Below are 106,124 nucleotides of genomic sequence, written 5' to 3'. Positions count from 1 at the left end.
AAGAAGGAAATTGTGTGGAAATATGAGAGTGGCATTCGTGTGACCGATCTCGCTAATAGGTACAGCATGTCAAAATCCACCATCTCGACAATTTTACAAAGAAAAGATTTGTATAAGGAAACTCCTTCCAAACAATAACCACCTTCCATTTCATTCTCCTCCTCCTTCCTTCCTGCAAGCCAAAGATGTCAACTTAAATGGCGGGCACAGTATGAAATTGTTGTTTCTGGTAGGCATTAGAAAAAGTATTGGTGTTTTTGGTAAATTATGCACATTATACAACCCTTTTCTATTAAAAAAAGTTAAGTAAGTGTTGCTGTGGGCGGTTCGGAACACATTAAGGGCATTTCCATTATTTCTTATGGGAAAAATAGTCTTGACTTACAACCAGCTTGAGTTACAACCAGCCCTCGCAAACGAATTGAGTTCATAAGTCAAGGGTCCACTGTATTTTAGAATTTCCAAAATCATGCTTTTGCTTTGTCATGCAGAGGTATTAAGTGTTGTTTGATGTGGGAAAATAAATTAATTTGAGTGATTTTATTACAAGACTGGTACAAAGGCAAAATGTGAAACAAGGTGTCTGAATCTAGGATGACCATAATGCACATTTTTCCAGTCTGTCCTCTTCATTAAGACAGCAAGACATCTTTGTATGAAATTTTCAGTTTCTTGGACATCTGTAACATGGAATAACCTTCATTAAAAAAAGACCAATACATTTCTTAAGAAAGCTGTTTCACTTTGGCCATTTCTGTACCCAGAACTTTAGAAATGGCAGGACCTTGCAACCCAAGTGAACAGAACAACAGGTTTCAATGGTGCTAATGCAATTACAAAGGTTTCTCTAATAACCAGTTAGTATTTACAGTAATTAAGGATAGGCTAAGGATTGAGCATTAAGACATTGAAGGGAATGGCTGCTGAAAATCAGGCATTTCAGTCACATGTGAAAAATTAATTAAAAATCAGTCATTTCAATCAGTAAGAGCCATTAGCAATGCTAGTGATGCTTTGGCTGTATTTTTAAATCAATTTAATGGTATCTTGATAAAAAAAAGTTATAAATTCCTATCAAAAACATACACATTTCTGGGTGTGTCAAAAGTTTTGACTGGCAGTGTACATGTGAATTCAGAAAGTATTCAGACCAGTTCACTTTCTGCACACTTAATTGTGTTGTACAGTGCCCTCCACAATTATTGGCACCCCTGGTTAAGATGTGTTCTTCAGCGCCTAATAAATTCTTGTTTTTTTCCCCAAAAAATATAGGCTCACAACACTAAAAAGAGAAAAATCCAACCTTTAATTGAAGTACATTTATCCATTGGGAAAAAAATCCCACATTAAGAAATACATTTTTTACATGAAATCATGTGTGTCACAATTATTGGCACCCCTAAAAATTCCTATAAAATAAATGTAATTGAAGCATTTATGTAATTTCTAGTTTAGTTTTTAAAGTTGATCAGAGTAAATTGGAACTTTTAATTTGTAATTAATGACTTCCTGTGTCCCTGGGGTATAAATATGACGTGACACAGAGTCCTATTGCTCTTAGCCACTCTTCAACATGGGAAAGACAAGAGAACTTGCCGTTCAAGTAAGGCAGATGTGTGTTGACCGTCATAAGTCAGGTAATGGTTACAAGAAAATAGCTACTCGCCTAAACCTGCCTGTATCTACAGTCAGAGGAATAATAAAGAAGTGTAAAACAACAGGAACAGCGACAAACAAGGCTGGATGAGAAAGCAAGTTCATCATGCCACCACGGACAGTGAGGATGATAGGAAGAGAAGTAAAAAAATCTCCAAAGCTCCCTGTTAGAGAACTGCACCAAAGAGGAGTATCTTGGGGTCACAAAGTCTCCATGACAACCTTAAGTCACTATCTTAAACACAGATAAAACATAGATGTTAATTGTTGGAGGGAATGACGCTGATCATAACAATATTTTGTCATCATTTAACTCAGTTGGAATCCCCATTAATTATACTGAATCAGCCTGCAATCTAGGAGTTATCTTTGACTCTAGCATGTCATTTAAAATGCATATTACAAAAACTCCTTGGTGGCAGGGCCCCAGGGGTGGATGAGATACGCCCGGAGTTCCTCAAGGCTCTGGATGTTGTAGGGCTGTCTTGGTTGACACGTCTCTGCAACATCGCATGGACATCAGGGACAGTGCCTCTGGATTGGCAGACTGGGGTGGTGGTCCCCCTCTTTGGGGGACTGGAGGGTGTGTTCCAACTACAGAGGGATCACACTCCTCAGCCTCCCTGGAAAAGACTATTTGGGGTTCTGGAGAGGAGGGTCCGTCAGATAGTCGAACCTCGGATTCAGGAGAAACAGTGTGGTTTTTGTCCTGGTCGCGGAACAGTGGACCAGCTCTACACCCTTAGCAGAGTCCTGGAGGGTGCATGGGAGTTCGCCCAACCAGTCTACATGTGTTTTGTGGACTTGGAAAAGTAGTTCGACCGTGTCCCTTGGGGAATCCTGTGGGGGGGTGCTCCGGGAGTATGGGGTACTGGACCCCCTGATAAGGGCTGTTCGGTCCCTGTACAACCGGTGCCAGAGCCTGGTCCACATTGCTGGCAGTAAGTCGAACCCGTTTCCAGTGAGAGTTGGACTCCGCCAGGGCTGCCCTTTGTCACAGATTCTGTTCATAACTTTTATGGACAGAATTTCTAGGCGCAGCCAGGGTGTTGAGGGGGTCCAGTTTGGTGGACTCAGGATTGGGTCACTGCTTTTTGCAGATGATGTTGTCCTGTTTGCTTCCTCAGGCCGTGATCTTCAGCTCTCTCTGGATCGGTTCGCAGCTGAGTGTGAAGCGGCTGGGATGGGAATCAGCACCTCCAAATCCGAGACCATGGTCCTCAGCCGGAAAAGGGTGGAGTGCCCTCTCAGGGTTGGGAGTGAGATCCTGCCCCAAGTGGAGGAGTTCAAGTATCTCGGGGTCTTTGTTCACGAGTGAGGGAAGAATGGAGCGTGAGATCGACAGGCGGATCGGTGCGGCATCCGCAGTAATGCGGGCTCTGTATCGGTCTGTCGTGGTGAAAAAGGACCTGAGCCGCAAGGCAAAGCTCTCAATTTACCAGTCGATCTATGTTCCTACCCTCACCTATGGTCATGAGCTATGGGTAGTGACCGAAAGAACGAGATCGCGAATACAAGCGGCTGAAATGAGTTTCTTCCGCAGGGTGTCTGGGCTCTCCCTTAAAGATAGGGTGAGGAGTTCAGTCATCCGGGAGGGGCTCAGAGTAGAGCCGCTGCTCCTCCACATCGAGAGCACTCAGATGAGGTGGCTCGGGCATCTGATCAGGATGCCTCCTGGACACCTCCCTGGTGAGGTGTTCCGGGCACGTCCAACCAGGGGGAGGCCCCGGGGAAGACCCAGGACATGCTGGAGGGACTATGTCTCCCGGCTGGCCTGGGAACGCCTCGGGATTCTCCCGGAAGAGCTAGAAGAAGTGGCCGGGGAGAGGGAAGTCTGGGTATCTCTGCTCAAGCTGCTGCCCCCGTGACCCAACCTCGGGTAAACGGAAGAGGATGGATGGATGGATTACAAAGTTGTCCAAATCATGTTTCTTACATCTTAAAAATGTTAGGAAATTAAGGCGCTTTCTAAATAAACAGGATTCTGAGAAAATAATTCATGCATTTATTTCTAGTAGGATTGACTACTGCAATGCGGTGTTCACTGGATGTTCACAGTTCTTTATACAGCCTCCAGTTAATCCAAAATGCGGCTGCAAGAATTATTACAAGAACAAGAAAATACGAACACATAACTCCAGTTCTTAAATCCTTACACTGGCTTAAGTTTAGGGCAGATTTCAAAATCCTCCTTTTAACATATAAAGCATTAAATGGCCAAAGTCTGGCTTACTTGTCAGAACTTATCATGACTTACAAACCAGAGCGCACATTAAGATCTCAAGATGCCGGTCTGCTTATGATTCCAAGGATTAATAAAATAACAATGGGAGATCGAGCTTTTAGTTACAGGGCCCTTAAACTGTGGAGTGGTCTGCCTGCTACTATAAGAGATGCCCCTTCGGTCTCAGCTTTTAAATCCCAGCTGAAGACTCACTATTTCAGTTTAGCATATCCTGACTAGAGCTGCTGAATAACTGTTCAGACTGCATCTTTGTTGTTAGTCATTAGCACTAAAACATAAGTAACATGATAGTTATATTTGGCTACTAACCCTCACCTATTCTGTTTGTCTTCTCGGTACTCAAATGTGGCACTTGGTGCCACGGCCCACCTGTCAAGTTGTTTTGCCTGCCCAAGGTAAAGTCATCCCTGATGGAGGATTGCAGGAATCGTGGGAAGGAGGGGTCCTTTCATCAGATTGGCTGGCCCAGCGCTGTTTCAGCCATGGAATGGCCAAATGGGAGAGGCAGCTTGATGGATGAGGTCTCCAGGACTCTAAATATATCCAAATCTTCTTATGTGATATCGTCTACTGTTAAATTCTGCTCTGTACTTCTAAAATTTTTATTTTTATACTGTATTGAGGATTTGTTCTGTTCTGTGTATTGTATTGTATTGACCCCCTTCTTTTGACACCCACTGCATGCCCAACCTACCTGGAAAGAGGTCTCTCTTTGAACTGCCTTTCCCAAGGTTTCTTCCATTTTTCCCTACTAGGTTTTTTTTAGGAGTTTTTTCTGGTCTTCTTAGAGAGTCAAGGCGGGGGGGCTGTCAAGAGGCAGGGCCTGTTAAAGCCCATTGAGGCACTTCTTGTGTGATTTTGGGCGATACAAAAATAAATTCCATTGTATTGTATTGTATCTCCATGCCAACAAGTTGTTTGGGAGACATGCATGGAAAAATCTCACCTACAATCTCAAACATAAATGTCTGGAGTTTGGATTTAATATTACATGGATTAGTTTGCCATTTTTGCCCGTTAATCTACAATCAGCAACACCAAATGACAAAGTGAAAACAGGTCTTTAGAAAGGTTTGCAAATTTATTAAATATTAAAAACCTGAATTGTCTAATTCCTATATATATTCAAAAGGGCTCCAAAATGTGTTGAGATGTGTTTAGAAAGTTACCTGTGTATAGAAGGTCCCACAATTCAAAAAGCATGTCAGGACAAAAACCATGCCATTAAGTCCAAAGAACTCTCTGAAGACCTGCTTGTGGTGAGACATAGATCAGGGTAAGGGGCATAAAACCTTTTCTAAAGTTTAGCATGGTCCCAGGTACACAGTGGCTTCGCTAATAGTGAAATGGAGGAAGTTTGGAACTACCAGGAGGTTTCCTCAAGTTGGCTGTCTGGTCAAACTGAGTAACTGGGTGTGAAGAACTATGGGCAGAGTTTCAGAAGACCTCTGCTGAGGTGAGGGAACTTTTTGGAAGGACAACCAACCATCTCAACAGCATTTCATCCAGCGGACATTTGTGGTAGAGTGGCTAGACAGCAGCCACTCTTGAGTAAAAAGCATGCGAGAGTTTAGAGCAGTGTCTCTCAAGCACCGGGTTGCGAGTCGCTGTTGATAGGTCACCGGTTTCAAGTTCAGTAAACTTCTCATAATGCAGTCCACAACCCAGTCTGTTTCTGTGTGCTCCATAATCTACTTTTACCATTGCGTTTGTTCCACTGCTTTTCCCTGTTGTATTGCGTTAGCAAAGTGCTTGTTACACCAAGGGGGTTAGCTCTTCGATATTTTGAAGTTTACCATCCTGCTCAAATCTGTTGGTCAGTAAATCTCGATAATACTAGCATTTAAAAAAAATTAATTTTCCAGTTTGTCAATTCTTTAAATACCTTCTTCTTCTTTCGGCTGCTCCGGTTAGGGGTTGGCACAGGGGATCATCTTGTTCCATATCGTCCGGTCTTCTGCATCTTGCTCTGTTACACCCACTACCTGCATGTCCTCTCCCACCACATCCATAAACTTTCTCATAGGCCTTCCTCTTTTCCTCTTCCCTGGCAGCTCTATCCTTAGCACCCTTCTCCCAATATACCCAGCATCTCTCCTCTGCACATGTCCAAACCAACGCCATCTCGCCTCTCTGACTTTGTTTCCCATCTTGAGCTGACACTCTAATGTACTCATTTCTAATCCTATCCATCCTCGTCACACCCAATGCAAATCTTAACATCTTTAACTCTGCCACCTCCAGCTCGGTCTCTTGCTTTTTGGTCAGTGCCACCATCTCTAACCCATAGAACATAGCTGGTTTCACGACTACCTATTTTCAAGAATTAGCTAATGATACCTAAATGCTTTAGTTCCACCTTTCAATAAAGGCAAACAGAAAATCCTAAACCACCATGCCTATGAAATGGTATCAACATAACAGTGGATTCAGGAAGGATTGAAAGGATTCCTTGCAGGAAAAATCCTTTCCTTTTCACAAATACCCACACCGATATGTATTGCACTTCACCATCAGAAGACTAGGACGACTTTATTCAGTTTCAGGCATACCAACTGCAGTGATCAGACAGCGGAGGAGGAGGAGGTTGGAAGCTTGCACAGATAGTGTGTTGCTGCACCCACCATTCGACAAACCACCTCTGGATCCCAAATTAGGACCCATGTGCAGCCATGCAAAGGAAGACACTTCAGCACCCCACTAGTTTGAATGGAAGTGTGAGGTTTATTACAGTGGCACGTGGTGTATTAAATAATCCTTTGTAACACTGGTGCAGTGTTTACCCAGCAGGAGTTTGCTTCTTTAAAAAGATTCTAACTGAAGAATCCAAAAACAAGTGATGAGCATAGTTAATCTGATCAAATATGCTCTTCTCGTGGACAATGTTGCTCCAGTTGATTCAAAACTCTGCTGCAAGAGTCCTTGCAAGAACCAGCAATAGTGAGCCCATAACACCCATCCTTGTCTTGGGTCTTACAGGACTGAATATAAAATTGTATTAATAACCTACAAAGCTTTAAATGGACTTTCACCAGACTGCATCAGTGACCTTCTCCATTGCTATGCTCCTGTTTGCCCATTAAGGTCCTCTGAATTCTGGCCATCTTGTTATGCCCCACACTAACCTGCACTTTTGTCGGTTCCAGCGGGGCCTTCAGCTCTATAGCACCCAGACTTTGGAATGGCCTCCTGAAATTAATGCGATCAGTTGACTCAAATCATTCTTTTAAATAATATATATATAAAAAATACTTTTTAAAAACCACACTTAAGTTAAAAAGTGTACTAAAAAGTCTCTCATACACCACTCGTAAAAAAAAAAAAGTGTGGGCGCTTTTTTGAATGTTGATTGATGAAAGGCGCCCGCGCTTTTATTTTTTTTTTTTTACGAGTGGTGTATGTCAATGCAATTGGTCTGTATTCATTAAAGTTATTGATTACTGCCATTTTAGGGACAGGGATGATAGCCAATTTAAGACAGGGTGGAATGGTGGCCTGCATCAGTGACAGATTAAATAACTTAAAAGCTTGTGCTGACCAGTCGGCAGGAGTTTTAAGTACCATGCCAAGTATGCTGGCTGGTCCAGCAGCTTTCTTCAGGACCTCTCACTTGAAGTTCCAGAAAAGTGTTCGTCTCACAGATGTGAGTCGGTGGGGGCCGAGTATCAGAGTGAGACCACTTAGCCTCAAAGTGGGCAAAGAGAAGATTTAGTTCCTCTGCCAATGAGACATCAGCACAGGTCCGCATGCACATTGTCTGTCTAGTTGGTGACTTGTATTCCCTGCCATAGGTTGTCTGGTGGACCTCTACCTTGCACTTCTAGGCCATCTTTGCAGTTTTGATGCCTTGCCTCAGACTTACTCATACTGCACTGTACCAGGCCCTATCCACTGACCTGAAGGCAATGTCTCTGGTTCTCAACAAAGACTGAAACCTCACTGGTTTTTGGTCAGGGTATGTTTATCCACTGTTACCCCATCAGTGGATAACTTAATATAGCCTAGTACATGTTTAGAAAATATGGGATTGATGTGATTATATATTCTATTACTACTCTGTGACAGCAAGATGCCAATCACAGCAAAGTAACCAAAGCATTTTAGAACCTAAACCCCTGTCTACTTAAATTATGCTTATGTGACACTGTTGCAGGACTCAAACCCAGTTGTAGGTACTACTAAATGCAAATTCCTTGTTCCTTAAAATGTTAATGCTTTCAAGTTGTCAGCCAACTTGAAATGCATAGGATTTTTTTGCACAAACTGGCAGTATCCAGTGTACACTTAACTGGCCTTTGTTCGGTTCATCTGGTAGCAGGCGATGACCCATTTTTCCTCCTAAACCACCTGAAATGTCCATCCTCACTCAAGCATCCTAGTTCCTGTACATCTTTCAGCCACAAATGTGGGGAAGACTGTCTTCTCTTCCCAAAAAGTTTTTCCACACTTGAACTGAAGTCATGTTTACGTTCATAGAACCACCCTGAATACTTAGCCTCCAGTGCGATGGTATTCCATGCCTGTGGAAAAGGGCAGAGTGCTGCCCAAGTATATACTGGAAACAGGATTCAAAGCTTATGCATGCCATAATAAGTGACAGTAGAAAAGGGCCTAATTTGTATACCACAAGGCAGTATAGACCCACAGGTTCAAGTTTACACCATATTCTGACCCTTCCCTCTAAACAATTATAGCAGAAATTGAGATTGACGAGCAGACATTTTTTCCAACCTTCACTAACCTAGTTTTAGTAACTTTTGGTGCACTGTACCCTTGTCTTCATGATCCTACAGGAACCCAGTTCATCTGCTGCTGCAGTGTGCATACCAACATCTACTATACTACACATTCCATGCTGCTGTTCTGCAAAACCAGTTGTAGAAAGCTGTTGCGTTGTAGCCTCTGTGTCCCTGTGAACAGGTCTGGACCTTCTACTCCAACATCCATCATTAACAAAGGGGATTTTGACCAAACCATTGACTGGTTTTCAGTTTATCACACCATGCCTGAAAATATGTTTCGGGGACATTCTAGTACCAAAGCCAGTGTCAAAGTTGCTTAGATAGCCAAAAATCTTATTAGCCAGTATGCAATGAACATGTCTAAATACATGAGGATTGCAAACATTTTGCAGGCAGGTTGACACCATTTCCTACATTAAGTAATTGAAATTAAACACATGATCAAAACTAGGACTTTACCTCATACGCATATAATCGTGGTGGGGGAAAAAAACTACACAAACAGATTAGACTTGTTTACCTCATTTATAAAGACAAGTTTCCATTGTCTAGCTCTTGCAAGAGGTCAGCATGTTTTCATTGGAGGGAATCAATTTAAAAAAGCCTTCATTTGAGAAGAAATCAAATGGAATGGTGAAACCATGGTGTCCTCTGATATGCTTCTTCCATGTTCTGTGATCCTTTGTGATCCATCAAGGGTTATTGGGCCCACCCACTCAAGGTGCTGCACTACTGAAGGTCAAGGTTACATTACATTGCAAATAAAATGAGGAAAGCAACCATCAAACAGAAAAGACCCATGGCTTCAGACAGTGCAAAACCTAATATAGCATATGAGAAAAGCTGCTGCTTCAAAGATGGGTTCCTAGGACAGGGAAAGAAAAAAAAAATGCTTCTTTACATGTAGAACTTCTAAACAGTACCCACCATATTATACCAAAGTCAGAATTGTCACCAGATTAAGATACCAAAAGGTCTGAACAAACTTATCAGGAATACCTACAGTACGGCTATGGACTTGTTGGAAGAGGTGGCAAAATCTAAGGCTGTCAAGGCTACAGCTGCCAATCCACTCCAGAAAATGTCACCCTGCAGTACCTTCAGTATCTGGCTCACTATACTAGTGTCAAGAGGCACAGTTCAGGCCTACAGGTATAAACCCATAATGCCTCCTCCATCGTGTCCATCTTCACCCAAGCCAGTTAAGACACTTTGGAAAAGAACAGTAACTTATTGCATGGAGCAATGGGTCTTTCATAGACAAAATTGTACTTTAGCATAATGCAGTATGTTGTCAATTTTCTTTTGAGGGTCATTAAAAATGTACCTATTTAAGGAATGCATAAGAACCCACTTATACTGGGATGCTTGCATTAGGTTCGTTCGAAAACTCTGGCTCCATCAAAGCCATACAAATTGATACTCCAAATCCAGAGGTGCAGTGCTTGGAGGCCACAAGCCTGTGAAAGATTAACTTAATTCACGACTGCAGCAAACAACTCAAACACAAAAGTGCACCTGAGGCATGGAAAATCAAGGTAGGTACTGCACAGTGCATCTTTAGACTCGCCTGTCGGCCATTACAAAAGTCCAGTAAACAATGTAATGGGCAAGAAACTTGCAATTACTCAAGGTCTAAAGGCCCCACTAAGAGCACCTACACTTGAGAAAAAAAACTTCTTGGAAGGCACTTCAATGCAAAAAAACAAAACCATCGGTAATTTAAAGAAATTATACAATAAACTGGTAGCCAAGCATCCTATGCCAAACAGTATACCAAAGGAAGATTTTCCCCAAATAGACATTTGTTCCACAAACCTAGCATAGCCGATGATCAAGCTGCCAAAGACTGTTCCGATTCCAGCTCCAGATCCAGCTACTCCAACTGTGGCTGCTCCAGCACCAATGAACTTGGCTGCTGTGTCGATGTCCCTGGACATAGAGCTGGTGTGAAAGCTACGCTGGAGGAGAGGCATAGCAGCACCATTGCTGCACACCAACGTGGACTGCGAAGGAAAGACTCAAGTTAGTCAAATGCTCATACTACATAAAGTCAACATACATCTGCCAGAAAAACGCCACATGCACAGCACACTCATTTACTGAACAGACTCCTTATAAAATACTGGGTTACAAGATACCAGAGATAGACAAGCTACATTGATCACCAATTACTACCAACTGGAAGTTAGTGTTATTTTCACCAGCAATTAAAATTTTCATTTCTTGGCACAAAACTACTCAAATTCCAGTACTGACAAAAGTTTGTTGGGTCATAATGCAATAACCGGTGTACTGCCTTGAGTTCAAAGCTGCCAGGGTAAGCCCTGGCAACCTGTGTACACCTGTAATTGATAAAGTTGCTTAAACAAACAGGCATTGTCACATTAAACTACTCGGGGTTTAGTCATTTACAGTAAATATTACAAGCTTCAACCCATTTTATTCCCATTTCCCAGTGCATATACTGTATAGGTTGTGGAAGGAAAAATTATATTATATATCTATATCTATCTAGGAGTGTAAGGAAGATTGCTTCCAGAGTGAATTAAATGTAAATTTGATGGATTCATGTCAACCTTGTTTGACGTTGATCTGTAACATCCTGTGGCTACCTATTTTTAGATCCTCTCCAATCCAGAACCTACCAATGCAGCATTGGGCAGAAAACACCCAATCCTGGATGGAGCAACAGTACTTTGCAAGGCACACATACTTGCATGGACCCAATTTAGAGTTGCCAATTAATCTAACCTACACCACGATATTAGACTCAAACGATTAGACCAGGATTCAGTTGTGAGGCAGGAGCAACAGTAGCCGAGACATCTACTGTAGTACAAGGGTCAAAATCGGATTTGTAAAGCAGACTTTCACAGCTTGTTAAAATACAAGACCTTTGCTGCCACAAAACTGATTATTCAACATGCAACTGAAATGAAAAGGCAGTTTAAAAAAAAAAAAAAAAAAGTTACCTCTGCCAAATAAGTTTACCATATAGCAACTTCCAAATTACTGTAAATTCTGCAGCCATATCTAGAAGTCAAAACAAAGTCAAAGCTTCCTTAAGGAAAAAAATGCTTTGTGAAATTCTGCACCGACAGAATTCTTTAAACGAGACCATAACAGTGCTATAGAAAAATCCACAGTCCAATTTCTATTACTAAGCCATCTTGCCTGAAGGGGCCCCGAGTTGCCTCGAAAGCTTGCATATTGTAATTTTTAGTTAGCCAATAAAAGGTGTCATTTTGCTTGGCTTTTCTCTATATTCGTAATGGCTAACACGGTACAACACCCTAGTACTATTACTAAGCCATCAACTCTCCACTCTACAGTAGTAATTGGAATGGATGTGTTGTCAAAGATGGATCTGTTTTCATGCAGCATTCTAAACTAAAGTGTTTGCCTACATTATGACTCTTCAGCACTCCTCTTGGGTCAGAATCATTCTGAAAAGGAGACTTAATTTTGTATACACTGATTTATGTTTAAACAGCATGTTTTGCATTTTAAATTTTTGCAATTGTACAGTGCTACTGGATTTATAACTGCAAGCACATTTACAAATAAACTGCACTTAAGAGGTTTTTAAAATGTCCCATAGATAGAGCATAACTCTTTGAAATAGGATATTATACCTCAAATACTGGCATCATTACTTATTTTCCCCAGACATCTTTATTCAAGGAGACACTCGAGATAAAACCGATTATGCTTCAATTGGAAAAGCCAAAAGAAATGTAAGCAGATAATGTCACTCATGCTCACTGTCTGCAGCAGGATTTAACCCACAGTTTCAAGCTTTAAAGTCCAAGGCCTTAACCACTATGCCACACTGCATAATTTCTGCTCTACTTAAATTTGTGTAAATGCTTTTGCTGTTGGGAGTTATGTCTATGGTTTTCTCTGCTAGTCAGTATTGAAGGACCATTAGTGGTCATAAAGAAACCTCAAATTAAACACATACTTCACGTTTATGCAAAATGTTAATTTTTATACATATAGCTTTGTCAACGGGTGAACCCTCAATCTCTCCAATAAATTTTGAAACCTTTGCTTTTCACATTTTCTCTAAATTCCACACCCAGTGTCAAAGTTTAAAGGCATAGGATGAGAGAAAAAATTAAAAGTAGAAAAAATTACAAGAACAAAAAAAAAAGCACAATTTCTTAAAGATATGAGAAACGTAATACAAGTGCTCTTTTGGGACACCTGCTCTCTTCACCCCTTCTTGAGTCCCATTTTGGTGAACTTGCCACATATACTCACTTGCTCGCTCTGTGATTCTGGTCTGCTGAATACGGACACCGACATCGGCCGGGCCAAGGCTCTGGATCCACTACGGAGCTTGGGGGAGAAAATTAGCCAGATGTGAATTAAACAGACTCTCTGGTTTTGGGATATACAAAACCTAAGTTTAATAAAAATGGTCTCTTACCACAGCAGGCGAGGAGACAAATTTCACACACGCGTACATTTTGATTAACCTGAAAAAAAAGATATAGTTTATTAATTGCATCAATATTTTAAACTGCACAAATAAAAGCAAATGGCTGACCAAATGCACTGTTGGTTCAGTTCTAACTGTTTGGCTACTGAAAAATCAGTAAAGGCAGTGAAGATAAATAGATTTGTTGTAATTAAGTCACCACAGGTTCCTTTCTAACCAATGACTCCATGTATCCAATAAGTCACTAAATTTAGCAGCATTTAACATGTAAAAAAATCTGGCAGACATCCACTAGATCAGTGGTTCTCAATCTGTGGGGCACAAAGATGTGAAAAAAAAAAAAACAAACAAGAATCGAAAATATGAAAAATACATCTAATAAAACCAAAACAAATTAAACTTAAAACTACATTCTGATACTACAAAAATAGAGTTCGATAAATTGATAAAAGTAGGTATAATATAATATGCATCTATGATATATCAAATTAAAAATAACAGTGGGCTCCTTTCAAAAAAAAAAAAAAAAAAAAAAAAAAGGTAGTGGGGGCGCGATTAAAACTTATGAAAACTCGGGTCACAAATAGTTGAAGGTTGAGAAACGCTGCACTAGATGAAGTTTAATTTAACCAGCAGACTGCCATATTGGTTGGGGACTGAAAAAAGGTTACAAGTTAAATACCAATTTACATTTGCTTAATTTTGCCAAAACCTTTATTCAGGAATTACATTTAAGATTCAATTGGTTATTTTTCCAACTGGTACAGAGTGGTGAAGTGACATGCATATGGTGGCACAATATTAGTCAGATTTGAACTCACAGCCTTGGGACTTCAAGTCCAAAGCCTTAAACACTATGCCACAGTGGCTGCTAAACAAATTAGAATTCAAGTTCACTGTAGTGTATCATCAATTATCTGTGTGATGCCTTTATCCAAGGGTACTTGCAACATTTGATACAACTGGTCACATTTCTTTCATTTATCCAATTGAAACAGACAGGTGAAGTGACAAGTGCAGTCAGAGTCTATAGCAGGATTTGAACCCATAACCTCAGGGTTTGAAGTCCAAAGCCATAAGCATCATGCTACACTGCCTGCACATAACCAGTCAACTGTACTTTAAAAAACCCCAGTGGCCTTGTAAAATATATAAGTGTAACTAATATTCTATGTAACCTCAATTTTCAATATGCATGTTATTGTTAACCAGAACAATTAGGTCAATGCTCAACTTTTCTATGGCTTTTTAAAATCTGAGTAGATGTATTTGGAGAAAGTTATCAGACTAATTTAATACATAGCACTTTAAGAAACAGTACACATTCTTTTTAACCAGTTTAAGGTTTGAGAAATGGTACACTCAAACACAAAAATAACTAAATTCAGCTGAAGTCAGAAAATCTAGACCCCCATTGATACCTTACAAAAATCTAACTATACCTCTATCTGCTTTAGGCACCAGTTTTATCACACTTAACCTGCAAGCCCTGGACTAATCTTTCAAAGTCATGCATTTCAGTACTGCACTGTAGATTAATGTAAACTGGCATGTTGGGGAGTGAAGCCGAATGAAGTGCATAACAGTAATTGGGATGAAAGTCTTGAAAGGTCAGCTCCATTTCCACAATACCCAGAACTGCAACAGGTGACCTAGGGTCACCCTTCTCTTTGTTGGTCATTTCTGTCAGAGATGGGATACTGCACTCCAGCCTGGAATACTCCACTAACACAACACTTAAGGAAAATATTAGCAAATTCACTAATCCTCAATTAAAATCTGTTCAATAGTAAAAAGTCTACCTAACTAAACTTTGGTTACGGATGTGTCTTATTGCAGATGTCAGTTGGCGAGCTAACCTTCTGAATCCTATTGAATAAAGCTTGCATTTTGAGAAAGGTAAAACAAAAAAAAATCGCCTTAACTAAATAGGCGCATCACACAGAAAAAGTGATTTAGAACAATTAACTTTACGATTTGGTTATTGAAAAAACGAGTAATAATCTCCCAGTATCTATACGCAGATGAAGGTCAAATACATTTTCAAATAATATTAAAACCAACACTGGTGCGGGATGCATGTCTCCAAATCAGTGTGTACGACAAACGTTTAATTTACTGGTTTAATCAGATTTTGATGAATGAAGCCATCCACGTCAGCTCAGGCAGGCCGCAACAGCTGACCGCCAGTCAGCAAAGTGGGGGCTGCAGTCGAAACCCAAACGGCAGCAAAATGTGCGAAGTGTTTAAAGATTAATTAAAAAAGCACTTAATTTACTCAGATGTACGTGGGGCCTCCGCCTACGACCGTTAGCCCGCCCTTCCCGGGAAGGTCACCGAATCATCTCAAAGGCAAGACGCCCTGCACGACAGGCCCGGAAGGTGCCCGATTCTTACAATCCGTAAAGAAAACATACTAAATTAAAAATAAAAAAGCATTACCTAGAAAATGTATCAACAGCCACACAAACTCCTAAAAATTGAAGAAACATGCTAACCACAAACCTACCCACCTGATTCACGAGCAATAACCTAAGCCCGGCTTCTTTTACACCGCGAGTAGCCTTTAGCCGCCGTCACCTTCTTTTTTATAACCTCCCCGTACTGTCCTCAGTCGCCATTGGTTCGTGGTGATAGCAGACTCCCAGGAGTACAACCAATGAAAACGTTTCGCTCTCTACCTCCCTTGAATTCAACGCATAGCGAGTGGCAACCGCGCATATTGCACTTCCTTACTGGTGACAATGCCTGCCGATCACATTTAACTTGCAACTGTATTGGTGAAACGTCAACGCTCCCAATATCCCGGATATGATTCTTCATGCCCTCTAGTTCTATTGGGTACAGTTACAGCTTCTCTTCGGGATGTCTTGCCTTTCACACAAAATGGAATCGTGGTAGACAACTTCACACGTCTAATGTGAATACCTGTATTAGGCGGGGTGTGCAAGCTCGGTATCCAAGGGACGTAAGCGGCTTTGCGATTTAACTCCAACCAAACATTTTAATTGGAGGCCTATCCATGCTGACAGCATAATGTGTTCATGGGCTTGTCAATGATTTTATTCTGCCATGTCAGGTAGAAACATTTTATTAAAACAGATCCTTCATGACAAACACACATGCACGCGTGTAAATGAAACCAAGCTTGATAGTGAACTGCAGGTTTTTTTTGTCATTTACCTCATATTATTGGCGGCCAGTTAAGAAAGCAAGTAGCTTTAAAGCTAAATGCAGACGTTTAAAGCTAAAAGAAGCAATTTAGAGTTGGGAATCTTACCAAATCAACTCAAATTAAACAGAAATTGTGCTGGAGTAATATTTGATTATACAGAAAGCACTAGCTTCTAATTAAGAAATTAGGATTGAGCAAAATCATGCAGCCGCCGCTGCTCTTCAGGGATGAACTTGAACACCTCCAGTTTGAAGCGTACTTACTCCACCTCGTGGACAGACTGCTAACTGCAGCCTGACATGAGCGCTTACAGTGTCACATCAACATTGGTGACAATATTAAAGTAGAAATCAGAAACGGGCATACATCCTACATGTACAAGTCTTGAGAAAGCTTTAAGTTTCAAGTCAAGTCTTAAGTTATAAAGATTTCATGCAAGCAAATCAAGGCAAATCGTTGGATTTAATACAGCACGCTTTGTGGGAAAACTGGAGTAAAAAGTGTGTGACCCTTTCACCACTAAACTCTGCAAAGGGGCCTAAATTTCCTCGAAAGCATTCATATTGTAATCTTTTTAGTTAGCCGATGAAAGCTGTCATTTTGTTTGACTTCTTATTGGTTAACACTGTACAACACCCTAGTACTACCACTAAACTCTTAAACGTAAAGGTGTTTTTTTAGAGCGATAGGGGAACAATTTTTGGTTCTCAAAAAAAACACCCACATGAATTCCAAAAAGAACTTTTATTTACAGCATTTAGATCTGTAACGGGCTCCGTAAATAGCCAGTAACAGATGAGAATAGATTTATCAAATACCCATGGGTACCTAGTTTTAAAAGGATTCTCACTGAATACAATAACACAGGCTAAGCTCAGTTTTTCTTTATCTGCTAGTATCCTGCACACTGTACTTTGCAGATCTCTGCTTTGTCCATATTTTAGGAACCTTTAAAAAAAAAAGATCCAATTCCATAAAGAAGTCAGAATTAAATGGTTCTTTTCAAGCAATGGCTTTACGAGAAACCACACAACCCTATAAGTGCAATTAAAGAACGAGTATAAAATCTAGTAATGATGGTGTCTGCTGTATACTAGCATTTCATAATAAGTCACTTACGAACACACTGAAATTCAGTATGGAATAAAATAAAGACATCTGCATTGCACCTGGAGATAGTGAACTATACACTGAAAAAAGTATAACCTCCGTTCAACTTAAAACAATTAAAGTAATGATTCACACTTAATATTTTCAATCTGAACCAATATAATTCTTTTTATCTTATTGAACCCACAATTTTTAAGTTGAATCAAATCATTTAGAGTGATTGGGTGTAATTCACTTGTTTTATACTGGAGTAAATCTATTTTTAAGTTGTTACAATTTAAAATGGTTTATTGGTCATAACCTGTTTTTATGCTATTAGAAATATTATGAACATAACACATCCCAATGCTGTACTTTTTACATTTATTTAAAAATGTAGTGCAAATACACAAGCAGTTTGCAGTGTAAATCTTAAATATACACTGAAAAAAGTATAACATTGATGTTGTTCATTCAACGTAAATTTTCTCTTTCAAGCAACTTAAGATTAGTCATTTAGTGCTGTAGCTTAAAATATTTGGTTTCAGATCTCAATCAAAGTAAAAAAATGTGTTTGTACCAAAGTAAGTTATGGTGGAGGGAATAAACATAAAAATCCTATTTCAGTTAACTTAATATTGTAGGTTGTTCATGTGCTGTGTTTGAGGGGCCGTTTGTATATTCTTTCCGTCGAACTTTCCAGTGTGATGGCTTTCCAACTGCCAAAAAAGAAGAACAACTTAAAAAATAGATTTACTTCAGTATAAAACAAGTGAACTGCACCCAATCACTCTAAATGATTTGCCTCAACTTAAAAAGCTAAAAAGAATTATATTGGTTCAGATTGAAAATATTAAGTGTGAATCATCACCTTATTTTTTTCAGTGTACGGCTTTGAAATTAGCCCAGCACTCTTGTTACATCGCTCACATTCAGAAGTGGCGTCACAGTTTACTGTTTATGCAAAATCATCACCCTCGCCTTCTTCAGTATCACTAGAACTAGAATCTATGATGCTGTCAACTGGTTATTTCCTAAGAATTGACACTAAGATGACAAATCTTCTGCACGCGCTCAGTTCAGTTAACTATATGCTTGCATCTAGCGGTGATCAGGCCAGTCTTATGGCAGGAATATTTCTTTGAAATAATAAAGAACACATTTTTTTTATACATCTTCTATTTTGGGGGCTCCTGTAGCTCAGCCCAAGATAGCCCCTCCAGAAGTCCGGGCGTGTTACTACATTTTATATATAAGCTGTTAAGGTAATGTACATAATTGATAAATAAAAATATATATCCATGAATTTTTTAAAATTGCTTGTCCAGTTTGAAGTTGGATCGTAGCTCAGCAAGCATTGGATGCAAGGCAGGTACAATCTGAACAGGGCAGCAGCACATCGCATGCTAAACACACACAAGGGCCAGTTTAGCATTGCCAGTCCTCTTAAGGTCTGTCTTCGGACTGTGGGAGGAAACCAGAGGATTCAGAGGAAACCAATGCGTTCACGTAGAAAACATGGAAACCCCACGTTTTTGAAGCAGCCGGGACTTAAACCATGCCGCAGTTCATGATATTTTTCACTTTCTATAAAAGTTTTGAAGACTCATAAGGAACATAAGGAGTAACATAAAACATTTGATAAATGAGAAAAGACCATTTAGTCCACGGGTGTCGAACTCCAGGCCTGGAGGGCCGTAGTGGCTGCAGGTTTTCATTCTAACCATCTTCTTCATTAGTGACCAGTTTTTGCTGCTAATTAATGTCTTTTGCTTTAGTTTTAATTATTTGACTCAGGCCCCATAGTTGTCTCTTTTTTTAATTCGCAGCCAAACAATAATGAGACACAAAACAAGCCGCCACATGACCAGCTCACCTGTGGCCATCACACAATATCTGAAAATAAAGAAAAGTGAAGGGCTTGGTAAGGTTGATCTCTCAGGTCACCAAAACATTTTGATGAACAGAAAATCAACAGTTTTCGAAATGTCCTCTGTGGTAGAATGAGAGCAGCAACAGGCCACAGAATTAAATAACGGGCTTAATTAATAGCAAGAATCAGCTTCTCATTAATAGATTGGTTGGAGTAAAATTGGTTGGAGTTTGAAATCCCAGTTTAGCTGCTCATCTGTTGGCTCGTTTCATGTCTCATTTCTGTTTGGCTGCCATTTCATGAAGAAACGAATCAATTCAGAGGACTGAATCCTTAAAAACAGGGCTATTAAAATGAAGGGAAAAGGAGTTAATGAGCAGTGAAAACTGGTCACAGATCAGGAAAAAGGGTCAGAATGAAAACCTGCAGCTATTGTGGCCCTCCAGGCCTGGAGTTTGACACCCCTGTCAGTCAAGCTCGTAGTTTAGCTAAATGAGCTGTTCCAAATCTAATTCAAATCCTTCTTAAAGGTTGTCTAGGTTTCTCCTTCAACTCCATCTCTGGTTTGTTTCTGGGTCCCATCTCGTTGTGTGAAGAAGTGCTTCCATGGCTTCAGTTTTAAATGCACTTCTTTTTAAGTTCCACTGATATCCTCTACTGCGGTGGGTTGGCACCCTGCCCGGGATTGGTTCCTGCCTTGTGCCCTGTGTTGGCTGGGATTGGCTCCAGCAGACCCCTGTGACCCTGTGTTCGGATTCAGCGGGTTGGAAAATGGATGGATGATATCCTCTAGTATGGGATTCACCCTTAAGCTGAAAGAATGTTGCTGGATCTGCTTTTATTGATGCCTTTGAAGATTTTGAATACCTGCAATAGGTCCCCACGCACTCTCCTCTGCTCTGACTAAACAGATTTAATTCTTTAAGTCTGTCGTATAGGACATGCCCTTAAGTCCTATGGTGCATCTGGTTGCTCACCTCTGCACAGCTTCAGCTGCTGCTATGTCTTTCTTGATACCGTGGTGACATGAGGACTTGCATTGGTTCGCTGACGGAGGTTGCCGCTAGTTTTACTTTCACGGAGACGTTATTAGCGTTGCCATTTGTTACGAGAAGAAGCTGAAAGAAAGAAAATAGTAGTACTGGAATGAGGGGGCCCAAGTTTTATGATAAGTCTGGATAGAGATAGACGATATTTCTTTTGAAAAGTAAAATCACTGTGAATTACTAGCTTGACGTGTTTTTAAAATGTGTCCATGCGCTAAATCAAAAAAGGACAGTGAACTGAACGAGACGCCGGTATCCATAACCCATCTAACGATCTTCGAGTAAAATGAGGTTTACTTTATGTCATCTTTGCTTTCAGAGTATGATGCGTGCTGTACTTTCAGATACAAGGAAGACTGTGCAAACACTTTGCGGACAGTCATTTTTAATGCCAAAAGCAAGAAATCTGCAGCAGAGACACGGAACGCATGAGAAAACGCCTGAAACACTCGCAACACACATATAAGAACACCGCAATGCATGCTGGCGGAAGGAAGGACCCACGGTCTCTGATTTACGCACACACCAATTCAACTGGACACAAATTTAGAGACATAGTGCAAGGAAGATGCAGGGCTATAGTGCTAGAGAGCTGTCTGAATCGTGGCATTACGAAAACGCCAATAATCGACACTTGGACATGAACCCAGCGAATTTAGACTGAGAAAGAACATCAAAATAATAAAAAGACTTTATGACGAACACTCTCCGAACCCCGCCTTATTAATCCACCCCCTTACAATCACCACCTTTCCCTCATTTTCTATATATTGCATTTGATTCCTGTATGTCTAATCATTTTCATCTGATTATGACACCTAGGTTGTTGAAAGCTTAAAAAAATATACGTGACTCATTTTCTTCTTTTGTGGATTTCTAGCTACAAACACGCAAACTAGATTATTAATCACTGTCTTTCACTTCTAATATATATTCTAATTCTAATATATATTACAAAATATTTGGATGGTTTAAACCAATATATCTGCTCTCTGGAGTCATCTCTCTGCTGAAATATTAAAACCAGTGGTGAGTATCCGTTACTCCATTGAGGGCAGCTATAAGTTTAATTAGTTTCTGATACACCCGATACCCTTGTCCAGTGCAAAACGTTTACTTCTCACCACGCATGGCGTTTGACTGCAAATCAGGAAGGACAGGGAGAAATTGCCTAACGTAAACCCAATTTAAATGTGTTTAAAAGGCGGAGAAAATAATTTTAGTTTGACGACGTCACTTTAATCGTAAAGCGATGGAAAAGCGTTCCGTCCAATTTATAAGATCTTGCATCAAACCCCTTGATGACAGACTGTGGGATTATAGTAAGCCTTTTTACCAGACGATTAAGCGCCAGAGTAGGGAAGCTCTTCTTGGTAATTCATCACCGAATATTTGCACGAAAAAAAAAGTAGCGAGAGAATTTTTATATGTCGTGTCCATCCGCCATTGAAGTGCTGTGGGGTTCGATGTGCGGCGATGTATAACAAAAATAAAATAAAGTATACACACAATTATTATTATTATTATTATTATTATTATTATTATTATTATTATTATTATTATTATCCATCCATCCATTTCCTAACCCGCTGAATCCGAACACAGGGTCACGGGGGTCTGCTGGAGCCAATCCCAGCCAACACAGGGCACAAGGCAGGAACCAATCCTGGGCAGGGTGCCAACCCACCTCAGATTATTATTATTATTATTATTATTATTATTACATTTGCTCATTTGACGGCGGCCGTTTGTCCGTGTCCCATTTACGAAGAGGGCGGTTCCTATCAGTGCGATCTTGTGTACATCTTGTGCTGTTTTGGTGTCCTGGAAGCTCCTGCAGATTCAATCCTTTCTTGATGGTGCCTTCAGGCCCCAACACCACACACTCTTAAATACAATGGTTCTTTAATGGCACTTCATGATTCTTTACTGGGTTGTGTGTTTCCTAGTTGAACCTTTGCTTTAGCAGGCACCATGGGTACTTCACATTTGTTCTTTGTTTAACCTCCTAATATGTAGGAGAAAAAAGAAGTATTCAATGTATGGGAGGCTGCATAGCAGTACATAATAGATTATGAACGTAGCCTGTATTATGCAACTGGAGTCCCTTTAAAATCGTGAGCCAGTGGTTATCATCTATTGGTTATACTGTATGGAGCCTGTTAAAATATCTTAATAAATAAAAGTTCTTTCTGGAAATATTCACATGAATGGGTCTTTTGGGAGCGAAAAATGGTTCTTCCTATGGTATCGCTCTGAAGAACCACTCTGGCACCTTTATTTTTAAGAGTGTATAGTACCTGTGGTGCCACACATCCTGCTTATCTCGACTTATCTTATTGCTTCTTTGACTCCGATGTTTTTGTCTTCTGGGACTGTTATGTCGATCAGCAGGCATTGCTTGTCCTTCTTGTGACGGACCACCATATCAAAAGGTTAGATGAAATGGTACGATCGGTTTGTACTGCCAAGTTCAACCTCATAGTGTCTTCAATTTTAACAACTGCCTCCAACATATTCTGGTATACCATTTTCACACATTTTTCCGCCTAGTGCGTTGTTGTTGTTGCTGTAAGCATTATGTTCTACACTCGTATAAATAACGGTTCTAAAGCGCATTTATGGGTTATGTCATGTGGTTCTACATATAGATCCATTGCTTGACAAAGAACCATTTCATCCTGGGAAGGGTTCTTTGCATATGAAGTTGGTTCTTTGTTCTTTGAAAAAATTCTATGTGAACAATGCAGAAATCTTTAAGGTACAAAGATCAAGAAAACCTGAGCTTATAGCCTCTGTTATTGTATCCAACAAAAGACCCTTTAAAATCAGGAACCCATTGGTATTTCACAAATCTGTTAACAACTACTCATGGTTATTTATGGAACCAGTTACAGATCTAAATAAATAAAATATTCTGTCTAGATGTTTCATGTGTCGTTCTGAAGAATCACTCTGGCACCTTCATTTTTAAAAAGAGAGTGCGCTATTTATATTTTATGGCGCATTTTACCTATCCTTCTCTCTACTGCATTTTTGAACTAAGTGTACAATGGATTGGTGCCCTCTCCAGGGATCTCTGCTGCGTTGTGCTCAGTGTAGCTGAGAAAGGCTCCAGCCTGCCACGACGTGTATTTGGGGATGTATAAATTATTATCATTAATAATAATAATAATTGCATAATGAAATGCATACTAAATGAAGGTAAATTAAATACTGTAACACAAATACTGACACGATGAGCATGTCGCTACAAGAAGCAGGAAGAACCAACAAATAAAAAGCAAAACAAAAATGATGTTTTTGGGACGTTGTTGTTGTGTTGGTAGGTTAAAAGAAAATTAAGGAAACATTTCTTCATGGTTGTGTAAGAATTACAATTTAAATTTCCAGCCAATCATACGTTTTCCTATTTAGTCGGAGAAGACCGATCTACCTGAAGCACCGCCTCTTAATATACATCGCGAAAAAAATTCTCAGTGGACAGCAGGGGGCGTTATTGTAAAATTATTCAACAGACCTTGTTGTTTGTTACAAAATAAATAAAGGTTACACTGAAATAGAAGAATCGGTTACACATGATAAAATAATAGAGGTGAGAGCGAAAAATTTATGCAGAAGCAGGTAGTTGAATGTATAAAGCAAATGAAATACAATAACAATAAAATATTTTTCTTACACTCCAATGAAATGGCGATATACAATTAATGTTCCGTATATCATAACACACTCTTGAAAATAAAGGTGTCTGTCTGGTTCTTTCACATCCTATGCCATAGGGGACCTAGATTTTATTAACTAAAGGTTCCAGAAAGACCCTTTATTTCTTTAAATCAGTAACAGGTTCCATAAAACAGTCATGAATAGATGGTAACAGATTTGTGAAATTCCAGATATGTTACTGTTTTTAAAACGACTCTTCCTTTATACAGTCATGCAGGCTAACTTCAGGTTTTCTTGATTTGTTGTCTCCTGACAGATCGCTTATTATACGTTAAAAATTTCCGTTTTGTCCACATTTTAGGAACCTGTTCAAAGCCCAACGAGCCAGCTACAGTATGTACATGAGAACCCTTCCCAGAATGAAACAGGTCTTTGTTAAACAGTGGATCTACAGTACGTGGAACTAGACAACCCAGTAAAGAGACATTTTAGAACTATTAAAACCAGTATTTCTAAGAGTGTAGGACATGCATACCCAGAATGCTTAGCAGTGATTCTCATACTGTGGGGCGGGCCCCCCTAGAGGGGCGCGAAGTAACAAAAATGGGGGCGCAAAAGATGTGAAAAAAAGAAAACAAGAATCGAAAATATGAAAAATACATCTATTGAAACCAAAACAAATTAACTTAAACTACATTCTGATACTAGAAAAATAAATATAGAGTTAGATAAATGTCGATAAAAGTTAAGTAGGTATAATAAAATATGCATCTATGATATATCATTAATGTAAAAAGAACAAATTGGTATTAGTGGGCTCCTTTCAAAAAAACGTAAGGAGGCGGGGGCGCGATTAAAACTGTTATGAAACTCTGGTCGCAAATACTTAAAGGTTGAGAAACGCTGGCTTTTAGTTATAACAACAGCAACAACAACGACAATAATAATAATAATAATAATAATAATAATAATAATAATAAATCCATCCATTTACTAACCCGCTGAATCCGAACACAGGGTCACGGGGGTCTGCTGGAGCCAATCCCAGCCAACACAGGGCACAAGGCAGGAAACAATCCTGGGCAGGGTGCCAACCCACTGCAGGACACACACACAAACACCAAGCACACACTAAGGCCAATTTAGAATCGCCAATCCACCTAACCTGCATGTTTTTGGACTGTGGGAGGAAACTGGAGCGCCCGGAGGAAACCCACGCAGACACGGGGAGAACATGCAAACTCCACGCAGGGAGGACCCGGGAAGCGAACCCGGGTCTCCTAACTGAGAGGCAGCAGCGCTACCACTGCGCCACCGTAATAATAATAATAATAATAATAATGATAATAATAATAATAATAATAATGTTTGTATATTTCTTAGACCATTAAATGCCAAACATTTTTAAGAATACCGTCGTACTTAAAAGTGCAGGATCGCAGGGGGCACGTGATAAATAAATAGGGTGGAGGTGGAGTCTATTTCGGCAGCCCTGGGTTCAAGGAAATGGCCCAGGACTGACCGTCAGTCAAGTTTTGATAAATGGTGTTTTTCAGATCCTTGATCCTGCATTTCCAATTTAGCCAAATCATGAAAGCAGACCCCGTGCCCTTGGATAATGGATGGATGGATGAAATGGATGTGATTTTCTATATTCTCAGATACACATGAGATTATATAATTATTTGTTGATTTTTACAAAAAAACGTACATTTTTCTATTTAAAAATATAACAATATACCCTAACCTCTAATATTTATGTTACATTCATATTTAATAACTGATGCGTGCTGTGACAGACTGGCGTCACACCAAGATTGGTTCCTATCAGTGCTGCCAGGGGCTCCGGTAACATCAGCCCTGAACAGCAGTCTTAATAATGGAGGGATAGGTGGTTCATAAATAGAGCAGTTGATGAAATGTACACTGTCGCATTTCCTCAGGCTGTCACTTTGAAGTTTGCACCTTGTCCACATGATCGCCTTCCTTTAGATGCATCGTGAACACTAAATTGACGCAGCACACTTGTGTGGGTGCTGGTGACTTGAGGTGACTGTGAAGACTTGGCGCCTCAGTTTGGATTGATTGCTGCTTTGAGCCCATTGATGCCGGGGGAGGTCAGGCTTCCAACAACAATGGAATGAAAGGGCAAATTCAGAAATTGAGAAAACACAGGAAGGGGAAATTTTGCATTAGATCTTTTAAGGAATTACCTGATACCGAGATGATTTCTTTCTTTCTGATGGTTTATTACCTTTATTGTAAGAGACGCTGTATTGTATCATTGCCTTTCCAGAATTATAAGTTACAAATGATTTTTTTTTGTTTGAGAGAAACAAAAAATTAACAGAAGAGAAAAACAGCATGAGTAAGGCAAAGAAGAAAGACGGCGATACACTTTAGCGACTTTAACACCACCAGTTCTTCAGTTTTCTTCCGCTGGATATAAAGAATAAAATGCCAGCATTAAAGATGGCCGCCACCCGGAACCAGTATCGCTTCTGAAGTTGCAAGTGCCATTAATAAGCATGGCGCTAAGTAAAAAACAGAGTGGTGGCTCTGAGGCTAAGGATCTGCGCCGGCTTGAATCCCATAAATGCCAGCGGTGATTCCACTCCGTTGCGCCCTGGATCAAGACCCTTAACCTGCAATTGCTCCATCCTGGGTATGACGTTGACGTATGCAACATGCAGGGAGACTTGGGGTGTTGGTGGCAGAATTGGCACTCCAGCCACTGTAAAAAAAAACCTCACCCTGGTCCATTCCATTCGAACAAATGTGGTCCTAATCCTAATCTGGGATCCTGAGGTGGTTAATTGTGTGGTGAGTGCTGCAACGCACTATATCAGTGTATGCTCCCAACCTCTAAGTAGAAATGACAGTTATGACTGTTAAACGGCGAATTTGAATTTCCCATTGGGATTAATAAAGTATCTATCTATCTATCTATCTATCTATCTATCTATCTATCTATCTATCTATCTATCTATCTATCTATCTATCTAAACTGACAGGATGTTACAAGACTGCTTTATATGGCACTTTACATGAAGAAAATGAATGCAAAGATGTTGTCTGAAACAAGAAATCCATGTCGATCAGTTATTTCTGTATTGTGGTCTTGGTAAAAACTGTTATCTTCTTCAATGAGATTGTTCCACAACAGATGACCACAAAAAATGTAACCACTACATCTCAGATTTTGATTACATTTGCTGTACTGAATTACATCCATCCATCCATCCATCCATTTTCCAACCCGCTGAATCCGAACACAGGGTCACTGGGGTCTGCAGAAGCCAATCCCAGCCAACACAGGGCAGGTACCAATCCCGGGCAGGGTGCCAATCCACTGCAGGACACACACAAACACACCCACACACCAAGCACACACTAGGGCCAATTTTAGAATCACCAGTCCACCTAACCTGCATGTCTGTGGACTGTGGGAGGAAACCGGAGCGCCCGGAGGAAACCCACGCAGACATGGGGAGAACATGCAAACTCCACGCAGGGAGGACCCGGGAAGCGAACAAAGGTCCCCAGATCTCCCAACTGCAAGGCAGCAGCGCTACCCACTGTGCCACCGTACTGAATTACACTATATTATTATTATTATTTTTAAAAACCCTTCTGATACTGTAGACTCCCAAAAGTTTTAAGTAATGGGGACTAAGTTTGTTTCTGGGACCCCACCAGAATTAAGTGACTTGAAGCTTAAGCTTCATTCATTTCATAGTAGATCAGTCCCTGGGTCAGTCTTTGTCTCATTTCCAGTCCATACCTGTCTTTAGACTACTGGTGAAGTAAACTCTCTGTAATGAAATACAGGCCGATTTTTTATGCCTGTGATCTGGGTATGTTGACTAGCACACAGTTTTGGCCAAAACGAAATTCTTTAGTAGTGAAACTGCGTCATCATGAAGAAGAAATTTCTCCCGAACACCCATGATGGGCAATAAATCATAGTGGTCAAGTCCATCCATTCATCTTCCTAATCCAGAGCAGGGGTGCGAGGAAGCCAGAGGCTGTCCCAGCAGGCATCAGGCACAAGGTAGGGACAATTATTGGATGTGAATTTCCCTTTGGGATTAATAAAGTATCTATCTATCTATCTATCTATCTATCTATCTATCTATCTATCTATCTATCTATCTATCTATCTATCTATCTATCTATCTATCTCTAGTCCATTGCAGAGTGAACACACTCACTCACACAAACACACAAACACACATACACACACACACACACACACACACACACACACACACACACACACACACACACACACACACACAGTTGAGCCAATTAACATCTTTTTAATTGCAACCTTAGGACTGTGGTATATTCATTTGAGGAGTCAAAAATGATACTATAAGCTGGCCATTATTTGTAGCATGTAGTGAATCTTCTGCCCCTATGGTGACTAGAACAGGTATTTTTTCTGATCAAAATGTGTGGAACAAGTTCACTGGAGTATCTAGTCATTTGCCACAACCTATTGGACTGGGATGTGATGCAGTGATTATCCAGGAAGATGCAAACTCAACAAGTTGGCTGGCAGCACTCTTGAGCAGCAACTGCCATGAAAATGCCACCCCCAACACTCCAGAGGCGTAAAGAGAGTTAATGTTTCCCAACTTTGAAACCTGCTTGGCTGCTTCATCTTATCTCACCAAAGACGTCTGGAGAGGCACTTAAGGCTGACGATATCTTTGCCCTTCAAAGGATTTATTAACAAATACGATGGGGCTCGTTTGAAGTTCACCGCCAACCGTCTTTAAAATCTCAAGCCACCATCGTCTCTCTCTTTCTCTCCCCACAGATCCCAACTTCTCGCCCCCTAAAGATGCCTCCAACTGTCCAATAAAATTTATCAAATGACAACAAACAGCCTTTTAATGCCTCTCTGAGTTCGGGCAATAACTTTTTATTACTTTGAAAGGCAAGAAAAAAGGCCCAGGTTGGCACAGGGTGGTGATTTTTTAGACCTCAGAAAAAAAAAATGAAAGAAAGACCACAGGAACTTGCATCTGCTTTTAAATGAGAATGGGTCCTTGGAATTCTTTTTCAATGTCTCACCTTTTTTCTTGGTCTTAAATCTTGAAAAAACCAAAAGTATCACTGCACACAGATGCCACGTAACCAACAATCCAGAAAAGTATTATTTGGCGATTCCATCAAAGTATTTTTAAATTTTGCATTACATTAAAAATTACATTTTTATGCACAGTAACATATATGTGCTTCATCACCCATTACAGTATATCCCTGTTCACTAAGCATACAATCTGTTGTCACTCACCCATAATTGATTTCATAATCAGGATTCCAAATAAGAATTTATGGCACGCTCATAAAAATCCTGATTCTAAAATGCCACTGGGCTGTTTGGTTCCTTATTGAACCCTCAATTCATCTTCATCAGTTTCACACTACTTTGTGTCTTTATGTACTCATTATGTAATTAGCAAACTTTGGAACTGCATTTTACCTGAGAACATGTAACAGTGCTCTGCATATGCACCCAGGGAAGAGTCCATCCATCCATCCATCCATTTTCCAACCCGCTGAATCCGAACACAGGGTCACAGGGGTCTGCTGGAGCCAATCCCAGCCAACACAGGGCACAAGGCAGGAAACAATCCTGGGCAGGGTGCCAACCCACCGCAGCCAGGGAAGAGTGTTATACAAAAATAAACTGAATTGAACTGAATTAAATAAAACATCACTTCTTTGGGTTTTGAAAAGGTTCATAATAAGTGGAAAAACTGTAGTCTTTAATGTGCAGTAGGCACCCTAAGACAATACTAACAGATGAAAAAATGTTGAACTGAGTCTGTGTCTTTGTATGCAGTAAGAATACTTTAAAAATCATGAATCTAGTGGTATTTCACAAATTTGTTATCGTCCATTCATGGTTATTTATGAAGAGCTTAACAGGTCTAAATAAATTAAAGTCCTTTCTGGAATCTTCATGTGGATTTTTTTTTTGTAAACTAAAAATGGTTCCCCACAGCATTGCTCACAAGAACCACTCTGCCACCTGTTATTTTTAAGAGTGTACTTTATTTTTCAATATTATGTGGCATATTTTGTCTACTGCGGTGGGCTGGCACCCTGCCTGGGGTTTGTTTCCTGCCTTGTGCCCTGTGTTGGCTGGGATTGGCTCCAGCAGACCCCCATGACCCTGTAGTTAAGATATAGCGGGTTGGATAATGGATGGATATTTTGTCTAACTATCTCTCTATCTGTTGCATTTTTCATTCCAACAGATGGTGCATGACAAACAGTCGTACTACTAAAATGCATTGTATTTGCCATTCCAACAAATGGTGCATCACAAACATTTGCACTACTATTTTGAATCCCATACCAAATGGCATATAACAGGGACATAGCAATCAGATAGACACACATGTATATAGATTTGCACACAGACACTTGTCTTTTTATTAAGGTGGGATTATGTATGTATGCATGCATGTATGTATGTATTTATTTATTTACTGAGCTTAATTAAAAAGCCAACTTTCCTACTGAGAAGAAATAATCTATCTATCTATCTATCTTATAGTGCCTTTCATATATCTATCTATCTATCTATCTATCTATCTATCTATCTATCTATCTATCTATCTATCTTATAGTGCCTTTCATATCTATCTATCTATCTATCTATTATCTATCTATCTATCTTTCTATCTATCTATCTATCTATCTATCATATCTATCTATCTATCTATCTATCTATCTATCTATCTATCTATCTATCTATTATCTATCTATCTATCTTTCTTATAGTGCCTTTCATATCTATCTATCTATCTATCTATCTATCTATCTATCTATCTATCTATCTATCTATCTATCTATCTATCTATCGCAAAGCATATGACATAATTTACTAACACTATTCAAAAGCCTTGGACCCAGCCCCACACCAATGGTTAATTCTAAAAGTAGGAGCTGCAGGCATCTGAAAACCTTCAAAACTGGATCTCAAGTTGGTTAATCAGGAGAAAACAAAGAGTACAGATAAAAGGAGAATTCTCCATATATAATGAGGTCATCTTTGGAGTCCGTCAGGGTTCTCTCCTGGGTCTATTACTTTTTCTATATATTTTTTTATATTAATGACATTCATTCTGGTATAGTTAGTAAATCTGTGAATTTTGCAGATGATACTTTAGTGGAGGAATGGCAGACACTGAGGAGAGGAGGCATGGACAGTTTAATGTAGTGAAGTGCAAAGTGCTACAAGTGGGCAAAAGAGACATCAGTTATAAATACAAGATGGCAGACACTGTTATACAGGTAGCAAATCTGAAAAAGAATTAGGGGTTGACATTGTCACAATGTTCTCATCATCTAAGCAACACACAGAAATGATCAAGAAGGTTATTTTGTAAAAAACGTTTAAAGTAAATTGAGGGACGTTATGCTCAGACTATATAATGCACTAGTGAGACCATATCTGGAGTACTTTGTGAAGTTCTGATCACCCCACTACAAGAAAAACAGAGCAGCACTTGAAGAGGTGAAGAGGAGACCCACCAGGTGCATCCCAGGACTTAAGGTTATCTTCTACTGTGACAGGCTCAGAGAATTAAACCTGTTTAGTCTCGAGCAGAGGAGACAGTGTGTGGAGACTTCATCGAGTACATCAAAATCCTCAAAGGCATTGATAAAGTAGATCCAGGAGAACTTAATGGTAATTCACACACTTGAGAACACCAGTGGAAATCAGGACTGAAGCCAGGAAACACTTCTTTTATGCAAAGAGTTTCGGAAACATGGAACAAACTATCGAGCCATGGAGTTGAAGAAAGATCTGGATGAGATATTGGGACAGCTTAGCTGTTTGCTAAACAAACAGGCTTGATAGACTGAATGGTCTTGTTTAATTTGTCAGATTTCTTATGTTATCTATCTATCTATTTATCCATCCATTTTCCAACCCACTGAATCCAAACACAGGGTCACGGGGGTCTGCTGGAGCCAATCCCAGCCAACACAGGGCACAAAGCAGGAAACAATCCCGGGCAGGGTGCCAACCCACTGCAGGACACACACAAACACACCCACACCCAATTTAGAATCACCAATCCACCTAACCTGCATGTCTTTGGACTGTGGGAGGAAACCGGAGCGCCCGGAGGAAACCCACGCAGACACGGGGAGAACATGCAGACTCCACGCAGGGAGGACCCGGGAAGTGAACCCAGGTCCCCAGGTCTCCCAACTGCGAGGCAACAGCGCTACCCACTGCGCCACCGTGCCGCCCTCTATCTATCTATCTCCATTTTAATTAATATTCCACATATAGTGCATTCCTTATCCATTTAGAGATATTTATGTTTCCGTTGATATTATTATTGTTTCAAAGAACGGCGTTTCCAAAATTTACCAAGACTGAATTTCCGAATGGTTTCTTATTGTGAAGGTTTTATTATGACGTATTTGGCTGAATTTCACTTCATATAGTCACGAGGCACACAAGGAGAACTTGCAAATATGACATAGAAATCACTGAGCTGGATTTTAAAACCAAGTGCGCTATTTACAACTCTAGATTCCTTGCACCATCTGCTATTGTATATAATGACACAGGACGGACAAGAGTGGCCCAGATGTGGCAGTCAGACTTCTCAAAATATATAGAAAATGTTTTCTGTACTCGAGCGACAGTAAAGAGACAGCAACTGGCAGTCTTTACCATGTGTGGACGGTGAAATGTAGGTGGGGGGAGGGGGATGTGGTGTAATAAAATCCTAAAAATCCAACTAGTAAAAGTACACTCTGCAGTGTCTCGACGTGATAATTTGGAGGGATTAGTGGTTGCTGGTTTTAGCCCAGATCAAGTCTTCCTGGATTTGAGCCTGAATATTGAACATAAAAGAAAAATCGGGACTGCAAACCACTGCAGGAGAAAAACGGATTTTAACACAGCAAATTAATGTAATTAGTGTAAGCAAAAGCAACAAAACAAAATCAAAATACAGGAGCCCCTCTAACTCGTTATATATACTGAAGAAAATTGCTTCGCATGCAGAACGGCCAGTAGAGGGCACAATCGCACTTTGATTTGCTCGCACTAGCAGCAACAACGTACGCGCAAGTCTGTGATCTTTTTTTTTTTTTTGTTCAATAGAATATAACTATAGATGTGTATTCGTGATACATTTATAAACAAACGATATCACAATGTTAAGATATTACAAAATAATTAATCAGCCCAATACATGCCCTCGTTTTAAAGAGATATTTACCCAGCCACCTATTCTCTGAATGCACTTTCTCTACTGCGTCCCTGGCAGTGTCCACTCCCCGGCCGGGATGCCAGTCGATTACCTTCATGCACACCCGGAAAGTTTCAGCCAGTCAGACAAGTACACACTGGTTCTGTACTGGGGTTCCTGTTGGAGCCATTGCTTCATTCTGGGGTTAGTCCTATACATATCAAATTGGTTCGTATGGGCTTTGAAAACGACAAAACAGAAATCCTTTTTTTTAATTGAATTTATTAAAAGCATACAACAGTTCATACAATCAAGTCAAACTTACCAAATCTAAAATTAAAACAAAACAGAAATCTTTAATGGCTAGTAGGCTACTAGCAGGATACAACAGATCAAGAAAACCTGAACTTTGTCCGAGTTATTGGATTCAGCGAGAGTCCTTTTAAAATCAGGAAGCCATTGGCATTTCATTAATCTGTTATCATCCATTCATGTCTATTTATTGAGATTGTTACAGATCTAAATAAATAAAGTGTCTTTCTGGGGCCTTCACATTTCCCGTTTGTCATCGATATGAAGAAACAATTTTGGCACCTGAAAACAAACAGGACTGATTTACAAAAATTTAAGTTATAGATAGAATGCCCAGTGAGGGCTTGGCAGTCTTTTTGGCCTTTTGCAATCCCTGCAGATTTTATTTTTTCCACCTAACTGTAGTTTTGCTTTATTTTTCCTGTCCTCCCGGCCATCCAACTTTATACCTTTGTTTCTTTTTCTTTAATGTTATTTCTTAATCCTATTTGTTTTTCATTTCATATTACTTTCATTTTGCTGTCTTGTAAAGCATTTTGAGCTATGTATGAAAATGTGTGATATAAATAAATGTTGTTGTTGCTATTTTTAAGTGTACTTGAAGACTATTCAACCAGTCAATGGCTTATTTCAAGTTTGCTAAAGTTTTGTTACAGTTTATCCTGAAAAGAGTGACTAGATCATTAACTTTGATTGCTTTTTAATTGAGGTCCATACTTTAAGTAGAACAATAATTGGAGAAAAAAAGTTTTCATAAGATATTAAGATTTACTTCCACTGTTCCCTATTATATCAAGAATACACTTTCCCAGACACAAAGTTAATGGCTTCATTAATTCACTTTAATTTGGCAATGCATTAACAGGTTAAATATTTTAATTAAATTTCTAATATATGCAACAATTCTTCTTAGAAAGCTGTATGTCACCCCCACACTTTGTATACTTCAAACACTTGTTTTCCAATCCAGAGCTGTGGGGAACCAAATCCTGGATGGGATGTCATTGCATTGCAGCCACCCTCATTTACAGCTGGATGATTCAGAATCATCATTGGGCCATACCTGCTGATTTTTAATGTGGGTGTGGGAAGATAACCTAAAAAACTCACAAAAGATGGGGAAAACTTGCCACAAATCCACACCAGGCCATATTTGAACCCTACACCAAAGTGCTGTGATACAAAAATCTCTTACCAGCTTTGTATAGAGAGTTAATTACGTGATCATTACATGGCTGCCCTGGATGTCTGACTGAAGTATTTAGTATCTTTTTTTTTTTTGTTGTTTTATCCCCTACAATTCTGAACTGGATTAAACAAGTCCGAGACAGTTATGTTCTTTTATGCTATATGATGTCACCTTAATATTTTCAGAGAAACATGATGGGATGAGCTTAAGAACTTGTCTCCATGTCCTCTTGTGAGAAAATGCTGCCCTCATGTAAAGTTAAAGCAGTAGGACCAATACATAAATGATGCAATCACAGAAAGAAAGGGCACAAAGGCAAATTTGCCCACTTGTGTGCAGCAGCACGGTTACAATAATAATATACCTATACATGAACATCTTCAGCAGGATTAATAGGCAGAAACAGAAAGGGCCAACTTCCATTGCTGCTTCTGAGCCCTGGTGACTTTAATGGCTGTACACGTGGTCCTCAAATTCATCTTGAGACATGCTGCCACAGGACAAGCTGCAGAAGGGGCATCGGCGCTCGTGGCTCTCGATGTGTTCATGAAGCTGTCCACGGGTAAAGTGTGGGAAAGAATGTAAGCAAATTGGGCACTAGAAGAGGAGTTAGAAAGTCGAGGAAAATGGAAGAAAGAGGAGGTGGGGTGAGGGATGGGGAAATTGAGGAAAGCAGGAGATCGGGTTTAAAAGAAGAAAAAAAAAAAAAGTTTATTGTGTGAAAACAGAAAAGAAATACTGACACCAGACAGGTCAATCACATAAATGGTGAGAAATAATAATAATAATAATAATAATAATAATAATAGGCAGGCCACCTCTTCACAGCAGCTGCCTGATCTCATGTGTCATCCACTAAATCTCATCAGCTGTCTCGAGTCTCCAGTGAGGCTCCAAAGTGATCCAATCTGCCATGCCCCCAGTCTGAAGGAAGGGCACCATTTCATTTTATAGCCTGATGTCAATGGCTTGCTTTGTCACTGGCACATTAACCATCCCCTAGATGTCACCTGCAGGACCTCACAGTTCAGGTCAGGCTACAACAGTAAACTGAATAGGATGCTGCCAACTTGGAAACAAAATTATAAGAGGAAGTTTGGATACAGCCAGCCTTCCTTTGAGGATAGAAATGGACTGGCTAATGAGAACAATAGTTTTTAATGATAGAAACCAATTAAAACGTCAAATGACTCTCATGTTATAGTAATTACCTAGAAGTTGTCTTGAAATAACCCTCTCCTTACTAGATAAGATCTGCAATTCATTATGTGTTATACAAACACTATTAGATATGATCATCTCCTATCATTTAAGCTGGGATTCCTGTCTACTTAAAACAATGAAGGAAAACTGAATTTTTATAATATCTTAACGTACACTCGCTGAGCAAATTATTAGGAACATATGGCCATCTGCTTATTATACATGCAATTATCTAATCAGCCAATCCTGTGGCAGCAGCACAATGCATAAAATCCTGCACCGGCAGGTCAGAAGCTCCAGTTCATGTTCACATCAAACAGTAGAAAGGGGAAATAAAAATGTGATCTTATGTGGTCTCGACTGTGGCATGATTGTTAGTGCCAGACAGGCTGGTTTGAGTATCTGTGTCAGTTAATCTCCTGGGATTTTCAAGCACAAAAGTCAGAACAGTATGAAAAACAAACTTCTTTTTCTTTCAGCTGCTCTCGTTAGGGTTCGCCACAGCAGATCATCATCTTCCATATCTTTCTATCCTCTGCATCTTGTTCTGTCACACCCATCACCTGCATGTCCTCTCTCACCACATCCATAAACCTCCTTGTAGGCCTTCCTCTTCTTCTCTTCCCTGGCAGCTCTATCCTTAGCATCCTCCTCCCAATATATCCAGCATCTCTCCTCTGCACATGTCCAAACCAACGCAATCTCGCCTCTCTGACTTTGTCTCCCAACCGTCCAACTTGAGCTGACCCTCTAATGTCCTCATTTCTAATCCTGTCCATCCTCGTCACACCCAATGCAAATCTTAGCATCTTTAACTCTGACACCTCCTGTTCTGTCTCCTGCTTTCTGGTCAGTGCCTCCATCTCCAACCCATATAACATTGCTGGTCTCATTACCGTCCTGTAGACCTTCCCTTTCACTCTTGCTGATACCCGTCTGTCACAAATTACTCCTGACACTCTTCTCCACCCATTCCACCCTGCCTGCACTCTCTTTTTCACCTCTCTTTCACAATCCCTGTTACTCTGTACTGTTGATCCCAAGTATTAAAACTCATCCACCTTCGCCAACTCTACTCCTCTCATCCTCACCATTCCACTGACCTCCCTCTCATTCACACACATGTATTCTGTCTTGTTCCACTGACCTTCATTCCTCTCCTCTCTAGAGCATATCTCCACCTCTCCAGGGTCTCCTCAACCTGCCCACTACTATTGATACAGATCACAATGTCATGAGCAAACATCACAGTCCACAGGGACTCCTGTCTAATCTTGTCTGTCAACCAGTCCATCACCATTACAAATAAGAAAGGGCTCAGAACCGATCCCTGATGTAATCCAATCTCCGTCACTCCTACCGCAGACCTCACCACAGTCACACTTCCGTCATACATATCCTGTACAACTCTTACATACTTCTCTGCCACTCCCGACTTCCTCATACAATACCACAACTCCTAACGAGGCACCCTGTCATATGCTTTCTCCAGGTCCACAAAGACACAATTTTTTTAATAAAAATAATGTTATCATACTGTGGTGGGTTGGCACCCTGCCCAGGATTGGTTCCTGCCTTGTGCCCTGTGTTGGCTGGGATTGGCTCCAGCAGACACCCCGTGACCCTGTGTTCGGATTCAGCGGGTTGGAAAATGGATGGATGGATGTTATCATACACCAGATTTTCTCATTACAGTATTCAGTTACATTTTTGCAAGATAACACGTGGACTTTATCAAAATATAATGATATAATCTATTAAAAAAGTGCAATTCATAATTTATGACAATACCACGACAGTGCGAAATACGATGCAGTGTCATGTGGAAATTAGCAGGGCCTCTTCTAGAAAAATACCCAAATTGCAAGTATACTGTTGAGTCTCGATACGCAGGATTTCATAGTCATAACTCACGCTGATGTCATGTTAGCCGGTTATTACTAGCGATACATGTTTTTGTGCATTAATATTCAGACATGTTTATGACCTACAAATAAAATGTGAGTTTCAGTGTTTCGACAGGAAGAGTGAAATTAACGTTAGAGGTATTATCGTGGAATCTCTTACTGGTTTCCAGGTTTAGAGACAAAAATCCACTTTTCTTGCCTTCTGATTGGAAAAGTCGCTGATGACATCTTCGTAGTCTAATCTGGATGCAGTGCCCTTTTCTATAGATAGGACCGCCATACCGCAAAGCATGTCTTGAGACATGGTTGATCTATACTGGAGAATATAACTTGACAAATCCGCTCAAACGGGACACGCGGACCTCAAAAGCAGGGTCCCCTTAGACGCGGGGCCTGGGGCGGTCGCCCTACTTGCCACCCCCAAACACCACTCTTGCATCCAACCTGCCTTGTGTCAACAGTCCAGGCTGGGGGGAATGGTGTAATGATGTGGGAAATGTTTTCTTGGCACACTTTGAACCCATTAATACCAACCAATTACCACCTGAATTATCTACTTAAATGCAATGACCATGTGCATCTCTTCATGGTCACAATTTACCCATCTTCTAAAAGTGAATTCCAGAATGATAATGCACCATGTCACAAAGCATAATTCATCTCCAACTGGTGTTCCAAACATGACAATGAGTTCAGTGAACTTCCCAGTCACTGGATCTGAATCCAACAGATCAACATAGGGATGTGGTAGAGCAGGAAATATGTAGCAGCTGACAGTTCTGCAGAAATTGTGATATTATCAGTTCAGCATGGACCAGAATCTGAAAGGAATGTTTCCAATATCTTCTGGAATCCATGCCATGAAGAACTGAAGCGGTTTGGACAGTGAAATGAGGCGCAACCCAGTATTAGGACAGTGAGACTAAGAATGGGCTCAGTGAGTGTATGTAGATAGGAGATTATTTTTAAAAGTTAGGACAGTTTCATCGGGAGTTATTTAAAGAAATCTCAAAGGATGTTCCTTCCATCCATCTATCCATTCTTCTGAACCAGATTTTCCAGCACAAGGGAGCCCCTCTGGGCTGTACTGGACAAAACATAAGATTCAGCCCTGATGCAAAAACATTCCCTCACATCCTGCACATTGAGGCTCAAAAGGTTCAGATGTCATCTGAGCACTGCTTTTTCTATAATGGTGGTGTGATTAGTTCATGTGTTGAACTGAGGCTGAAAGGTTGGGACGCCATTTGGAGCAGTGCCTCTTTTGTAATGTTGGGGGTTTGATTACGTCATTGAGGATAAAAAAGTTTTTAGTGCCATTCTGAGAGTCACTTCTTCTTTAACAGTAGTGTGATTGTGTCACGCATCATACTGAGGCCCAAAGCTTCAGACACCTCTTCTGCAATGGCTTAACGGTTCAAACACCATTCTGAGCAGCTCCTCTTCTGTAATGGTAGTGTGATTGCATCTTGATTGTCTCTGCTGAGGCTCAATGGTTCAAACGCCATTCTGAGAGGCTCCTCTTCTGTAACGGTGGTGCAATTGCATCATGTGTTGCACTGAGGCTAAGTGGTTCAGATGCCATGCTGAGTGCCAACTCTTCTGTAATGTTGGCGGTGTGATCATGTCTCGAGTATCACATTGAGGCCCAATGGTTCAGATGCCAGTCTAAGTGTCGCCTCTTCTATAAGGGTTGTGTGATTGTGCCATGCATCACACTGAGGCCGGATGGTTCAGACAACTGCTCTGAGCTGCACCTCTTTTGTAATGTTGGAGGTGTGATTACGTCATTAGTGTCACATTGAGGTTTAGACGCCATTCTGAAAGCTACTGTATTTCTTCTTTAACAGTAGTGTGATTGTGTCATGCATCGTACTGAGGCCGAATGAGCCATTACAGAACAGGTGTCTGAACCATCCGGCCTCAGTATGATGCATGGCACAATCACACCACCCTTATAGAAGAGGCGACAATGTTTCAAACGCCATTCTGAGTGGCACCTCTTCTGTAACGGTGGTGCAATTGCATCATGTGTTGCACTGAGGCTAAGCAGTTCAGACGCCATTCTGAGCACCAACTCTTCTGTAATGTTGGCGGTGTGATTATGTCTTGAATGTCACATTGAGGCTCAATGGTTCAGATGCCACTTTGAGTGCCGCCTCTTCTGTAAGGGTGGTGCTATTATGTCAGGCCAAATGGTTCAGACAACAGTTCTGAGCGGTGTCTCTTTTGTAATGTTGGTGGTGTGATTACATCAATAGTGTCAAATGAGGTTCAAAGGTTCAGATGACACTCTGAGTGGAGCCTTTCCTGTAATGGTGATGTGATTACATCTTGAACGTCTGAGGCTCACAGATTCAGATGCCGCTCTGAGTGCCATCTCTTCTGTAATGGAGGTGTGATTATGCCATGCATCACACTGAGCCTGAAAGGTTCAGATGCCGTTCTGAGGTTCGCCTCTTTGGTAATGTTGGAGGTGTGATTATGTCATTAGTCTCACATTGAGGTTTAGACGCCATTCTGAGAGCCACTTCTTCTATAATGGTAGTGTGATTGTGTCATGAGTCATATTGACACTCAAAAGGTTCAGACACCACTCAGAGTGCTGATGGCGTCACGTGGTGCACTGTGGCTCAACGGTTTATGCACCATTCTTATTGCTGCTTCTTCTGCAATTGTAGTGTGATTACACCGTGTGTTGCACTGAGGCCCAAAGGTTCAGATGTCATTCTGATTGGCACCTCTTCTATCATGGTGATGTCAGATTTGGTGTCTGCTCATGCGCCATCAATAATGTGGTGGCAGCCAATGAAAAACATGTAACAAAGTGGCGGCGTGATGACGGTGTAAACAGAAACAGAAACATTACTGTCGGTAAAAATACTCCACAAAATTAATTTAAATTATGCAGAACAAAACATTAACAAGGATCCAGATGGACAGATGCTCTGTGTAAATAATCAGTCATATCTTTGGAATGGGATTTCCTGAAACTTCAAAACACTGTAAATTTCGGTTAGATATGAGGTCCAATTTAATCAAGATGGAACTTTGACAGCTAACGATTCTACTAATGCTTGCAGGATTCCTGTGTAACATTATAAGCCATCTAAATTCATTTTAAGAAATTTAAAATAAGATACCGCTCAAACTACCTTGGACGGGACCCCAGCCCTTTGCTTGGCACATTTGTACACACACTCACAATCCTACTCCTGTCAGGTCAGTTTAAAGTCCAAATGATTCTAACATGCACATTTTGGGAAGTGTGACAAAGCCAGAGATAATGACTCCACACACATAATGATTTGGATAAAATTTGAACCCATAACTTTGTAGCAGTGAGGCAACAGTGCTAACTAACCACTGTGCCATCCCAGAGTAATGCAGTTTAACTTAGGCACTAAAAAAATAAGTGATAAGCTATACATACCTGATCAGTGTTGATTGGCGCTACAAGAAAAGAGGAAAAAAAAATCTTTTTAATTTCTTTTTCGACTCAGCACAATGGTCAAGTTCACCCCTGTCCACCCCCCCTACTTCCCCCCCCCAGGTTGGAGTGAATACTCGTTAAGTTTAGGTCAGGTCAAGCAGTGATTTCAAGTACGGCAAACACTACAAACAAAACGTCGCACTTTGTGTCACATTAAAACAGATTGCTTAGCAACATGGCTCTTTATAGAAACTGCCTTTAAAAGTTTGTTTGCAGAATTGCTGCTGGCTGGGGTTGGCTCTGGCACCCTGCCACCTCGAACGAAGGTGGACGGGTAAAAAAGCACGCAGAGCAATAGGTGCAGTCTGCAATAGAAAACGACTGGAAAGGGTTGATGAATGTGGACTGCTATAAAAGATGAAACGAGCTTTAATGCAATTAGTCACAAGTGGGACTTTAAAATTTGAGACATGCAGTTATTGTGTGTACCATGGGCTCGTGGTGGGGTTAGTATTGCATGTTCTCTTGAACATGCTCAATGCTGCGCTCTTCAGTTTATTGATTAACAGAGCATTTCACCAATGTTTTACTCCCAGACTAAGTGTCCCCTGCTGCATCATAAACAATACTGTGAAAATGTATCTTAAACCTTTTGAGACTATATGAATATAGTAGTAGATCTTCATTCTAATCCGATAAAAAAGAAACTCTCTAAAAAAAAATCATATTTAGAAAATTATTTCCTAAATAAAGTCATCCCACAGACTTAAGTAACTGGTTACTCTATTGCTGGATCTTGACCCCAGTGGGCTCCTGAACCCAGTCATCTTAAAGAATAATCTGGTATTTTTCAAGTCAAAGTTATTTAATCACAAAAATGCAACATATGCATTTTCCAAGTCAATTGTGTTCTAAAGTTAATTGCTTTCTTTAAATAAAAAAAAAATATCTTACCCGTACTGGCACTTTACATTGTAGTCTATAATACAAGAAGAAAAAGCTTAAAAACCTTACCAAATATGTCCATTTTTCAAACTAAGACAGCTGTTGAATATTGATCTGCGTCTTGTGATTACACAAACAGTACATTGTAAAACAGTTAATACATGTCATTTTTGAACAAAACACATCAATATGATGAGATTCTGCCATTTTAAAAGTAGACCAGCTATGTGTGATAGCTCGAGATTGGTCCAGCTGCAGACTTCCGCAGTTCCGCGATTGAGTAGCTCAGCTGGACAGCCAATTGAAGTGCAGGTTTTTGCCACCTGGTTTACTTGACTTGAATCAAATGACTCCTCCCCCTACCTCAACCTTAACCATAGTGTAACCAGGTGTCATCACTGACATATAATATAAAGCGACAACCTCCGCAATGGAGTGGAGCTGTGGAGGTCCACAGCTGGAGTCTATTGGATAACTCTGCACTTAGCACTTTGCCTAGCCATCCTTAAGCTGTGAAAACAGAAAAAAAACATCAGAGAAATTGCTACAATATTACGAGTGGCAAAATCTACAGTTTGGTACATCCTGAGAAAGAAAGCAAGCACTGATGAACTCAGCAGCGCAAAAAGACCTGGACGTCCATGGAAGACAAGAGTGGTGGATGATCGCAGAATCATTTCCATGGTGAAGAGAAACCCCTTCACAACAGCCAGCCAAGTGAACAACACTCTCCTGGGGGTAGGTGTATCAATATCCAAGTCTACCATAAAGAGAAGACTGCATGAAAGTAAATACAGAGGGTGCACTACAAGGTGCAAGCCACTCATAAGCCTCAAGAATAGAAAGGCTAGATTGGACTTTGCTAAAGAACATCTAAAAAGCCAGCACAGTTCTGGAAAAACATTCTTTGGACAGATGAAACCAAGATCAACCTCTACCAGAATGATGGCAAGAAAAAAGTATGGAGAAGGCGTGGAACAGCTCATTATCCAAAGCATACCACATCATCTGTAAAACACGGTGGAGGTAGTGTGATGGCTTGGGCGTGCATGGCTGCCAGTGGCACTGGGACACTAGTGTTTATTGATGATGTGACACAGGACAGAAGCAGCCGAATGAATTCTGAGGTGTTCAGAGACATACTGTCTGCTCAAATCCAGCTAAATGCAGTCAAATTGATTGGGCGGAGTTTCATGATACAGATGGACAATGACACAAAACATACAGCCAAAGCAACCCAGGGGTTTATTAAAGCAAAGAAGTGGAAAATTCTTGAATGTCCAAGTCAGTCACCAGATCTTAACCCAACTGAGCATTCATTTCACTTGTTGAAGACTAAACTTCAGACAGAAAGGCCCACAAACAAACAGCAACTGAAAGCCGCTGCAGTAAAGGCCTGGCAGAGCATTAAAAAGGAGGAAACCCAGCATCTGGTGATGTCCATGAGTTCAAGACTTCAGGCTGTCATTGCCAGCAAAGGGATTTCAACCAAATATTAGAAATGAACATTTTATTTCCAGTTATTTAATTTGTCCAATTACTTTTGAGCCCCTGAAATGAAGGGACTGTGTTCAAAAAATGCTTTAGTTGCCTCACATTTTTATGCAATCGTTTTGTTCACCCCACTGAATTGAAGCTGAAAGTCTGCACTTCAACTGCATGTGAGTTGTTTCATTTAAAATTCATTGTGGTAATGTACAGAACTAAAATTAGAAAAAAGTTGTCTCTGTCCAAATATTTATGGACCTAACTGTATATGACAAAATTATTATTTTCCAATCCCTTTTGTTGTCACAAACATGCATTAGAAACACAGAATGCGCAGATCAATGCTTGATAAATGACTTGAAAAATGGATGTATTTGGTAAGTTTCTAAGCTTTTACTTCCCATACCTTTCATTGTAAAGCACCAGAACGGGTAAGATATTTTCTTAAGTTTATAGAAAGCACTTAACTTTGGAACAAAATTTCATATGGTAAATACATATATATCACATTTGTGAAGAAATAACTTTGACTTGAAAAATACCGAACTTATCCTTCAAGGCTCCTGTCAGTAAGGTCATACAGTTGCCAAAACCTTTAATTTTTTCTAATGGCTTTGAATTATTTCCATTTATTCAAACCAAAAAGCCCAAAAAAATCATTTACTCCATTGGCCATTAAATCGCCAATAATAGAAACACTACCGAAGAACATAGTATGGGCTCTCCATAATCACCAACACATGGGACCATGGGTTTTGCTTTGATCATGTTTGAGCACTTTTTGATTTCATTAGTGATATGTTAAAAATGAATTAAACATGGATATGTGAAAAGCTTTTGGGTACACCAAGGGGCACCAGGGCGCCTGTTTGGTGTGCGCAGTATAAAATCTGGCCATGGGTAGCTCCATCTTTGTCAGTTTTAAACGAACCATACACTTACACAAAACAACCAAGGAATCTCTTTGGAGGAATTTTGACCCATTCCTCAATGACATGCCCTTCTTCTAGTCTTGACATAAGTGTTTACTAACATGCAATCTGGACCTTGATTTCGCCTTTCCATTCCATGGAGGTTCACTTCTTGTTTGGCCAATATCTTTTAGATTTCTATGATTACGTGGGGTCCCTGTTTTGTTGTATGAATCTAAAGTTGTTCAGCTTTGACTAACACAATGATGGTCTAACGTTTTGTAGAATCTTCTTGTACTATGACAAATCCACATTTTTTTCAGTGATGGCATGATATTGTGATGGCTCCTTGCACCCCTGGCCCAGGACACAACTGAAAAGACTAAATGTCAGGTGGAAAAACAATCTTTAATTTTTAAATTACAGTCATTAATTACTCTGAGAACTCTTCTTCCTCCTACTCTATTCCAGGTGAGCTTTTCTCTTTTTTTCTCCCGACTCCAAGCTCTCTGGTGGAGGAGAAGAGGGTTCTTTTATAGCCAGATCCAGGGCTTTTCCTGCACTTCGGAAGCACAACCCAGAACTACTTCTAGGTCAGACTGATTCTCATGGGGGCAGGGAACAAGCCACTCAAGAGCTCTCTCTAAAGGGTCAATGACTACTTCAAACTACATTTCCCTGCTGGAGTCCAGACTGGCGAAATGTCACAGATATGCTTCTACCCAGTGTCCTGGGCTGACATTTTGCCCTAGTAAGCGTTTTGCCATCACCCATCCATTATTTTGACTTCCCATTTGGAAAACGCACCACTAACTACTGCAGCTGGGTTGCCACTCCATTTGCAACTTCCTTCACAGTGAAATGGTCCTAAGTAAGGAGAGACTCCCCAAACTATGACAATTAAAGCCATACTTGACTGTTAAGATGGTCTTTTTGATGAAATGAGCAGCTTGATTTTTACAACACATATTGAGCTGCATGTGTCAGATATAAATACCTACCAAAATATCATTTCAAGATAACCATTATTCACATTTCTTTTGACCAAACTAAGCAGTGTTCTCCATTTTGTTTCTCTTTTATGTGTCCCATTTTTGCAAAGTGTTCTTTTTTTCCATGATCTTAATATTATGATCACTGAATTTAGGGAAAATCTCCTACAGATCTCTGAATATTCCAATGGGATTGTTTAGATCGTCAAGATTCACTTTGACAGAAAAAAAATCCTTACATTCCAAAATCATCTTGGTTTAAGGACTATGTGTCAGTGAGGGTAGGCTTAACACCTCAGAAAGTGGTGTTTTTAACTTCCTAACTGATCTTATTATCCAAATTTGATGTTATTTTCTTCTTAAGAGATTCTAAATGATATATTAGGTTGTATGTAAATGTATGGTAAAGATAAATTCTACAAATATAGAAAATATCCACACAATCCAAAAGGGGATGAGGTCAAGCCCTCAAACAATTTGAAATGCAGAAAGTCTAGAAAAAGAATGTGACCCACCACCACGGGACTGGAAAGGGTTACCAAAGAGTAGATCACTGTTGGTGACGGAACAAGTAAGTTCCTTTGTTGGGGTGTAAGGATTATGGTACTGCAACTGGATGGCAGAGGTACCTTGGTGGTCAGCCACAGGTGAATGAGTATGATTTAGCTCTTCACGTAGCCTCTCCACTTTCCTTGTGAGCTCCTGAGGAGGAAAAAAGTTAGGGGATGCATATTAGTTAAGCAGTTAAGACATCAGGCTCTGACTATGTAGTTGGATGGAAAATCTTTTGGAAGTCTATTCCCCCCCCCCCCCACTGACAAACCTTCATTGTTCTGCATGCTCAAAAACCAAACTGAAGGCCAATTTCACTTATAACTTTGTTTACAAAATTGCCTACTAATTACAGGGTATTCATCTATCATATTACACAATTACATTAATGTCATTCTCTGGTTACTCAGTAACTCCAAATTTTTTATTTGCTGTTTTCTTTACTTTGGGTATGTTGGTATGTGAGTTTCTGGTACTTAGTTTTTTACTTTGAGCATTTTATACCTTTGAAGTTTAGTGCTGTTTGTTTTTTGATCCTTTACTCAATCAAAAGCATTCTGTCTAAGATGAACATTAGAAAAATTTTGACGAGAACATGCCATTCATCCAAACAATGCTCGCCAATCCTTGTTTTCCTAATTTCTCCAAAATAGCAACAAGTTGTGAATATTCCTAAAGTCCTAGTCTCTACCACGCTACTTGGCAATTTATTCTATGTGTCTCTGTATGAAGGAAAAAGTTTTTAATGTAGGTGCCAAATTTACCTTTAACAAGTTTACAACTGCATCCCCATGTTCTTGATTAGCTCAATTTAAAGTAACAGTGCGGATCCATGGCACTAATTACCTCTTAATCTCTGTTTGCTTAAATGGTATAGGTCCTAGAATCAGCCTAATTGCTCTTCCCTTAACTTTTTCTAGCAACACAATGTCCTCTTTGTAGCCCAGAGACCAAAACTGAACACAGTACTTCAAGCAGACCTCACATAATGTGTTATAACGCTTAAGCACAACCTCCTTTGAGTTATTATCTACACATCATGCTAAATAACTTAACATTCTGTTAGCTGTCTATTTAGATGAAGATAGTGATAAGTCCACCACGATACTCTGGTTCTTTTCATAATATGCATTTTTGAAGTTTTAGACCTCCTCTTGTGTATTCATATCTAACATTTCTGCTTGAATTAACCAGCTTGTGTTTTTATGTTTCTATCCATATAATTTATATACATTACAAATAGCAGCAAATCCTGCAATGATCCCTGAAGGACAAATTTTAACGTCACCTAATTCTGACGAGGCTCCTCACACCATAACCCTTTGTTTTTGACCCAATTTTGCACCCATCTTCACATACACTTCTGAATTCCCCCATCTTTTAGTTTGATTCCTGACCTCTCATGTGGGACCTCATCAAACACCTTCTGAAAACCAATATAAATAATATCATATACATCTCCCTGGCTGTCTGGTTTTGTTGCTTCCTCAAAGAGCATATCAGCGAAACACAACTTTCTCCATTTGAAATTCTTACTGTTTACTAACACTTCTATTCTTGGCATGAGATGCTTGATCTTTTCCTTAATAACTCCTTCCATTAATTTACCTGTGATGCAAGTTAAGCTTACTGGTCTAGAGTTGCTTGGATCTGCCCGATTGGCCTTTTTATATAACGGGATAATATTTGCTGTTTTCCAGTCCGTCGGATTTCCTTAGGAATTCCCCAGTGCACAGTGACTTTTGAATAATATAATGTTAGAACATGAGAACAATCAAGATGAGAGCAGGCCATTCTGGCCAACAACACTTGTCATTCCTATCCACTTAATTCTTCTAAAATAACAAGTGTTGTTTTCAAAGTCCCTAAAGTCCTACTGTCTACCACACTACTTGGTCACTTATTCCACATGTCTGTGGTTCTCTGCGTAAAGAAAAACTTTCTAATGTTTGTGCGAAATTCACCCTTACCAAGTTCTTGATGAACTAATTTTAAAGTCACAGTCTCAATCTACTGCACTAATTCCCTCCATAATTTTAATCACTTCAATCATGTCCCCTCTTAATCTTCTTTTTCTTAGATAAGTTTCAAGTGTTTGTTTATATATATTATATATATATATATATATATATATATATATATATATATATATATATATATATATATATATATATACACACACACTGACTAACCTCCTTAAGCAATTGAAAATAAATGGCATCTGGCCCTGCTAATTTGTTATGTTTTAGCTTATTTAATCTAAGTAGTATTTCACCCTCTACAATTTCCATATCACTAAATACATCCTTAGTACTGCTTAAAATATGCCTCTTAAATGACCCATGTTTGCAAATTGAGGTGGACTTTGAGAATGTTGCCTGGGAAGGCTGTTGGTGTCTGTTATCCGCATTGAGTTCATTCATTCATTTCTCAGAACCCATTTATCTAAATACAAGTTAGTAGGAAATTGCGACCTACGAGATTGGTAAAAATATTTATTGATGAATTACAGCATTCTAAACATTGTCACCTTCTATATACTCCCCCTCCTGATCTCTACATCGCTCCATACGTATCTTCCATTGATTAAAACAGTGCTGGAAGTCTTTTTGCTTGAGGCTCTTCAATAGGCTTGCCATTTTTGTCTTCACTTCATCCATTGAAGAAATATGTGTTCCCTTCAGGTCATTTTTGATTTTCAGTAACAAGTAGAAATCACAAGGAGCTAAATCGGATTTGTGTCACTCAAAAACTTGTATGCGAGACAAACTGTTATAACCGTACACTGTTTTTATCTTTTCATAAGTTTCTGTGGCCGTTTTGTTCAATTTCACGAGAAATTTGATGTTGATTCACTGTTCGATTTTTTCACCTGACATTATCGTGGCAACTTGTGTAGCGATTGTTGTGCAAATACCAACTGGGCTACTCACAGGATATACCTAGCCGGTCGGCGGTTTGAGAGGGCGTGTAGGAGGAGATATAGTTCTATGATTCACGTCTGGCCGACCTCCAGACGGTTTTCCAGGAAAGCCCCTAGTCCAGTCCAGTTATTTTTGTGTCTCACCTCGTATCTCAGCAGCATCAAGTGGCACACACGCAACCAGCTCATAACAAGACTAAATGGAATATGCCCATCCAATCATTAATAAACCTCCTTAATCAAGTTCAGTAATGGACACAAATAAGGATGAGGGTGATAGTCCTTAATTTGTATTCTTTTGAGGTATGAGAAAAAACTGGACAATACAGAGAAAATTCAAAGACATCAAAGGAACATGCAAACTCCATTTCGACAATAACCAGTCAGGAAATCCGAGTTTAGGAACAGTAATAACCTCTGCAGCACTAAGCTGAACATTAAATTGTACAGATGCTTAAAATAAATGATGTGGGGAAACATAACAATGTCTTAAATATTTGTACTGTCTATCCTGATATTCCTACTGTTATAAAAAATGTTTTAGCTTACGAGCAGCTCAGAGGATGCCTGATGAATGAAGAAGAACTTTGCAGGCACGGATTTTTAAGAATAAGTGTGATGTGCAGAACTGTTGTAACTACAGAGGGATAAAATTGATGAGCCACAGCATGAAGTTACAGGAAAGAATAGTGGAAGTTAGGTTAACAAGGGAGGTGATGATTAGTGAGCAGAAGTATGGTTTCATGCCAGGAAGGAGCACTACAGATGTGATGTTTGCTCTGAGGGTGTTGATGAAGAAGTATAGAGAAGGACAGAAGAAGTTGCATTGTGTCTTTGTGGACCTGGAGAAAGCATAAGACAGGGTGCCTAGAGAGAAGTTGTGGTATTGTATGAGGAAGTCGGGAGTGGCAGAGACGTATGTAAGAGTAGTACAGTATATGTACAAGGGAAGTGAGGCAGTGGTGAGGTCTGTGGTAGGAGTGTTGGATGTGTTTAAGGTGGAGGTGGGATTACATCAAAGATCGGCTCTGAGCCCTTTCTTATTTGCAATTGTGATGAACAAGTTGACAGAGTAGATTAGTCAGGAGTCTCTGTTGACTATAAGGTTTGCGGATGACATTATGACCTGCATCGAGAGTAGGGAGTAGGTTGAGGAGACCCTGCTAAGGTGGAGATATGCTCCAGAGGAATGAAGGTCAGTAGGACCAAGATAGAATGCATATGTGTGAATGAGAGGGAGGTCACAGGAATAGTGAAGATGTAGGGAGTAGAGCTGGCAAAAGTGGATGAGTTTAAATACTTAGGATCAACAGTACAGAGTAATAGGGAGTGTGGAAGAGAGGTGAAGAAGAAGGTGCAGGCAGGGTGGAGTGGGTGGAGAAGAGTGCCAGGAGTGATTTGTAACAGATGGGTACCAACAAGAGTGAAAGGGAAGGTCTACAGGACGGTAGTGTGACCAGCTATGTTATATGGATTGGAAACGGTGGCACTGATCAAAAAACAGTAGACAGAGCTGGAGGTGAAAGAGCTAAAGATGTTAAGATTTGCATTGCTTGTGACGAGGATGGACAGGATTAGGAACATGTACATTAGAGGGTAAGCTCAGGTTGGAAGTTTTGGAGATAAAACCAGAGAGGCGAGATTGCGTTGGTTTAGAAATGTGAAGGGGTGAGTTTCTAGGTGTATTGGGAGAAGAATGCTGTGGATGGAGCTGCCAGACAAGAGAAGAGGAGAAAGGCCTAAGAGAAGGTTTATGGATGTGGTGAGAGAGGCCATGCAGATGGTGGGTGTGACAGAGCAAGATGCAAAGGATAGGAAGATATGGAAACAGATGATCCACTGTGGCAACAAGATGATTATAAGCAACACAGCTAGCAATTGAGCTGATATGCCTCACCATGCATAATTGTGTCCACGTAGCAAACTTGGCCTAAATACAAAGAACAAATTTTTTTTTAATATCACAAACTGTTTTTTTGAATTAGATTATGTCAAAAGAGGGGTACTTCATGGATCAATTCTGCCGCTGTACTCTTTTCAAGTGGCATCTGGAGACAAGCCCACTAAGGCCCAGCCCTGATTACACTCACAGACTCTTTCAAAGAGTTGGCAGCCATGGACTGTAGTGCACTCACCTCATTCACACGCTTCAGATCCTCCAACTGCACCTCCTTAATTTGCACTTTGTTGGCTTCTTCATCCAGCTGGCTTTCTTTCTCAGTCAGCAACATCTGGAAATGCAAAGATTTGAATGTCTCGGTTAATGAAAAGCAAGACTGAATGCCAGTTTGTATGTAAATCCGAAGAGTTTACGGATGAGGCACAACATAGAGTCTGCCTGACCATGCATATCCAAACAAAAAGAAATGAGAAAAACAAACAGAGGGCTTCAAGAACATTTTTACTCAGTATTCCCATTTGGTAAATTCCAACACTTCACAGTTATATGCCATCTGCTGGATTAAATTACTAAATGCAGCAGGCCAAAACCTGCATGTGATTCTGTGAGGTCCACTGGCTCATCATGCTCCATCTGCTGGTACCTAACTGGTAATCCATGGCTATAAATGTGACATTCGGTAACATATTGTGACAGAGCTCCCTGTGAGAAAAAATGGTGCCAAGAGAAGACAAGGTACTGGGCAGAAAACACATGTGTGACAACAACTGACATAATGTGAAATCATTGTGCAGGACCCCTTACACCACTCACATGGACTTTTCACACTTCTGCCATCCAAGAGAAGATACTGCAGCATCAAAGCCAGATCTGCCAGGCTGCAGGAGAGTTTTTACCCCCAAGCTGTTAGACTCATTAACACCAGGCTGCCCCCTGAGACCTTCCACACTGCCTCAACCACCTCTAAAAACAGAACTTTTATACATGCGAGCCACTGTCCTGCAAAGACAAGTGTGCAGGTAGAGAAGAACTGAAAATCTCATACTGACCTTTAAGTATTTTGACACTCCTGTTATTCTTCTGCTGTGAGACATTCTGACCTGTCATTGTTTACACACATCTTAAACAACTATTATCATACACTGATAATTTCTGTATTATCTATATCTATTATTTATTATTTATTTATTATATTACATACTGTATCTTACACATCAATATTGCTGCTACTTCTTTGTCTTGTCTTTGCACAATGTCTTGTCTTGTTTGTGTTTTAATTTTTAAATTTAAATTTTAATTCTATTTTTAATTTATTATTTGCACGTCATGTTGTTACACTGTGGACCCTGAGCTTCGCAATTCCGTCTATCTGTATACTTGTATATGGTTGAGATGACAATAAAGTTCACTTTGACTTGACTAACCTCCTACCACTAGGGGGCAGCAGCCTCACCAAACACACTACATATCTCACTTAGGGTGGGAAACAGATTTAAGAGACAGAAGCAGCATCATTAGAAATGGACAAGGTTGACCATTCGCCACAAAGAATTCTAGACATCTTGGGAAGCCTACATCTTATCACCATCGTTTTGACCCAAATCCCAACATGACTGAGCTCTATTTACTGTGGACTCAGATACCTCAATCTTAGAGCTCTTCTTCTTCTCAAACTCAAATTGATCAGCCATGGAGCACATTTTCATCTCCATTTCACGCAGTGTGTTTTGGGCAAGCATTCGGAAATGTTTCTCCTCACTCAATTCTACCTCCAGTCTTTCTGCTCGCTGTTTTATTTGGATGAGCTGAATCTCAGTGTGCTCCTTCTGCTTGTTCAGGAGTTCCACCTGCATGAAAAGATTAGATAACGTTTAGGCAGAAAGGAGACCCTGAGGAGGCATTAGTGAGAGTGGAGTAGGCAAACTTTATAGCAGCACTAAACTATGGCTGAAATTCATTAATTATCATTTATCCAAAGCAGCAGCAGTTAATTTCAATTCTTATCACACGAGATACATGACTTTCCTGTTTATCTGCTGTCGCAGACTTACACTTCGGTGGCTCCTTGGATACTAAAGAGAGTTATGCTACTTCCAAAATAAATATGAAAATTGCTGCCATCTCAGGAAAACTGAGCAGAAAGTGGGTGGTGTTGCCCTAAGAAAATTACTGAGTAGAGATGAAAGATACCGTACCCCACATTTGTTCAGGGCAGGGGTCAGAGTGACGGGAAAGATAGATGAAGCAAGGCTGAGACATAAAAAGCTTGTTGCCACACGATAGACACCCTTGACGCTAGAGGCTTGATTTGCCAATGTATCAAAGGAAACTCTCCTTGAGCTCAGCTGACAAAGAAGGCTGTTCTACAATCCCAGGGGCCTGAGTTTAAGTCCTGCTACTGCCATCTCAGGAAGGATGAGTAATGAGAGGGTGGTGTCACCCTGAGCAAATTCATGTGTAGAGATACAAGGTGCCACAACCGAAATTTATTCAGGGCAGGAGGCACTGTAATGGGAAGGTTGAATGAAGAAAGGCCGAGACAGATCAAGTTTGTTGCCACACAAGAAACATCCTTGTAAGTTAAATATCTGATCTGCTACTGTACCAAAGGAAAGTCCTACTTTAGCTAAATTGAATGAAAGGACTATTGTATAATCTGAAGGCCAAGTTGTGATGCTGCTGTGTCACGGAGGATGAGAATCTGAAAAGTGGGTATTGGTCTTTTTGAACAAATTACCAAGCAGAGATATTAATAAAATAATAGTAATACATTTTATTTTTATGACGCCTGTCCCATGCTCAAAAAAAGAAAGTTTTACTCATTCACCATGTCTCTTTTGTAGTCGGCTCTTGCATTCTTGTTAGTCATGCCCTGGCTTGTTGGGCTCACTGAGGTAGGAATATGCATAGCATAACTCCAAGATCATGGCATCTCTTGAGGAAAGCCAAGCTGTAGAATTGCAATGCTGCCTACTCCCCTTCAAAGCATGATTGAATTCATTAGAGTGTGGTTCGGGATGAGCCAACTTCAAAAGAGACATTGTGAATACGTGAAACTGGGTTGTTTGTCAGCAAGCCCCTGCTTCAAGAAGTAAAAATGGCAGATGCTCATACACAAATTTGACAAAATATGTAGCTGGACATTTCAAAAAATGTATTAGACAAAATCAGAACTGCAACACGGGCAAAAGCAGGTAAAAGCACATGCATTCATCCAAGCTTCACCTTTTTATTTCCCCTGCCCCTCCTAGTAAATGGTGTACAGCAACAGATGCAGATCGGTGGGGGTAAGAAGCAAACAGTGTAGAGAAAAGGAATGGGTAGATGTGGAGCACTAGTGACAGACAGCAAGGACCCGGGGCAAACAGCAGGGAAAGGCAGTGGTGGGGCAGAACCCCAAACACAGATAGGAAAGACAAAGAGAAATAATAGACAAAAGAAAGTGATAGGGGCCGAAACTCACATTGAGATTGGAAGGGCCGAAGCAGATCTTGAGATACAGATGTAACGGCCGACCACTTATCCGGCCGGCAGCTACACTTCCAAGACTTGTGGCCTGGATAAACTACTGAGCTGAATCTAAATAACAAGCCGCACCTCTAACAAATGAAAATTTTCCTCACAATCGACAGTTTAAACAAGCACGCAAAAACAGATGATATGTAAAAATAGGTGATTAATTATATTAAATGAAACAATAACAAGAAAAAAGGCAAAATAAGTAAATAGAATATATATATATATATATATATATGTCCAACAAAGCAAAACGTGACAACACCATACATATATATATATATATATATATACACATATATATACATATACATATATATACAATAAACCCTCCCTTGCCCTTGTAACATATAACAAACAACACGAATAACAACAATGAATGAGATACGGAAATGAATGGTCCTGAGTATACAATTGTCCTGAATCGCCTGGTTAACAGATATGCGGAGTGTTTGTATTTCCTGGAACAAATGGAACAGCCTCACCGTGAATTCTCGGCACGTGGTGGATGATGAAGTCCGACCCCGGGGTCTCTCGTGTTGAGGGTATTGAAGTAAGTCCGGCGGAGTGAAAAACCAACTGGATGCAATGGCGCGATGTGGAAAACAGCAGGTAAGTTGATGCGTTGTTGTAAAATGTTATCCTCCTTCTCTCTTCTCTTCTCCGTTTCTTCCTGATTGCTTAAATAGTACTGGCGGATGTAATTGATTGTGATTGAAAAACAGGTGCTTTCCAATTTGGGGCTGTGGTCTCTTTCCATCATTCCGTCCCCCTTGTAACTTACGGGGACGACATTCACTGATGCACACATTATACAGCAAACGGGACAATGGAAACAAAACACGCATAGCACTAACATTGACAACACTATTACTATATAGCCCCGCTACACAGATAGGAGTTGTTGTGGGGAAAAAAGGAAGAAAAGCAAAGGGCAGGATTAGAGCTCTAGTGACAGAGAGCAGGGACCAAGGGCAAACTGCAGGAATAGGAATGGTAGTGCAAAACCTCTGATATTAATAAGAGGAGCTGGGAAAACAATAGTAGGCAAAAGGAAATGGTAGGGATGGACCCTGGAATAGAGAGCACAAAAAGAGCGGGGTGGTGGTGGAACACAAGATATAGATTAGAGTTGACAGAGCAAATAGCAAGGAAGGGAAACTGCGGGGAGCGAAACCCTAGACACAGACAGGAGAATCCAGGTGGAACGTAGTAGGCAAAACAAAGTGGTAGGGATGTAACCCTACAGTATAAAGGGGTTTGGGGCAAAAAGAGAGGGATATGGGCACAGCTCAAGATACAGATAAGAGTTGGTGGGGCAAATAGCAAGAAAAAGAAAGGGGAAGGGGTAGAACTCCAGAAGAAGATAGAAGAGGTCTGGGAGAACTAGGAGGCAAAGGAAGGGCTAGTGGTGATGCTTCACGCTAAATATCTGGCTGCACAACTTAGGCCTCACTATGCAGATTTATCCATTCTGTGAGTGATGGCAACTAACCCACTTCCTTACATGCACCGGATAATCTCAAGTCCTCTCACAGCCCCAAAACTCTCAGCTAATCACCTTTTTATCAGGGGATGGTTCTACCTATTCCTAGCCAAGTGTGGACCTTAAGAACAAGGTGCAATGTCATAGTTATACAATCATGGTGGTTTACTGAGGAGATATCATTGCCCTTTGATGCCAAAATGGTTCAGGCTCACTGCTCCCTAAACATTCTCCATTACTCCCTGACTGTTTAGTACTATGGTGTTGTACCATTTTAGCCAGTTTGAATGTAGTGAGAAGTCAAGCAAAATGACATCTTTTATTGGCTAACTATTGACATCTTGCCTGAAGAAGGGGCCTGAGTTGCCTCAAAAGCTTGCATATTGTGATCTTTTTAGTTAGCCAATAAAAGGTGTCATTTTGCTTGGCTTTTCTCTACATTGGCTAACTAAAAAGATTACAACATGCAAGCTGGCTTGAGTTGCCTCAAAAGCTTATGTATTGTAATCTTTTTAGTTAGCCAATAAAAGTTGTCATTTTGCTTGACTTCTCCCTGACTCTTTGAGGGCCAGACACTGCTGAGTTCTCATCTCTGGTATAATAATACTGAAGTGAACCCTCCTGAAGCAGCCATTTTCTTGTCAAGCCAGATACTTAGGTCAACACCTTTTGCTGTAATGGTTCTAATATATTGTTCTCCCATGTTTAACGGGTGAGGTACCACTTGACAGAATCCATTTTATGATAAAGAAATCCAGTCCTACTCCCACTTCAAAAATAAAAAGAGATAAGCCCTTATCAGATGGCAGTGTACCTGTGGTTCAGGGTCCTGGCGCTCTTGTATCTCCTGAAGTGACTTTTTTAGATCTTGGTTCTCCTTGCGCAAGTCATTGACGTTGTCCACATTTGCCAGAGCTCCAGACAACTTCTCCTTCAATTGTTCATTGTCCCTCTGCACACTGGTAAGGTCAAACTACAAAGTGGAGGAGCAAAAAGAAGTACTTATGCTTTGAAAGCCTCTATGCGACAGTCTAGAACAAGGGTTCCCAAACGCGGTCCTGGGGACCCCCTGTGGCTGCAGGGGTCTAGAAGATATGATAGGAGTGCCAGGAAAAATGTGTTTTTTTTTTTTGCTTTTTTAAATTTTGCTGCACCAGATTTCTGCAATTATTTACAATGTCAGAGTATTACTTCATGATGTAAAGAACACTGAAGCATTAGGGAAGCCTTATTTTTCTCAGATTTAGCATGGTGGCACAGTGATTGCTCTGCATGTATAGCTACTCCAGGTATTTCAGTTTACATTTACATTTAAATTATTTATTTGCTTGGCAGATGGTTTTATCCAAAGCAACTTACAAAAGTTTAATAGTGAGGCACATACACAATTAACCCTTATGGGATTTCTGACTGGAGCCAGCTACCCTTCTTCATGCAAAGAGCCAAGGAAATGTAGAACAAATTATGGAGCCATATACTTGGAAGCCTTGAGAACCCTAACTACAAAGAGGACTATTTCATTTATATTAGGTAGAATGCCCAGAGGGGACTGGGTGGTCTCGTGGCCTGGAACCCCTGCAGATTTTATTTTTTTCTCCAGCTTTCTGGAGTTTTTTTTGTTTTTTCTGTCCACCCTGGCCATCGGACCTTACTCCTTTTCTATGTTAACTAATGTTGTCTTATTTTAATTTCTTATTTTGTCTTTTATTTTCTTCATCAGGTAAAGCACTTTGAGCTACTTTTTGTATGAAAATGTGCTATATAAATAAATGTTGTTGTTGTTGAAAACTTTTCAGGAGTATCTGGATGAGATACTGGGGCAAGTTAGATATTGTTATGACATGCAGAGTGTCAAGGAGTATTGAGAGCATAGATCAACTAGAACAGTGGTTCTCAATCTGTGGGGCGCGAAGTAACAAAATTTGGGGGCGCGAAGATGTGAAAAAAAGAAAACAAGAATCGAAAATATGAAAAATACACCTGTTGAAACCAAAACAAAATTAACTTAAATTACATTCTGATACTAGGAAAAATAAATATAGAGTTAGATAAATGTCGATAAAAGTTAAGTAGGTATAATAAAATATGCATCTATGATATATCATTAATTAAAAAAGAACAAATTGGTATTAGTGGGCTGCTTTCAAAAAAACGTTAGGGGGGGCGATTAAAACTAGGGTCGCAAATACTTAAAGGTTGAGAAACGCTGAAATAGAAGATGACTGAGAAACAAGAAATTGTGGTCAAAAAGACAACAAGGGCTCAGAACAAGACAAAGAAAAGAACAAATCATAGAGCAAAACAAAAAAATCAGATTCTGAAGAGGGTTGTAACCAAAACACAAAACCCTAACGCTATAAGGCCTACAAGGAAATAAAGCTAACTATCACTATGAAGATTCAAAATGTTTTTTTCATCCACAAAGGAATAAAGTAAAGTGAAAAGATCGCCATATTTATATTATTATGTTATGTCATCAGCATGACCAACATGGTCACGTAACCTTCAAAATGGTATTATGCAAAATAAAGAATAAAAAATTACAAAGCACACTAGACACACATGTCTGGAGACAACATGTTAAAATGTGTGTAATAAACAGCAGCAAAATCCTGAATTTTTTTAAGCCTACATATTCTAGGCTTCTTCATAAAACACTCACCTCCAATTCCTTCTGTCCGCACATTTTACCAAATGCACTTGATGGACTGAATGCTTTCATTGGATTTTGTCTTTTTATTCCTTTGCATTTTGTTTTTCATTCCTTCTTTGAAATTTCTTTTCTCATCTATAATTTCTCATTTAAGTTTTATTTTATTGTTTTCATATAGTGTTTTACGTATTATTCCACATCTCTTAATAATGTAATGAGCTTTGCACTGAATCTCCACATTAGAAGATTGCTCTCAGGTGTTGTCATTAGATCAAGCTATAGAATCTGGGGGCGATACAGTAATCCCTCCTCCATCGCGGGGGTTGCGTTCCAGAGCCACCCGCGAAATAAGAAAATCCGCGAAGTAGAAACCATATGTTTATATGGTTATTTTTATATTGTCATGCTTGGGTCACAGATTTGCGCAGAAACACAGGAGGTTGTAGAGAGACAGGAATGTTATTCAAACACTGCAAACAAACATTTGTCTCTTTTTCAAAAGTTTAAACTGTGCTACATGACAAGACAGAGATGACAGTTCCGTCTCACAATTAAAAGAATGCAAACATATCTTCCTCTTCAAAGGAGTGCGTGTCAGGAGCAGTGACTGTCACAGAGAGATAGACAAAAGCAAACAAATCAATAGGGCTGTTTGGCTTTTAAGTATGCGAAGCACCGCGGCACAAAGCTGTTGAAGGCGGCAGCTCACACCCCCTCTGTCAGGAGCAGTCAAAGAGAGAGAGAGAGAGAGAGAGAGAGAGAGAGAGAGAGAGAGAGAGATAGAGAGAGAGAGAGAGAGGGAGACAGAGTTTGTTTTTCAATCAAAAATCAATACGTGCCCTTCGAGCTTTTAAGTATGCGAAGCACCGGTGCAGCATGTCGTTTCAGGAAGCAGCTGCACAAAAGATAGCAACGTGAAGATAATCTTTCAGCATTTTTAGACGAGCGTCCGTATCGTCTAGGTGTGCGAACAGCCCCCCTGCTCAATCCCCCTACGTCAGGATCAGAGAAAGTCAGCGCAAGAGAAAGAGAAAAGTAAGTTGGGTAGCTTCTCAGCCATCTGCCAATAGCGTCCCTTGTATGAAATCAACTGGGCAAACCAACTGAGGAAGCATGTACCAGAAATTAAAAGACCCATTGTCCGCAGAAACCCGCGAAGCAGCGAAATATCCGCGATATATATTTAAATATGCTTACATATAAAATCCGCGATGGATTGAAGCCGCGAAAGGCGAAGCGCGATATAGCGAGGGATTACTGTAAATATTTTGGCCTACCATTCTTTAAACAGAGAAGCATAATTACATAGTTAGCTATTATTTTGCTGTGTCTTTGTGCCCCATCTAAACCTAATTTGTTTTTGTTTTTTGACCATTTAGTGTTTGGATTTTAGATTTCCACTTTTAATTCTTAATTTAGGCTTTTAATAGGACTTTGAATAGGCTTGGTTATTTGGTGATTCTTGTTTCTTGTTCTTTGCATTTATTTTGCTCTTTCTTATTTTTGACTTTTGTTATGTTTAGTAAACGTTTCACATTTCTCTTTGTTTTTATTCCTTTTCAGTTCTTTTTCTCATTATGTTTCTGTCCCTGAGGTGAGTAAATAGTCCTGACTTTATGATAGTTTTCAGACTCCAGGAGGAATAAATGCCCTAAAATGCTATAATGAGAAAGAATTTAAAAAGCAAAGGTTTGTACCACAAGGGCATCTTTACCTGCAAGATGGGCAATTTTAAATTTTATAATCACCCACAATGCACTGCCACGGCACAGTATAAAACAACATTTACATCTCGTAAACTGTGGGTCCTGTGCAACATCAATGCGTTATCCTGAATGTTGGCAATAATTTACAGAGAAGGGTCGATTTTATAATAAAGGTCAAATTTCACAGGCCACGACATGATTTTCATGGCAGGAAATTTGGCAGGGCTTCAGTCATTCATCAATTAACCTGGTCCTGTTATGGTCATATTGCTAAAATGCAGCCCTTAGGTAACAGCCATATGTGAAAATAGGTCAAAACAGCTCAAGATCAAGACGGCTTTAAAGTAGGCCCCAATGCCAATGAAAGTTCCAATAAAGGTTGCTGCTAAGGCTACTCCTCCGTTCAGAAGCAGCAAATGGGATGGACGGCACTGTGTTTGAATGGGTGATGTGCTTCAGTACCTGCAGCAGCTTTATTTGGTCCACTTGCATCTCCAGCTTGGCCTCTACCTCCTTCTTCTGCTCTTCAGCTGCTGAAAGTTTCTTCTGCAGCCTGAAAGGGAAAAGACAGCTGTTACCCACATACCACCAGCCACTTGGCATATTTATAATATAAAAATAGAAATTCCAAGTATAATCTGTATTCACAAAAAAAATAAAAAAACAAAACATAAAACAGCCAAGTGTAGGAGTGAATATTGTGGATTTTTCTAAGACACCCAAATTCCAGGGATCAGGCTTGGCAGGCGAGCTTTCCTGAGAGCTTAAGATTTTCTTTTTTCTTTGACTGAGTTTTACTTTGCTGTTTTCTGGTATTCTGAATATTTACTGCCTATATAAAAAACGTGTTTCTCTTCCAATAAAACCCCATATGCTGCCAACTTTCTCCGGAATACAAGTTTGAAACGACTGCCCCTAAACAGGCTCTGAGAGACTGGGTGTTTTCTGTTTTCTCTCAAAGCTAGAATTCTTGCCCCCTGGCTAATAGTTCTCCATGAGGCAGGGATGAGGCTGGTAGAATGGTCTTCCAGACCAACCACAAACCCACCATCATGTTTCTATGTCAAATCAAAAGTCTTTTTTGTGCTTTATTCAGAAGGCTGAATACTCCACCATCATACACAGTTTTAGCAAGGAGGCTACCAATTAAGCTGAGGACTTGCTGGCTTAACCCAAAACTTATCATATCATTATCATCTTATACAGCCTGGGTGATCTTTTAAATTACAGTACTAATTTAAATTAAGTAATTTAAAAAAATAATTACTAAATTCAGAATCGTCTTATGATCTTTAATTGAGCCTAGACTACTGGTTCAATTCCTCATGATCTCCATGCTAGCCAAATAGCACATTATCAGTAAAGACTGTGTGGTCCAGAGTTAACGGTATGAAGCGAAGGGGCTACCAATTAGTGGCATAATCACAAGACAAGTCACATCGTCATTAGTGATGCCTGCCAGTACAGCCTAGCCACTCCAGTGGTGTAAATATTATGTCATCACATCAGCCTTACTCACTTCATCACATTATGCTCTTCAAATACAAGCACAGACTTTCTTCATGACTTTTAGCTTGTTCCACTCTACACATGATGTCTTTCAGTTCAGGCTGTGTGGTCTAGAGTTAAGGATGTGGGACCTTGAATCAAGGTTATTATAGTTAACGAAGACCAAAATCAAAACTGAAACCATTATTAAAAAAACATTTTCGTAAACTGAAATAAAATAATTAACAAAACCGAAATGAAAAACTAAAACTAAATGAAACTATTAAAGTAGCTGAAAAGACTAACTGAAATAAAAAAATAATTTATTAAAATATTTTTAGTTTTCGTTTTTGAATGAATATTTTTGCCGTTAGTCTTTAACCCTTGTAAGTTTTAACTCTAAAACAAATTCATCCACCACGAGCTGCCCGCACATATTCATCCAGTGAGTGGCGGCTGGTGACGGAGGGCGGCTGTTCACACAGCATTTGCAATGACAGAGCAGGCTGAGTTCGGGTGCGTAAAGCATGTGAAATAGAAAGTGAATTACGTGCCACCTTTCTTTGTGCTTGTTGTATATCAAGATGTAATTCAAACGGCTGAAATCAGAATGTGCTGGTCAACAAAACGTTTACTATATGGACAGAAAAATCACGAGTGAGTAACGATTCAGTTTATTTCTCAGGTGACTGCTTTTTATTGACAGCAATTCACCTGTCACTTTGCAAAGGAGGAATCGTTTTTACTTTCTCATATACGAAGTATACAGAAAGTATAGTAATCATGAAAAAATTTGACCTCGATATTTTGATGAATCTTGACGTTATAGACCTCCCAGAGTCCAAAAATACCATTTTTTGGAATTGTGTGTGTGTGTGTGTGTGTGCGGGCGTGTGTCTGTGTAAACACAATAACTCAAAAATGCAACTAGATAGATGGATGAAATTCGGCATGTGGTTGTTACACCACAATTGTAGATCTGCATTAACTTTTGGGCCAAATCCATCACCCAGAAGTGGTACTTTACCTGAACACATACTCGTTTTTTTTTTATTCATTCAGCTGCAGAGTCCGATTTATTCAACTTTACTTAATTTGATTTGTTGTTGATGGTTCCTTAATGTACATAATATAAAAATATAATCCTTTTCTTGCAGTTTACTCCTCAAATATCCATCCACATATCTGAGTATACAAGAAAGTCGAGGGGAGGCCACTCCCGGTTTTTGAAAATAAAATGGCACTGATCGAGAGACTGACTAGGTCATCATATAAGATCAGCATATTGTTACTTACCAATCACTTTTGCTTTAAAAACATCGTTTAACAATGAAGTGATACAAACAAAGGTAGGTAGGAGAAGAGAGTCTGCCAAGTGATGAAAAACTAAACATACTAATGGGTTTTTGTATTTATTCTAAATTTATTAATTTTTCTTTTTTAGTTCATATTCACAACTCAAAATACCTGATATTGTGAAAGTAATCTATTAGCAGAATTATATTTTAAAATATTTGTCTCCTTTTTTCAATGTTTTTCTCTCTCTCTCAAAACAGATAGTTGAAATATCATATTCTTTATGTTCTTAACATCAGCCTTATCATACATATTGCATACCAGGGAGTTTTCCTGCCTTACATCCAAACCTGCTGTGGTAGGATCCAGGTTTCCTGTAATCCTACTCTGGATAAACAGGTTTAGATAATGTATATATTGTTCTTAATCTCTGCGGTGGGTTGGCACCCTGCCCGGGATTGGTTCCTGCCTTGTGCCCTGTGTTGGCTGGGATTGGCTCCAGCAGACCCCCGTGACCCTGTGTTTGGATTCAGCGGGTTGGAAAATGGATGGATGGATGTTCTTAATCTCAGATGCTGTCTCTATCATTTTATGCTTGTCCGTACTCCTATTACCTGCTCTTGCTCTGCTCATTATGGGTTTACTGTCCTTTATGTTGGGCTATTCAAGTCTCACCACCCCTAACCTTGACACTACGTGCTTGTTGTTCTTTGTTTCCCTCAATACAGCTAGGTGGGGTCTGCACACTGATTCAAGTCTAAGAGACCTGTTCTTCCTAAGCCCCCTGTGATTTTCATGAGAAAATATTTAAAAATTTATAAAATTGTGTAAAATTGTTCATATTTAGTAGTTAGTTTTGATTATGCTTGTTTTTTTCAGACAAAAACAAAACCAGATAGTAAACCATGTAGTGTAGTAAGCTTCCACTAACATTAAACTTGTATCCAAAGCTGTTAAGTGTAAAGTTATGTCTGATTGTGACACAAAACTAAACTCCGTATGAGCTCCATGCCATAATTACTAAAACTAAAACTGAAACTAATAGATATAAAAATAAAATAGAAATATCCTTGTGAAATAAAAACTAAACTAAAACTAAAAATGCACGATGAAGGAAATCTAAAACTAAACTGAATTTCCAAGTAAGGTCAGAAAAAATATAGAAATAAAAACTAATATAAAAAAGCAAACCTTGCCTTGAATCGGGTAGCTCTATTATCGACTGACTACATGAAAGCAACATGAGTCGCATCATCGTAAAAGTATTGGCGCTTCATTGATTTATGACTTGAAACAGAGAAGCTCAGTTCATTCAGAAATTCAGTCTATTACTTTTTGACTCACCATTGCTCCACCTTCAGCATTTTATGTCGTTCAGGTAAGCTAAAGGCTCTGGGCTGAGCCACTAAACCTTGTGGCCTACACACCAGTTACAATAGTACTTTGTGTCCTTTAGAGATACTCATGTAGTGCAGCTAATTTTAAGATATGATGACAAGAGCCTACTAGTTCAGTCACTCTCTTTATAACCTTGATATTAGTCTCCACACTGATGTTTTTAAAATAGTGTCCCTCAGTGGAGAATGTGTGGTCTTGATATTAAGAAATGAACTGGGAAGCCATTGTGTCACTGTGTGACTTTTAGTTCTGTCACCTTCCCAACTTATGCCCTTTATTGGTCTAGAATTTAGCTTTCACGTCTAGACGGTCACTGTCTAGTCATGGTCTTATGTCATAAAATCAAGATTAGTCACTTCATCATCACCGATATCCTTCAGTTAAGCTCATACCTCTGATATGAGAGCAAACACTGTGAATGTCCTCTGAACATAATACTCATCCAGACAGCACAAGTCATGTTCTTCCTCTAGGATTTAATTCCAGTTTAGCTAGTAAGTAACTGTGTTAATTGCAGATTAGTCACTATGGTGTCTCTTGTCTTTCAGGAAAGTTTGCATGATGCAAGTAGTTCAAAGTCTGATACCACGAGGCTCCTTGTCCAGACATTCTCTCCCAGATACTCAGTAGTCTGGTCTCCATCATATGTCAAGTCAAGTTGGGGAGCATGCACTGGTACAGTGAGTTGCCGCACCCACTACACGTCGAAACAGCTTGGGATCCTGGTTGGCAACCCCCCAAGCTGACACGCGGTCCAGTCCCACCCTCCGGAAATGATCCTCTATCTGCCGCAGCCAGGTGTTACGTGGGCGACCCCTTGGCCTGGTCCAGCCACTTGGGTCTCCAACAATGAGGATCTTATGAGCGGGATCACCCTCGGGGAAACGCACCACATGGCCATAGTGCTGTAACTGACGCTTCCTCACAATGCAGGTAATGTGCCTCATTCGGGACTCCACGAGTAACCGCTCATTTGACACAAAGTCAAACTAACAGTACCCATGGATTTTCCGGAGAGACACAGTACCAAAAGAGTCCAGTCTTCGTCTCAGAGCACTGGATAGCGTCCATGTCTCACAACCATATAGTAAGACAGGAAGCACCAGGACTCTAAAGACTTGGACCATTGCCCCTTTGCATAGATATCTGGAGCACCACACACCCCTTTCCAGCGACCTCGTGACCCCCCATGCTCTTCCAATTCGTCTACTGACTTCACAGGAAGAGTCACCAGAGACATGAATGTCACTGCCAAGGTAAGTAAACTTCTCAACAAGGTCAACACTCTCTCCGCAAATAGACACACTGCTGATGGCCGTGCCCAAGAGGTCATTAAAGGCCTGGATCTTGGTTTTTATCCAGGACACTCGCAAGCCCAGACACTCAGACTCCTCATTCAGTCTCTCGAGCGCCCCGATCAGAGCCTCCATTGAATCCGCGAAGATCACAGCATCGTCAGCAAAGTCAAGATCCGTGAATCTTTCTTCACCAACAGATGCCCCACAGCTGCTGAACCCCACGACCTTGCCCAACACCCAGTCCATACATGCATTGAACAGAGTAGGAGCAAGAACACACCCCTGACGAACCCCAGAATCAAATGGGAAAAACGTCCTGCCTCCACTCTGCACAGCACTCTGAGTACCACTGTACAGGCCAGCCATGATATCCAGCAACCTCGAGGGGATCCCGCAAACCTTCAGGATGTCCCACAGGGCAACTCGATCAACTGAGTCGAACGCTTTGCGAAAATCGACAAAGGCTGCAAAGAAACTCTGCTGATAGTCACATTTGCACTCTATGAGAACCCTCAGTGCCAGAATGCGGTCAATGGTAGACTTCTTAGGAGTAAAACCAGACTGTTCCGGTTGCTGGTAGGTGAGCAAGTGATCATGGATCCTATTGAGGACAACCCTAGCAAGGACCTTACCCGGCACCGAGAGCAGTGTTATCCCGCTGTAGTTGCTGCAATCCAGGCGATAACCCTTCCCTTTTGACATATGTACTGAAATTATTTTTAATGGAGGCTGCACAGTATAAAAAATTTAGCTTGGACGCTACTGACTCACTGTTTGACCTTAAAAGTTATCACAATATGTCCCTCAGTGGAGGCTGTGCGATCTTGATATTAAGAAATGAACTGGGAAGCCATTGCCATAGCCACACAGTGACATTTAGTTTTGTTACCTTCCCAACTTACACCCTTTATTGGTCTAGAATTTAGCTTTCAAGTCTAGACGGTCACTGTCCAGTCACGGTCTTATGTCATGAAATCAAGATTAGTCACTTCATCATCACCTGATCTCCTTCAGTTAAGCTCAGACCTCTCACATGAGAACGAGTGCTCTGCATATCCTTTATACTAGTTCGGTTCCACTACTATATAATGTCTTTCGAAGAAAGCTGTGTGGTCCAGAGTTTAGGGTATGAACCAAACTCATTTTATGACCCACACAAGTTATGTTCTTCCTGTAGGATTTAATTGCAGTTTAGCCAGTACGTAACTGTGTTAATTGCACATTAGTCACTATGGTGTCTCTCGTCTTTCAGGAATGTTTACATGATGCAAGTAGTTCAAGGTTTGACACAAAGAGGCTCCTTGTCCAGACATTCTCTCCCAGACACTCAGTACTCTGGCCTTCATTATATGCACTGAAATGATATTTATAAGAGGCTGCAAAGTATTAAAAAAATTACCTTGTAGGTTAGTTCATCATATGTCCCTCAGCGGGACCTTAACAGTTATCACCATATGTCCCTCAGCGGAGACTGTGTTGTCTAGGACTTGAAAATGTAGACGTCCTGAATCATCTAATTCAATAATTGATTGTGTGACCTTCCAATTAGTCATCAGAGCACCTCATGTCCTTCGTGCCAATGTAATCTAGAACTTGAATCCATTTGGGTCCTAGTTCAGTCACTGGCTTAGTGATGTGTGCATTACCTCCCAGAACACCTTATATCCTCTGGTAGACTGAATGGTCCAGAACTGAGATACTCCCAAATTAGCCACTTACTTGCTCTCTGACTTTGACACTTGTCACAATTGCACCAGATTTATTTCCTTTATGACCATAAGACCATTCCCTCTATCATATTTTGTTCTTCACAGACAGTCATTTGGTCTAATAAATGAAGCTTCTACTGTAGTCTCTCAACTGCCAGAGTGATCACCACATTTATCACCACAACACCTTCCTTCCTTCAATAAAGGATTTGCCATTCAGGAGTTTACATCTTGAATCCATCCATCCATTCCTAGTGTGACCTTCACTGGTGTCACCACACCACCTCATCCCATTAGTGGAGACCGTGTAGTTTAGTATTGAAGCCAGTAGGCTTGTATTTGTGACACTTACTCCTTGACTCACCATGCTAAATTCTCTGAAGATCAGCATGCAGAACCCAATCATTTAGTAAAAAGGAGCTCCTACAAAATGCCAAATGACTCTGAAATAAAGAGTTTTAGACCCCACAACCTCCGTTGCACACCTGAGGAAGCCAGTCCTGTATAAATATGATGTTATGTATAGGATGAGCTTAGATGAAAGCTAACCAACTGGAACAACACTTACTTCTCCACCTCTGTTGTCTTTATGATAGCCTCTTTCTTCAGCTTCTCAACTTCCTCACTCAGTTGCTTGATCTCTGCCACCAGCATTGCATTCTTGTTATTGAGGGTATCCACACTTTGAAGGAGCTCCTAAGAGAATTTAAAGCATCAGAACAGGGTTCACATCACTTCTATTCACATCACCACTGTGGACCAGGAGCAGGGAGAATTAGAAATCACTCAATGCCAGTCTTACAACAGTCAGCCCATTACCAGGGAGTATTACACATTAGTCCTGACCTTAGTCACCAAGTCTTCACTTGCGAATATTGGCACAAATGTGCCATTATGTGTGATCCCACATACAACATGTCTTCCAGTCCGAATCGAATTAGAAAGTGGGTGCCACAAAATCTGTGGATGAAGTGCTCTGGAGGTCTGAGCCTCTTTGTGTTTGTTGTTTACTGGACTGGAATTCCTACTTCTGAATGAATTTGAATACTATAAGCAAGTATTAAAAGAACCACAGGATTTTTAGTAACATAATGCTAGTGCCTCACACCTACAACACACTGGACTGGAATCTGTCCTGGTGTCTTGTCATGGAATCACACCAAAATCCATTCCACTTCTCACATTTGCAAAGTGGTAACTACTGGTGGTTAACAGTAAACCTATGACATCTGGATAACAATGGCCTTCTGTTTTGTCCTGGACTCATGCACACCATGAGCCATCTCAGTTTGCAGATTTGCACTGTAGTAACAGCCACAAAACCGTGGCTACTAAAACACATAAAAATGTGTTCCCTTTTAAGAAGCTGCAGTGTGCCAAAAACAATGCAGTGCCAGCATCAAGTCCCATGGTAGCAACAGGCACAGCAATCATCACCAATATGATAGTGACCATGAAACAGTGCTAAAAAGATGGAAACTGTCCAAAAATAAATAAACAAAATAATAATAAAGCAAAAACAACAGCAAAATAAATGTCATAATAAACATCATCATCATTGCATGGTCGATACACTGCCATAAGCAAGTAAGCAGGTATAATAAACATAACGTTTTCAGGACAATGCTTGGGAAACAAATTACTTTTATGATTTTAGTACTTGACTAGCCGTTCCCCGTGGCTTTGCCAGTGTAGAATTGAAACAGGACAGCGAGGAGGACCCTGCCTGGCTCCCCACTCCTGACGTCACACTTCCTTCTCTCCTCGGCCCACAGCCTCTGTTTCAGATTAGCGCGAATATATCGCTCCTGCAAGCCAACTATGATTCTTAGCGCAATGATAGAAGTCACAAAATCAACCGAAATGTTGAAGCAAATTCTAGAAAAAAGCCCAATCTAGATCCGTTAAGTAGTTCTCTTGTTCTCTAGCTAAGCGAATGTAAGATACGCCCCAAAGCTGGTGCATGAGTGAGGGGGGCCCCGCTGCATCTCTCTCAGATTTGTGCAAATAAATTGGTACCGCAAGCGAACTATGATACTTAGCACAATGAGAGAAGTCACAAAATCAACTGGAATGTTCAAGCAAATTATAGAAGAAAAAAAAAACATTCTAAATCCGTTAAGTAGTTCTCTCATGAAAAGCAGACAGACATACAGACAGACATTGGACTTATATAAGTCTTTATATATCTATATATATGTCTTTATATGCCCACCACCATCTGAACTGCTGAGTCCGTGTTTAAAGGAGCATTTGAAGACTCTCATGCTCCATGAATATCTGTCTAATTGATAATGGATTTAATATGTTCTTGTAACTAAGGAAAGATGAACTAGTCTTGTGGTGTTCAGTTTGGTTTAGTGTTCTTCTTCACGTATGATGATCAATTTTGTAACCTTGTCCTGAAACACTTCTTTCAAAACAGTCTGAAGACTAAAGCTTACTCAATTATGTTGAAATCTTTTGTGAGTCACTTTGGAAAAAAGCTTCTGCTAAGCAAATAAGTGTAAAAAGTAAGCTCAATTGTGCTGATGTGACTAACATTTTAACATTGTGAAGGAAAAGAAATAACAAGAAAAACAAATCAATAAAAAAGACTGACAATTGTTACCTTTCAGTTAGCTGATGATCAATAGTGTGCGTTAGATATATCCTTAGCCATATTAAAATAGCAGCTCTGTTCAAACTTCAGTTTGCCTTCTCTTGACAACTAGGCTACAAATGAGGCTCAAAAGCCACAGTGGTACCCCAGGACCAAAACATAATAATAAATCTTTAAACTCTTTCATAATGCATCACTCTTTACGTCTTAATAATGTATATCCGACACTGTTACCATTTTTTCCTTGTAGCAATCCTCTTTATCTCTTAGCTTTTGCTCCCACTCCTCAATCATCTTCTTTGAGTTCACACTAACTTCAGACTTTTCCCTTCTCAGCTCTTCAACAGATTCCTGGAAAAAGAGCCAATTATAACTGAATAACAATGGATCACAACAACACACAACGCAAAGTTTTGGAAGGGTTTAGTGTCTGGATGCATCCATTCTGCTTCTTAGATCTTGTGACACACAGACGGCAAGAAAATAAAAACAAGGACACAGCTGAGCCAAGCAGTGACCTTCAAGCAGATCTTACCCGTGTCTTCCTCAGTTCCAAAAGAATTTCCTCAATCTCCTTCTTCAGGCCTTCGATCATCACCTTTTGCTGGTTGTTTTCCTGTATCAAAGCCACCTTCTCCTTCTCAATCTCCTCCACTTGATCCTAAATCAAAAGCAGAAGTTGCCCAAGAGAGAGAAAAATAGGTGAGATGAAGCACAGCTTTTGACTAAAATGTCTTTCTCTAACTATTAATCATATTATTATTTTATTTGCATGTTTATTGTCACACTTGGGTCACAGATTTGCACAGAAACACAGGAGGTTGTAGAGACAGGACCTTTACTCAAACACTGCAAACAAACATTTGTCTCTTTTTCAAAAGTTTAAATGTGCTCCATGACAAGACAGAGATGACAGTTCTGTCTCACAATTGAAACAATGCAAACATATCTTCCTCTTCAAAAGGACTGTGCGTCAGGAGCAAAGAATGTGTGAGAGAGAGAGAGAGAAGCAAACAATCAAAAATCAATAGGTGCTGTTCGGGCTTTTAAGTATGCGAAGCACAGCGTGGGAGCAATGTCAAGGTAGTCTTTCAGCGTTTTTTTAGAGGAGCGTCCATATCCTCTAGGGGTGCGAATAGCCCCCCTGCTCACAAAATAGTGCTTTCCTCACTACTACAAATCACTTTACCACAACTAATGTGCAGCATCAACCTGGACAATATGAAGGAAGCCATATTGTACCAGTAAACTCCCCATGTATTTCTGTTAGGTGGTGAAGAAGTGAGTGATAGTTAGCCAATTAGAGAGAGGGGATGATTAGGGGGCCAGAATTTCCAGGCTGTGGTGGGCAATTTAGCCAGGAATTCGGGATACACCCTACTCTTTGCAAAGGATGGTCAGAGATCTTTAATGAGCACAGAGAGTCAGGACCTCGGTTTTAAGTTTCATTCAAAGGACAACACCATTTTCACGGCACAGCGTCCTTGTCACTTCACAGGGGCATTGGGACCCACACAATTATGTACTACTATTATATACCAAGACTTTTATAAACACTTCTTTTTGGCCTTCATAACACTTACAAAGCATCAGTAAAGTGTTTCTTCAACTCTGCTATGGGACCTATAAACAAAGCTTCACTTTGGAGTGGTCTGAGGTGCTTGTCCAAGCAATGGGTTATTATCTTAATTAATTCTTATTTAAATGTTTTATGCTTTCTCTTTAAAATGTTGGCTGTTATACTTCAATTGAAATGTTTTAAAAACTCAGTTTTTTGACACACAGAGTAAAACAAAGAAATTTCAAAATGATTAACATAAATGGATCCGAACAATGTATTTACTGCCAGAAGGGATCCTATCCTGGTGGGCCTCTTAACCTGAAAATTGATCCAGAGGCACCGTACAATGCCTGCACTCTGACCGCCCCAAAGGTCGTGCGAAAAGATAATTTCCCCTCAGGGATTAACCAAGTATATCCAAAAAATATATACAGTATGTGCATTAAAATGTACATCAATATTAGTACACCCTCAGTACACCTCTTTGATCACGTGATCCTATTGTCACTGGACAACTGGTACGGAAATGGGGTAAGGAGGGCAAATTTGTGCTTTCTTCTGAATAAAATAAAGTTACATACTTAAATCCATTGTTGTGCAGAGTGACGACGCACTGCATGTCAGCTGGAAATGAAAGTAAGAATTTCACTCTACTCCATACACATGACTATACTACTACTACTACTACTACTACTACTACTACTACTACTACTACTACTACTACTACTACTACTGGTGAAAAATAAGTTAGCAAATCAGTACTTCAGTCGAAAAGTAACTAACAGGCCAGAATTCCTTGGTGAACAAGTCCAGATCCTTTGTGGGTACCATTTGGAACTCACTACATCTTCTAGACTGATCACACCACCAACCCACCTTTGTAGTGACCACTAGAATGTCATCTTCTAGACTGATAGCAGCTTCACTCTGGAAGCAGAAGGGAGTGCTTGCTCCACGCACTTGCCCATTGCTGTCAACATAACAGAATTGATAAAATTCACCATCTTCTTTGGGCAGATAGTAAGCTGCAAAAAAAGGAAACAAAAGAAGACCGGGTTCAAAAAGCAATTCTCAGAGGACCAAAACTTTTCCCTGTGCCTTGTGGATCAAGACATGGCAGAAGCAGGGCCAAATTAGGCGGACAGATTAAAGGAGCACAGCTTTTTCAGTTCAAGGAAAAGAAGATTAAGCGGGTACATGATTGAAGTGTTTAAAATCATGAAGAGAATTAGTAGGGTGGATTGAGACTGTGACTTTAAAATTTGTTCATCAAGAACACGGGGACACAGTTGGATAGTTGTTAAGGGGAAATTTCGCACAAACATTAGGAAGTGTTTCTTCACACAGAGAATCATAGACACATGGAATAAGTGACCGAGTAGTGTGGTAGACAGGAGGACTTTAGGGGCCTTCAAAACTCGACTTGATGTTATTTTAGACTAATTAAGTGGATAGGACTGGCAAACTTTGTTGGGCTGAATGGCCTGTTCTCACCTAGATTGTTCTAATGTCCTGAAATAATATATATATATATTTTAGCCTTCAATGAACCTGCTTTGGTCACAATAATCAGACTGCAGATTATGCACTAGCATTTAGAGGATCTTACCCTAGACAATTTTGAGAGTGGCACAGGATAAGAATGGGTATTGTGTTCACAAAAACAATAGGCCTTGAAGATGTAGGGCAGGTCAGAAAACAACTTCAATTTCTGGAACTAATGTTCATTTCAACCTCTTGCATTCGAAGAAACTTCTTTAACTTTACCTTTTTAACCTAATGTACTGTTATGGTTCTTATACTATAGTTTTTTTCCTACAGCATTTTCAGTGCATGGCTATTTACTCCTTCTGCTCTCTTCAGACAGTCCATTTGTAATGAAGACCACCGATTATGGCACCTTCCACTTACATCCCCCATAAAACGATGGCTTGAACTGGTACTTCAGTGCAGACTGGGCTTATAGTACATATTGCAGTGACCCTGGTGCTGGATCTGAGAGGAACAAGTTCTTCAGAAGGCTACAGACTGTAGAGGAGGCAAGAAAGCCTGGAGAAAATAGCTATATAAGAAGCCCAGGAACAGCACTTGTTTTAGGCCCATCCAGCACTGAGCACTTTATTACACATCTCTGTGCTTCAGAGGACTATTGGCCTGTGAGACTGACTGCAGCAGAGCCAAAGACAGACCCTGGCATTAGGTTGGCTGAAGGAACCAGGGGAAAAGTGTGGTAGTCCAGTTGCCTCTGACAGTGGGAAAGCAGAGTGATGCAGTGCCAGATGAAGCGTGTTTATGCACAGGTCGAGGGGCTGAAACAGCTGGAAGTGCATGGTGTCACCGAAGACCTGGCGATATGGTGGTGGCACCCTGAAGAAACCCAAGGTTTCCCCTTCACTATGTATAATGGGATTGTGGTGGATGTTACAATTGGTTGTTTTATTAATCTGCTTCTATGGGATTGCTTGCAATGTGCTTATTTTAATGCTTCTTTGTACAGCACTTTGGCACAACCTCCTTTGTTTTAAATGTGCTTTTAAAAATAAATAATCTAATCTAGTCTAATCTTCAGGGGCATACGAGTGGTCTGACGTAAGGTGGCTGAATCCATTCCTCCTTCTCTCACAGCCCCCCTTCCCCAGGTCATTAAAATATATATTGTTAGACAGGCCACTCTGCAGCTCATATACACCAGCCAATGCTATTGACATGTTAACAGAGAATGACAAATTACTCAGTTTGGGGTGCAATCCCCAAATTAGCAAGTGAGGCTTTGTATTTTCATTTTCGCAGATGAAAAAGAGATAGTAATGAACAGCACAGGTGACTTTGCAATTTAGGTTAGGACTGAAATAGGTGTTGGCCTTACAGTCTTATGAAGGAGAGGCTACCAAGTTTAAAGGGATGCTCAGGAGAAGAAACAAATAAGTTTAAAGTCAAAATGAAAGAACAGTCCAAATTCAGACTAGAAACAAAAAGGGCCTTGAAGAACCATTGGAAGATAAAAGATTTATTTTTAGAAGCTCCACGGAGCACAAAAAGGAGTTGCCTGAGAAGGCAAAGCAATCCAAAGCAAACACAGCTGCAATACAGAATCTCAACGCAGAGTCAAGGCCCAGCATAAAATACAGAACTCACCAAAAACTCCCTAGCAAATTCAAAAAGAACGTCCAGGAATTATGGAAGGCCCTCCAATGTATAGGGCAGAGGGCAGTCCTGGTGGTGATTGGCAGGTGGTCCCGCCTCTTGGGGAACCACCCCCTAAAACACATGGTACATAACACTGGCTACATAAAAACATTGACAAAAACAAAAATAAAGAATTACTATTATGTAGACAAATTAAAGAATCAAAAATAAAAGAGAGACACTAAACATGAACTTGAATCACAGCCACAGAAGGAACCTTGACTGAGATATGACATCGGTATTGGGTTATTCACGACATAAAAGCACTTCACTTGTATATTTATGTGTTTTTTGCCTAAAAGGTTTGCTCCAGTTTGTGGGAGGTCTGCTTGATAGCCAACGCATGCATTACGTAATTGCACGGCTAGATTAACCATTAACGCAAAAGATGTACGTGCTTAGGACAAAGGGAAGGGGAACACCACAGAAATTTTCCATTGCCGGATTTACCATATGGTGCAAAAATACAAATGGTGCAACTGAACCAAAAGAGGTTGTGTCGAGACTTTTTGGAAGATTTTTTCAAAATCCCGTGAGTTGAGACCTTGGCCATGACCTCTCACCTCTCATTCGTGTAAATGCTTTTGACAGACACATTTTCTGCTCTCTCACCTCTCATAAATGTAAATGTTTTCCTCACTTTAAGTTCCCAATTAAAGAAGACGTATTATTTCCAAATCTTATTGAAGAATTTCATCACGAAGGGTTATCAACAGGAAAAATGAGTACACGGGCAATCCTAGCACCGAGAAACGATGAAGTCAAACGAATTAACACCAAAAATGATGATCGGTTACACGGCAAATTCGTTAAATCCGTATCAATAGACTATGCTGAAACAGTTGGTGGTGATCGTGCAGAAGATGAAAACATCAACACACAATATCCTGTATCTATAACCATTAACACTGTCCGGTCTTCCACCACACGAATTACTGTAGAAATAAGAATGTATCCAGGAAAGGTAATGTAGTACATCTTCCATGGATAACATTATACACAAAGGATATCTTGATATGCCATTCGTATTACAACATTAACAGTTTCCTGTTAGAACAGCAAATTTTGCAAAGACAATTAACAAATCTCTGAGCGAAACATTCAAAAAAGTCATTTTATTTAATAGACGGAAAGAAACGAAATTCAATCACGGGCAGGTATATGTTGCATTGTCATAATGAAAGTCCAAACACAGAATCAAAATTCAATGAGATATTGACAAAAATTTAATTAAAAAAATTGTTTTCAATCAAGTTTTACAGTAAAAGTGCAAATTTAAAAAGTATTTGTGTGTTAATTTCAAAGCCAAACAGAACAAAATCGTATTATGCAACGAATAACTCTAACGCAACATGAAACATAATTTACTTTCAAATTATGACGTTTTACTCTTTTTTAATATGGTTAATTACTCGCTGTAATGTAAAATACTTCTATTATGCATATGTAACAATTCCCATGAAAATAAAAATCTTTTTAAATTGTACATCTGCAAATCCATACACGAGCGACAGAACCGCAAAGAGGCGAACGCATAGCGCAGCAGGGGGTTTGGTGAGCGAAGCGAGCAGGGGGCAAATCCCCCTAATACATATATAATCTCTGTTTATTAAGAATTTCAAAAACAAATGACATAATTTTTTTTTACATGGTCACCTTCGTTTGTGATGCAATTTTCCCAGCGTCATACCAACTTTTTAATGCCCAATTACTACTCCTCTCGCCTTCACTGTTTCCAACGAAAATATAAAAGTGTGAAAACTTTTTGAACATCCCTCGTTTTATATATATATATATATATATATATATATATATACACATACAGTATATATTATATTAATAAAAACAGTAATAATAGAGGTTAATGATATATGTTAGTCTTGGGAATACAACAAAATTAGAATCTGGCAACTGCCACACGGTCCACTGCGGCTCATGTGATCATTCTTGTCTTGGTTACATCGGTTGTCCCGTTCATTTACCCACTGGGAGTGAGTGCAGCTCATATACATGGGGACACAAAAATCTTTTAAGTGCTTAGGGCCTCTAAAGGTCTTAATCTGGCTCTGCATAAGTGAAGCAGAAATGTTGCCTATGACAGTAAGTTGTACCAAAGTACATTATTTTTAAATGTATGTCTATAAGAAAAAAATTAAGATATTAAAAATTGACATTATAAAGAATAATCAATCTCTCCCACCAATACTATCACAAATTACTTTTCTGGGGAGTCTGCGCTCACTTACTGAGGATGAGACCTTTGAAACCCCATATTTTGGATCATGACAATAACCATCCCAATAAGTGAAGACCATCCTCAAGACACACATTTGTTTTCCATGAAAAAGCCTCTGAAGTCTAAAAATGGAAATGGATGTACTCACCCTCGAAAACTACAGAGAGGACTGCTGGTCTGTTGGTGTCAGACAAGCTCGGAGATGAAGCCCACACAAAGGTGTAGTAATCCCGAGTAGTGGTCCAGCCAACCTGCCAAAACAGAGCAACAACAGTTAAGTAATCCTCAAAGAAGGGAGCCACGGAGTGCTATAAACATACACAATTACTGATTCCATAAATTGCCCTAAGTGGGGCCTTTTAGTTTTCATTTCTAACTCAACTCATTAACCTCTGCCATTCCAATACTCTCATTTTATCTCATCTCATGCTCAAGACCACTTACTGTAATGCAGAGCTGCAGGGGTGCCGAAGCCTATCTTAGCAACAGCAATAATATAGAAAATAATAACTATGAAACACTCTTCTATTATGGGATAGAATTACAGTGTTAAATTCAAAATGTATGTAATTATATTTTCAGAAGCTGTCATTTATGTCAAGAATTGTTAACTTTTAAAGTCTGGGGTCTCCAACTCCAGCCCTGGTGCACTACTGTGACTGCAGGTTTTCAAACTAACCTTTTAGTTAATTACTGACCACTTTTAGTAGCTAATTACATTTTTTCTCCTTTCAGAGGTGACTTTAATTTTCATCGCTCCATAACTCAAAAGCTATAAGGCACAGTGACGTTCACATGTGAGATAATCTACCACAGCAATTCTAATCAAAATCTGAGATGAATTAGTTACATTTTAAAAAACTTTGTGGTGATCCGTTGGAGAACAACCCCATTAAAGAAGATAAAAATGGTTGCCCGGACCTTGTTGCTGGTTGTGAAGGGGCTCCCGATAACAGTTTACACTTCAGGAACCCAAAAATGTAGGCCTCCCACTGCATATAGGAATGTGTTGGTTCCTGAAACCAAAGTTGCCGAAATGGGAAAAGACTTAGACTTGCTAAGATTGTGTAAATTAAGTATGTAATTGAAACATCAATGGAGAAGTCATTAACTGTAATGTGAGGTGGACTTTAGCAAATGCTTCTATCCAAATTGACTTACAAAAGGGGTCAACATAATGAGTAAGAATCATTCTGGGGGACTGTTTGAAAACAAGTACAGTGGAACCTCAGTTTGCGAGTAACTTGGTTTACGAGTGTTTAGCAAGACGAACTAAAATTTTTAATAAATTTTGACTTGATAAACGAGTGAGGTCTTGCAATACGAGTAGTATGTATTCGCTTTGTCTGCTGAGCGTCACGCGATCACAACTGAGCTCATGGTTCTTCTCTCTCTCTCTCACTGCGGGATTGTGGGCAATCGTCTCCTATTCTCCGTCTGAGTCAGCGTGCCTCACTCATATAGTCAACATCCATACGAACGTATACTGTTTACTACAGCATTGTGACTGTGTGTGTGTGTGTGCTGTGACATATGAGTCCCCGTCTTGCACCCCAAAACACGAAGCTGAGTCTCAGTACTTTAGCAACACCAGCTTTATTCAACTTGAAACAGCAACAGCGCAGTTATTTATTGTAGCGGGATCTGCCGCTCTCCTATACACAGACACAGCAGTCAGGCAGGGTCATGGCCAAGTAGTACTGTGCCCTGCACATTTATAATGTTCCTTGTTCCTTGTAACACCCATCGATGGCAGGCGCTTATAGCATGTCCGCGATCGTTTCAGATTCACTTTTATGGCAAACTCCTACAGCGCTGGGAGACTGCGATTGCTTTGGGACGCTCTTCCGTGTGTCATCCCGTTGGGTTGAATTCCACAAGAGTTTAGAAACTCACTCACACCTGCCACGATTATTTTCATAGGTAAAATGCAGGTTAATTTGTTTTATGTATTTTTACTTTATATTTTGTATTAATCGTTTTTATATGAATAGTTTTGGGTTGTGGAACGAATCATCTGAGTTTCCATTATTTCTTATTCACTTTGATATACGAGTGCTTTGGACTGCAAGCATGTTTCCAAAACAAATTTATGCCCGCAAACCGAGGTTCCACTGTACTACACTAAACTGCACCACAATGCTGCCCCAATGGGAGGTGAAGGGTTTCATTTTCTTTGCACAACACTTACACTACCTGTCAAAAGTTTTAGAACACCTTAGTTATTTTCAGTTTTTCTTCAAATTTAATTAAGATGAAATGCAATGAATTACCTAAAATGGTGAAAAAAGTAAGTAGTAAACTACCAGAGATTTAAATGTGAAGTTTATGTTAGCAAAAATCGAAAAAAGAAAATTTCAGAATATTACAAATGGGCCTTCTTCAACCTACAGATGTTCTGCAGCAATTCAAATAAATTAAGCCATCCAAGTTGAACCAAACAATTTGCATAGGAGTCCCAACTTCTATTCATTACTTAAAAACTCTCAGTCTGTCTTAAAGCAGAGATGGAACAGGCTTTGTTACTACATCCTCTGAGGTACTACTTGGACAATATTCCAGTGATGATGGTAAGAAAACAGAAATTAAGAAATGAAATGAGACGGAGCATTATTACACTTAGAAGATTAGGCCTTTCATTCATAGAAAAAAAATCAAAGTGTCAGTGAGTCCATTGCTGTCCTACACAATCCAAAGGCAATTGGAGACGGGAAGAAACTCTGATAGGAAGAGATCTGGCAGACCCAAAGTCACAACCCAATCAGAAGGCACGTTTCTGAGGGTCACCAGCTTGTGTGATCGGCGCCTCACAGCACAACAGCTTCAACTACAGCTTAACAGTGTAGGTCATTTTGCTTGACTTCTCACTACATTCATAATGGCTAACATGGTACAACACCCTAGTACTACAGTGTAGGTCAAAAAAAGCAAGTGTCAGTTTCTATTGCGAAAATGAGACTTTGTGCTGCAGGTTTGACAGGGTCAGTGAAAGTAAGAAAGCCATCCCTTAAATTATAAAATAAGAGTCTAGAAATATTGACTGTGGACTACTAAAGACTGGTAGAAAGTCTTATTGACCGAGGAATCCAGATTTGGAATAACTGGTTCATCACACAGGGTGTTTGTACACCATCAAGTCGGTGAAAGGGTAATTCCTCAGCATGTGACACCAACTGCCAAACACGGAGGAGGAAGTGTGACGGTCTTGGGTTCTCTTGCTTGAGGCAGAGTTGGTGACTTGCACAGAGTGACTGGCATTCTGAATCAAAAGGGTTACAGTTTGGCTGCTATATCAGCAAAAGGTAGCTACTTTGATGAATCAAAATTTTGAATAAAATTTTGTATACTTAAATTATTCTCTGACTTATTTTTTTACTTGCCTCGGTTTATTTGTTCTATGCCTTGATTTCATAAAACATTAAGAAACTAAACTGTGTTCTAAAACTTTTGACCTGTAGTGAATGTCAGAGTCTAATATCACATAACCTCATTGGTGCTCCAGGACAACAGAACACATTTCAGAATTTGAATGGAACAGGTTTGTCAAGTTGAGCAACTCAACGGGATTCCATTCCTGGGCAGAGTGGTTCAGATACGGATGTCGCTCTCAAATGCATATGCAGAAACACAGGTCTTACTGTGTGTTAGCCTGCTGTCATATCAATGCAGCCAAAAGTCAGTGATTAAGGCGTCAGTTATGGAGGTAGAATGCTGGCCGCGCCATACAACACTTGCAACCTGCCCTGCATTAACGCATCCATTTTCAAATTCACTTTGTCTAAGTCATTAATTTTTGCATGGGGCCAAAATTTGTTTTCATATTCTGTGACGATGCGGGTTCGCTCCAGGTTCCCATGCAGCTTCAGGGAGCTCTTGAACCCGACACCGTCGATAATGTCACCGATGAGCTTGGCAGTGAGGCATAACAATGAAACAAGGGGATGGAGTAAAAGTGACAAGTTCTTTTATTAAAACCAACAAAACAAAACAAAACAGTGCCCAAATAAATAAAGTGCGGTGTCTCTCAAATATCCATAAATAATCTATAAAAACGAGTGATGAGTGGAGGTTAAAATGCAGTAGAAAAACTCTTTAAAAAAACAACAAAGTTAAAACAATGGCTGGAAGCTGTCCTTTTTTTTAAAAAACCTGATGCCTTCTCCGTTCAATTGGCAGCTCCCCTGCTTCTCCCATACGGGCCCTGCAACAGGGGTGTAACCCTATCAGAAAGATAGACAGATATTTACTTTATTAATCCCAAGGGGAAATTCACATACTCCAGCAGCAGCATACTGATAAAGAACAATATTAAATTAAAGAGTGATAACAATGCCGATAACAATGCAGGTATACAGACAGACAATAACTTTGTATAATGTTAACGTTTACGCCCCTGGGTGGAATTGAAGTGTCACATAGTGTGGGGGAGGAACGATCTCCTCAGTCTGTCAGTGGAGCAGGACGGTGACAGCAGTCTGTCACCGAGGCTGCTCCTCTGTCTGGAGATGATCCTGTTCAGTGGATGCAGTGGATTCTCCATGATTGACAGGAGTCTGCTCAGCGCCCGTCGCTCTGCCACAGATGTCAAACTGTCCAGCTCCATGCCTACAATAGAGCCTGCCTTCCTTCCTTACCAGTTTGTCCAGGCGTGAGGCGTCCCTCTTCTTTATGCTGCTTCCCCAGCACACCACTGCGTAGAAGACAGTGCTCGCCACAACCATCTGATAGAACATCTGCAGCATCTTATTGCAGATGTTGAAGGACGCCAGTCTTCTAAGGAAGTATAGTCAGCTCTGTCCTTTCTTACACAGAGCATCAGTATTGGCAGTCCAGTCCAATTTATCATCCAGCTGCACTCCCAGGTATTTATAGGTTTGCACCCTCTGCACTATCAGCAGGTGCAGCTGACCTTACTTCTGTCCGGTTGCCTTCCATCCCCTGGCTCCGTACAGCTACCTTACCGGACCGAGACTTGGGTTTTCCAATGGCCAGGTCACTCACGCTGAGGCTCACCCTCCTAAGTCTCCTTGACTCCCGTTGCCTTCTGCAGGGAGTCATCCAAACTGCCGGTCACTCCAGCTCCTAGAAACCATTCAGCTGGAGCGACCACTTCCAACTGCCAATCCTCTAGTGTCGGCCACACACTACAGCGTGTCACTTCTCGCTGTCTCAGAACATCAAGCACTGCACGTCTCGAACCACCCTTACTTAAAAGAAGAGGACGACATGCATCAAGACTCTTTGCAGTGTTGGCTCCTCAGTGGTGGAACGAACTTCCTCTTGCTGTACGAACAGCGGAGACCCTCACTGTCTTCAAACGTCGCCTGAAGACACACTTCTTTCAACAGCACTTGGACTAAAGTCCCCATACTTTTTTTTTTCTACCCTTTTTTTTTCAAAAAAAAAAAACCAAAAAATTTTGTACTAACTTACTATTTTCTTCTAGCAGGGTTTTGTATACAACTTGGTCAGCGGTAACTTGTTTAATGACAGTAGATTTAATCCTAGCCTTAAAGACCGAAGAACAGTCGTAGACTACTAAGCACTGTTGTAAGTCGCTCTGGATAAGAGCGTCTGCTAAATGATGTAAATGTAAATGTAAATGTGAGGGGCTCTCCATTCCAGCTGCCTGCATTTACCAGCAAACCTGCTCTCTTGCTCGCTCCTGTACCAGCTTTCAACGCCTCCAGCCTTCTTCTTCCCTTAACATCCATCCATTTCTTTCCTGTTCCTCTCCTCTCCACTAGCCGCCTCGCACTTCTATAAATTACGGGGACGTGGATCAGCTGTGGCAATCAGCAGATCCCAAGAACAATTATGGATGAGGACGACTCCTCACCTGTGCACTTAAGCGAGAATCACCCGCATCACGAATCACCATGGGAACGGATCCACCACACTTACCACGCCCCTCCCTCTAAGCCGCGAGTGTGGCGATTATTTATTTTAAAAACTGGCCCTTTTGACATGAGCTGTGGACCCGCTATACCACACACTATCTCGGACTACTTCCGAGTTGTGACATTTCACCTTCTTACTTTAGTGCGTCTGTGTGAATTTCCAGTCTGACTTTTCGAAAAAAGGTAAGGTTGTTGTTGATTTATTACTTGGTCTTCAAGAAAAAAAAAAGCAATTAGATAAAAGCATTTTATGTGGAAATAATAAACATATTAAATGTGTTCACTTTGCTCTAAATACAATTTGATCAAAAATGGCATTTTCAAGCTGACCAGGTGTAAATGCCACACGTGCTGGACGGACACTCCAACCAGGAAAGGGAATAGACCTGGATGGAAGAATCAGAAAAGGTGGACAGACAGCCCATTAAAAAGAGAAAAGGTGGATGGAGGTTTTTTACTCCCCCAACATGCCAGATGGCAACAATCCCAGAGTTCATTGCATCATAAGCAACCAGCAGGGCATGCCAGGATATGTAGTCCGGCAGAGCAGCCCTGCCAAGGTCTCTGGGTACCACGAGAGGGCGCTGTAGGGAGACAAGCTCCCTATTATGGACTTCCACGCGACCCGGAAGTGCTTCCATCGGGCAATCGCCCTGGCACCCGGGTCTGTAATAAAAGGGACCGCACTCCCTTATTCAGGCAAGTCGGAGCTGGGTGGTAGACAGGCAACATTTGACTGGAGGAGGGCAGTGCGGTGGTGAGAGACTTATTAGGGAGGAGAGGAAGTGGGTTGTGGGTTGTGCTTTTTGTACCATATTGGAGGTATTTTGGGTTAATAAGCAACCTTTATTTGAACCCGGGACTGTGATTCTGTGTGTCGGGGTTTGGGCTTGCTGACGTCCGGGTGTCCATTACACCTGGTTATAAGTTTTATTTTAAACAATTGACTAAGGTAAAAGGTAAGCATTACATCACAACTCTAATAATTCAAATAGCTTTGCTTTTTTCCAAACTCTTTAATTTGTTTTTCCGATCTGGTAGAGGATTCACGTGGAATTTTCAACCTCGGAAACTCCGATTGAGAGAATGTGAATGCAGCAATAGCCTATCATGGAGCATTATAGCACTCAGATACACAAAATGCCGTTACCCATGTAAACAAATGCACAAAATGGTGACAAAATGACATCAGAGAGATAATTTTAAAAATGTAAACAAACAACTACTACAAAAGCAGAGTATTGTTTTTTGTAAATCTGACAGAAGGCTTTTGTATTTACTGTTTATTTTGCTTTGTAAAGTGCGTTTTGATGGTCTAACGTCCATCAATTGTCTTCATTCTCTCGCCCGATTATAAAATGACTCTCTCTGTCACAGTACTCTGCATATTCGCTCAAGCTGGATGACATCTGGACATATGGGTGCCACTCCAAAGCTTATCATTTCCTCCTGGGATTTCTCTCCACCCTGGAGTATTTCCAGGAGGTCAGGATTTTTTTTTTTTTTTTTTGAAATGTGATCCAAGACAAGGTCTGTTTTCTTTTAAGGCAGGAATGTGGGGTTCTGTGAAAGCAGGCCGCTCAAAGATGAAGGCTACATTCCAACCTTTTCATTTTTAAATGTCCTGCATGCTTTACAGCATCGTGATTTCAAAGCCTGAGGATGTGTGACATTTCCTTAGCCTCTGAATGTCTGTGCAGCTTCTGTTCTTCTCTAAACTCAACTTCTAGTTGGAGGGTATGTCAAACTTGAGGACAGCATTTGCTGATCTCATCACCTGAGGACATCATATTACACAACTTGTAGACTCTGTAACGACTTTCCAGCACAGTTTTATATTTCCACTGTATTTAAATGTACAATTATTTGCTTAGAAGATGCTTTTAATGAATGCAACTTACAAAAGTGGTCTACATAATCAGAGTAAACATCAGTCTGGGGAACTGTTTGAAAGCAGGTATTGCAGGGCAAGGTGACAAATTTGATTGTCAAAAGTGAAGAGCTCAGAACAAAATACAAGCAAGTTATGTACAGTATGACTAGCCGACGCCCGCCATATCATACGGCAGTGTGAGAATAGGAATGGAAAATGGTGAGAAAGGAATTCAGAAATCAAGAAGAAATAAATACTTCTTGAAAGACGCAGTGTGCATGTAGAATTTCCGGGCCAAGCAGGATTACATGTGAAAGTGATAAATAAATCAGGCTTTCCAAATTTACGTACTATGGCCATGGCATCCTGATAGTTTTGTTGCATGTATCTTGGACTTCCTGGAAATGTGGACGGTAATATGATCATTTTACCTACACGTATATTGTTATTTTCAGCGTTTGCTTGCAGTGCGTCTGATAGTCCTTTGTATTGTTCCATGCGCAGATCTTGTTGATCTAATCTGACATAGTTGAGACACGCGCCCTCTGTTTTAACATGCGCATCTACGACGTACTATTGGAATAGTTTGTCGCCAGAGTGCAAAATACTAAATGTATTCCTCATTGCTAATCTGTACGCGTAAAATTGCCATTGAGTAAGCCTTATTCGCTTGGCGGTTCTTTTATGGGGAACATGTTGTAAATCTTTGTGCCAGCCAATGTCTCCATAAGGGAATAAAAGTGGGTAAACCATAGGATCGCAATTCATATTGAGCGTGGAAATCTGTTTACAGGAGTTGCCTATGGGATAGATGCAAATGTCCCTTTTGGCAGGCGGTTCGCCATCTTCGCCGATGAAAATCTCTGCAACATCGGTGTGACATGTCGGGGCATTGTATCGTTGTGAATCCTACCTAGGGGTTTCCTTGAAAACCATTCGTACAGATGCTGTTGGATTGGACTGAGCGATTTCATGCATGTGTTTGTATGATTTAGCGAAGGGGTTGATAGTTCTGAGCATGGAATCTAGCTGGAGAATAAATTTTTGCTGCATACAGAGTTTGCTTTATTATGTTAGCGTACTTCAGTAGCTTGCGCTGTGTCAAAAACATACAACTGTCCATATCCTGGAGAGGCAGAAGTGTTAGCGTATAGTGGAGAGATTTGGTGATACATTTGCCCGTGTATTTTAAAACAGTATGGTTTGTGGCCAGGAGGTTGAGTTATCTGTGCACCCGTGGAAGAAAACACTAGAGAAAAGTTGTATTCTCCAATGTGTTCACGATAATTTTTAGCTTCTGATGTTTGCTGTGTAAGAAGCTGTTGTAAAGACACACGTGGCTCCCGCAAAGGTGGTAAAGCTACTTTACCGCTGTGGCAGCACCTCAAGTTCTTGTTGGATGGATTACGCTCAGCAGGCCAGTATAGTGCATGACATGGAAGAGGAATAGGAATCGAGAAATGCTGTGTCGGCTGCGTGTGGGCGGGACCGGTTTTGAAGTGGTAGCAGGACGAACGAGAAGAGAAATATATATAAGAGATTCCTAGATCATAACAACCTCAGGTAGACAGAAATTCACCAAACAAGAGGGTCTTCAAATGCTTTGTAAACAAATTGAGGGAGTCAAAATATCAAGTGGAGGTGGGAAACTCGTTCCACCAGACAGGAGCTACACATAAAAAGTCTCAACTTAGATTTGTTAACATGCAGTGGCGAGATCATTAGATGCTTAGGAACTACAGAACTGAGTGGTCAAGAAGGAACATAGGACCTCAAAAGTGTCTCCACATACATAGTTGCCGACCCATTTACTACTCTCTACACAAGAATCAATGATCTGAAATTAACATGTGCTGCTACAGGGAACCAGTGGAGTGATCTGAGGAGAGGCGACCCCGCCTCGGCTGATTTAACACCGGATGTGCTGCTGCATCTACAGCAGTGGTTCCCAAACTCGGTCCCCAGGACCGAATGTGGCTGAAGGTTTTTGTTCCAACCAAATTTACAATCGGTGATAATAATCGATAACAACTGATCTCATTTAATTAGCTGGTCTTTTTTACTCTTCTCTTATTCTGCATTCAGAAAAACACAACAGTATGGTTATTACATTTATAAGACATTTAGAAATATTTCTATTTTTTTTGAAAGCTATAAATGCTTAACTCTCTTTCGTTGTTTTCCTATTATTTTCCCCTTTTCCTGTGTAGTTTGCTCCCTTCATTTAACCTTAATAGTGACAATTAATTTAATCCTAATAGTGACAATTGACACAGCATGAAGTTATGGAAAAGAGCAGTGGAAGCTAGGTTAAGAAGTGAGGTGATGATTAGTGAGCAGCAGGATGGTTTCATGCCAAGAAAGAGCACCACAGATGTAATGTTTGCTCTGAGGATGTTGATGGAGAAGTTTAGAGAAGGCCGGAAGGAGTTGCATTGCGTCTTTGTGGACCTGGAGAAAGCAGATGACAGGGTGCCTCAAGAGGAGTTGTGGTATTGTATGAGGAAGTTGGGAGTGGCAGAGAAGTATGTAAGAGTTGTACAGGATATGTACGAGGGAAGTGTGACTGTGGTGAGGTCTGCGGTAGGAGGGACGAAGGTGGAATTACATCAGGGATTGGCTCTGAGCTCTTTCTTATACCCAATGGTGATGGACAGGTTGACAGACGAGATTAGACAGGAGTCCCTGTGGACTGTGATGTTTGCTGATGACATTGTGATCTGTAGCGATAGTAGAGAGCAGGTTGAGGAGACCCTGGAGAGGTGGAGATATGCTCTAGAGAGGAGAGGAATGAAGGTCAGTAGGAACAAGACAGAATACATGTGTGTAAATGAGAGGGAGGTCAGTGGAATGGTGAAGATGTAGGGAGTAGAGTTGGTGAAGGTGGATGAGTTTAAATACTTGGGATGAACAGTACAGAGTAATGGGGATTGTGGAAGAGAAGTAAAAAAGAGAGTGCAGGCAGGGTGGAATGGGTGGAGAAGAGTGTCGGGAGTAATTTGTGACAGACGGGTATCAGCAAGAGTGAAAGGGAAGGTCTGCAGGATGGTAGTGAGACCATCTATGTTATATGGGTTGGAGACGGTGGCACTCACCAGAAATGAGGAGACAGAGCTGGAGGTGGCAGAGTTAATAATGCTAAGATTTGCACTGGGTGTGACGAGGATGGACAGAATTAGAAATGAGGACATTAGAGGGTCAGCTCAAGTTGGACGGTTTGGAGACAAAGTCAGAGAGGTGAGATTGCGTTGGTTTGGACATGTGCAGAGGAGAGATGCTGGGTATATTGGGAGAAGGATGCTAAGGATAGAGCTGCCAGGGAAGAGGAAAAGAGGAAGGCCTAAGTGAAGGTTTATGGATGTGGTGAGAGAGGACATGCAGGTGATGGGTGTAACAGAACAAGATGCAGAGGACAGAAAGATATGGAAAAAGATGATCCGCTGTGGCAACCCCTAACGGGAGCAGCCGAAAGAAGAAGAAGTGACAATTAACAATTAGCAGACACCTGGTATGATGAAAGCTGCAACGACTTCAGCGTTAGACCCACTAATAAGTAAATAATCAATTAAAAAACGAGAACTCCTGAACAAGCACCGTTGGTTTGACTTCGTGTTGCTCATGGAGTCCCGAATGAGGCACATTACCTGCATTGTGAGGAAGCCTCAGTTACGGCACTACGGCCATGTGGCGCGTTTCCCCGAGGGCGATCCTTATTGTTGGGGACCCGAGTGGCTGGACCAGGCCAAGGGGTTGCCCACGTAACACCTGGCTGTGGCAGAGAGAGGGTCATTTCTGGAGGGTGGGACTGGACTGCGTGTCTGCCTGGGGGGATTGCAAACCAGTTGTTTCGTCGTGTAATGGGTGCAGCAACGCACTGTACCAGTGCATGCTCCCCAACTTGACTTGACTTGACTGGACAAGCAGAATGAAAATTATTTTGAAAATGCTGTTAACGACTTAAAAAAAAAAAAACCCTACATATTCCCCATATAACTTCTTATAACATTTTAATAAAAATCTACTAAACTTAGTTTGTAATTTCTACATTAGACTCCAAAACACAGAAACTGGGAAATAATGACTCACTTAATAAGGCTAAGAGTCCAATGAAAAACAGAAGTTGGTTGGAACAAAAACCTGCAGCCACAGTGGGTCCCCAGGACCGAGTTTGGGAACCACTGATCTAGAGCGTCATGATGGTACTTGCTGGTACTACTGCCAGCAGAGAACTGCAGTAGCCCAGACGTGACAAGCCCAAATCCTGGACCAGGAGTTGTGCTGCATATTCTGTCAGACACCGCCTGATCTTGTGAGTCTGAAAGATTGAGAGACCATAGAAATCTGGTCCATGAAGGACAAAGTACCGTGTGTTTGACAGCCATTAAGTAATTAAGGGTGGGGAACTTTAACAAGTGAGATCACTAAAATGAAGCATCAGAATGACAGGTCAGCAATAATTGACTTCAAATTAAGAAATTGAGTTAGAAAAAAAACCTGCAGCTACTGTGGCCCTCCAGGACCGATGCTGCCCACCCATAGACTAGGATTGTGTCATTGTGTATGCCACACTACACGACCTGACATCACTCCACAACTGCCCCCGACACGTTGAGATCATGTAAATGAAGTCTGTGACTGAGCATCATTGTAAAAGTTGTGTAACGTAACAGGACCCCATGTCTCAAATGAAGCTCTATTAGAGTTCTGGGTACACTCAGTCCATCCTTACAGATTTCCCTTCCTTAAATCTTGCTATTTCTTTCGATGCCTCTCCCCCAATCTGAACTGTTAGCACTGTGGTGAGACCACTCAGTTCATCAAACTTCCACTTGATTTGGAAGTTTGACCCAGATTTTCTGAATGATTTTTTGTTGTTAAGAAGTGCCTCTGGTTTTCTGTCATGTGTGAGGAGGAGCAAGGCAGTGCAGTCCTTCTCTGGAATCGTGTGTCAATTTATAGCCAGGAGCAGTTTCCATCTCCCATTTTCTATCAAGATTTCAGGAATGCATACAGCCAAGAGGCTTTGGGACACGTCTATGGCCATCCTTGAGTGGCCCAGCCAAAGCTGAGACATAAACCCCATAGAGCTTACAGTATGTGGACAGACCTGAAGATGGTAGCTTACAGATGCTTCCCATCCAGTCTAATGGAGCTTGAAAGGATCTGCCAGGAAGAAAGGTATAAACTGCCCAAATCCAGGTGTGTAAAACTTGTAGAGTCTTACCAGGAAGACTTAAAGCTGGAACTGCTGCCAAAGGAGCTTTTACAAAGTACTGAACTAAGGGTCGAAAAACTTATATAAATGAGAGTTTCCAGTTTTAAATTTTTCATAAGTGTGCAAACCTTTCGCAAAACATGATTTTGCATTGTTATTATGGATTACTGAATGTAGATTGATGGCTGAAATGGCACATTATCCATTTCAAATTCAATTTACAACACAATAAAGTGTGCAGAAAGTTAAGGGGTCTGAATACTTTCAAAATAAATTGCATATGTCAAGGTGCTCTTTACTTTGGGGTGCGCACACACACCTGGCAAAAACAATCTGTTTCCACATTTACTCAACTTTCATTTTACAGTGCGCTCTCTAAACTCATCCAAAATGACTAGCATTGGTGGAAATACACCACATGTGAAAGGCACTATAATAGAGAGAGAAAGCCCAACATTCACATTTAAATACAGGCTTACCTTGAAGATGCCCACCCAGTCCTTTCGGTGGGGCTGCACCTGATTGGTCAGTCGGTACGTGCAAGAAAGTGGGGAGCCGGGAGGATAGCTGCTCTGTATTTGATCGAATATGACCTGCGAATAAGTGGACACCTCCATAATGTTGGACGTGGGGGGCCTCTCTGTATCGACAGACATGTTGACGAGTATGACTGGAGGAAAAAATAAATAAAAGCACTGTCAAATAATCATCACCATTTATACTCCTAGCTCATAACTAAATCGTTTCCTGGGCAGGGTCCCTTTTAAAAGTACGCGTTTGTGCGCAGGTTTGTTATTTTTACATTAAAAGATTTCAAAACAATTTGTTGTTTACAAGAGAGAAGACGGTCGAGCTGGGTAATGTTTCTATAAAAGATGAAGATAACCAGTATAATACTGGAAAATCCGAATGCCGGAAGTCGGAGCTACCGAACTTCGACAGAAAAGTGAAATGCCAGCCGAGCCTTCTGATATACGAGAAATCAGGACTGGGCATTTTGGACGGAGAACAACTAACCTTCAGCCCAGTCCCACGAGGACACAGTCTAGTGCTGCTCAGTTCGTGTGTCTTGTCGTCCGTTCCAGGAAAACATAAGTGAAGAAAAAAACCTAAATGAAAGTGAAAGCTAGCGCATCCTTACAAAACAGCCTATGACGTGATTTGTTTATCTGAACCTTAAAGACAAACGCAGGCAAATAAATAAATAAATACATACATAAATAAATCAAAATAACCGTGGTGAAAAGGAATTAAACAGTGGGAACATTTTAAAAATGTTCAAATGAAACTGGCTAAACTAATAACTCGTTCTTCTCACAATACATAATGGGAATTGTAGTCGTTTTGTTAGGCCCCGGAATGCCGCGTAACCGTTAGAAAACTACAAATCCCATCACAAGCGTCTATTAAAGCTGGCAGGTGTTCAGAAAGTTATATAAAACTTTCCAGCGCTTGTTACAACCGAGTGTGACGGGGCAAACTTCATCTCGAAATTCTCTTAATTATTTAATAGTTTATGACATAGCCATGGATAATAATAATAATAATAATAATAATAATAATAATGCTTGTTCTTGTTATTTATATAGCGCCTTCCCCATGCTCAAAGCGCTTCACAAATATTCAGAAGGGTACACAAAAATAATAAAAGCACAGAAGAAGATCAGATAGATAGCAACGGATACAAACTAATATCAAACATTAAACGTCAAGTAATATATTAATACATGAAACACAATGTTCTGAATTAGAATAAGAAAAACAAATCAGGAGGAATAAAATATACAGAAATACCAATTGCTAAGGGAAAGCCATGAACAAATAACATTATTTGTGTAAACTAATATGTGGGAATATCAGTGTAGAAGTTTATCCACAAACTTAGATTGAGCTAATTTTTGGTTGATAATTAAGATATTGTGGAATTTTACGCTGCGCAGTGGGTAGCGCTGCTGCCTCGCAGTTAGGAGACCCGGGTTCGCTTCCCGGGTCCTCCCTGCGTGGGTTTCCTCCCACAGTCCAAAGACATGCAGGTTAGGTGCATTGATCCTAAATTGTTGTGTGTGTGTGTGTGTGTGCCCTGCGGTGGGCTGGAGCCGTGCCCGGGGTTTGTTTGGTTGAATGGATGGACTTTTCTGGGATGTCCATGTACAGCAGGGTACGTGAGAAAATGCAGGGTATAATGTGCCCACTCCACATAGTCAGTGCTCAACATGGGACTCAAATCCATGACTGTGAACCCCTGAAGCAGCTGCTATAAACATTTTTATATCTTGATTTCTTTAAAATAAAAAATATATTTTTGTCCTGCCCTGCAGTGGGCTGGTGCCCTGCCCGGGGTTTGTTTCCTGCCTTGCGCCCTGTGTTGGCTGGGATTGGCTCCAGCAGACCCCCGTGACTCTGTAGTTAGGAAATAGCAAGTTGGATAATGGATGGATATTTTTGTCATACCTTATGTAATAACTATATGTCTCACACTGCTAAATTTAAATAGCGCAGTGGGTAGCGCTGCTGCCTCCCAGTTGGGAGACCTGGGGACCTGGGTTTGCTTCCCGGGTCCTCCCTGCGTGGAGTTTGCATGTTCTCCCCGTGTCTGCGTGGGTTTCCTCCGGGCGCTCCGGTTTCCTCCCACTGTCCGAAGACATGCAGGTTAGGTGGATTGGTGATTCTAAATTGGCCCTAGTGTGTGCTTGGTGTGTGGGTGTGTTTGTGTGTGTCCTGTGGTGGGCTGGCACCCTGCCTGGGATTGGTTCCTGCCTTGTGCCCTGTGGTGGCTGGGATTGGCTCCAGCAGACCCCCGTGACCCTGTGTTCGGATTCAGCGGGTTGGGAAATGGATGGATGGATGTTTGGGTTCTCCCTCAGCTAACATTTCGACAAAATGTGCACAGAGTGACTATTGAACTCTAGAGTTAATTTTGCTTCTTAAATACAATAAACTGTTATTAAACAGATCTGTTATATTAAAGCTATTGAAATGAAGGGTTAATGAAAGATTAATCTCTCATTGACAATTTTAGAGTGAGGTAGGGAGGCATGGTGGCGCAGTGGTAGCGCTGCTGCCTTGCAGTCAGGTTCATTTTTTTGAGTTCTCCCTGCATGGAGTTTGCATGTTCTCCCCATGTCTGTGTGGGTTTCCTCCGGATGTGTGTGTGTGTTTACCCTGTGATGGACTGGCATCCTGTCCAGGGTTTGTTCCTGCCTCATGCTCTATAGTTGGGTTAGGCTCCAGCACCCCACACGACCCTGGTCTGGATTAAGCAGGTTAGAAAATGATATGATATAGTGAAATATTTACAGACATAAAAGAAAATAGAAAAACACTATGTGTGCAGCCTCAGGATCTGTTATATACAGTATGTGCACTGCCGCATAATTGAATTGCAGGGTTTGATTAGGCAGCCAAATGCTGTAGCTCCGTAGGTCTGCATTTTTGAGATTTCTTTGGCGTGAGGAGTACTTGAGAGTAACAAAAAAGAAGTTTGGTGTTGCAGAAAAGGGCTGTCCATGATTTTCTTTCAGTCATAATACTTGCCAGAATGGATTGTTCATAAACAAAACAAAACAAAAAAAAATCCACTCAAACTCCTTTTCATGTCCTCTAAATAATGTGGCTAGGCTAGAAGTGAAGATCTTATTACTGTTAGCAACTAACAAATGCAGACCAAAAGAGCCACTGTTGCTTACATCAAATATAACCACTGGCATTATACTGTATGTACAGCATCTAAAACATGATGTTTCTTTTTATGGTGCCATTTTACAAAATTGTAAAATATATCAATCAGAATTAATCAAAAAATTACAAATAAGAATATGCTTAAAGCTAGGTAACAATATTAAATATATTACAAGTATTATTAATGCATATCATAGAGACAGCTTTACCTAATATGAGGCGTAAGATCAGGATGAATTCTCCACATACTTCTTTTTCACAAATAGTGCACAGGTATAGTGATTTTCTCAGGGTCACAGGACGAAGCTGGCATCCTGGATAAGCAACGTTAGCTGCAGAATGCTTAGAAAGTACAAAAGACGAGTAACTGCCAGCCTGCCTAAAATAAATGAGAGTCCTAAAAAAAGGCTTCTTGTTTATGCGTTGGAGTTCAGTATTTCCAGCAGCTCTCCAATTCACAGCATTTTCAGATTTGCAGGATTTTAAGTTAAATTCTTTCTCTCCCTCTCACTCTCACCCACACATAATCCTAATGGGTATCTGAAAGAGTGGCATTAGGTACCAAGACAACAGCGAGTAAAGCACAAAGTCGCCTTAATGAAAGGGCTTGTGTATTAGAAAGCCGAAAACAGCATTTCTTCTGAACAGTGTGAATGTTATTGACTGGCACAGATCCTAATATACAATATTAAAATTGCTGATTGTTAGGCCACTATAAAAAAAAAAAATCAGACCTACACTTTTAAAAATATTGGTTCTTGAGTGGCACTCTATGGTTCTTTACTGGGCTGTGTGGTTCCTCCGAACTATTGCTTGACAAAGCACCATTTCAGTCTGAGAAGGGTTCTTTGCATATGAAGCTGGCTGCTTCTTCTTTTGAAAAACTGTCTAATAAAAAAAAAATCATAAATATTTAACCTATGATAGGCTACCAAAGGACACCTAAAGATTAAGAAATCCTGAAATAGGCCTGTGTTATTGTAGGCAGCAAGAGTCCTTTTAATATCCTGACATTATTGTAATGAATTAGCCTATTAATAGCCTGTTATTATATTTAAAATCTGGAACCCATTGGTACTTCACAAATCTGTTACAATCTATTTTCAGTTACTTACTGTATGGAGCCTGTCAAAGTTCTAAATAAATAAAACGTTCTTTCCGGAACCTTTGGGTATCTTGGGAACCAATATGGCATTGCTCTGAAAAACCACTCTGGCACCTTCATTTTTAAAAGTGTACACCCAATATCGTTAATAATTATTGACTAATTTCTAGCTATTTTAACTATCCTTGAGAAAGTTGTTTCTGCGCGGTTTTGTATTAATTGAGAAGCTCTGGTTAGTTTTACTTAATCAGCGCATGCTCCCAACCCACCCTCTCTCTCTCTCTCTCTCTCTCTCTCTCTCTCTCTCTCTCTCTCTCTCTCGCTCTCTCTCTCTTTCTTTGATGCGGATCAGTTCCATTAAACAGGCTTGAAAGTAAGGCTTGGAAATACCCCACTCACTGTCCTTGTACTTATAAATAAAGCTAACAGAAATGCGATGACAGCCCACATCATTACGGTTTTCCTTTTGACATTCTTCTCCGAGTGAAATATTATTAGAAACCTTAATTTCGCAGACACACAGTCACAGGAACTGATAATATGAACATCAAGAGAACATATAAATTACACATTGTGGACACCACACTTTAAAACAAGTGAATTATTTAAGTGTATTTAAGTTCCTGATTTATTTATTTAACGTTTATATAACTTTAGTTATTTAAGATGTATATAACATTTATGTAACTATAATATGCTGTGGTGCAACACTTGTTGTATTTGCATGGGTGTCCTTTCTGAAATCCAGTTTCCTCCTGTACAGTTTTGCTGTTGAGTGAGGCTCGCTTCATGCTGTTCAGTGTTGCCGTTGTTCTGACGATTTGTGCTGCCTTGTCGAAATATGCAATACTTGCAAATATTTATACATGTGAAAATCAAAAACGACGAAATGAACATAAGATTTTTATGTTATTACTCACCACGTTTTTTTTTTTTTCTGGTTGCACAAACCAATCATGTCAGGCTTACAATCACAACTTTACTGGACGAAAAGAACTGAGATTAAAATGGGAAAAGCATTGTCTTAACGTATTGGATACGTTTGCTCCTAATGACTTAAATCACAAATAATAATGTTAGTAGGGTCTGTTTTAGTTAATTTAATTTATTTATTTAAGTAACTTATTCATTGACTGCTGTTTAAGAATAAATGTATACTGCACGTGCGCAGAACAGCTTTGAATCCCATTTTGATAGGTTGCGTGGTTTGACAGAACACCGGCAGTGCCACCGCTTCGGAGGATACAGCACTCATCGCCGTGATCTAATGGAGGGAGCGGCGAATCATCCAATAATAATTTGGCACGTTTTTACAATAAAACATGGTGATTTATTGAAAAATTATTTTTCCCTTTTTCTTTTTGGCATCTGTATCTTCACAGGCAACTACAATTGGTCGCTACATCACTGCCTGGGCTGTGCCCTTGTAAGATTGAATAACAGACGACCTGACACTTAATGTGTGCTTGTTAATAGGCAGACGCTGATGAAGAATACGCAAACGTGTAAGTTGGGTAGTGAGAAATGCCGAGAACAGAGAAAACAGATAATACACAAAACAGTACGGTTCCTGACTCACCATTACATGTAATAGCTCGTCCAACCGAATGCCAGTTGTCAGACAGAGATTTCCAGAGTGGACACCACTTACACTTAAATAAAAGGGACAAAGTGGGTCTTCAGAAGGATGCAAAAGGGAAAATATATTTGGTTCCCAAAATAACTATGCATATGAAGATTATAAAAAGAACCTTGATACATTTATTGATAGGTCCCAAGTGTCATAACTACAAAAAGATGTAAACAGATTTGTAAAAAAATAATGGGTTTCTGATTTTAAACGGACTCTCGCTGTATATGCCATACCAGACTCAGTTCAGCTTTTCTTGATCTCTCAGTACTGTACATTCTTATTCTGTTCATATCCTTTTTCTAAGTCTCAAGAACCAACTCCATATGCAAGGAACCCTTCCCAGAATTAAATGGTTCTTTGTCAGGCAAAGGGACCACACATTATAAAAAAAAAAATAATTCAGGAGACCTTTAGCTAATATGTACATGAATGCATGGCTGCAAGTTGAATATTCAAGTTGAATGATTTTGTTAAACTTTTTGATTTAACATTGCTAAATGCGTTGTGCTGACAGAATAGTAATAGACGTTACTTCAGCTTAGCATTGTAAGTAATTTGAACTCAACTTAAATAATTCACTGATGAAAAAATACAATAAAAAAAACGGGTCTGCTCTTGAGCTTCAAGTGGGTGGAGATGACTTACCCGACGGTACTTGACATTATCCTCCCCTAATCTTAACCATAGTGTAACCAGGCGGAGCTGGAGGTCTGCAGCTAGACTTTATTGGTACCCATAGGCGTCAACCTCCACCTACTCTGACCGCCTTGGAGCCAGCTCCACTTACGTGGAGATTCAGGTTGGAGGTTACGCACTGCAGAGAAAAAAATGTTCTGGTTGGTTGGATGATGTGATTTCTCCCTACCTTCATTTGAAACGGGACTTTTAAGTCTCCGCCCACTTAACACGACTGAATAAGTTCATGGCACGTGACCTGCCCGCTAACCAAAGCTGTCTGTAGTGCTGAGATCGTTAGGCTAGGTAGACTTTATTATCCCAAAGGGAAATTTGTTTGCAGCAAAAAAAAAAATAATAATAAAACTTAAGCACATTCTTATGATTAAACCAATGTTGATGCCAAAATATAACTTGAAAATGCTAAAAAATAATGAATCAACTATGTAAGACAATGTGTGAAATGTCTTAAAATGTATATTCCTATCTATGCTTATGCCACTAAGAGGTGGCACAGTGGCGTGGTGGTGACACTGCAGGTGTCTTAGAGTTAGTTGACCAGGATTCGTGTCCCAGGGGGTACACTCTTACAAATACTTGTTGTTTAATGGCATTTTACGTTTCTTTACTATAGTTTTTGTAGTTCCTCGTAGAAAACATAGTTCCCCTATGGCATCGCTCTGAAGAAGCACTCTGGTACCTTTATTTTTAAGAGTGTAGATGATGCTCACAATATACTTCAGAACAATTCAATTTTGTGTGTGTGTGCTGCCAACTTAAAAACTTAGATTTATAATACATGATAATTAAAAACAGTTTTAAATGTAAAGGAAAAGCTATATCACCTTACTCACTGAAGTGTATTGCATCTACTTAATTTAAACAGAAGTTGGCATAACACGAACGGCTTGGTGCAATGACGTAATTTATTTTATTGACCTGAAACATTATTGTTTAAGAAAATCCAGTAAAGTGCCATTTTTAAATAACTTACTCTATTCATTTATTTATTTATGTATTTATGTGTTCGTATGTTTGCGTAATTTTTTTTGGTTCCCTTGTCACTCTCTTAGTGTCCATTCACGCTTTATTCTGTTGCGGTTTGTTTGCTGGTTCAAAGTTTTGATTATATTTTGCCCCTTTGCTCAAGAAAGCAAGAAACTTAAGCGGCTCTGTAACGGATAAATTAGGGCTTAGTAAATCTGTGAATGTTTTTAAGCTTTGGCAAAACGAGTTAAATTATAAGGAAATATACAGTAATACATTTTAATTATTGCATTGCCGACTTAAACAAAATGGATAAAAACGTGAATGCAATTGTTCAGTTATGCGCTCTGTATAAGTTATAACACATTCATTCTGAAAACAAGAAGAAAGTACTCAAATTAACTGTGATTGTGCATTATTTAAACGCATAATTAAAATAATTACTCAAGCGTTTTTCGTCCAACAACATTTACGTTCCTTTGTCACGACCAAATCCAAGCTTGTGTTCGTTACACGGTATGTCAACCTCAGTATACGCGTGTCGGCTAGTTCAGTACAGTCAGACTGATGCCTGCATTGCGCCAGTGCTGCCAGGATAGGCTTCGGCCTCTTGTATCACTGAAATGGATGAATAGAAATGTAAAAATGCCATGTTATGGCTTTAGTACTAGGGTGTTGTACCGTGTTAGCCATTATGAATGTAGAGAAAAGCCAAGCAAAATGACACCTTTTATTGGCTAACTAGAAAGATTACAATATGCAAGCTTTCGAGGCAACTCAGGCCCCTTCTTCAGGCAAGATGTAATCATTACATCTTGCCTGAAGAAGGGGCCTGAGTTGCCTCGAAAGCTTGCATATTGTAATCTTTCTAGTTAGCCAATAAAAGGTGTCATTTTGCTTGGCTTTTCTCTATGTTATGGCTTGTAATACAATTTGCCTAAATATACAAAGTTCTGAGCTGGGAAAAGGAATGTCAAAATCGTTCATTAAGTTTTTTTTTCTATTGACGAATTTTAATTTCTGTAAAACGGTCGACACAGAATGCCGAAACACAAATAAGAATTAATACTTTTAGAACTGTAAGACTGACAGATAACAGCAACTAAGTGCAACACATAAAAAAGAAAACGTTACTTCGCTGTCCTATAGTAGAAGAATTAAGCAAGGAAATAATTTATTCATCCCTTTTCTGAAAAAGTCTTCCACGACTGCAATTTGTAAATATTTACAACAATTTAAGTTTCCTTCAGAGAATTGCGAAAGACACAGCCCTTGAAGAAGGAATGTGAATGCCTGGCTAGCCCCCCCATTCCACTCTGCTATCTTTTTTTTTTTATTATTCGACGCTTGTCAGGCTGTGGGTTGCCAATGAATTTCTTTCCCGGCAGCGTATCCTCCCGCTCCGCAGTAAAAATGCAACCGCAAACGAATCGTCGTTTAGATGGGACGAAGCGGATTGTTTTATGTTGTCAGGTAATTCTGGATGTCGTAAATCTTCAGACTTTTTGAGGATATTGTCAGTCGCGCATTTATATTGAGAAAAGAATAACTTATTTTTGATTATTTCATGTGAGTTTTACATATTTAGGCGCTGAATTGAAAAATAAAAACCATATTTCTCCATTACGTAATTTTTTTTCTCACAAAACACATCATTTACCTCCCGATTATAGACTATTTATTGTTTTCAGCACTGTAACGACAAATATCAATATTTTATTTTAATGATAATTTGTTTCACTTCAAGTTTTTCTGCTATTATGTTTAAAGCTTTAAGCGCACTCTTGACAAAATTAACTAATTAAGCACCGTTAATATGGAGACTTGAAAGTTCTGTCAATCATAAAGGGTCATAGCAGTCCGACCAATACAAAATTTCCAGATTTTCTCTGTGCGAGACAGCAGAGTCCGAAGGAATAGCCAGCTATAGAACATTAAACAGCTTGGTACAAAACTCATTATCAGACCTACTTGGGGGATCCAGATACTGCGCTTCACTTCTGAAGTGTTTTAATGACGCATTTCGCCAAAGCCCGCAAGGGACTGAGCCAGATTAATGTATTTGTGCCGAATGTTTTTGGATTTGTCTAAGGCTAAGGGCATTTTTGCCAGACTTGATATTAAAAATCTAATTTCAAATGCAGAATTTGATGGTGAGTTGAACGACCTGGAATGAAAGGCTTGGATCATTCAAAGAAGTCATTTCTAAGTTTTTAGGTAATAATAAAGATACGAATTCTAATGTGAAACATTTAAGAAATTCCACTATTAAAAATAATAGATATTTAATGGCATTTTATGGTTCTTTACTGGATTGTGTGGTTGCTTGTAAAACTATTGCTTGACAAAGCGCCGTTTCATCTTGGGAAGGTTTCTTTGGTTCTTTGTGCTTTGTAAAACTTTCTAATTTGAAGAAGAAACAAAAAACGCAAATGTTTAATGTATGATATCCTAACAGGACACTCACAGATTAAGAAAACCTGCCTGTTATTATACGCGACAAGAGACCTTTTAAATATAGGAACCCATTGGTATTTCACAAATCTGATATAATATGTACACCTTAAAGTCTGTTACTGCTCTAAATAAATTCTTTCTGGAACCTTCACTGAGTCTCTTGAATATTGAAAATGGTTCCTATATGGCATGCTTTGAAGAACCACTCCGGGACCTTTATTTTTAAGAGTCCAAGGTGAACACACACACTCACAAACACACACATAAATCAAGGGCCTGCGCTAGAGTCCTTATGAAATCTTGACCCACATGTCTGTTATCTATTTACTTTTTGGATCCGATACGGATCTAAATAAATTAAGGTTCTTTCAGGAACCTTCACGTGGATGGTTCTGCTGGAACCAAATATGGTTCCCTTATACAGTATGTCAATGCTCTGAGGGACCATTCTGGCACATTTATTTTTAAGAGTGGGTAGGTTGCAACACGGGTTTCAAAGTTCTCTTTTTGGAATTGCATTTGTAGTACTAGGGTGTTGTACCGTGTTAGCCATTATGAATGTAGAGAAAAGCCAAGCAAAATGACACCTTTTATTGGCTAACTAAAAAGATTACAATATGCAAGCTTTCGAGGCAACTCAGGCCCCTTCTTCAGGCAAGATGTCAATTGGAATTGCATTTGGAATTTCCCCCTGACAATCTTGGAGCAGCGAGTGAAGAGCACCGTGAAAGATTCCATCAGGATATCCAGGAGATACGAAGGTACCTGGGACACTGGGATGTCAGTATGATGGCAGACAAAATACTGCTGGATGATTCTTCGTTACTCACCACAAAAACTAGACAAATGACGGACCATCAAAAGAAAATACTAAGAAGTGGCAAAACCTAAGTGATATGTGAGTCTAATGTTAATGAATGTTGTTTGTTTTCAAAAAGTTTCCTTACTTTTATATTTTCGTTGGAAACGGTAAAGGTGGGAGGAGTAGTAATTGGGCATTAAAAAGTTGGTACGGCGCTGGGAAAATTGCATTGTAAACGAAGGTATGTATGATATAATTAAAATATAAATTTTATATTTTAAATTCTTAATAAATAGAGTTAAAAAAAAGTGCGGAGACTTTTTGAACGCCCCTCATATATACTGTGTATGTGTGTTTACAAATATTAGATTGCCTAAATAATTTAAAGAAAACAATATTTTAACAATACTGTACTGAATAGACTGTGTAATTTGTTCAATTTTAATTACATTTGTTTTCAATTTTGTAATTACAGTAAGTGTGACGTGAAGGAAAATTCTAATTTTTTTTTGTTGTATTCATAAATACAAATAAAAAAACCTATTCGCAGTTAAAACATTTTTTATTAGTAGAATTTTGCAGATATGTGTCTATATTTTAAACTATTAATAAGAAAATGAATTTTAGTTTAAATGAGTAAATTCTTGAATGGCTTTCGACGGCGCGGCGAGGTAGGTTGTTAGTTGCACAGTTCCCGGTATCAGAGTCCGACTGCAGTGTGCTTGCGCTACCCGCTCAGGTCTGATTTGCCTCGACACATTAAAATGTCCAAAGGCTTCAGATATATGACTGCGCGATATGAGGGGCGCCTGTCATATTTGAAAGTTCAGTTTGTTGGGAACACAATCGTGGGAAGAGGCTTTAGTTCAACAAGGCGGCTAGCATGCAGTATATTATTTAATGTTTGTGGAAAGAGCTAAATGAGAAAATGTAATGTAAAATTAGATTAGTAAATCGAAAGACCCGAAGAGCAGAGCGCTACGAGGACTTTTGAAATGTAGCTTTGATTGTTGGTACTTTTCCAGAAGTTAAGTACTACAGATTGGCTGGCAGAGTATATCGACAATCTACAGAAGACATGCAAATCTTTACAGAGAGACATAACTTTATTTTTCCCCATAAAATGTAGCTTTTTACAAAAGCTCTTTGAATAAATAAATACACAGGTACATAAGTAAATAAACAAATAAATAATTCACACACACTTTGGTCTGAACAAAGAAGAACATTATAGAGAAAGAAAACGTTTGTCTTTTGAAAGTCACAGTGAGGCATTATGCACACTTCTGCTGAATGATTCGTTAATTGAAAGTCCTCAATGTTGGTGTGTTGGAGAGAGGCTGTGCCGCATTGTTCATAATGGCAATCGGTTTTGTTTCAATTATCTCCTTTACTATGTTAACAAATGACAAGAGTGGGCGGAGTTTGATATTTAGGTTTGGGTGGGCTAGGCAAGCCATAAAACTGCATTTTTTTGGAGTTACATCCACACGGATACATGTTTGCAAAATATCACAAGTCACATATCAAAAATTGCTGGTAATATATAAGCTACAATAAAACTTAAAATAACACGTTTAAACGTTTGAAATTCTGAAAAAAAATATATATTAAAATGACAGAAAACCTTTTTTTGTCTGCTTATTGTATTTGTGGCAAAATAAAAACAGTCCTGTTTTTTAATTAAGCTAGAAAATGAATGAATGGCGTTGCTAAAATTGCCCTTGATTTGAGTGTGTGTGTGCGTGTGCGCTTATGTGTTCACTTTGCACTCTTAATAAAAAAGGTGTCATAAAGCATGCGGAACCATTTCCAAAGTGCAAAAGACCCGTACGCGAAGGTTCCAGAAAAAACTTTTATTTATTTCGAACAGTGCTTTATGCATGAATAGATTGTAACCGATTTGTGAAATACCAAAAGGTTCCCGATTTTAAAAGGACTCTTGTTGCATATAATGACAGGCTAATTCCAAGTTTTCTTAATCTGTTGGTGTCCTGCTACTTAGCCTGCCATACATTAAACATTTCAGTTTTTTTCTACATATTATGAAGTTTTTCAAAGCACGAAAAACCAACTTCATATGCAAAAAAACCTTCTCAGAATTAAATAGTGCCGTATTAAGCAAAGGTTCTATGAGGAACCACCCAACCCAGTAAAGAACCATAAAATGACATTAAAAAGCAACATTTTAAGAGTGTGCTGTCGTCCTGTCCAGGGATTGTTCCTGCGTCTTGCACCCGATGAGCTTTCCTTTGTTTAGAAAATGGATAGATTGATGGAAAGTTGAAGAAAGCTTGCAATTTTTATTTACTTCATCAAAGAGAGATTTTTGTTTATTAAATATTTTGTCACGGTGGTTTGTTCTGGTCGCGTTTGCACAAGCAGCACATTTTATCATAAGACGCGGACACACAGATAAACGCGCGCTCGACTTTTTGGTCATTTAAACCGATGCTTGAGGACCCTTTTTACCGACTGGAGCGGCTATGTGACGTGTAAAAGAGGAAAATAATGAATATAAAATATACAAGTTAAAGTAACCCCTCTCAATGTAAATTTGAAACCTTAAAGTAATCCGTGATTTATGTAGTTCAGAATGTTGATTAGTCTAGCGACGTGCAAGCGAAAATTGCTTATAACGGATTTAATAATCACATTCGTTGATTATCAACAGATTTCCATTACAGTGGCAAAATAAATAAATACATAATAAAATGTAAACATTTCAGGAAGAAAACCATCCTTTACTGGGGATTTATTTTAACAACTCACTTCATCCGTTGAGAGGGTCATACCCGGATCCCCCCTAAACTCCACCTATGACCAAAAGCACCAGGGGCCATTATATAGATAAAAAAGGGGGAAGTATAGTTACAGTGGCTGGACTGCAAGGAAACCGTGGTGAATTAGTCATTGAATACGTATGAAATAATACATGTTAGACTTGAGGTTTGTCAAAGTCCTTGTCTCACTTAGAGGTGCACTCCATTGCTCTTTACATCCTGTTAGGGCTCTTTGGATAGAAATCGGCTTAAAAATAATAATTCATTACATTTATATAGCGCTTTTCTCAGCACTCAAAGTGCTATCCACATAGGGAGGAACTGGGAAGCGAACCCACAATCTTCCACAGTCTCCTTACTGCAAAGCAGCAGCACTACCACTGCGCCACCTCCGCCACATACATCATTTAAAACCAGTCGTTACAGTTTGCAATTATAGCAATCTTCCGATTTTATGACAGAAACCTTTTTTCAAAGAAATCCCTATAGCAGTAGGTGAAGTTCCTCCTTTCAGCAGTGAACTGTTGGCTATACGTCCTCATTCCGCTTATATCTGAGTCCCTGAGGACATGTAACTGCAAAGGAATTGTACTCATGTAGCCATCCTGACCTCACTGGGTGGTCTTTGTTTCCAGGTTGCTCTGATTTCCCATGAATCGTTTCCTGGTGGTCATGTTCTGAAACAAGAGATTAAAAAAAAAAAGTTCTGAGACATCTGGAATTCCTTGCCTCTTCTCCCAGCTTGGATATTACAATAGGAGCAAACTGTGGCAGTACTTAACAGAAAGAATTCAATCCTGAAATGGTATGTGTGAAGGATTATGCTTGAGAAAAGGATGGATGATGGTGAAGTGATAAATAAGTGACTGCTGCTGTCTTCTGGAACTGCAGTCCATACTAGCACAGCAGGATATTAATAAAATGGGCCCACCAAATCTCAAAAATTTCTTTCATCCTGCAGTACTAATGTGTTGTACCGTTTTACCCATTGCGGATGTAGAGAGAAGTGTGCCTAACCTCTAAGTCATTGGATGGGATGAAGAAGAAGTAATCCATCCATCCATTTTCCAACCCGCTGAATCCGAACACTGGGTCATGGGGGTCTGCTGGAGCCAATCCCAGCCAACACAGGGCACAAGGCGGTAACCAATCCCGGGCAGGGTGCCAACCCACCGCAGGACACCCACAAACACACCCACACACCAAGCACACACTAGGGCCAAGTTAGAATCGCCAATCCACCTAACCTGCATGTCTTTGGACTGTGGGAGGAAACCGGAGCGCCCGGAGGAAACCCACGCAGACACGGGGAGAACATGCAAACTCCACGCAGGGAGGACCCGGGAAGCGAACCCAGGTCCCCAGGTCTCCCAACTGCGAGGCAGCAGTGCTACCCACTGCGCCACCGTGCTGCCCATCCATCCATCCATCCATCCATTTTCCAACCCACTGAATCCGAACACAGGGTCACGGGGGTCTGCTGGAGCCAATCCCAGCCAACACAGGGCACAAGGCAGGAACCAATCACAGGCAGGGTGCCAATCCACCACACAACAACAACATTTATTTCTATAAAACATTTTCATACAGTACATAAATTGTAGCTGAAAGAACTTTGCAAGATGTCAAAGAAACAGTTATAAATCAAGAAATGCAAATTAAAATTAGATGAGAACAATAATGCAGAAGAAAAATACAAGAAAATAATATACATTTACAGTACATAAGATAGATTTATAATTATTAGAAAAGAAAAAAGACCTTTTAAATATAATTGCTTTCTAAGTCTTGGAAGATTAAACCGATGATAAGGACAAATGGTTGGGAGGACAGAGAAAAAACAAACAAAACTCCAGAGAGGCTGGAGAAAAAAACAAGAATCAAGGTGAAAAGACCACCCAGTCATCTACTGGCTATTCTACTTAACATAAATAATCTTAAG

At 40.1% G+C, this 106,124-nt stretch overlaps 2 protein-coding genes across 3 annotated transcripts; both read right to left on the bottom strand.

Moving 5' to 3' along the window:
- Positions 1 to 9,154: 9,154 nt before the first annotated feature.
- atp5mc1 (ATP synthase membrane subunit c locus 1) lies at positions 9,155 to 15,750 on the bottom strand. The gene is made up of 5 exons (XM_028819322.2): positions 15,607 to 15,750; positions 13,082 to 13,130; positions 12,913 to 12,990; positions 10,462 to 10,649; positions 9,155 to 9,508 (listed from the first exon to the last, which is right to left on the bottom strand). Exons 2-5 carry the CDS (start codon positions 13,118 to 13,120, stop codon positions 9,394 to 9,396), a joined length of 420 nt encoding a protein of 139 aa, XP_028675155.1. The 5' UTR covers positions 13,121 to 13,130; positions 15,607 to 15,750; the 3' UTR covers positions 9,155 to 9,393.
- Positions 15,751 to 33,936: 18,186 nt separating this feature from the next.
- calcoco2 (calcium binding and coiled-coil domain 2) lies at positions 33,937 to 91,365 on the bottom strand. Of its 2 annotated transcripts, none has more exons than XM_028819830.2 (14): positions 91,080 to 91,365; positions 90,542 to 90,732; positions 77,223 to 77,325; positions 72,529 to 72,677; positions 70,627 to 70,752; positions 70,326 to 70,442; positions 68,058 to 68,185; positions 60,763 to 60,853; positions 56,756 to 56,914; positions 52,583 to 52,786; positions 51,175 to 51,270; positions 46,080 to 46,266; positions 41,229 to 41,248; positions 33,937 to 35,282 (listed from the first exon to the last, which is right to left on the bottom strand). In XM_028819830.2, exons 2-14 carry the CDS (start codon positions 90,716 to 90,718, stop codon positions 35,133 to 35,135), a joined length of 1,707 nt encoding a protein of 568 aa, XP_028675663.1. In that variant the 5' UTR covers positions 90,719 to 90,732; positions 91,080 to 91,365; the 3' UTR covers positions 33,937 to 35,132. The 2 variants fall into 2 exon arrangements, with proteins under 2 accessions (XP_028675663.1, XP_028675664.1); XM_028819831.2 differs by having other exon boundaries at positions 46,194 to 46,266; positions 91,080 to 91,363.
- Between the last annotated feature and the right edge of the window lie 14,759 nt (positions 91,366 to 106,124).

This window comes from Erpetoichthys calabaricus, chromosome 14, assembly GCF_900747795.2.
Source record: "Erpetoichthys calabaricus chromosome 14, fErpCal1.3, whole genome shotgun sequence".
NCBI classification, from domain to species: Eukaryota; Metazoa; Chordata; class Cladistia; order Polypteriformes; family Polypteridae; genus Erpetoichthys; species Erpetoichthys calabaricus.
This window is presented reverse-complemented; position numbering and strand designations above follow the sequence as displayed.

Bases quoted from the DNA above. Each gene is read 5' to 3' on its own strand.
- calcoco2 (XM_028819830.2), bottom strand. From the start codon at position 90,718: ATGTCTGTCGATACAGAGAGGCCCCCCACGTCCAACATTATGGAGGTG. The intron at 72,678-77,222 runs GTGAGTACATCC...CTTTTTTTGCAG, and splicing joins CCTCTCTGTAGTTTTCGAGG to CTTACTATCTGCCCAAAGAA. The intron at 41,249-46,079 runs GTGGGTCACATT...CTTTTCTTGTAG, and splicing joins CCCTTTCCAGTCCCGTGGTG to CGCCAATCAACACTGATCAG.
- atp5mc1 (XM_028819322.2), bottom strand. From the start codon at position 13,120: ATGTACGCGTGTGTGAAATTTGTCTCCTCGCCTGCTGTG. The intron at 10,650-12,912 runs GTGAGTATATGT...TTTCCTTCGCAG, and splicing joins CAGAATCACAGAGCGAGCAA to TCCACGTTGGTGTGCAGCAA. The intron at 9,509-10,461 runs GTTTGTGGAACA...TCCCTGTCCTAG, and splicing joins TTGATCATCGGCTATGCTAG to GAACCCATCTTTGAAGCAGC.